The 120901-nt window shown below is 44.6% G+C and overlaps 3 protein-coding genes across 5 annotated transcripts; 2 read left to right on the plus strand and 1 right to left on the minus strand.

The window, feature by feature from the left end:
- Positions 1 to 3175: 3175 nt before the first annotated feature.
- Positions 3176 to 91707, plus strand: FRMPD1 (FERM and PDZ domain containing 1). The gene is made up of 16 exons (XM_045882710.3): positions 3176 to 3329; positions 39595 to 39699; positions 53667 to 53824; positions 54702 to 54804; positions 57638 to 57683; positions 65395 to 65502; positions 69721 to 69816; positions 75225 to 75350; positions 76228 to 76347; positions 77163 to 77299; positions 78626 to 78752; positions 78900 to 78995; positions 81125 to 81307; positions 82211 to 82358; positions 85585 to 86373; positions 89202 to 91707. Exons 2-16 carry the CDS (start codon positions 39599 to 39601, stop codon positions 91583 to 91585), a joined length of 4722 nt encoding a protein of 1573 aa, XP_045738666.1. The 5' UTR covers positions 3176 to 3329; positions 39595 to 39598; the 3' UTR covers positions 91586 to 91707.
- Positions 91708 to 95852: 4145 nt separating this feature from the next.
- On the plus strand, positions 95853 to 113427 carry TRMT10B (tRNA methyltransferase 10B). Of its 3 annotated transcripts, none has more exons than XM_045882711.3 (9): positions 95853 to 95920; positions 102237 to 102440; positions 102899 to 103007; positions 103615 to 103739; positions 105605 to 105757; positions 106900 to 106978; positions 107604 to 107671; positions 111067 to 111190; positions 111764 to 113427. In XM_045882711.3, the coding sequence occupies exons 2-9, from the start codon at positions 102255 to 102257 to the stop codon at positions 111916 to 111918; spliced, it is 999 nt and encodes a 332-aa protein (XP_045738667.1). In that variant the 5' UTR covers positions 95853 to 95920; positions 102237 to 102254; the 3' UTR covers positions 111919 to 113427. The 3 variants fall into 3 exon arrangements, with proteins under 3 accessions (XP_045738667.1, XP_045738668.1, XP_064435282.1); XM_045882712.3 differs by having other exon boundaries at positions 95878 to 95920; positions 102243 to 102440; XM_064579212.1 differs by lacking the exon at positions 95853 to 95920 and adding an exon at positions 95995 to 96266.
- A 143-nt stretch (positions 113428 to 113570) lies between these two features.
- EXOSC3 (exosome component 3) lies at positions 113571 to 119664 on the minus strand. Its single transcript, XM_045882714.3, has 4 exons — positions 119170 to 119664; positions 118282 to 118431; positions 115130 to 115281; positions 113571 to 114021 (listed from the first exon to the last, which is right to left on the minus strand). Exons 1-4 carry the CDS (start codon positions 119491 to 119493, stop codon positions 113820 to 113822), a joined length of 828 nt encoding a protein of 275 aa, XP_045738670.1. The 5' UTR covers positions 119494 to 119664; the 3' UTR covers positions 113571 to 113819.
- Positions 119665 to 120901: the final 1237 nt, after the last annotated feature.

Here is a 120901-nt window from a genome sequence, read left to right on the forward strand (position 1 = left end):
TATGTATATTTTATTCACCGATTTATTTATTCATTCAACAAATATCTATAGAGTCCTAGGAAGACAGAAAATAAATAAACTGTCTTTCTCAAGGAGGCTTCAAGAAGACAGACATGCAAGTAAATCATTGTATTGCGGTATGCTTGGTGCTTTATTTGAAGAATAGCCCAAGCACAGCATAGCCACAAAGGAGGGGCTAGGGAAGACCTCATTTTTTGAGCAGGATTTAAAGGAGGAAGAACTTGTCTGGCAAGTTGTAGGAAAAGCAGGAAAGGAGGAAGCCTCCCAGGGTGAGGCGTTAGCTTCTGCAAAGCTCTTAGCTGGGGGGGATTTAGAATCCCGGGTGAGGCCCCGCTCAGCTACTGCAGGGCTGTGGAGTCTTAGCTGAATGGCTTCACAGGTGGGAGCCTCGGTTTCCCTCTGTGAAAAAGGAGCCTGGGAGTCCTCACCGCGTACACTGAGTATAGGTATGGCTAAGTGCTGGCTAGCAGGGAAGGACCACTGTTTTATCTCTAGTCCCTCTTTTCAGAAGATCCCTAGGTTTCAGGTATTTTTACTGTGCTCCCTTTGCAGAGGAAGAAACGGAGAACTGAGGGGGTGTGGAACTTGCTCAAGCCAACACAGGTTAACAAGTGGCTGTGTTGGGATTTGAGGAAGGGCTGTTTGGCCTGACACATGGTACTAAGTTAATAAATTGTAGCTATTTTTACTATTGTGAAATATGATGTGCCCTCGGAACATGAGGTATTTGGCACGAGGTAATAGGGTGATGTCTAGTTGGGGCTGTTGCCGTAACAGGTCAGATTACTGAGGGCTTCATGCCATGCTAAGCACTTAGGATTTTATCACAGGGTCGAGAAGAAACAATGGAAGTATCTTGAACAGTGACTTGTCAGATTCATGGTTTGAAAAGATCCCTGGCAGCATGAAGAAAGATGAATTGCAAATAGGCTAGACTAGAGGCATTTACTACGGCTTCACCAAGAAATGGCGAGGCTCCAACTAAGTAAGGCCCAGGCAGCAAGCAAGATGAAGAGGAGAAGACATGGATAAGAGGTGTTATGGAGAGTTGACTGGACTCAGTGACCAGTAGGGTATGAGGGCCTGGAAGAGGGAAGAGTCTAGAATATCCCCCTTGGTTTTGGTTTCAGTGCTACTACCATTTGAGCTATGGAAGCAATGCAGAAGGGGTAATTTAGGGGAAAGTTGTGAGTTTGGTTTTGCCTCTTTCGAGACTGGGGCAACTGAAGAGGATTCAGGAGACGACGAGCTGGCAGTTAGGTCTTTGGGTTTGGAGCATAGAAGGTCTAGGCTGAAACCATGCATCTGATAGAACTGCTCAGTGAGAGAGAGGAGAGACAAAAGAGACCAAGAGGGGACATGAGCAACACTGGCATTTAACCAGCCGGCAGACAAGGAAGGCTGAGGGAGAAGAATAATCAGAATGGGAACCTGGGCAGAGAGTGGCAGGAGCCCAAAGGTGAAACTGCTTACACATTAAGGCTCCTGAAGAGGCAGATAGTTCTGGCAGGGGCAGCTAGGAAATTGAGAGGGACAGGACAAAATTCTGTGGAAGAAATTTGTACTCACTGGCCAAGAAGGGTGAGTTTTTGTTTTCCTTTCTGACAAGTGCCCTCTTCAGTCTTTAATAATCTGCATTAAGGAGAGTAATTTGGTTATTAATCTTTATCTACAACACATAATTTAAAAAATTAAAAACTCTATTTAAAGATAATTGTAGATTTGCATGGAGTTGTAAGAAATAATGTGGACAGGTACAACACTTAATTTTTTAGAAGCTTACTTAATTTCTACTATGGCTTCAGAATTTTCCATTTTTTGTCCACTTCCCTGAATGGTGTTGATCCTGAGGCAGAGTTTGGGACACTGTATCTGGAGTGGAGACAGGAAGCAGGAGACAGGAAGCAGACCCCAACGAGTGAAGGGCTAACTCAGCCCATGGAGCTGGGTGGCAGAGGGGCTGGGGCATTGAGAGGAAATCTTTGGGGCGCGGAGAGAAAAGAGATCTTGCAGGTAGGTAGGAGGCCTTTCAAAGAGAGCTTCTGAGGAGAGAGGTTTTGAACAGAAGCCTGGATTTGGAAGTAAAAGATAGAGGGAGGTAGGGGCTGAGTGCCTTTCTTCACCTGGGCCAGGTAGGCTCCAACTGCTGCAAGGCTGTTTTTGTTTTTGTTCTGTTTTTTGATGAAGGACACCCTTATAAATAAATATTTGTGCTCCATTCTGTCACCAGAACGACCTAACATACCAACCTGATGGTGCCCTTCCCTACTCAAAACTCCTACCTCTCCTGCTTCAGCTCTCAGCTCCCATCCTTCCCTCACTGGGATCCCTCTCATCTTTGGGTCTTTGTTCCTGTGGCCTCTGCCTAGAAAGCTCTCTCCACACTCCACCTTTCACTGGCTAACCTCCTTGGCCTTTCCCGGTTTCCCTATAAAAGGCATGCTCTCCAGGAGGCCTTCTTCCCTCGCTCAGCCAATGCAGGTGCCCCCCGCTGGCACCCTGGGATCACACTATTGTTAGAAGAAGTGCGCTGTATTAACAGCCCATTAGACAGTACATTCGAGAGGGCAGTGATAGCGCTTTATTGGAAGCTGTATCTCCGGTGTCTGACGCGGGGTAGGGATCTAGTAGGTGTGGAGAAGATTCTTCAGCAAGGGAAAGAGTTTTCAGACAGAGGCATGCTTTTCGGTCCGATGGATAGAGAGGTGGTAGGACCGGAGTCCCACACAGCTGGAGTTCTTCGAGAGGCCTTGGAGTATGACAGCCAGGGGAAGGGTGGGGTGAGAAGGAGGTCTTTCCTTGGGACTACTCTGGGTTCTAGCTCTGGCCCCACTGCGGCCGGGCTGGGTGACCTTGGGGAGCCCCTTTCCTCTCCCGGCCTCAGTCTCCCCCGTGGGTACTCGGCGGACACTGCGTGCCCAGGTGGGAAGCCGCGGAAGGCCGGCGGAGGCAGGGCCCGGGTGGGAGCGGGACCGCCCACTGCGGCGGGCCGGGACCTCCGCGGCCCGCGGAGGCGGCGCGCCGGGCTCCTCCCCCGGGCCGAGGGTCGCGGCGCCGGCAGCTGGCGGCCCCGCAGCTGCAGCCTCAGCACCTGCCGCGGCCAGACGGCGCGGGCGCGGCCGGGCCCTGCGCCCCCCCTCCCCCTCCGGCTGCAGCCGCGGCGCGGGAGGCGGAGCCCGAGCCGAGCCCGCGCCGAACCGCTGCCCGAGCCTTGCCCGCGTCCGTGCCCGCCGCCGGGCGGGGCCGCCCCTTGCCGAAAGCGTCAGCTCTCCCGGTCCGCGTCCGAGCGGGCGGCGCCTCCTCTGCAGGTAAGGGCGAGGTCCCGGCGCCGCAAAGTTTTGGGGGGACTGACGGTCCCTACGCCCTGGGCCTGCGCCTCCGGGAGCTGCAGGCTGCCTGTCCCTCGGCTTCCTCCGCGCCGCCCTCCGCCGTGCGCTCCGTTTGCACCAGCGGCCCCGGGTGACCCGTGCCCGCCTCCAGTCCTCGTGTCCCCATCGCTGTGGGAGGCGCCCGCGGGCTCGCTCAGGGCCTGCAACAGTTAAATCTCCCACAGTATCAATGTGTTGCTTAAGTTTTTGAAATCTGCATAGTGGAGTGCAAAGAGCGGCAAACCAGGAGGCGGGAGACCTGGGTTCAGGTGCGGTCACGGCCAGCGCCAACTTTCTGAGTGATCTCGGACCAGCCAGCCCAGCCGCGTCTCGACGGCCACACTTGGACCAGGAGGGGTTCGCCGAGGATGGTCATCTGAAGTGCATGCCTGTGTTGCCATTTTGTGAGTCAGGGGCACCCCTGAGTGTGTCAGCTCCTTGGGGGGCGGAACCCACAGAAGTCAATCTGGGGCCCCTTGGGGGGCGGAACCCACAGAAGTCAATCTGGGGCGGGGGCCAGGGAGGGGGTCACGTCGCTAACCAGCAGCAGTTTTGGCTGAGCTGTAGGAGGGTTGTTGAGCCAGTCTCTGGAAATAAAGGATGCTCCCAGAGCTAGGCGTCGGGCCTTGGCTTCTGGTGACCCCTCTGCCATCCACTGACTGTGTGACCTTGGGCAAGTCCCTCCCCCCCACCCCGCACTGGTTTTGCCGCCCACGAAGTGGGGAGGGCGGAATGTGCACCAAATGATGGTTGCGGTCCTTCCGATGTAAAGTCTGAAGAAGTAGAATCTTCCAGGTCCCTCTATTTAGGGTTAGTTTGGGTAGAGGAACTCTTTCACTAAACATCCACCCAGCACTTGCAGATGGGAGTTTAGAAAATAAAGGAGGCATTTGCAGTGTGCTTTGGGAGTCCCGAAATAGACATGGCAAGGATTGGTGAATGCTGGCCTTCCCTCCTTCAGTGCCTTGGCCATCATAAAATATTCAACAGCATAATGATTTGTTTTCAGAGTGGCTTATAGATCAGGAAGTGTTTCTGTTTGTGAGTCGGTTATTTTTGTTAAAACCTCAAAATAGTTGTTTGGGGAAAAAAATAAGGCACTGTTGTAGGGGTCCTGACATGGAGGCCAACATCTACTTGTTTCTAGTCTAAAGTGATGCTTTCCAATCAAGATGATATAGAAAATCACTCTAAATCAGGCATTCTTTGGTGGGTGTTCAACATGGGCATAGTTGGAGAGGCCTACACTTTGGCAAGTCCATATCTTCCAGGACAGGTGCATTCCGGTGCAGCCACATCAGAACAAGCACAAGGTAGTTAACTGATGTCCTAGAAGGTGGGCTTTGTTCTTTTGCCCAATCTCCTGTGCCCGTTGGACTGCAATTAGCATCTCCCCAGTGTGTGGGTGAAATCCATTACTATTAAAGCGTTCTTATGAAAGTGATTTTATTATTTTATTTCCTTCCTCGACTTCCTGGTTTTAAGTTTCAAGCTTTATGAAATCACAGAACTAGTAAGAGTGTACTTTGTGACTGGGGCAGGAACACGGCAGAGTTGTGGTACATACGTTTGCCTTTCCCCAGCCATACTCTGTAGTTGAAGCTAATTTGTCCCAAGCCTTTGATGGTTCAGATGCATTAGAATGCCACCAGTCTTTTCCCTCTCCTTTCTTCAGTGATTCGACCATCACTTTGTCACCACTCATTCAGGAAGAAACAAATAGGAAAAATACCAGTAGGCCCTCCCCTCAAGGAGCTCAGGGTCTAGTGAGGAAGAAAAAGGAACATACTGCAGGCCATTCTGGGAGTTATTACTGGGGACCCCTGGGGACACTGGGGAGGGTGAATTCTAACTAGGGGTAATGGGGAATACTGCACAATGGAAGGTGGAAGGAAGAAGAGGATTTCAACAGGGGGTAGAAAGTGGAAAGGCCATTTTAGGTCAAGGAACTGGTGTGAGCGAAGGTACAGGGTCAGGAAAGCTCAGGGCCCAGAAGGAGAACAGTGGGTCAGGTGGGAGTGAGGAGAAGGCAGAACACTTCAGAGTAGAGGACAGTGAGGAGAGGCTCAGGAGGCTCCCAACCTGGGCTTGAATCCACACTGGCTTGGGGATACTGGGCCTCTGAACCTCACTTTTTGCATTTGTAAAAGGGGAATAATAATTCCAAATGCACAAGGTTAAATGAGATCATATATAAAGTGCGTAACAGTGTTTGCATAATGATAGATATTTGATAATAATTTCTTTTATTGGAGTGTTCATGGGCAAGCCCCATAAGTGTTGCTAGACACCACTGAAGTATATGAATAGTGCCTTTTCTTTTAGCATAGGTATTGACTTGGAACCTCACCATCAGACTGGAGGTCCTGTGCCAAGGTAATTTGCCTTCGAGGTACCTCCTGATTCAAGGGCAGGGGCCTTTTGTTCTTTGGGGGTGCTCAGATCAGATACTGACATCAACAGCAGACAATGCCCTGTAAATACTGTTAGGTGGTGGGAAGCCACAGGGAGGTTAATCAGAACACGCAATCCCTGCCTCCCACAAGCTTATCACTATGTGCTCAAGGACCCAGGTGGGGGTATTTGACAGTCAGACACAGTTAGAAATACATCATCATTGTCCATATATGCTGGGAACCATCTGCCTTAGTGTGGGTTGCTGGAGATTTGTAGTAGCCAAGGAGGGAAATAGGACAGGAGGGTGAAGAAGGACATTGCAATACTTTATGAACCTACATACACCATGTGGCGGCTGTAATACTGTCCTTCATTTTGTTCAGGCAACACTTATTCATAAAACACCTCCTCTGTGCCAGGGAATGATTCTAGGTGCCGCAAGAATACACTGGAACCAAAGAGAAGATCCCTGCCTTCCTGGAGTTTATATTCTAATTGGAGAAACATCATAAACAAGTAAACCCATAAATAATTACAGGCTAGGGCACCTGGGTGGCTCAGTTGGTTAAGTGACTGCCTTGGGCTCAGGTCATGATCCTGGAGTCCCTGGATCGAGTCCCGCATCGGGCTCCCTGCTCGGCAGGGAGTCTGCTTCTCCCTCTGACCCTCTCCTCTCTCATGTGCTCTCTCTCATTCTCTCTCAAATAAATAAATAAAATCTTAAAAAAAAAATAATTACAGGCTGGCTAAGAGCTGAGAAGGAAATGAGCAGGGTAAAGTGAGAGAAAGTAATGGGGGTGGTCGGGGAAGGCCTGCCTGAGTCAGTGGGAGCTAAAGGAGAGAAGGAGCCAGTCGGGGGGCACCTGGGTGGCTCAGTCATTAAGCGTCTGCCTTCGGCTCAGGTCGTGATCCCAGGGTCCTGGGATCGAGCCCCACATCGGGCTCCCTGCTCCACGGGAAGCCTGCTTCTCCTTCTCCCACTCCCCCTGCTTGTGTTCCCTCTCTCGCTGTGTCTCTCTCTGTCAAATAAATAAAATCTTTAAAAAAAAAAAAAGCCAGTTGGGACGAGAGCTGGGGGTGGGGGTGGGGGCAGGGCGCAGTCCAGCTCAGTAAGAGGCTGTGGGGCTTTGGTGTGAGAACACAGACTCCGGGCCACAGCATCTGGATTTGAATACCGGTCCCACTGACAACTAAGTATATTCCATTGTCAGGTTATTTAATCTCCTGGGCTTCGGTTTCTTCCTCTGTAAACTGGGCATAATAACCCTCCTTGATAGAGTTGTTTGGGAGTTAAATGAATTGATATATGTAATGTACTTGAAATAGTGCCAGGTATGTAGCAAGTTCCAAAGGAAAGTTAAATTAAGAGAGTGGGGTGGCGGTGGAGAGGGGAAGGGCAAATGCAAAGGCCCAGAGGCCTGAAAGGCTTTGTGTGTTCTAGGACCAGACAGTCTGTGTGCATGGATATTACCCCCATAGTTATCGGGAGACTCCAGAGCAGGTTCTCTGCTCCTTCGATACAAAACTCTGTTTTAGGAGTCCTGACAAGAGAACACCCAGCCACAACACTCTTCCCTGCCAGGTCAGGCCCAGGGTGGTGTGGTGAGCTGCCACCCACTTTGGGAACATCCCACTGTAGACCCACTTCTTCAGGATCTCTTTCCCTCTCTCCCTTCATCTCTCCTTTTCTTACCCTCCCTCTCCTGCCCCTTCCTCCTTTCCTCCCTGTCCCTCCCTCCCTGCCTCTTCTCCCTTCCCCCCATCCCTGCAAGCCCTGAAGAGTAGTGCCCTGGAGTGCTCACTGATGTGCAAAGGGGAAGCATGCTTAGTGTCACCAAAGCCAGCCTTGCCCACTCCCTCTGCGATACCTCCCCTAGCCAGCATCCTCCCACTCCCACGCTGGAAATTCCATGGCACTGTGGGGGGGGGGGCGGGGCACCACATAGTCACCTACGACCTTACTCTCTCCCTTGATCCCTCTTTACTGAAATCCATTCACTCACCAAGTCCTGTCATTTTCACTTGCAAAATCTCTCTCAAACATGTCCCCACATTTCCATTCTCTCTCTGAACATCAGCCTTCTGTTTTGTCTAATGTGTGGCCCAGAGACCTGCAGTGGGTCCCTTGTGTATGGATAATGAAGTCCAGAGTCCTCAGGCCGGCGGACATGATGGGCTGTCTCCATCAATTCTCCCCGTCCCCATCTTCCCTCACCGTGTCCTCCACACTTAATCCCTCCATCCTTTGCCTCTCCATCTGGCCCCTCTGCCTGCATGTACCTCAGCCCTGGTGGTCATGCCCAGGCCTGAGGGCCCAGCTCAGAGCCTATTTGCCCTAGCAGCTGTCTTCCGGACCCCGCATCCCAGGGTTCTCATCTTGCCCTGATCTCCCGCTGCATTTAGTACCGCTCATTAGGGAGGCCGCCAACATCGACCGTGGAGGATGTTGTGTGCGGTCACTTGTGCATGCGGCCATGGCCTTGAGAAGTCCCTGGGAGGCCAGACACAGTGTCCCTCTGATGTCTGCCCCACAGCCCTTCTCACAGAGCCTAGCCCTAGTGCGGGTTTGATATGCGTTTGCTGTAATGGATTGACAAAAGCCTGTGTTTTTCCTGAGATCTGAAATGGTTTGAGTCATGCCAGAAACACAATGCTGGTGCTCCAGGGCTTGTGGTCCCCAGCTGAACTCGCTTGAGGCACTCTGATGCCTTGACATGTAGGTCTTTCATTTGATGAAGAGTTGATGTCGCCTCAAACAGGAGTCTGAATTTTGAATTTAGCTTTCCAATATGGCCTATTTTTGAGATATACTATGTAAAAAATGAACCTCCAAGCTAGGTAAACTTATCAATAATTATTTACACTATAAAAGGATTTTTCACCATACCAAAAGATCTGGTATGGAAAGCTTTCAAATACCAAACATGCCTGTGAACTTAACACCATTCCGTATACAAAGTTTTAATTTATGCGCAGCCGTTGTAGCCATACTTCTACTATAGTCTAAGATATGTGCCAAACTTAGTATGCGTTCATAGAAGAATAATGCTCTCTTAAATTTATTTGGGTTACTACAGATTACATTATGCAGCTCTGCAAATATGAGGGTTTTAAAAATAATGAACTATCTGCCTGAAGGACAATGGAAAGCCCTATTTGGTGCTTGGCCAACTGATGTGAGGGCAGTAACCATTAATTTCACTGAAGTGACACAGTATTTTCAGGGACCCACCTGATTTTTGGAGACCTTTTTGCCAGTGGTTAAAATGGTTTGGGCTTCCAGTCATTTCACAAGCTGGCTGATAAATGATGTGTGTGCTTAACAGTGTTCTTTTAGAAAAAGTGGGGGGTGGGGAAGACACTAATTACAAGCTAGAAAGAAAATCTAAAAATATGAAAGTCTACTCCTTTGACCTCTCTTGAGGAGTGATCTGAGAAGCTCAGCCATTTTGGCAAAAGGGTAACATGGCAAATTTTCAAAATCCTGAACAGAAAGAGCTTCAGAGGAATTTACCCGGATGCAACAGTGCTCAGTTCTTTGAGATTTTGACTTAAGAGAAGACAGATGTGCAGGCAGATGAGAAACACTGTGCTTCCTGTTCTCTGAGTATCCAGAATGCCGGGTGTAGGCTAGCACTTGCTACAACCAGCGATAACAATACTCCTCCCCCACCAAAAAACCCTCTCCAAAACTAAGTTTTGAGCGTCAACATAGGTAAGCTTCTGAGTTACTGCTTTGTTGTTTTCTTTGTTCCAAATGTAGAATTCAGAAGAATGCAAAAGGAAAAGCAGTTATTAAAATAAACATGGAGTATCTGTTCTCTCTAGTTTTCCCTGGAGAAGGACATCAAGCCCAAAGCTCCCTTGGTACCATAAGCTTTTGGCTCCTGGTCAGGTTAAAGGGTGATGTCCATATGGACATATATGCTCTCCCTCTTTCTTCTTTCCTGGGTGTCAGAGACATTTGTATACAGGAGCAGGAAGAATTTTTTTTTTTTTTCTGAGCTCATTTCTGGATAGTTGCAGTACTTAGTTTTTTGTTTTTTGTTTCTACAAAGGCTGTGTAATAAGTTCCTTAGTTAGAGCACTCCCTGTCTATATGCCAAAAGCCCAGACTCATGAAAAATATTTTATAGGATATTTTAACTGACAGTCATAGACCTCCAAACAGGGTTGCCAACTCCGGAAATGATCAACTATAGCCTTTTCTGGTGCAGGAATTCCCCTAGCGCACCCAGCCTCTTTCTGCTTGGACCTGCCAATCCCCGGGGCATTTCTATTCTATTGTCAGTTGGCTCTGATTATTAGAAAGTTCTTCATTATGCTGAACTAGTCTCTCCCTCCAGGCTGTGGCTGCTCCATTGGCCTCGATTCTGCCCTTTGAATCCCTACACAAAAATCCATTTTTCTCTTCCCCATGATGGCCATTTAAGCCATTTGGACAATCAAAGACAGGGATTTAGTTAGTTAGAATTAGTTAGAAGTTAGAATGCCCCCGTTTATCCAGTCCCCTGAAAAAGACAGAGCTAAGAACTGGACACAATGGCCATGCAGGTGAGGTCTGACCAGCGTGGGGGGGGGGGAGCAAGACCATGACACCTCAGAGTCTGTTTTTTGCAATGAGCACAACCTGAGACCTGGTTAGGTTCCCCGTGGGCCCCCTAGAGTTTGCTGGGGAACCGCATGCACGCTGGTGGGCTGTAGAGGAGAGTGTCCGGGATCAGGGGCTGATGTGGAGTGGCTCTGGGTGGGGCAGCCCCCTCTCTGGGACCCAGGTCCTTCATCAGTCTGATAACTTCTCAGGCGCTGTATTAGTCTCCTGTGGCTGCAGGCACAAATCACGGCAGCCTTGGCTGAAAACAAGAGACGTGTATTCTCTCATAGTCCTGGAGCCCCGAAGTCTGCAATCAAGGTGTCAGCTGGGCTGCACCCCCTCTGGAGGCTCTAAGGAAGAATTTTTCCTTTGCCTCTTCCAGCTTCTGGTGGCCACTGGCCTTCCTTGACTTGGGGCCAGTCGCGGCCACCTCTGCCTCCCTGGTCACATGGCCTCCTTCTGTCTGTTAAATCTCCCTCTGCCTCACTCTTACAAGGACGCTTGTCATTGCATTTAGGGCCCACCTGGATAAACCAGGCTAAGCTCCTCACCTAAAGACCCTTCACTTAATTACATCTGCAAAGATCCTTTTGCCAATTAAGGTAATGTTTATGGATTCTGGGATTGGGGTGTGGATATAGTTCTTAGGGGGCCACCATTCGGCCTTTGGCTTTCTACTGTCTCTACTTATGTGACTGTCTTCTCTGGCCTGTATTTGAACCCAGCTGCCCAGGGTCCCCTCAGGTCTTCATTCTGCAGGTTTCACGGGTCTTCCTTTCTTTAGCATGGCGGCCACTGCTCCGAGGGGCCCTGTCCTGCAGACGTGGCAGGTCTTTGTGGTCCTTTAGTCCTCACCGGCATGCCCTGGCTGGCCAGTGGTGTTTTTATCAATGGGAAGGAGAAGCTGTGGCTATTAAAATATTCATGACCAGCCGTAGACTTAGGGGAGATCCCGTAGTGAACGTGCTCTGGATAGAGAAGGGACACAGAGAGGAAGAGCTAATGTCCTTACAGTTTCCCTCTAACTCAGTCCAAGATTGGCTCATTGAACTTGAGGCAAATTATTTACATTCTCAGTGCCCAAGTACATCTCTCTTTCTGTGAAAAACCAGGAAATGCTTCACAGCTTTTCGGAGTGTGTCGGAGCGTGATCTTCTTGCCCTTTAGGTAACCTGTTTTAGAAGTTCACGGCCCTTTATCTGGAGTCTTCAGTCACTGCGGGCTGATGGGCTCTCCAAATGCAATGCCAGTAAAAGAGGCTTTTCTCCAAAGAGCATCACTTTGCAGTCAACCTGCCAGAGTGCCAAAAAGGCCTTGGGTGAGCGGGAGTGTTGGGTCTGGAGAAGCTGGTGATGGAGCTGAGGAGAAGCAGCCAGAGGACAGCGGTGAGTGGGTCTAACCCCGAGCAGCTCCAGGCTCTGCTCGTGGCCCTCAGTGCTGCCCTGGGATTACGGACTCACACCTGCCCAGGGCCCCCTCCTTCACTGCTGCTCCCCTCAGTTCGGTATGCTTTGCTAAGAAAGGTCTGTGCAGGGATGGGGGCCGGAGGGGTTGGGGAGGAGGGAGGAGACAGATGACCCAGACAGCCCTACCCCACCTGCAGGGGGCATCGAGTCAGTGGAGGGTGCTGCGTGTTACAGGACCCATGGGAGCCCTGCCGAGGGCTGGCCATGCCTTGGGTGAGATCCAGGAAGGCTTCCAGGAAGGGACTGGCATAGAGCAGGATACTGAAAGTACCCTCAATTATGTTTCCCCGCCTAGGACTCCAGATTGCCCCCTCCTGGGTCGTCCAACCAGATCTGACCTGGAAGAATTTCAAGTTTGAAAAGGATCTTCAGGATCAGCTAGGAAGGCAGCTATTCCAACTTCACTGCCTGGAGTCCTCAGGACAGGGGTAGGGGAACAGTTCAGAGCTCTTGGCTTCTTATTTTGCTTGCTGGGTTTAAAGAACAGTGATGTCCCATTTTGACAAGGCTTGGGGTAGCCGCTTAGAAATATCACCACATCAGAATGCCCTGCTTTGTCTAGGAAGTCTTTTCCAGACTGGAGGAGCACCTCACCTGAGGTGCTGAGGGGTGGTTCCCTGTAACCTGTCCCACTTGACCGTAGCCTCTACCAGGTAGGGGTTGAGCCTGGTTCAATCCAGAGACCTGAAGAGGGCCTGGTCCCGGGCACAGGCTTGGTATATGGTGCCGACTGATGAAATGAGGGACGAGGTTAGGATGACTGCCTGCCTTGCAACTGGCTCTAGCTGCCCTCGGTGCTCTTTCCAGTCACCGTGGCACCGCGGCTATGGCAAGGCCTCTGGGGTTCTCTGTCTCATACCTGCTTCTGCAGTGGGTCTGCCCTGTCAGCCAGGTGCTAGCGAGGGGTGCTGCCTGTTCTCTGCACTTTCAGGGGGCAGGGAGGCTGCAGACCTAACATTCCGGCTCCGGAGGTGCTGTCTTGTGGTCCTGGGACATGGCCAAGGCCACCTGTAAACTTGGTCACTCAGTCTACCTAGCTCCTCCTTGGTACCCTGTAGCCCCAGGACTAGGGTCGGAGACGCTGTGGGGCAGAGGCAAAGGGCCGGGGCTTTTGACTCAGTCAGTGCTGGGCTTGCTAGCTGCATGACCGGAGGCACATTATTTACTTGCTTACTTCGTTGATTATCTGTGAGTGGGTTACACTTACAGAAGACACTGAGGAAGACACAACCACTGTCTTCTACCTATCCATGGTAAGTATTCGATAAAGGTTAATTTCCTTTTTATGTTATCTGACGGGCTATCAAGGAGAAGAGAGACAACTTCTGGGGGTTAGAGGCTGTCTAAAGCTGAATTTCATTTCCCCCCATCCTTTCCAAATTCCATCAAGCCCTTCAGCCTCCTAATTCCTCAAGCATTGCTAACATTTGTAATTTCTTCCTCGCTGCCACCTACTAATTATTATCAACTCTCTGTGTATATTTGAAGAGGTTGCTTCCCGTGTCTGGGCCTCAGTTTTTTTTATCTGTGGATGGGGTTATTTCTAAGGTCCTTGCTAGCCCCAGCACTGCATTTAATTCCACAACATAGGTTGAGCATCCACTATGTGAAGGGTGAATGTTCTAGGCGCCAGGGCACATAGGGATGGAGAAAGTCATGAGTCTTGTAGACATCATAGCCCCGTGTGGGGACAAACACGCAAAGCTGTGTGATAAAAGCTCTGCTGGGGGATGAATCTAGAGCTGGGGGATTCCGAACCAGAACAGGGAGAGACTAGTCACTTGAGGAATGTATGGACCATTTGCCCTCAGGGAAGAATTATCTAGAAATGTTTGCTGCTGGCCTGAAAGCACTAATGATGGAGACCGGTTCCTCCCCGGTGGCATTAGGATTTTCGCTTTGAATTGGAAATATCAGATGGAAAATCCCAGTAGAGATGGCATGGATTAGGGGCCTTATTTCCTCTCTTCTTCTTGCTTTCCTGCAAAGAAAAAGAAATCCAAATCTCCGGAATATATTGACCTTTATGCACAGAAGCTCTTGGGATACGCAGCGTCATTTAACAAGTACTGTTTGTGTGCCTAACTGAGAAATGTCTAAGCAGACGCAGAATTACATGCCTAAAGAGAATTAATCTATTTTTTGTCATGATTGTGTTCAGGAGCTGATTTTCAAAGACAGTTTCAATTTTCCCAGCTGTCTGGATGATAGTTAGAAGCATACAACCTGTGCACTCCCATCCCTTCTCTTGTATTTATTCTGCCCCATTTAATTTGGTTAGATTCTATAAGCTTTTATTGATTGCGTATTATAAGTTAAGCCCAGTGTTGAAAGGCTATGGGTATGACAGATATATCACTATCCAGAAGTTTCTTTCTTAGCTGGACTGATAGGACTTACGCCCAGGAATCAGCAAACAGAGCCATCTATTCATTGGGGATTGCTGAGTGCATTGGTGTGAGTGCCAGGATTTCAGCTCCAGGCAAAGAGGTCTGGAAAGAAGGATGGTGAGGATGGTTCTCAAGAAGGTTTTTGGAGGAGTCTGCATTGGAGATGGGCCAGGGATTGCAAGCTGAGTCAAGGTGCAGAGAAAAGAACAGGTTAGCAGGTGAATTCAGCAAGAGTGAACTTTTCATTCTCAACCTCATTCTCATGTCTTAAGAATGGAAATAACATCCAGATGGCCAACAGACACATGAAAAGATGTGAACATTACTCATCATCAAGGAAATGCAAATCAAAACTACAATGAGATATCACCTCACACCAGTCAGCATGGTTAAAATAAAAAACACAAGAAACAACAAATGTTGATGAGGATGTGGAGAAAGAGGAATACTCTTGCACTGTTGGTGGGAATGCAGACTGGTGCAGCCACTGTTGAAAACAATGTAGAGGGCGCCTGGGTGGCTCAGTGGGTTAAACGTCTGCCTTCGGCTCAGGTCATGATCCCGGGGTCCTGGGGTTGAGTCCCGCATCAGGCTCCTTGCTCTGCGGGGAGCCTGCTTCTCCCTCTCCTCTCCACTTTGCTCTCTCTCACTATCTCTGTCTCTCTCAAATAAATAAAAAAAATCTAAAAAGAAAATAAAAAGGAAAAGAAAACAGTATGGAGGTCCCTCAGAAAGTTAAAAATAGAACTATCCTGTGATCCAGCAATTATTTACCCCCAAAATGCAAAAACACTAATTCAAAGGGACACATGCACCCCTATGTTTATAGTAGCATTATTTACAATAACCAAGATACGGAAGCAGCCCAAATGTCCATCTGTAGATGAATGGATAAAAGAAGTGGTGTATATACACAAGGGAATATTATTCAGCCATAAAAAGAATGAAATCTTGCCATTTGCAATGACATGGTTAGAGCCAGAGAGTATAATGCTAAGCAAAATAGGTCAGTCGGAGAAAGACACCAAGGTGGGGTGGGGGAAACACCCTTTGGAGAAGGAATAGTATATTGGCTTTCTAATGAGTAGAATGCATACAGTAAAAAAAAAAAACCCACAAAACTCTGGGGAAAAAAAAACACTGTAGACACAGCATTTGGGGAAAAACCTGCCTCTGGAGTAATCAAAGAGGACAACATTCAAATAAGGGCAACACCTCCCTTATAAACTTACCAAGGTAGGGGTCAGTGAGGAATTAGGGGAGGTAGCTTTTCCACTGACTGAGGGTGTGAGTCTGCAATAGCCCTTCTGAAGGGCAATTTGGCTAGATCTAAATCTGTAAAAACTTGTGCAGTTTTTCACACAGCAGTGACACTTAGGAATTTATCCTAAGGGAGTAATTAGCCGTGTATTATGCAAAGATGTATCTCAACATTGTAATGCAGACATCACTGAAACAGACCAAGTGTCCAGCAATAGGGGGTTAGCTTTAAATATGGCACTCCTATGAATAGGATACACAAACTAATGTACAATCATAAAGACATAGGTAAATGTTTAAGGGGTATTGTTCTAGGAAAAAAAAATCAGGCTATAAACCGGCATATACAGAAAGTTCCCAATTGTGTTGAAAATGTATATTTTCACACAAAGAGGCTGGAAGGGTAATTAGCAACTTGTAGGTTGTAGCAGATAGTTTTTATTTTCTTCTTTCCAAAGAAGAATAATTTCAAAATTTTCTACCAGGCACATGTATTACTTTTATCATGGTGGGGGGATGAGTGTTATTTAAGAAGAGAGAAGCTACTGGAGAGCATTGTTTGAGCTTCAGTGCTTTGAAAGCAAGATGGGCACATCGTTTATCTTGCAAATGCCAGACAGGCAGTGTTTTCATAAGGAAGAGTGGTCTTGGGTCCATTTGTGTGAGTGTATTTATAGACGTAAAAGCTTTGGGGGAAGGAAATAGATTGATTTTTTTTCCCCTTGAACTTTTGAAATTATTCTTTCCACTCCATTTGTAATTGAGCCCATGGAGGTATTCTTATTTCTTCCTTTCTTGGGCACTGCATTAGACCTAAAACTGTTAACTGGCATACGATGTGGGTTTTGCTAAAATGACTCCCCTTGAAGTCTCCACTGGACTGTCTTAAGTGCTTAAAAAATGGGGCCCCAAGGAAGACCACCTTCTGAAATCTATCTTGCTCTTCTGCCTGGTTCACTTCACCCCTGTGCTCTGACAACCCCGAAGAACCAGTCAGAAACCAGCCCGGCATCGTTGGGATTGAGGCTCCATCAGCCCCAGGTAAGGGGCTCAGGGTGAGGCCCCGGCGCTGGGCGCTGTCTGTCGGAAAGGTTTATGTAGAGGCCGATCTGGCATCACCTTATCCTGTGGACGTAACATTAGTCTGCAGAAAAAGAGATCAGAGCTGGGTAGAATCTCTTTAAATATTAATAATAGTGATGCCTTTTGCCACACATCTCCAAAGAGCTCGGAGCATTTCAGACATTACCTCATCACTAATTTTCACAGTGTTCTTGGGTGAGAAGCGATGGCAAGTATTATGGTCTCCACTTGGGGCAGAAGGTAGCAAACGCTTCAGATAGTGGAGCTAAACTCAGGAGTGGTTCTGACCAGATACCAATGATAAAAAGAGTCGAGGCCTTTTTTGTGGCATATTCTTCTACGATTGTCGTACATTTCACACACATGAACTTGCCTTCCTGCATTTTGCTCCACGGCATTAATGAGGGTCTCTGTGAGCAAGGTGCCGTGCTGAGCACTGTGGCTAGAGGCGAAGTTTATCTCCTTAGTCCTATGCTTTAGGCCTTTGGTGATGGGGCTTCTACTTGCCGGTCCCACCCTAAATCCCTCAACTCTTGGTCTCCTGCATCCGTCCTTGTGGTCTTCAGGGTAGCCTCGTGCCACCTCCCCTTCTGTGTCCTCCCCCCCAGCCCTGCAGGTGTCACTCTCCTATCCTTCATGGCCTGGTCCCCTGCCCCACAAAGCCTGCCCTGATACTCCCCTACTGTAGCCACAGCTGGACGTGAGCTCCCATTACCAAACATTACCAGCCCCTCTGCTGGGGCCCTTACTCATCTCTACTTGGTGTTTTAGTGATTTATGTGCACTGCTCACTGACATTTCATGACCGCAGGGATGGTCCGGTTCATCTTTGTGTGTCTCTCAGTGACTTGCCCCCGTTAGATATGCAAGTATTCATCGGATAAAGGAGTGAAACTAGCATCATTCCAGGCCAGCGTTCACCAGTTTGTTCTGAGCCCTGGGGGCGTGCAGAGGACCGGGGGCACCAATAGAACCCCACTGGGCCTGCCTCTCCTCTGGTGCCGATCACTGAGGGCCCTGGCTGCTGATAGACCTGTTCTGTCCTCTCAGCCCCCACACCCTGTTCCATCCCATCCTTGTGGTTGAAAGTCATTCTCTCACAGCGTTCTGGAGAGACGGGGGAAAAGAGGGACGTGAAGTGGTCTTGAGCAGGTGACCTCTCTGCTTCTGTCTTTGTGGACCTCTGTTGTGCAAGGCCTCTTCCTGCTGGGAGGGCTCTATCCAGAGCCTTCCTTCCTGAGCCAGCTCGAGGACTGGGACCGCCGTATGCCCCACCTACGGCAGGTTGTGTGAGGCCGGGCAGGTCATTTAATCTTCCTGTGGCATCGTCCCCCCATCTGTTGAGGGGGGATAATGTGTTTGAGGGTGACCTACCTCCCCAGGAGGCCGGGAGGCTTATCCACTTAATGCCGAGCCGCTCGCTTTAACCCGAGGCAGCTGGGCACCCCCAGCAGGCCAGCCGGCACGTTCTCTGTTGCCCGCGGCCCGGCAGTAGCCGGGCTGCAGTCAGGGTCTCCTCCCTGGGCTGGTTCCGGGGGCTGAGGTGGGGCGAGGACAGTGGCATCTGGAGGGCTTCTGGGCCTGTGCTGCCGAAGGGGGAGAGGCCGGACCCCTGGGTCGGGGGCATGGCTGAGGCTGCCCAGGATCCGCCCAAGAGCGGGCGCCGGGCCCCTGGGGGACCGTCCCGCTTGGCCCTCATGGTCCCGCGATGCGCTTTACTTGGGCTCGTGGACGAGCTATGGGAAGGTCATTTGATACTCCCCTTCTTGTGGCCACCGTCTTGGGAAGGTGGCCTTTTCCCTTTAAAAAGAGCTGGGAGCTGGGAGGCCCAGGAGCACTGTGGGGAGGAGGGGAGGTGCCCGTGTGGGGAAGAGGGGCCGATTGCTCTCCTTGGACGACTCCCCTCAGCTCGGCACCACTGGTGAGTTGTGTTCTCATTCTGGGACATGTCCTGCTTTCTCTAGATGGTTCGCAGAAAGGGAGCTGGGTTTTTAAAATTGCAGCATTTTTTAAATGAAGTTTGCAATTCCAGTTAGTTAGCGTACAGTGTTGTATTAGTTTCAGGTGTACAATATAGTGATTCAGCACTTCTCTGCAGCGCCCTGTGCTCATCACGAGAAGTGCTCTCCTTAATCCCCGTCACCTGTTCCCCCATCCCCCCACCCTCTGGTAACCATCGTTTTGTTGTCTAATTAAGAGTCTGTTTCTTGGTTTCTTTTTTCCTTTGCTCATTTGTTTTGTTTCTTAACTTATTTAATTTCTTAAATTCTTAAATGTGAGTAGAATTATTTGGTATTTGTCTTTCTCTGACTGATTTATTTCACTTAGCATTATACTCTGTAGCTCCATCCACATCATTGCAAGTGACAAGATTTCATTTTTTTTTTTTTCTGGCCAAGTAATATTCCTAATTGTCTTTTCCTGTATATTTAAAAATCTATTTCCATGGAATATTCTCGAGCACTTATTCTTGTGAAACCTCTTTAAGTGAAGGCTCTTTCAGTCTTCATAATTGCAATTATTTATTATGGGTTCTTCCCCAATTTAACTTAATTTTTTCTCATGTTTTCAGTTTCCCAACTGCAGTATCTTTAAGCATTTTCTACAGAGGTGGGATAATACTTAGTTTTGGAACTAAATTGCCAACAGGCTTTCAAATTTGTGAGATCATAGGATGTAAAACCTGACCCTGGAGATTGTTCAGGCTGAGCATCTCTGTGGCTCTGATGGGGCAGTGATGTCCTTAGAGGGCAGCGAGGGCTCTTTGGTTACCCAGCGAACCAGTGACAGAATCAGGACTCGAACCCAGGTCTCCTGACTCCTTTGTCAGTAACTCTCCAGTCTACCCTATAGGATTTAGTGTCTGAGTTACAAGGGAGAAGGAAAAGTCGCGGTATGATTTTGTTTTTCCATGTGCTTTAATCTGATTAAAAACGAATTTTCTAGCTTTAGAAATGCCTGTGTCGAGGGGCACCTGGGTGGCTCAGTTGGTTAAGCATCTGCCTTTGGTTCAGGTCATGACCTCAGGGTCCTGGGATCCAGCCCCGCCCCTGGTCATGCGGTCTCTCTCAAATAAATAAAATCTTAAAAAAAAAAAAAAAAAAAAAGGAATGCCTGCGTTGTAGACCACAGCTGATCCTCCTACCTTGAACCCCTTGATTCATTTGCCTGTCTACAAGGAGGATCCTTAAAGTGTGGTCCCTATCAGCGTTACCTGGAACTTGTTAGAAATGCAAAATCTGGGGTGCCTGGGTGGCTCAGTCATTAAGCGTCTGCCTTCGGCTCAGGTCATGATCCCAGGGTCCTGGGATCGAGTCCCGCATCGGGCTCCCTGCTCAGCGGAAAGCCTGCTTCTCCCTCTCACACTCCCCTTGCTTGTGTTCCCTCTCTTAGTCTCTCTCTTTGTCAAATAAATAAATAAAATCTTAAAAAAAAAAAAAAAGAAATGCAAAATCTGAGCCCCACCCCAACCTACAGACACACGAATTCTGGGCACAGGGCCCCCCTGTGTTGTACCAAGCTCCGCAGCTCCTCGGTAAAGTCAGAACCACCGCCTGGCAGGACTTCAATCACAGCCTCCCTGTGTTTGATGTTAGTGCAGTGACCTGCTTGGCTCTTGTGGATTTTGAGCTGTCTTCACTGAAGGAGCTTCTCTGTTGCCGCCGACGCCAGTTTTTGGTGATCATCCCCCTCCTTCACTCTGCTTCCTTCCTTCTGCACAACCCATGTGCACACACACACACACATCCCGCAGGAGTGGAAGATATGGGTAGATAATGATAGCAAATAGGGGATTTCAGGAGAAACGGGTTTGTAGACCAAATGTCCCAGCCTCTGGCTAGAGTTCGTACGTTTCCAGACTTGCTCCCTCTCTAAGCGCCGTGATAAATTCGGCTGCTGCTGACCATATTGTGCTGTTTCTGCCATTTGTTGCTTTAGTCATTCAGAATTTTTAGTACCTTGTGTTTGCAGGACGTGTTCAGTGTGAGGGGAAAATGTATTTGGGTTTATAGTTTATCAGGAGGTAGAGAATATGTTCAGAAATAACTGTAAGGCGGGCGCCTGGGTGGCTCAGTCGGTTAAGCGACTGCCTTCGGCTCAGGTCATGATCCTGGAGTCCCGGGATCGAGTCCCGCATCGGGCTCTCTGCTCGGCAGGGAGCCTGCTTCTGCCTCTGACCCTCCCCCCTCTCATGTGCTCTCTCTCTCATTCTCTCTGTCTCAAATAAAAAAAAAATAATAAAAATTAAAAAAAAAGAAATAACTGTAAGGCAAGCCAGCTGGGAATAAATACATGAGAATCATCTCTAGTAAAAGGTTGTGGAAGCCTAGGGTGTTGTGGAGAAGGGCATCATGGAAGATTTCATGGAGGAGGTAACGTTGGAGTGAGTCTCACAAGGAGGCAGAGGTTTGACATGGGGAGTTTGGGGGTGGGTAAAGAACACTCTGGGCAGTGGTGGGAAGAAGATAAAGGCATGGCAGGGGCTCTCAGTGCCTTTTGTTGGGACCAGGGGTTATTTGAAGGTGATTAGAAGGAAATGAGGCTATTCAAGTAGGCCAGTGTCGAAAGGAGAAGGATCTTCAAACACCCACTTACGGGTTTGTTCTTTATCCTGAAGGCAATGGGGAGCCATTGGAAGGGTTTTGAATGAGGGCAAGGCATGAGCAGAGCTGTGCTTTTAGTAAAACTAATCTGCCATCAGAGTATGAGGTAGACTGAAGTGGGTGAAGGAGAAGTGGGGAGGATTTGTTTTTATTTTGTAACTGTTTTGCAGCAGTATGTTGATACATTGAACCATCATCTTAATGTTTAATTAGGAGGTAATTGCTTTTCTTACGGTGGTCATTGGATTTTGAAATAAGCTTTTCCAGGGAAACACAGTTCTAATTTCGTAATGAGGAAACTGCAAGAAAATAGAAATTGCTTAACAGAAGGGCTTCATAGGAAACTTCCAGAACTTCCCCCTTCCTTCTTTATGTTTCTTTTCTAACATTTTCTTTTAAACAAAAGGAATGTGTATTCATTTTACCCAGTAATGACCTGGTAATGTCAGCTCACATAAAATCTGAACAGCAAGCACCTGAAATGTAGCTCCTTCTTGCTTCTTCCTCCTCTGCCTCCAAAGCCATTCTCCCTCTCACTGGACTGACTTTGTTAAGGCACCTGAACCTCGCTCATTTCACAAGGATCTGCCTTCTTGCAGTGGTGGCTCCCCTGGGAACAGTTGTAGCAAACTGGGATGTCCTGAAGTTACAGATGTGCCAGGACTTCTAGTATTTGTCATATAGAGAAGACTCTGTTGCTGTTGATTATTTTCAGAAGGGCTGTATTTCTGGGGCCTGGGCTTTGGCTGGCTAGCACCGTTCGTTTCAGTCATCCCGCCAGTATTTATTAAATACTGAAGAATCATGGTGACTCAGACCCCCGAGGCCCTGCTCGCAAGAATCTTCTGCTCCAGCAGGGGATATACACAAATAGTCGAATATAGTTTTGAGAGAGGGAAACGATGGACAAGTGGCCAAGCCACAGAGGGAAGAGCGTACTGGCAATGACAGTGGCATGAGCAAAAGGGAAGAGAGTCCGTGGGGCTGGAACTCCCTGGGAGGTGGAGCGCAGGTGGATGGAGGACAGCAAAGAGGCTGGAGAGCTGAGTGGGGCTTGAACGGGGGGGGGGGGGGGGGGGGGGGGGCCTTGAAGGTCAATAAGAAGCACACATCTGTGAAAATAGCAGCTACCTGGGCGCCTGGGTGTCTCAGTTGTTAGGTGTCTGCCTTCGGCTCAGGTCATGATCCCAGGGTCCTGGGATCGAGCCCTGCATCGGGCTCCCTGCTCAGCGGGAAGCCTGCCTCTTCCTCTCCCACTCTCCCGGCTTGTGTTCCCTCTCTCGCTGTGTCTCTCTGTCAAATAAATAAGTAAAATCTTTAAAAAAAAAAATCATTAAAAGAAAAAAGAAAATAATAGTTACCATTTACAGAATCCTTCTCAACAAGCACTGTTCTAAGTAGTTTCCATGCGTTAACGCAGTCCTCACAACAAGCTTGTGAGGCAGGTACTGTTGTTGTCCACATTTTTCCACTGGGGAAACTGAGGCAGCAAGGGGTTAAGGAACCTGATAGTCCTAGATCTAGTAAGTGACAGAGTGGTGATATGAACCCAGGAGGACTGGCTCCAGAGTTTGCACTGCGGAGCCTAATCAATTCTCCTAAAAGTTATGGGGTGACATCATAGGGTTTGATGCAGGGTCAGATTTGCAGCCTAGAAAAACTGCTGTGGGGCACCTGGGTGGCTCAGTTGGTTAAGCAGCCGGCTCTTGGTTTTGGCTCAGGTCGGGAGCTGAGGGTCCTGGGATCGAGCCCCATATCTGGCTCCCCGCTCAGTGAGGAGTCTGCCTGAGGATTCTCTCTCTCTCTCTCTCTCTCCCCCCCCACCGCCACTCCCCCCGTTCGTGTGCTCTCTCTCTCTCAAATAAAGAAAGAAATCTTACAAAAAAGAAAAAGAGATTGTGGTGTGGAGATGGCTTGGCAGGAGACAAAGACTGAAGCAGGGAGGGCGGGTGCTGCGTGATCCACGTAAGAGCCTGGACGTGTGTGATGGCAGCGGAGGCGGAAGAGGTGGAAACGCGGGAGATGTGTGGGGGTCCCAGCAGCAGGGGCTGGAGAGTGGTTGGGTTCCGAGGCGGGTACACAGGCTCTCAGACCAACAACGCCCCAGTTCCGGGCGCGGGGAGTGGGGTGTTCATGGTGCTCCTTATGTCGGTGTGGCAGGTGCGCCCCGACGTGGGCTGGTTCGTGGCTGTCCCAGGAGAACCGGCCAGACCTCTGAGCTCTCTGCCAGAGGGAGCGTGGAGTCCGGTGCAGACCTTCCACCCCTTCCAGGTCTGCAGGCGGGAGTGGAGGGGGAAGGGGCAGGGCTGCTGGTGGGCGCGGGCTCCCCCGGGGCCCTTCCCCTGGGGGCCTGTGTTCAGTCCTCGGGGCTTTGATTCTCAGCGACAATCACTCTGATCCTACTGTCAAGGAGCTTACAATCTAGGCGGCAAAAAACAAGACCTGAATCCATAGGAAATGAGGAAACACAAGACAAGAGCATAGATGAGTAGGTCACAAGACGTAACACAGCAGCTCTGTGATTGGGGAACTAGGAAGGACATGGTAGACCAGTAGGCAGAAATCCATCCTGGACGTGGTGGAGCTTGAACTGGGTTTTGGAGGTTAGATAGGATTTGAATAAGTCTCAGAGAGTGGGGAGATCATGAAGAAAGGCACAAGGAGGGGCCGTCTAGGGCTCTTTTAAGGGACGGAGAGGCATCGGAATGGAGAATTACATAGAAGAGGAGGGTGGGGCCTTGGATCCCCTTGTCCACTTTGAAGTTCTTTAACCTCGACAAGCCCAACTTCCTTGTCCTCAAAATGGAATAGTTACGGATTCCAACCATGTGGGGTTGTCATGACTAGCAAATGACATGCTATGGGTTAAAAACATGATAGTTTCCTTCCTTTTCCAAATTGGTCAGGAGAGTAGTAGTGGGAGATTGAGTAGAACATTTGGGAAGCAGTTTGATTTTGGGTATGGGGAGCCTTGGAGTACCTAAGGAAGGAAGTGAGGAGATAATACAGTTTTAGAATTGGCAGATACTTAGAGAAATTCACTGCTAAGATAAAAGAGATAGCCAGAGGTTTGGTGACTTATATAATTCCAGGCTTAATAGAGACAAAGCCAGGAAGAGAAGGTAGGTCTCCTGACTTTTAGTTCAATGTACTTCTCAGCATTCTCTAGGTTTGACCTAGAGAGATGTTAGAAAAGCAAATTCCTGGGCTCAACTCCAGACCTACTGAATCAGAAACTCTGGGCCCCAGCAATTTATGTCTTAACATTTTTTTAAACTTTATTTATTTTAGGGGCACCTGGGTGGCTCAGTCAGTTAAGCATCTGCCTTCGGCTCAGGTCATGATCTCCAGGTCCTGGAATGGAGCCCCACATTGGGCTCCCAGCTCAGGGGGAGTCTGCTTCTCCCTCTCCTCCTTCCCCTGCTCATGCTCTCTCTCTCTCTTGCTTACTCTCTCTCTCAAATAAATAAAAATAAAATCTTTAAAAATTTTTATTATTTTAGAGAGAGAGTCCGCGTGAGCTGGGCAAGGGGAAGAGGGAGAGAGAGGATCTCAAGCAGACTCCCCACTAAGCATGTAGCCTGATGCAGAGCTCCATCCCATGACCCTGAGATCATGACCTGAGCTGAAATCAAGAGTCGGACACCCAACTGACTGAGCCACCCAGGCGCCCTGCGATTTGTGTTTTATCCAGCCCTCCATGTGCTGTAATGGTTTTAGGGAACCAGTGTTCTTGGTTTTCCTAAGAAGGAATGGGGCGGGGGTAGGATATGAGAAAAACAGGTTCCTTATCAGAGTTAGGGTATTAGCACCACAGGAAAGGGTGAAGCTCAGTGCCAGAGGTAAACTTCTTTTTTAAAAACTGAGAAAAAGTTTCACATACCATAAAATTCACTCTTTTAAAGTGTAGAACTCAGTGGTTTTTAGTATTTCACAAGGTTGTACAATGACCACGGTCTAATTCTAGAACATTTTGTCCCACAAGCATTTGAGCCAGGTATATCTAAATATAGATATAGACATCCCCCAAAGATACCCCTTATCCATTATTAGTCCGTTCTTCTTTCCCCCTCCCCACAGCTCCTGGCAACCACTAATCAGTTTTCTACATATGGATTTGCCTATTCCGGAAATTTCATATAAATGAAATCATATAATATGTGGTCTTTTGTGTCTGGCTGCTTTCACTTAGCATGTTTTCAGGGTTCATCCATGTTATATAGCGTGTGTGAGCACTTTACTCCTTTTTATGGCTGAGGTAAACTTCTTATACTTCCAACTTTTGCCTCAGGCAAATTTGGTGATACCACTGAGCTCACACTACCTCAGAAAAGGAGGTTTCTTTTGGTAATATTTGTGTATAACTTTATAGTTCTCAAAGAATTGTCACAAGTAATATAAACCTTAAACCAACTCTGGAACATAGCTCAGCAGGGATCATTGTAATTGGTTTTACAGATGAGAAAATAAACTGAGAGGGAAATTCTGTGCTGGTCCAGTATACTGTCATTCATTGATGGGTGAGTAGGAATTTGGTGGGTGACAGGCAGGGCATGTGGACAACGCAGAAGAAACAGCATCTGCAGGGGCATGAGGATGTGAGAAATCAGGACCTATTTGGAGAACAAGGAGTAATTCACTTCTGCTGGAGGGTCCAGTGTGAGGGAGATGAGCCAGACAGGTGGGCAGGGGCCAGATCACAGAAGGCTTATCTGCATCCTGAGACCAGGAGGAAGGCAGGGGGCTGGAACGGTTGAGTCCAGTTCCAGAAACAAGCAAGAGAATCTGATGTGGAATTCCGGTTCTTGCTACTTCCTTACCATGTGTTCTTAGCCAAATTAACTTCTTCATGCCTCAGTTTCCTTTTTGTAATGAAGGTTGTCATAAGCATTAGATAAGATAAGGCATATAAATTGCTTAGCCCAGTGCCTGGTTCATAGCAAACGTTAGTATTTTAATATGGTTGTGTTGTTAAGATCATTGTAATTACTGAGGTCAGACTTTATCCTAAAGATGAAGAGGGAAAATGAGTCATATGATTAGAATGACATGTTATATCACTTTGGTAGCCATATGGAGGGCAGATTGATGGAGGTAAAACTAGAAGCAGGGACTGGGTAGGAAGTGTTATAAGAAGTCACAATCAAAGTCTAAGTATGGCTGTAACACTAAGAAAGGGAAGGAAGTGAGAGATTAAGATAACTGGAGGCAAAGTCCATAGAATTTAGGGACTGGATCAATGTGGGGCATGAAATGGGGTGAGTCAAGAATGATTCCCACATTTTTGGCTCGGGCAGTTAGAAAATTCAGTGGTAGTCTCCTCAACAAGATGTTCCATTTGGAGGAGGGGATTTGAGGGATGGAGCAAAGAAAGATGATGGATTCTGTTTTAGATATACCTGGCTCAAATGCTTGTGGGACATCTTGGTAGAGATCCTAGAGAGGCAGTTGGTTCTCAAAGCAACTGAGACTGTGGGAGTAAATGACTTTGCTTATGGAGAGTGTTTGGAGCAATGAGTCTCAAATTTTGCTGTACACTGGAATCACTGGGGAGGGGGGATTGTCTTTAAAACAACCAGGGTCTGGCTCACACCCTCAAACATTTTGATTTAATTGGTCTAGGGTATGATCTGGGATTGTTAACAGCTCCCTAGATGATTTTAATATGTGGTGAAGTTTGGGAACCACTGGCTGAGAAATAGTAGGTACCATTTATTTAGATGACATCAGAGCTGAAAACCAAAACCAAGAATTCGATGATGGGGGAAGAGGAGTTCGCAGAGCAGGATGAGTAGATGTACGTAGTGTGAGATGCTGAAGGAAAAGAAGACCGATGTCACAGGGGCTAAGGGGGGAAGATCAAGAAGTTTTAACACTTTGTTTATTAGTTTAAGAGAAAATACTAGTTTGGTCATTTGTTTCTCTCCTTATTCAAAAGACTGGTTATTTGCCAGGCATTTTGGATTCTTGTGTGTGGTTTTTTTTTTCTTGCATCAACAGTTGGTTTATATCCTTGGACCTTGTGTATATTGGATATTAGGTGTTGTAAGAAGGTTTATATTATTTTTTTCTGTTTATTACTGGTGTGTAGAAGTTCTACCATCCCATTTAGTGTTCCATTCATCCATTTGTCATTTATTTAACAAACACTTATTTTTTTTTTTTAAGATTTTTATTTATTTGACAGAGAGAGATACAGCGAGAGAGGGAACACAAGCAGGGGGAGTGGAGAGGGAGAAGCAGGCCTCCTGCCGAGCAGGGAGCCCAATGCGGGGCTCGATCCCAGGACCCTGAGATCACGACCTGAGCCGAAGGCAGACGCTTAACGACTGAGCCACCCAGGCACCCCGTATTTAACAAACACTTATTGAATTTATTGAGTATCTATTTATGTGGGAGCTGGAGATACTAAGATGGCTAAAAGAAAAAACTCTTTTAAAATTTGGGGGGTTAGGGGCACCTGGGTGGCTCAGTCGGTTAAGCATCTGCCTTCAGCTCAGGTCATGATCCCAAGGTCCTGGGATCAAGTCCCATATCAGGCTCCTTGCTCATCGGGGAGCCTACTTCTTCCTCTGCCTGCCGTTCCCCCTGCTTGTGCTCTCTCTCTCTCTCTCTGACAAATTAATAAATAAAATTTAAAAAAAAATTTAGGGGGTATATAATTATCTTTTTTATGTTTCAAGTTTTTATTTAAATTCTAGTTAGTTAACATATAGTGTAATATTGGTTTCAGGAGTTAAATTATTTATAATCTGCCCAAGACCAATTTACAATCTGGATTATCTCACCTCCTAAATCATAGACTCCTAGAAGGCACATAAGGATTTAGTCCCCAACCAATTTTGAGTGTCCTCTGTAGGATCCCTGACCTGCTAAAATCTTTTGTAGTTCTTATACACCTTGGTTATAAAAAGCTCTTTCTCCTTCAAGGCAGCATGGTGCCCTTTTGATAGCTCTGATTATGAAAATTTTTTACAAGATGGGCAACATAGATAGAAGTTAAAGCTGATTCCACAGTTTCGTGGAGATTCATGACACTATTCTGTCTACTTTTGTGTATGTTTTTAAATTTCCTAGGCGCCTGGGTGGCTCAGTCGTTAAGCGTCTGCCTTCGGCTCAGGTCATGATCCCAGGGTCCTGGGATCGAGTCCCACATCGGGCTCCCTGCTCGGCGGGAAGCCTGCTTCTCCCTCTCCTACTCCCCCTGCTTGTGTTACTGCTCTCGCTATCTCTCTCTCTGTCAAATAAATAAATAAAATCTTTAAAAAATAAATAAATAAATAAATAAATTTCCTTAAAAAATAGAAAAGTTCTTTACGTTGAGTTGAAATTTGTCTTCTTCAACTTTGATGCATTGTCACTTTAGGGCCATTCAGAACAAGTCCAGATTCCTTTTACACGTATAGTCCATTCCAGTATTTGTGATTGTTCATAAATTCTTGTAAGTCTTCACAACTGAACAATTGTACCTAGTTTATTTTTCTCCAATATTTTGAAATTGAGTCCCATATGCAATTATGCCATCTGTTGGCACTGATAGTTTAAGTGCTTTTGTTGTACTTACCTCTCATTTCTCTTTCATGTTGCACTGGCTGGCAACTCCAATATTGTAGTGAACATTGTAATTTTATTTTCTCTTTTAAGTGGAATACTTCTATTTTTCTTTCTTTCTTTTTTTTTTTTTTTAAGATTTTATTTGTTTATTTGACAGAGAGAGACACAGCGAGAGAAGGAATACAAGCAGGGGGAGTTAGAATGGGAGAAGCAGGCTTCCCCCTGAGCAGGGAGTGCAATGCGGGGCTCGATCCCAGGACCCAGGGATCACGACCTGAGCCAAAGGCAGATGCTTAACAACTGAGCCACCCAGGCGCCCCACTATTTTTCTTTCTAAAATAATATTGAATTGCCTATTTTTTTAATGAAACAAGATTAACTTCCAGTATCTTGTGATCATTTTACTTTATTATTTTTTATGAGATAAAATATATTAATAGTTTTCCTTAAATTGAGATTTTCTTTCTTAGGATAACCAGCTTCACTATGGTATGTTATCCTTATAATGTGGATTTTATTGAGGGTAATTTCTTAAAATTAGGAAAACAAGCATATTAAGAATTTTCCATGCAGAAATAGAACAATAAAATGAACTTTTACATACCCATCTCCCAGCTTCAAGAATTTTTTTTTTTTAAAGATTTTATTTATTTATTTGACAGAGAGAGACACAGCGAGAGAGGGAACACAAGCAGGGGGAATGGGAGAGGGAGAAGCAGGCTTCCCGCGGAGCAGGGAGCCCGATGTGGGGCTCGATCCCAGGACCCTGGGATCATGACCTGGGCCGAAGGCAGACGCTTAACGACTGAGCCACCCAGGCGCCCCAGCTTCAAGAATTATTAACATTTTCTGGCTATGATCTTATTTAGGAATTTTTTGAGTATTTCTGAGTGAGATTGACCTATGTCCCTTTTTAGTGAAGCTTTGTCAGATTTTAAATGCAGGGCTATAGGGGCACCTGGGTGGGTCAGTGGGTTAAGCGTCTGTCTTCTGCTCAGGTCATGATCTCAGGGTCCTGGGATTGAGCCTGTGTCAGGCTCCCTGCTCAGTGGGGAGTCTGCTTGTCCCTCTGCCTCTCCCCGCACCCCCCTACTTGTGCACGTGCTCTCTCACTCACTCAAATAAATAAATCTTTAAAAAATATAAAAAAATAAACGCAGGGTTATCTTTGCATTATTAGAAAACTTGGTAGCATGCGCTCATTTTCTCTCTTGAAGAATATTATCTATTAATTTTGAGGAGAGTTTGAAATAATTCTTTATAAACGCAGTAACAACATCAAATTCTATGTAGGGCACTTTTTTTCCACAGACATTTCTTTTTTAAATTCACTTTCTAAATTTCTTCTGCAGCTATAGATTTACTCGGAATTTTTATTTCACATTTTTAGTCCTGGTTCTTTGCTTTTGGAGGTGAAGGTGGTGAACTGCCTCAGTTTCCTGGAGTTGATCAGCCTTGTGGAAACCACAGGATAAATGTTGACCGCTTTGCCAGGTACCTCTCAGTGCCAGGCAGCTCCCACCACCAGTCAGAGAAAAGAAAGGAGCTGACCCATGAAGGCGGGGCTGCATTTCACTCATTTCTCATTCTTGGTCATCTTCACTGAGTGTTTTTTTCAGTAAATGAGTGTTTCCTGAATTGGATTAAAAAAAACCCAAAAAACAAATAGTATCTTCAGCACATCCAGGAAAAATCAACATCAACCCCTTAGTCTCTTGGGTTCCCAGAGGCTACAAGAGGATTTCACTGCTGAGCTTCCTATTTTTATATTCCTGTGTGGGTTTTAGAGTCTTCTCCTGTCAAGACCCTACATGGAAAGTATACATCTTCCACTATGCCCAAGGAACAGGTCTAGGAAAAATCCCTTGGCAGGTAAGAATACACTTACATACTAAAAGGTTGATGTGGAAATCTTGGAAGACACCATTCTGTGAGGCTGACCTTGTTACCCAGGAGTCTGCCCCTCAGGAAAATTGAAGGGCTTACCAGGAAGACTGTAGAAAGATACATTCCTAATATATCTTCCAAAGCCGCCCATATTTACTTAGCTTATCTAAATTCCTTGTGCATAACATGTATAGCACTCTCTAATAATTTTTTCTCTAATGTTTGTCTTTGATCATTTCTTATTTTGTCAATAATAATCTGTACCTATGGTTTATTGGCTTTGTCAGTCTTTGTAGTTTTTAACCCACATTAACTTTGTCTCTATTAAGTGAAACTTTATACTAATTTTCCAGTTTATTTCTCCTTTTGCTTTAATTTTGTTCATTCACTCATTCAACAAGCACAAGTTGAGCCTAGGTGACAGATCTGGGAGAAATAGCATAAGACATGGTCTCTATGTTTGAGTTGCTGACAGTGTAATAAAAGGAGAGAAGAAATAGTGAAAGAAAAAAGAAAACACTAAGCTGACAAAAGACCTTCATTAGTAGGTTAGAAGAATCACAGAAGGACTCCTTGGGATGTCTTTCAAGAACAGAATTTCAAATATCACTTGTAAAGCTTTTATATTCCCCGGTGAGAAAAAGAGCAAACTTGGGTCTATACCTAAATAATATGCTGCAAAACCTATGAGCCTAATCTTTTCTTTTCCAAGTGATCATATTCTTTTCCTCTTTTAAAACGGGTTTGAAGGATGATTCTTCAATCTTTGAAGTTTAAGAACTTTAGTTGCTGTGTAAGGAGCCTTCCTCAAGGCATATATTGGAGAGTTGCTTTTCGTGTTCTTTATATTTGAAACATATTTTTCAGCTCAAGAAATTTACTTTTGACTCTTTGATTTCAATTTCATGCATTGCTTTTATCTTTTCTCTGCTAGCCTCTATTTTTTTTATTATGTTATGTTAATCACCATACATTACATCATTAGTTTTTGATGCAGTGTTCCATGATTCATTGTTTGCATATAACACCCAGTGCTCCATTCAATACATGCCCTCTTTAATACCCATCACCAGCTAACCCATGCCCCCGCCCCCCTCCCCTCTAGAACCCTCAGTTTGTTTCTCAGAGTCCATAGTCTCTCATGGCTTTAGCCTCTATTATTTGTAAGTTGAATATCCTCAGTCTGATTCTATGTCTGATAGCTTCACTTGAATTGCAAGTTTTATTTTAAAATTTCAATTTAGTTTAAGTGGTTTTTGGCTCTTCAGTTTCTCTTCTATCCTTCACTGCCCTTGTTATTTTCATTTCTCAATAATGGGTACTACTTGCTTGAAGTCCTTTACTATAACCTCTTATATCCTTTTTGAAGGATTTATATCCTTAACTGTAAATATGCTTTTAAGATAGTTGTCTCCCTGGTGTCTTTTCTCCATTTGCAAAATATTTTAAGAGAGTTTACCTTTTCATATTACTTTGTTCCAGACTGCCAGAAGTGTGTTCAGTTTGGGGATTCATGCCCCTTATAGGACTTTGCCAAATTGGTGTGTGCCCAGAGGAGGGTGATCTACAGTGATCTTGTCATATGAAGAACTGGGGCAGAGGAGACTTGAAGACAACAAGATTGCTATGTTCAAATCCAGAAAGGCTGATGTATAGAATAAGAAGCTGATTTCTTCTAGATGGTGGTGAGGGGTGGGGAGAAGTGGTCGGAGGGCAGCTTTACTGCTGAGGACTGAAGCTGCAGAGGTAGAATTTAGCTTTATGTAAAGAAACTTTCTAGCAGTCAGATGGGTTCAATGGTGAATGACAGAACATTTAGAGGCCTGATGACTTCTTGGCAGTGGGATTGCAGAAAAGATTCAAATGTTTGGAGATTATCTGGGCTCTTATTTTCTTCCATTAGCCCAGCAATCCAGAGGCTAATATTAAAACCATTAGCAGGTCATTTTCTTGACTTTAAACTCCCCTGTTCAGACCTTGCTGAATCAGGGAGCACTTGTAATGGCTTGGTTGATGTAGTCATTTGTTTGGTCTTCAGGGATCCCTGGATGAAGGCATGTGCCTTACCCATAGTCCAGATATATAATGCAAATTAATTCTTATCATTAAAGCTGTATATGTTTATATGGATCAATTAGCTAAATTGTGTTTGGCAGCAGTTTTGTAACAATTCCTTGTGCGTAATTGCAATTTGATGACCTTCAGGTGCCTGGGTGGCTCAGTAGATTAAGCGTTTGCCTTCAGCTCAGGTCATGATCCCAGGGTCCTGGGATCAAGTTCCACATCAGGCTCCTTGATCATCAGGGGGTCTGCTTCTCCCTCTGCCCCTCCCCCTGCTAATGTTTTCTCTTCTCTCTCTCTCTCAAAAATAAAATCTTAAAAAAAAAAAAAAAAAGAAAGAAATGGAAAAGCTTTTTGGATATGTCCTTTTGGATATGTGTGAGATGCCTGACCTCTCCGCTAGTCATTTGGAGACTAAAACAACAGAGAGGTCAGAGATTTTGTATCTTCTGGTGCTGCTGCCACTTCAGGATTTCCAGTTGTCCACACGATGTGGGTCTTTGAATTTCAAGAGCGAGCACAACAAATATCATCTTGCCTGGTTTCTAGATCTAGTTAGAGACGTCAGGTTGTGTGGATGGAAGGAGCCACAGAAGTCAGCTAGTCCCTATATTCCATTGCAGTGTCCCTCCTACATCCGGGCAGTTATTTAGTCTCTACTCAACTACTTTCACTGACCAGGATCTTGCTAACTCTGGAGCAAACTCATTCCATCCTAGGATCACTAGGAACATTAGAAAGGTCTAGCCTTAGCCTGAGCTAGGGTCTCCTGCCCTGTGGCATTCCCCCATTAATCCTGGCTCTGCACTCAGAATCATGTGGGATATGTCTCTTCCACATGGTGACCTTTTGGTAGTTTGTGAACCAGGATTATATAGGCCTTCTCCAAATCCTTGTCAAATAAATATTCTCTGATTTTTTTTTTTCAATGAGTCTTTATATGACTTGGTTTTAAGTCTTCTTACCATCCTAGACCTATATAGGAAGGTGCTGAAAGTGGGATGATCAGAAATAAGACAAACAAAGTTAATATCCATCCATACCCTAAAATTGTCATCTGACTCACTCCTGTTAAGGGCCTGACTGAAGAATTAATATTTGAAAACAATATCCTGTGGGCCTTGCTGGACGTTTATCCTTCTATCCTTCATGATTAGTCTCTCTGTGTTGTCAGAACGCTAGAACCTGCCTTCTTGACCCTCCATGATAAGTCTCACAGAAATATAATGTAATTTTGTGTCCTTGGCAAAGGGACATTAAATAATCCTTATTGTAAAAGCTTTTACAATAACAAGAAGGCAAACATTCCAGTAGAAAAAAAGGAAAAAATAGAAACAGGGAAGTAACAAAAAAAAGAAATATAAGTGACCACAACTCATGAAAATGTTCAAATGTACTTAGTAATCAAATAACTTCAAATAAAAACTATAATGAGTTCTGATATGGAAAGATGTCCATGATATATTCACAAGTTAAAAAATGGGAACTACTGAGTATAAAATGATTCTATTTTTGTGGCCTGTATATTTTAATATATGTAATACAGATGGGTATAAATTTAGGGCAAAGTTGGTGTGAATACTCACCAAATACTTTATATAATTTTTAATGTTGATGGAATTATGTGTACATTTACTTTTTTCTGTATTTTTCAAGAAATACATATTACAACCAATAATTGGGTGCTACTTCCTATCCTATTAGCAAATATTTTTAAAAATGATAATATTCGGTGTTCACAAAGTCTGTTGGGGAGTGAAAACTGCTACCTTCTTGGAAGCAATTTGACAATACTCATCCAAATTCTTAAAAATGACACATGCTTAAATTCATTAATTTCACTTTGAGGAATTTTCCCAAGAAAATATCTGGGAAGTAGCCATTTACCATGAATAAGCATGTTCACTGTAAAGCTTTTATAATACTGAAAAATTGAAAACAGCACAAATGTCCAAGGATAGATTTACTGAATAAATTATGATATGGCCAAAGAAAATAACACTGTATAGCAATTTCAAATGATGATGTAAATGCTTAAATATTAATATGGAATGATATTCATGAACTATTAAGTGGGAAAATTATATCTCATTTGAATAAAAATGTGTAGCATCTATAAGCACAGAAAAATGAAAAATTAACAGTTGATAACTCTGGGAGGTATGATTATAGGTGATTTTATTTTCATTTTATTTTTTCTGTGTGTTTTACTATAAATGTTTTACTAAAAATGTTCAATTTTTAAAATATAGCTAAAATAATTAATTATAGCTAAATAGTTAAAAAAAAAATAGTACTAAGGGCTTCTAATAGATATCAACAGTCCCTGGAGGAGACAAACCATGAGAAACTATGGACTCTGAGAAACATGCTGAGGGTTCTAGAGTGGAGGGGGTGGGGGGATGGGTTAGCTTGGTGATGGGTATTAAAGAGGGCACGTATTGAATGGAGCACTGGGTGTTATATGCAAACAATGAATCATGGAACACTACATCAAAAACTAATGATGTATGGTGACAAACATAAAAAAGAAAGAAAGAAAGAAATCAGCAGTCCCTGCCCCACTCCCCCTTAGCATCTCATTTCTTTTCTTAAAGGCAACCTCTTTCAGCTCTTCTAGCATCAGAGGATACAGCTCGAATATTTTTTCCCCCTAAGACCTCAGTCTTCATGCACCAGTCTATAAAGTTGCTCTCTAGGTCTCATGTACAGGTGTTACCATAGTACATCCCTTCATAGTCATCCTGGATGTTCCCTTTATCTCTTGTCTGTATTTCATCCCCAATTTCCTGTATCTCATTTCTTCTCTCTTTATTTACTTCCTTGTTTTGCTGGAGCATGTCCTCTATGAGCGTCCTGAGAAAGAGTATATGAAAGGTAAATTTTTTGAGATGTGGACATCTGAAAACATCTCTACTATTTGATTGGTAGTTTGGTTGGGTATAGAATTCTAAATTGAAGTAATTTTTTTATTTTTAAAAGATTTTATTTATTTCTTTGACAGAGAAAGAGAGAGAAAGTGCACAAACAGGGGGAGTGGCAGGCAGAAGGAGAGGGAGAAGCAGGCTCCCTGCCGAGCAGAGAGCCCCATGTGGGGCTTGATCCCAGGACCCTGGGGTCATGACCTGAGCTGAAGGCAGATGCTTAACTGACTGAGCCACCCAGGCGCCCCTAAATTGAAGTAATTTTTGAAGGCATGGCTTCAATGTCTTCAAGCTTCCATTGTTACCGAGAAGTCTAATGCCATTTTTATTCTCAACTGTTTGTATGCAATCTATTTTTTCCTCTGGAAGTTTTGAAGATATTCTCTTTTAGTTTCTGAAATTTTACAGTGTTATTTCTTGATGTGGGTCTTTTTTTACTTATTATGCTGGGCAGTTAGTAGATGTTCTTAATCTGGAAACTTAGGTTTTTCAGGGAAATTTTATTGAATTACTTTATAATTTCCTTACCTCCATTTCCTTTGTTCTCTCCATCTGGGATTTCTATTAGATGACTATTGGACTTCCTGGATTGATACTACACATTTCTAAGCTTCTCTGTTTTCCCTGTCTTTGGCTTTTGGTTCCTCATTCTCAACTTTTTCATTGAACGTTTAAATTCTAGCTATTTTATTTTTAATGTTGAAGTGTTTTCATTCTCTGCTCTCTTTTTTAAAGAAAATCCTCTTCTTGTTTCATGGATGTAATATCTTTTTAAGGATCTGTAATTTTTCTTCTGTTTCCTGCATTGTCTCTGTTTCTTTTGAGTTCTTCTGTTTGATATGTTTTTCATAATGTTGGCTTTTCTCAAATATCAAATATCATAATGTTGGCTTTCTCAAATTGGTAAATTGAGACCAGTATTTTAAAAAGTGAAATGAAACTTTGTAAGATGTGTGGGCTTAGATTTCAAAGTATGATGAATAACAGATTTCAAAGCATGATGATCAGGCAGCAAGTTGCCAGAAGTATCAATACCTGAAGATCTTTTCTGTGGTTTTTTCAGTTCTCCAGAAAAGGATTCTCTAGTCTTTTGCTTGGGATAAAGAGTCCTAGCTGCCAGTATTTTGGGAACTGAGCAAAGGAAGAGACTGAAGATCTTGTCATTCAGTAAGAAGAGTTTTACTTAATCCTATTTTCAATCCTGTAGTCTCTATTGTGCCTGGTCTTCCTAAGTCTCGAGCCTCTCTGGTTTGATTTCTCCAGAGAATAAGTCTCTTGTCTCTAGTAGGGTAGAGAAGGGGTGGTTGTCTAGGTGGGTAAGTGGTGTGGGCTGGGGCCTGTGAATAAAATTGCTGCTTATAGAAATCCATTTCCATATTTCCAGCCATATGTTTCATCCGTGCTTTCTCCCATACCTGTTGCCTCTAATTCTTGAGCCATCTTGGTGAAAATCAACTCCTTTTTCATTAGAATCCCTCTCTGAAAGCACATAGGTTTCTGTTTCCTTTGCTTTGCTCAGTTACCTCTCCTCCAAACAGTTTCTATCTTCCCAACATTTTCTACCTCTCTTATCTATTGTCTTCTCTCTTCTTATATTCTATGGGTTTAATCCCCTTTATAGTGCTTTTATGTAATTTATAAGGCTTGGGAAAGAGAAGAGATTAAGACATAGTTTGAATTCACCATGTTTAATCAGAAATCTACTGTCTCTTTTATAATTTAAAAAAAGCGAGCTACCTAGAACTGAAGACAGCATTCAGGTCTGATGTCCCTACTGTAGAAGAAAGCTAGACTGACACATCCCTTGATCTAAATGGAATTTATTTTTGGTTGCAGCCTGTTTTTTGTCCATGAATTTGTATTTGGCTGCCATTTAACTGAGAAGTGTAAATCTCCCAATTTCAAAGTGGTCAGGTTGGGTGTCCTGCTTTCATTTTTTTATGTCCTGGCTAGTGCACTCCTGGATAGATCCCACTATTACTCTGTTGATTGTTGATAGATTCTATTTGCTAACATTTTATTTATTTACTTTGATATTCACAAGAGAGATTGTATTTTTACTTTATTGCACAATTTATCAGAATTGGTATCAATGTTATACTGGCTTCTCAAAAACATTTTGGGAGCTTTCCTTCTTTATACTCTAGAACAGCTAAAACAGCATTTGGGGGAAATCTGGGGAAAAATAAGCTAAGCTGGTTAAAAGTAACATGGTATCCAGGATTGGATCCTGGAACAGAAAAGGAACATTAGTGGAAAAACTGGTGAAATCTGAATACAGTTTAGAGTTTAGTTAATATTATTGGACCAGTGTTAATTTTGATAAAGATACAATGACTAGGTAAGATGTTAACATTAGGGAAAGCTGAATGAAGGATATACGGGAACTCCCTGTATTATCTCTGCAACTGCTTTATACATCTAAAATTATTCCAAAATAAAACGTTTATATTTAAACTAAAAAAATGATCAGAGTGAGGTTCATCTTATAGATTTGTAAGAATTCACCTTTGAATCTGTCCATGCCTGGAACTTTTTTGTTTATCAACTTCCTCTTCTATGGTAATTGTCTTTTTAGATTTTCTGTGTCTTACAGGGTCATTTTATTTATATTTTCCTTGAAAACCATTTGTGTCATCAAGGTTTTAAAATGTATTTGTGTAGTGTTAAGGAACATAATCTCTTATAATTCATTTTTATTTTCTCTGTATCCATAGTTATTTCCCAATGTCATATGTTATGTGGTTATTTCTTGGGTTGTGAAATTAATTTGGTAAATTGAGACCAGTATTTTAAAAAGTGAAATGAACTAGAACAGAGAAATATAAATATATACTGTTTTATGAAACTTTAATCTCAAGCACATGTATTGTTTTCTTGGTAACCTGACAATATCTATCAAAGCACAAATGCATATAACTTTGACCTAGCAATTCAATTTGGGAACTTATCCAGATATGTAATTGCATACATGCAGAAATGATATATGTGCAACATAATTCATTGCAGCATTATTTATAATAACAAAAGATTGGCAGTAATCCAAATGTCTATCAAGAGAGGACTACTTTTTGAATTATAGTACATTCATACGGTATAATACTCAAGGGTTGTCAAAAAGAATGAAGAAGTATTCTATGTATTGATATGGAAAGATACCAAGGATATATATTTTAAGGAGAAGAAAGCACAGTACAGAACAAGGTGTATGATGTACTATCATTTGTGTTAAGAGGAGGACATATAAAATCTTTACTTATATTTGCTTATATAGACATAAACTCTGGAAAGAAAAGGAGAGCAGTGATTATGAATGAGTGTGGGAACTGGCTGGATGAGGGCAGCATAGAAGGGAGACTTTTGACTATCTTTTTAAAATTATTTTGGCAAGAGCACACTTAACATGAGATCTGTCCTCTTAATAAATTTTTAAGTGCAAATACAGTAATATATATCTTTTTTGTACAGTCTAGGGTTTGAATTATACAAATGAATTACCTATTCAAAACTTCAAAATATTGAGCAAAAGAAGCAGCAATCAGAAGAATAGGCACAGTGTGATTAGAATGCTTCCATGTCCATGCAGCTCCCAGTGCAGGCAGAACTGAGCTGTGATGTCCAGGGACCCATGCATGGTTGGGGGCAGCAGGCAGTGTCCTAGGGGAAGGGGTGTCTCTTATGATGGGTCACAGTCACAGTTTGAGAAACCTTCTCTATTTTCTTCCCTAATCCTTATGTTTAACTCTTTAAGATGGCTGATCTCTTTCCCACAAGACTGTGGACTCCTTAGGCAGTGGGCTGCTATAAAGTTGTTCACTCCAGGAACACTGAGAACCTGTTTATGTTAATTTCAAAGAAAGAGAGCCCTAGTTATTTGATCAGCATGTCATTAAATGGGCAAATACAGGAAACATCACCGTGATTTGTCAGGATCCTCTTCCAAATATTTTGGTTAGCTTCTTAAGAAAACTCTCCTTTCTTTTAGGTAAATGGAAGAGGTGGAGAGCAGTTTATTCCAGACACGGAAAGCACACAGAATAGAACAAATGGTGGCAAGATGGCTACGGCGTTCGCGGGACAGCTCGGCCCGGTAAGGCTCCTGGGCTAGCAGAGATTTCTGCCCGTCAAGATTTGGTGTCCCTGTGGGAGGAGGTCTTGCCAGTCTTGGCAGCACCCGGGGATCGCTGTCTCCAGTGTGCTTTGTTCTTACACCATACAGTGGGGGAGGCATCAACAGATCAGTGATTTTGCTGGAGTGCCTTGCTGTCTGTCCCCCTTCCAACTCTCTTCCCTCTGTGTCTCTCCACAGACACCCACAACGTCAGCTCACACCAAACTCATACACACATTTACAAACACCCGCACACAAAAGGACTTATACACACAGGGACACTCATCCATACTCACATGTGCACCTACTCTCTGGAATATACTCTCCTACACTTGTGAACACACTCACACGTGCTCTCAGTCTCTCTCTCTCTGTCTCACACATATCTCTTGTCTTAGTATTTGATGTGAGGGTCAGGCAATCTGCTGTTTATACTCTTTCCCCTGTCTTTGTTTCCAGCAGCTGTTCCTTCCTTGCAGTCCCTATTTCATTCTAAACAAAATAAAATGAAATCAAATACAGATCTGATTTGACTGCTACAGGAGAACTTAAAATACATTCTGTTCGAAGCGTTCATTTTCCATCTCAGATTTCCCATCTGGCCCTGCCACAGAGATGAAATATCATGTGTCAGGTGTTTCTGAGACACACATTCTTCCAAAGGAACTGGAAACAGCTGTTGGGCTGCTGAGCATATAAACCTTGCTTAGGACCAGGCTGCCCTGTAGCCAAGGGCTGGGATCCTCACACACTGCGTTGAGGTAAGGTTGGAAGAGTTAGCCCTGTGCTACAGTTGAACCATCTGAGGCTCACAGAATGACTTGTTAGAGATCATCCCCACCCCGCGTTCAGAAATCGTTGATGGGTCCCTAGTTCTTAGAGGATCAGCATTTTTGGCTCAGCATTCAAGTCTCTCCATGATTGACCTACAGTCCTTTACAGCTGTTCGTCTTACTGGTCTGCTTCCTTCACATCATACCCTAGCTAAAGGAACTATTCATTGTTCCCCTGCTCCAGGCACACTCTTTTCTCCTTTCACCCCTCAGACAAGGGCTCCTGTGCCAGATCCCTTCCTCCCAACTTCATGCATACAGAACCCACCCACAGCTCAAGGTCTGGCTGAAATGTTCAGTCTTCCAGGAAGTGTGGCCCAGCCCATAGTTAGACCTAACCACTCCCGTGGGACCCCACAGCATTTGATCGGCATCGGCAGAACACTGCTCTTGGTGTGTTCAGTGTATTTGAGCACATCTCCGTTTTTTCCTTCTGGACAGTAAGCTCTGAACGCAGGGAAAGTATTGGCCTCTCATCTCTATAACCAGAGGTGATTGAGTCCCAGGAGATTGATTGCAAGTGGTCAAGTAGTACTTGATAGTGAGTGGGGAAACTGCTAGGTACACTGTGTCCTAAAGTGGGTTCTGCAAAACCTAGTCCTGGGTAATGCTGCTCCACCAAAGGTTTGGAAGTGACGCAGCCCATACCGCACTCCCACCCACCTCTGCTTGCATTTTGCACACAGTGCATTTTAGCCCAATAAAGGCTCCGTGAATACCTGCAGAAAAGAGACCTGAGTAACTTTAACTTGATGGTGCCTAAATATTTGCTGTTGGTACTTTCTAATATCCTGCTTTTCTCATAATGTAAGTAAAAGGTGACATTGACCTATAGGAAGTTTTCTTTTTTTTTTTTTTTAAGGTTTTAATTATTTGAGAGAGAGTATGAGCAGAGGGAGGGAGAGGTGGGGAGGGGCAGAGGGAGAAGCAGGCTCCCTGCTCAGCAGGGAGCCCGGATGTGGGGTCAGATCCCAGGACTCTGGGATCATGTATGACCTGAGCCAAAGGCAAATGCTTAACTGACTGATCCACCCAGGTACCCCAGGAATGTTATTTTATCCAACATCTTTTTTGAGATATATTTTACATATCATGACATTTACCCACTAAAAGTATATGGTTCAGTGATTTTTAGTGTATATTTAGTATATGTACAAGATTGTGCAAAAATCACCACAATCCAATTTTAGAACATTTTCAATACCATAAAAAGAAACCTCATGCCGGTTAGCAGTCACTCCCCATTTGCCCCTCCCCCAGCCTCAGACAACCACTCATGTACTTTCTGTCCCCTTAGATTTGCCTATTCTGGATATTTCACATAAACAGTATTCTATAATACATGGTCTTTTGTGCCTGGCTTCTTTCACTTAGCCTTATGTGAACAAGGTTCATCCATGTTATAGCATGTATCGGTGTTTCATTTTTATTACCAAATAATATTCATTATGGAATATTTTCTTTGTCCTTTCATCAGTTAATGTATACTTGGGTTGTTTCCACTTTGGGGCTACTATGAATAATGCTGCTATGAACATGTGTGTATAAGTTTTTGTTTGAACATATGTTCTCATTTCTCTTGGGTTTATACTTGGGAGTGGTAGAGATGGGTCACATGGTAACTTGGTATTTAACCTCTCGAGGAGCTGCCAGACTGTTTTCCAAAGTGACTGTACCATTTTACATTTGCACCATCAGTGCGCGAGGGTGCCATGTCTCCACGTCCTTGCCCATTCTTGTTATTATCTCTCTTTTCTGTTGTGGACCTCCTAGTGCAGGTGAGGTGGAATCTCACTGTGGTTTTGATTTGCATTTTCCTGATGGCTAATGATGTTGAGCATCTTTCCATGTGTCTCGACAGTCTTGTTTTCCAAGTGCTTGAGAAAGAGAAGCAAAAGAGGGAAAGTTTCCTGGCAATATGCATGGAAGACATCATTCCTGTGTTTCTAGGATACATTTGGCCTTGCTTAAATTGCTTCTCCTCTCTCATCTCACAACCTTGATACAGGCTGGGTTCTTGGGGTCCTCAGATTACTTGAAAATGATCAAGAACCGAAAAGCTAAGTTTGGGGGAAATAATGGCAATTTCCCCAGAGTGGAGTAAATGATACCACCGACGACCAGCTGCTTAAGAAACCTGGGAGTCATCCTGACTCTTTTACTCACAATCTGCACCGACCCCATCAGCAGCTCCTATCCATTCACCTTCAGATGTTATCTCAGATCTGTCCCCCTCTCTGTCCCTGGCGGCACTGCCATGGTCACTTAACTCTTTCTGTGATCCAGCCTATTCTCACCCTGAAGCCATAGTGGACTTTTCAAAATACACACCACTCCTGTCCCATATACTCACCCCTCCACACCCCAGACTGGTCAGGGGCTCACCTGTCATTGTGCCATGGCCTGCAAGCCCCTTTACGATCTGGCCCCAGCCTAACTCTCCAACCTCATCTTGTTCCTCCTGCTTCCTTGGCAGAGCCGGTCCCCCTCTTTTTTCCTTTCAGAGTAATTAGCCCTCATAACACTTATAATAATACATCCATTGATTTCTTATCCATTGTCTACCTCCCCTTGCCCCACAGTTATTATACCACTTTCTCCTCTCAACTTACCTGCCACATGTGAGACCAAGGACCATGACTGTCTTGTTTTACAAAGTATCTTCAGCCCTGGAAGACTGCATAGTATGTAATAGATGTTCAATAGATTTTTATTGATTAAGGGTTTTCATAATGAGGAATTAAATTATTTATTAAAATATATTTAGGAGTACCTGGGTAGCTCAGTCACTTAAGCGTCTGCCTTCAGCTCACGTCATGATCCCAGGGTCCTGGGGTCAGGCTCTCTGCTCAGCAGGGAGCCTGCTTCTCCCTCTCCGTCTGTCCTTTTCCCCTCACTCATGCTCTCTCTCACGCGCTTTCTCTCTCTCTCAAATTAAAAAAAAAATCTTTAAAAAACTGTATTTAAATTTTACATTCTTCCTTCTTCCAAGGAAAATTTTTGATGACTAACAGTTTTAAAACATGTAGAAATTTTTAAATAAAGATGGAAATGCTATACATTGTAAACCAGTTAGATGTGGGATTTAACATTTGAGTACTAACATTGGATCTGAGTTTTTTGACAGCCAGGGCAAGAAATGAAGGAAGTACATTAACATGTTTTCTCTAGTCCAGAAAAGGAAACCTAGAAGTTCATCTGCAGTCATATATTTTACATGCACCTTATTACAATCCTGTTATTTTTTCCAGACTTATAAAAGTCTGGAAAAAGACCCCTCTTTTATCATCCAATCATTTCAGCCTAGTTGTACTTACTTTACTTGTGATTGCCATTTTTTCCATAAAATTTAAACTTTATTTCTGACTCTAATTGAATTGTCTAGGAGCAAATTAGTCAAAATAGCTATTTCCATTTCCAAACATTGCTAAACAAATTGATAACCTTTATGGACCTGAGGTTAAGTTAGAGCTCTATAATGCATCTTAAAACAGGTGATTTTCTCTGGAGGAGTGTCAGCTTTCAAAATTGCTTTGAATTCTAAAATTTTCAGTTAAGTTTCAGTGGGTGGTTATTATTACAATCAGTCAAATTCAGACAGTGGTGCTCAGTTAGAATGAGTGTGCGTGTGGGGTAGGTGCAAGCCTAGTGAAACCTATAATTGTAGGTGTGGAAAATTATTCAGATGTTTGAAGATGACTATTCTCCCGCTACCTATGTTCATATTCTAACGTAAAAATAACATGTATAGTGTCAGTGCTCTTTTAGAAATAGTTAACCCCAAAGAGGTGCCTGGGCAGCTTAGTCAGTTAAGCATCTGTCTTCTGCTCAGGTCATGATCCCAGAGTCCTGGGATCAAGTCCCCAATTGAGCCCCGTGTGGAGCCCCGCATCAGGCTCCTTGCTCAGCGGGGAGCCTGTTTCTCCTTCTCTCTTTGCCTGCCGCTCCCCCTGCTTGTTCTCTCTTTCTCACTATCTCTCTCTGTCAAATAAATAAATAAAATCTTTAAAAAAAGAGAAAGAAATAACTAACCCCACAAATGGTCACTGTGACATGTTTTGAATTTCTGTATAAATAATGCAATAAAATCTACTTAATAAGAGCTGAAACATAGTGACATTATACCGTAACCTAATTTTTAACCATTTTGCTTTGAACTAAATTGTCATCTTTTTACTAGCTTTGTATAACTATAGAAATGATGACATGAGAAAGACTTAGGTTTGATAGAGTGGGGGATATATTTGAGAAGGGACATCTTAAAGATTTATAAATTACATGAAGTGTTCTATTCTTTAAGTTAGGTCGTGTTTACACAAGTGTATGTTTTATAATTACTATTTTAAGTGCACACATATGTTTTATATCATATATTGAAATTTACTGATACATATTTAATATTATCCTTAAATTAGAAATGAAGACAGACTTAGTGAGTGGGAAAGGAACACAGAAAGTACCTGGGAGGCTGTAATGTTCTATTTCTTGACATATACACATGTGCACATATATATGGTATAATATTTGTCACAATAAAAATCATCTTGGGGGCACCTGGGTGGCTCAGTTTTTAAGCGTCTGCCTTCTGCTCAGGTCATGATCCCGGGGTCCTGGGATCGAGCCCCGCATCGTGTTCCCTGCTCGGCAGGAAGCCTGCTTCTCCCTCTCCCACTCCCCCTGCTTGTGTTCCCTCTCTCACTGTGTCTCTCTCTGTCAAATAAATAAATAAAATCTTCAAAAAAAAATCATCTTATATCCAAAAGAATAGTATAATTTTCCACTTAATTATACCATTTTTTCCTCCTACCAAAGTTTTGGTTTTTGTGTAGTTAAATGGTATTCTCTTGATGATTTATTTGATTGCTTCTAAGCTTAGAAAATCCTTATCCCATAGTTAAATTTCCTATTTAATTTAATAGCTTAAAAATATCTTATGTTTAGTTCTTTAATTTGGAGTTTATTTTAGGCTATGAGATAAAGATCTAACTTGATTTTTCCCAAAACAGTAAGTAGTTACTTGCATCACCATTGACTGTGAGTGATCTTTCTTTTCTTCGATGATTTATGACCCCTCTTTTACCATCTATGAAATTCCTCTTTCTGTGAGTTGGAAATTGGATCTCTTTCGAGGCTAACTATTCTGTAGCATTGATCTGCTTATTTTCACACCCTTGTGTTAAATTTTCAAATTTTTTTTACCCTTGCCTGCAATTCCTGCATATGAACTTTAGCATAATGTTACTGTATTATTAAAACAACCCAGCATAAGACTTACTGAATTCTCTTATGCTCAATCTAGAAGTATTCATTTTATAGAACCAGTTTTAAAAAAACATGAGGAGCTTAATGCAGCTTGGTGCTTGGTGCTTGGTTTTATCCTCAGAGCTTAAAAAGATTTCTTTCAACTTACCTTGAATCTTTTTTTTTTTTTAAAGATTTTATTCATTTATTTGAGAGAGAATGAGATAGAGAGAGCATGAGAGGGGGGAGGGTCAGAGGGAGAAGCAGACTCCCCGCTGAGCAGGGAGCCCGATGCGGGACTCGATCCCGGGACTCCAGGATCATGACCTGAGCCGAAGGCAGTCGCTTAACCAACTGAGCCACCCAGGCGCCCCAACTTACCTTGAATCTTAATACTCATGAACACCCATGCATGTGTTGTAGACACGTGCACGCACCCACACACATCCCCACAGGCACACGTGTATACTCCTGCCTGTGTGCATGTGCAGTGGTATCCTGGCATCCTCGTGTCAGGAGCCCTCCCTGTTGCTTTTACATGTTTTCCAAATGTACTTGTTCACTGCAACCATAAAAAGACTATTTACTAATTATAGGCATGGCCTTCTTTGGCTTTTCTAATATTCCTAATGATGTAGAAAGACCACTTCAGGGGCACCTGGGTGGCTCAGTCAGTTGAGGGCCTGCCTTTGGCTCAGGTCATGATCCCAGAGTCCTGGGATCGAGTCCTGCACTGGGCTCCTGGCTCAGCAGGGAGTCTGATTCTCCCTCTGCTGCTCCCCCTGCTTGTGCGCGCTCTCTCTCTCTCTCTGGCAATTGAATAAATAAAATCTTAAAAAAAAAGAAAAGAAAAAGAAAGACCACTTCAGCTATCAACTTTTGCTTCTTGACCTATGGGCAGAAGTGGGAAGATCTGAGAACAGCTCTGCACTTTCAGAGTTGCCCTCATCTTCTGAATCTTCTTTTTAAAGTAATAATAGAATAATTACTTCTCTCAACTGTAGGCCTTGGTCCCTATAGCACTGTACTCCCAGTCTCTTTGTTGCACGGTCCCTAGAAACTGTCATAAGCATAGTCCTATGATTATGACCACATGCTACTTTTCTTTCTGGTAGGGACTGCTCCCTCTATTTCTGCTTTCTTTGAATAAACCTTTGATTAAAAATCCAGTTTATACCAGACTTTAGCTTTTAAAATCATTCAAGCTGAAAGTCTAATACACTGTTTAAACATAGATTGAAAATAGTTTCTCCACATCCTGCTGGAACTCAGAGGTGAATTCTTTGTTACAAGATAGAAGTAAAATATATTTTCTGATCTATCAGAGAACAGATAAAAAGCCAGAGAATATTGGAAGCATAATCTATTCCCGTGTGGTATTTTTTCTTTTTCAGTGTTGATCAATTTGGTGTGAACGAATGACCCATAAAATATAGAATTTGTCTATATGAGACTACTTTTTTTTTTTTTTAAGATTTTGTTTATTTGCGAGAGAGAGAATGAGAGCCAGAGAGTGTGAGAGGGAGGAAGGTCGGAGGGAGAAGCAGACTCCCTGCCGAGCAGGGAGCCTGATGTGGGACTCGATCCCGGGACTCCAGGATCATGACCTGAGCCGAAGGCAGTTGCTCAACCAACTGAGCCACCCAGGTGCCCCTATATGAGACTACTTTCTTAAAAAAAAAAAAAAAAAAAGATTTTTATTTATTTGAGAGCGAGACAGATAGCAAGAGAGGAGAGGAGAGGGAGAGGCAGGCTCGGGACCCTGGGATCACAACCCGAGCCGAAGGCAGATACTTAACCAACTGAGCCACCCAGGCGCCCCTGTGTGAGACTATTTTTATGATAAATGTAATGTGTTTGTGTTTTCTAGTCCTACTGTAGGCTAGATCCAGTTATCTGACAGATTCCACTAGTGCAGCCACAGGTCTTATGCTGTTCCAATGTAAAATCCCAGGCGTGATCTCAGATTTGTGGTTTGAAGCCATTACAAAATGAACCAGACATAGGTTTTTGGATTCTCAGTGCTCGGTCTGATATTTGTAAGATGCTTCAGAGGAGGAGGGCGCCTGGGTGGCTCAGTTGGTTAAGCGACTGCCTTCGGCTCGGGTCATGATCCTGGAGTCCCGGGATCGAGTCCCGCATCGGGCTCCCTGCTCGGCGGGGGGTCTGCTTCTCCCTCTGACCCTCCTCCTCTCATGCTCTCTCTCTCAAATAAATAAATAAAATCTTAAAAAAAAAAAAAAAAAGATGCTTCAGAGGAGGAAGTTTTGCTTCAGAGAGCATTTCCTTCAGCTCCCCATCCAATATGAAACATTCTTTGTGAGGAGAGGCCATGGTTTGGCCATGTTCTCAAGCAATCCCTTTCCAGACAAAAGCTGAAACGTGGCCTTTGGGAAAAATGTCAAATGCAGACTTCGGGCCAAAGCCACTTGCACTGTGCAGGGAGAAGGCAACACAGTGGGGCCTTTTTTGTCTACCATTGTTGAGGAGTGCAACCTTCCAAAGGGAAAAGTCAGATAAATAAGGACTACCCATTTGAAAAGAATCCAGATGGATTCTATTTTAACCCTGTGGTCTGGGTTTTTGTTGTTGTTGTTTTGTTGTTGTTGTTGTTTTAATTCTCCATATGTTAATAAGCCTTACTCTATGCCTAGCATTGAGTTTAGCACATGGGACAAAAAAGACATGGTTTTTGCCTCACAAATTATAGTCTGGAGAGGACAAGAGACTTCACGTTGGTCATTGCAAATATTATGTATATTTCTGAAAGAGGTATGCATGTTCTGTAGGTGTGTTCAACAGAAGGAGACTAAAGTAGGGGTTGAGCCTGTTGGGTAAATTTCTGGAGAGTGTGTGCTATCCGGGGTTATGGGGGCTGAGGGAGGAGTCTAGGTAAAGGGAAGAGCTTGTGCAAAGACCAGTGTATTTGAGGAACTCAAAGGAGACTACCTTGGCTGGAACAAGAATATCAGGAGAATGAATGGCTTGGTTGTCGAGGCTAGAGTGGTGGGCAAGAGCTGTGTTAAGTCGTATCAAGGATTTTGAATGAGGCCATTCAGTCAAGGGAGACATCCGAGCAGGGTTGCATTTATAAAATCAGTCTGGGTACTGGATAGAGAAGCATTCAGGAGAGACAAATGTGAAAAGTAAAGAGGCCAGTTTGGAGACTGTTGGAGAAATCTGTCTGCAGGACAGGTAATGGCAGCCTGAAATGGAATGGTGGCTGAGGAGACAGAAATGGACATTTTTGAAAAAAGATTTTATTTATTTATTTGACAGAAAGATAGCCAGAGCAGGAACACAAGCAGGGGGAGTGGGAGAGAGAGAAGCAGGCTTCCCAATGAGCAGGGAGCCCGATGCGGGGCTCGATCCCAGGACCTTGGGATCATGACCTGAGCAGAAGGCAGACGCTTAACGACTGAGCCATCCAGGCGCCCCCAGAGATGGACATCTTTAGAGATCTTTTGGTGTTGTGACTGATCAGATAGTAGGGATGAGAGCAGGATAAAGTCAAGAATGACTCCCAAGAGTCCTCGTGATACCATTTACTGAGCTCTGGAACATGGAGAAGATGAGTCCTATTTAGTCATAGGGCTGAGCTGTATTGCCAATTTAGCAAACAAAGGAAAATGACAAATATTGAACTCTTACTTACATTCAAGTTGTCTGCTATTTATTAATGGTTATGTATACATTTTCATCTTTGCCAATCATTTGAAGTACTGTTTCATATCATGCTTTCTGTATACAGTATTTTGCTCATGTATTCATCTAATAAGCATAAATGCTTCCTCTGGGCAAAAGATCTTCACTCAGCACTCAGAGTATTTAGGTCTAGAATAATCCAAGCTCTCCCTTAGGAAGGGGATCTGAACTATAGTTTAGAGGAAGCCCTGAAAGGGTATGTTCTAAGCTGTGTTTCCATGTATGTCTAAAGTTCTGAGGCTTGTGATACTTCATTGATGAAGAGTCTTGGAGTAATTCTTTACTATGCTTGGTTTATCCTCTGTTGAGTTATTCTGAGTTTTTCCAGTATTCTAAATGAAGCTGTGATAAATATTTTTGAATATTTAAGAGGTAGGGTGTTTTGAGTTCATACTCTGGGACTTTACTAGGCCTGGGAACACAGAATAAATAGATATGACCCTTGTCTTTTAGGATCTCATGGTCTAATATAAATAATAATTTATTTTTTTATTTGAAGTTATTACTTTAAGGAATGGCAGTCAGAATGGTAACAGAAGGTCAAAGAAAATGATCAAATTTTAAATTCATGTTACAATTTCCCTAATTATTTTCTAGAGAGGTTGAATAGCCAATTTATATGGTCAGCCTTAAATCCCAAGGCCCACACATGTTGGGCTTTATTATTTTTATTTATATTTGGTGCTTTACTTGACATGTATAGTACTCTGTAGCCCTTTCAGTCGTGCTTCTTTAATTAATAAGGTTGTATATTTTCCGTGTTATTTATCAACTTTATTTCTTCATGTGCAAGTTGTCAGTTCACTTGCTTTGAGCATGTGAAATCTAGATATTTTACTGCATGTATTTATGTCCATTCTTCATATATTTGTATTGTAACCAGTTTCCTCCCAGAATTTTATTTTTTTAAACTAATTTACCTTGGGGCACTTGGGTGTCTCAGTTGGTTAAGCTTTGGACTTCTGCTCAGGTCATGATCTCGGGGTCCTGGGATTGAGCTCAGTGTCTGGCTCCGCACTAAGGAGGGAGTCTACTGGTCTCTCTCTCTTTCCCTCTGCCCCTCCCCCCACTCCTGCTCTCTTTTTCTTCCTCTCTCTCTCAAATAAATAAATAAAATATCTTTTAAAAAATAAACTGATTTACCTTATTTTCAACAGCTTTATTGAGATACAATTTACTTACCGTACACAATTCACCCACTTAAAGCATACAATTCAATGGTTTTTAGTGCACTCACAGAGATGTACAACCATTACCACAATCTATTTTGGAAGATTTTTTTCACCCTAAAAAGAAACTCCATATATATTGGCAATCGCTCCCCATTTCCTTCCAGAATTCTCCTGCTTTCAGCCCTAGGCAACCACTACTTGTCTGTAGATTTGCCTATTCTGAACATATCCCATAAGTGACGTCACATAGTATGTGTTTTTTCGTGGCTGTCCTCTTTCACTTAGTAGAATGTGTCCCAGGTGCATCCATGTTATAGTCATGTATTCGTATTTCATTCCTTTTTGTTGCCAAATAATATTCTGCAGTGGAATATTTTCTTTGTCATTTCATTAGCTGATGTACATTTGAGTGGTTTTCACTTTGGGGCTATTATGAATATTGTTGCTATGACCATTTGTGTGCGAGTTTGTGTGGATATATGTTTTCATTTCTCTTAGGGATATATGTAAGCATGGCACTGCTGGGTCATATGGTGCTCAACGTTTAGTCTTTTGAGGAACTGCCAGATGATATCAGGGTTCCATTTTCTCTACATCTTTGTCAACACTTGACCTGTCTTTCTGATTATGGGCCATCCTAGTGGATATTAAGTGGTATCTCATTGCGGTTTTGATTTGCATTTCCAAAATGGCTAATAATGTTGTGCATCTTCTCATGTACTTACTGGTTGTTGGTATATCTTCTTTGAAGAGATGTCTACATAAATCATTTGCCCACTTTTTAATTGAGTTATTTTTCTTTTGTGTTATAAGAATTCTTTACATATTTTAGCTGCAAGGTCCTTATCAGATATATGATTTGCAAATGTTTTCTCCCATTCTGTGGGTTTTTTCACATTATTGTGTCCTTTATTTTTTTAAGATTTATTTCTTTGAGAGCACAAGCCAGGGGAGGGGCAGAGGGAAAGGGAGAGAGAGAATCCCAAGCAGATCCCGTGCTGAGCGCAGAGCCAGATGAGGGACTTGATCTCATGACCCTGATATCATGACCTGAGCCGAAATAAAGAGTTGTATGCTCAGCTGACTGAGCCACCCAGGGGCCCCTTAACTGTGCCCTTTGAAGCACAAAAGTTTTTAATTTTGATGAAGTTCAGTTTATCTGTGTTTTCACTGTGGCTTGTGCTTTTGGTATCATATCAGCCTGGCACCTCATACACATTCAACTAATCTGTTTCAATGAGTTAGTGAATGCTTTTTGAGGCTGTGTTTTATGTGTTTATCCTGCAGCTCCACTAACCTTACTTTTTTAGCACCAGCAATCCTCTTTGTTGATCATTTTCTAGTTGTACCATCATCATCTGTTTAAAAACAAGTGGGATTTTCCATTTCCTGTGTTTATTATGCCTCTTACTGTTTTTCCTTCTCTGATAACTATTACACACATTTTCCCTGCTATATTAAATAGGAGAAATGTCTAGAGTATCCTTCCTGTTGCTCTTTTTTAAAAGAACGTAAATGTGATTTTTGGCGCTCAGTATACTATATTATTATTTGGGAAGGCTCTTTCACAGCTTTAAGGTTTTGTTTTGTGTTGTTTTTTAATCAGGAATGGCTACAGGCTTTATTCACTCTACATTTTCAGTTTTCTGTTTCTTCCCTCTCATTAGCTCCGTCTGCTGATGCTTCTCAGTATGACCCTGTGCTTGCGTAGAAGAAATCCTCTCTTTGCTTCTAAGCTGGTGGGGTCAGGTCACCATCTGGTCAGACAGCCTAAATCAGCTCTAAGCTGGGGTGTGAGGAGCTCCTTGTTGGATAACGTGCATGAGATCTTGTACTTGGGCTTGTCACACGCATTTTGGCTCCATGAAGCAGTTTTTAGGTTTCCCAATCCTTGTTGAAATTTGAAATCATTATCAATGACAGGTGATTTTCAGATAAGTGAGGTCCTGTTGTATTAAGCAGAGTTCCGGACAGTATTTGGTAAATGGATGAGAATAAATGATAGGGCCTAACTGCAGAGCCCCAGGGGAGCTGTTACTCCTCTACATGCTGTCATTTATTATTATTATATATATAATATATCATTATTATGACAGTAAAGACCTCATCCCATCCCCATTTGACCTTTCTCAGAAAGAACCGCTGTCTCGCAGCAGGGAAAAGTCATTTGCCACAGACAAATGAGAAATAGCTCATGACTTGCCTTGGGGTTTTGAGAGAAAGAAAATATAAACTTTTAACTTACCTGCTTTTAGATTTACAGGGAAAATATATGTTTTTAAAGATTACTCTAGGGGGAATCTTCAGTCTCCGGGATTTCCTATTGGAATCCTCACAGTTACCAAGTTGAAAGGTAACTGTGTAATTCCTCTCAAGCCCAAAAGAAAAAAAAATCTCCAAAGAAACAATCCATCTATGGAATTAGTCAGCCTCAGACGTCCAAACTAAATAATACCTTGTTCCTATTCACAGTCCCTGTTTTTCCTCTTCTGTACCTCTGCTGAATCACTGCCTCCTGCCTGATGCCTGGCCCGACATCCCCCCATCCCTGCATTCCCCCATCCCCGCATCCACCCCATCCCTGCATCCCTGCATCTCCCCCGCATCCCCGCATCCATCCACTCAGCAGCAGCTACTGAATATCGTCTGTGTGCCGGGATCTAGGATGTGTAGATAGAGCCTCGACATCTCTCAAGGTGCAGCTCAAATGTCCCCTCTTCCAGGCAGCAAATGCTTTCCTGATTCCTTATCCCCTCCCCGACAAAGTTAGAACTGCTCTCCCCTTTCTCTGAGTGCCCAGAGCACTTCATGACTTCTGTTGTAGAGCCTGGTGCTGTGTCCTACCGGTGTCTGTGCCTTAGCTCTGTCAAGAGGAGAGTTGGGGTGTGCTCCGCACTGCATCTTCCTCCTCCAGGATGCCTAGGGCTGTCCCGGTTTGTGACCACTACCTACAATCCCCCTCTGTCTCTTTTTTATAATACTCCTTCTCTTCCAGGGCTAAAGTTGCTACAGCTGATGGGTCCCCCGGGATCCCAATCCAGGCCCTCACCCCTGTGAAACACACAGTAAAAATAGACAAAGATGCCCTCCTCCAGGACTACGGATTTCACATTTCTGAGAGCCTTCCCCTCACAGTCGTGGCCGTCACAGCAGGTAGGAGCTGACTGGGAAACAAGAAAGGAGTTTGGCTTTTCAGGAGGGGGAGAAACAGCCCTGGATCTCTTCTCATCTCTCTGTCCTAGAACATAATTTCAAAAAATGCCACCCTAGGAAGTTAGAAAGGGCACATCTAATTCTGACCTAATTCTGTCTACAGCTTTGTACCTTCCTTTGGTGCAGAGAGGGAGGAAGCCCCAAGTGCACCTGCTGGTTGGAACCCCAGGCTCCTGCTGGCCTGGACCAGGGCTTTGCCCACCCGTGGCTCCCTGGCCAGTCTCAGGGCAGTGACAGTATTTGGATCAGCTGGCCCTCCTCTCTGAAACCCTGCATGCTCCGAGCTGGGGAGAGTTGCTGGCCAGAGAGTAATAGAAATTATTGATTTGTTTTCACTTGAGTCTTTGTAAAATATAGACTCTATCAGGGTGAAGAAGAGCATGCTGGAAATGTCTAGTGTTTGTTTTCATACATCAGCTATGTATTGATGTTAGATCTGGAACTAGTTAAAATCTACTGGAACACACACACACACACACACACACACACACACACACACACCACCCCCAGAGTTCTTTAGAGATGAATGTAGTAGATTCACTGGCCAACTCTGTTGATTCTGGGGGGTTTCTGCTAGTTTTCTTTCCCAGGACAGTCTCCTAATATCCCTTGAAGGTGATGGGATGGTAGGTACATTATCCACATTTTGTAAACAGGAAAATAGATCCATGTGAACCCAAAGCTGGCTGGGGGTGGGGAGGGGAGTGACCTGGTGCCCAGGGGACTGGATCAACCTGCCATTCAGTTGTGTGGCTATGACACACGGGGTCTGGGCCCTCCGGGCGTGAACACCAATTACTTCTTCTCTGTCCAACAGGAGGCTCTGCTCACGGCAAGCTTTTCCCTGGTGATCAGATCCTCCAAATGAACAACGAGCCTGCCGAAAGCCTTTCCTGTGAACGAGCAGTCCATATACTGAGGTACTAAATTGCCTCCATCATCCGCAGAGTCACACAGATGATCACAGGGCAAAGATGGGTGACAGGAATGACATAATTGATCTCCCCATGGTTTTAGTAGGGTCCCATCTCCTTAAGGTGGCAGCAGCTGCCTTGTTTGAGAATTCTGTCTCGGTCACCGTGTGCTTCATCTGCCTAGAGAAGCTATGGGGGGCAAGGACAGGGTGCTGGATCTACAACCCCCTGCTATGCTAGACCCCGTGCTGGGCACAGCAGGCAGTGTGGTTAGGAGTAATACACGGTAAGGATTTCTAGGGTTGTTGTAGCATATGCCAAAGACTGGACTAAACTGATGCTAGATCTGTAAGGTCTTCTTTAACCCTTCTGAGAGCTCTCCTTAAATGCCTGGTTGGTATGTATGTAGTTTCACAGCTTCTGCCCATTGGCTTTGTGACTTGGGTCAATGCCTCACTTTCTGTATAGACCGGGATCTCCCTCTGAGCCAGCCCACAGTGAGCGCTCAGCTGAATGAGCCAACAATTGCTGACCCTGGTTTTAAGACAGAAAAAGGTCAGCGATAGGAGTGAAGAGGGCTGACAGACATCGCGTCGGCACCTATGGGCTTCGTCTTTCCAGTTTGTCACTCAACACTGTTTTGGTGACTTTAAATAAAGAGACACGAGAAATAGAGTTACATGAAAGCCAACTTGCAGATACTTATTATGTCTTTCTTGTGAGTGGTGTTGGGTGGCTTTCATTTCTGAGGGCCTATCATGGACAGCACACACTGAATGATGAGGAACAGTGACAAAGTCAGAATGAGATGAAATGCAAGATGCAGTCTTCACCTTCACGAGGCACACAGTCTCGCTGCGGAGAGACACACATACGTAGGTTACAATTTACAGAGAAACCATCAAAGTGTAGAAAATAGAACCCTTTCAGCCAAGCCCAATATTGCTTCTGGATTGCCAGAGAATAAGTTGAGTGGGTGGGACAGCCTGGATCGGATCTGATGATTTCATTTCTACACAATGAAGCATGGTGATGCAAATCATGAAGTTTGCTTTCCCAGTTACTGGGGTGATTTTCTCAAAGATGATCAATGCCCACAAATTAAGTTTAGATTTTCAGTGATACTAATATATCTGCCAGGCTAGATCAAACTCTGACTAACAAGCAAAATTATTCTCAGTTTAAAGCAGTAGGTCAGAATGTGGGTGTGTGGGTAACATTGAACCCAGCCTGTTTACTGAGCACCTTGTGTGGGCAAGGAGCCCTGTGGGGCAAAGGGACTGCACTCCCCACACGCTGCAGGCTGGAAGTGCAGGAGTGACTCACATGCACCCTGTGAAGTTGAGGGAAGACATTCCATCAGGAAGCCAGAGGAAAGGGGCTGTAAATGCTACAGATTCCTCCAGCTTGTGGGCAAGTTGGGTTTGACAAAACAGAGGAGTCCAGAAGGATTGCAGGTGTACCTTTAATGCTGGGTAGAATTTGGCCCACAAAGGTGGAGGTGAAGGATGAACCAGGCAAAGAAGTGATAAGCAGGAACTCCTGGGTGGGGAGGGGGGAAGATGCTGAGCGGATCAGTTTTCCTGAGGCACCAGAGGCCTAGAGGAAAATTCTGGGAAGTGCGGCCCACATGGTGAAGGGTCTCCAATGCTGACACAGCAAGTTCAGGTGTTAGTCTCTGTGTGGAATGGCGAGCCATTGAGGACTTCTCAGCAGGGATGTGACTTGAATTGTGCTGTGCATTTGCGCTCTCTGTCATACACTGCATGTGGGAATCCCAGGACCACTTTTTTTTTCTTTAGCTTAGTTCCCACTGCCATTGCCACTTATAAAGGGAAAAATCCAAGCAAAACATGGCACAATGAAACCTCTCTAATCCCTCCAGATAACTGTGAGACCTAAATGTCCTTTTAAGAGCAATTGGATCTTGGTTTGTTGTAAATTATCTTGGGAAAGGCCTGTTCTTCTATAAAATGGAAAAGAGACAATCCCTAGACACTTAGAAACCACAAGTTGATTTTACCCATTTGAGGAAGCAACATACCAGCAGCAATTGGCCTAAATGTTCATATTGCAGGAAGTCCAAGGAAATTATTTGCAAACAGCTTCTCTATGTAGCGATGGCAAAGGAAAAGGAAATATGGATTGATTTTTTTTTTTTCAGTTTTGTTCTCTAGTACAAAATGGAAGTTTGGCCAGCATCTGGTTGACTTTTGTCACTTTTGGAATCTAAGAGATAATAACAAGACAGAAATGTCTAGTATCTTGATATATGATTCGGCTCATTACACTGATTTTGTGTGCCCAAACACCATAAGCTGGTTGGCTTTTATCTGATAAATGCAATCCACATTCATTCATTCAATCTAGTGAAATGTTTAGCCTAAGTTGTCTGAAATAGCAACCTAAGTTATCTATCTTATTGCTATGTTTTCTCTTAAAAATTTTTTTGGACATAAGCCTAGCTAGTGGTCATACAAACTGCATGAGTTCTCCATCATAAAGACTAAATTAAATCTAAGTGACTTAACTAAGTGGCTGCAGGTATAGACTAGATGGTAGAGACAGGTGTCTAATAAAGATTCCCTCCGTGGGTGGGGGGGCACTCTGGGACAGATTCAGCTCCTCTGCAGACCCCTGCTTCCCTCAATGTCTTTCTCGATGTTGAGGGACCAAAAAAGCTGAAGCAAAAGAGGCTGCTTTGTAATCCTGCCAGTCTTTTTGACCCTGACACACACACACAAGCACGCACACACACACACACACACGCACGCACGCATATCATCCAAAGTGATGAAATGGTTTTATTTTTATTCTTTTATTCTTTTTTTTTTTTCAGGGAAGCTGAAGACTCTCTTTCAATCACAGTTGTTCGCTGCACGTCGGTAAATCTCTTTCTATGTCCTGTTAGTTTTACCTTTCTCGGCCTCGAGACCCCAAGTCCCCAGTGGGATATCCCGCAGAGAATAAACAGGGAAGGCAAACGGCAGAGGGGACAGCAGCCAGGCAGTGGGTGGGCAGACAGTCAACGTTGCCTGAAGACAGCTGATGAGTCAGTGCTGTGGAGGAGACAGGTATGGATCAGTCCAGGGTTCCAGAACTTGTGGTCCGGCTAAGGAGACAGATCTAGGATTATGCAGAGTGGGACAATGACAGGGGCACCAAACTACAAGTTTTAAGATAAGTTTGTGTGTTATGACTTTGGGCAAGTCATTAATTTCAGTTTTCATTTTTGTAAAACAGTGATGATGACAATAATTGTCTTGTCTCTCTAATGGGTCATTATGAGGTGTTGGATGGGAAAGTGTCTTGTCAGCCCTGAGGTTCATCACAAGGCAAGGGCGTGGGGTAGATGATGCGCTGGGAGGAAATAGCAATCCCAAACACCACAGGCCAAGGAGCCCTTTCTCTGTGATCTAGGGAGAAGTATATAATCAAGTCCTAAGAGAAAGAACTACCAAGGAGGAAGAGTTGACAGAAAATTCTCCTTCTGAGAGACTTTAATGTGTACCTCTTAGCCTTGGCCACATAAAGATAAAAAAATAAATAGGGGCACGGAGAATTTCATTAATGCATTTAATAATCTAATTGACCACATACCACTCTATCAAAAAAACTCAATAAATTCCCCAAATAAGAAACTATATAAGTCTCTTTTCCAGAATATAATGAAATAGAAATTAATAACTACCAAAAACTTAATTAAAACTGTCCAGCCATTTGGAAATAAAAATGCAATCTCCCAAGTAAAGATGGGGTCAGATAGAAAAGCAAAACTGCCATTATAGACTAGTTAGAAGAAAATTTAAAATTAGAAGTGATGGGGCGCCTGGGTGGCTCAGTCAGTTGAGCAGCTGCCTTTGGCTCGGGTCACAATCCCAGGGTCCTGGGATCTAGTCTCACATTGGGCTCCCTGGACAGCAGGAAGGCTGTTTCTCCCTCTCCCTCTGCTGCTCCTCCTGCTTGTGCTCTTGCTCTCTCTCTCTCTCTCTCTCTTAAAAAAATAAAATCTTTAAAGAAAATAAAATTAGAAGTGTGCTTTTTAAAATTTATGTGCATAGCTATACTCAGTAAAATGTATAGTCTTAGGTGATTTCATTATTGAATAAGGAAATAGGTCAAGTGAATATTCAGTGCAAGAAGTTGGAAGAAAAGACTATAAAACAAACATAAAGCAGAATAAAGAAAATGATAAAAATTAAAATCTAAATGATGCTTTGGAAAACAAAAATTGTAAAGTTAATAAATAAATCCCAGAGTCCGTTCTTTAAGGGAAAAAATAAGAAAAAAGGAAATCTTCAAGGAAAAGAAATAGGTGGACCCTATGTGAAGGAAAGTAGAATATTATGAAGGATGTAAATACTTTTTTAATATAAAAAGAGATACAGACCATGTTCTTTAATGGGAAGACTGTTATAAATACATTGGTTATTCTCATATTAATATATATTCTTACTCCAAATTCAAACTCCCGTTGGGACTTATATTTGAATTTTGGCAAAGTTTATTGAAGTGACACATCAAGAAAATCTTTTTTTTTAAGATTTTATTTATTTATTTGTCAGAGAAAGAGCAAGAGAGCACAAGCAGGGGGAGTGACAGGCAGAGGGAGAAGCAGCTCCCTCCACCCCCCAGCTGAGCAAGGAGCTCAGTGCAGGGCTCCACCTGGGACCCTGGGATCATGACCTGAGTCAAAGGCAGACCCTTAACTGACTGAGCCACCCAGGTATCCCTTACCAAGAAAATCTTAAAAAAAAAAAAAAAAAAGTAATGGAGCGCCTGGGTAGCTCAGTCAGTTCAGTGGCCGACTCTTGATTTCAGCTCAGATCATGATCTCAGGGTGGTGGAATCAGCCCTTTGCTGGGCTCTGTGCTCAGTGGGAGTCTGCTTGAGGATTCTCTTTCCCTCTCCCCCTACCCTCTGCTCGTTTCTCTCTCTCAAATAAATAAATAAATCTTTAAAAAATAAAAAAAATTTAAATTTAAAAATTTTAAGAAAGAGTAATGAGGATGGCCTTGATGTAACAGAGTTTAAAACTAATAAAGCTAAAATAATTAAAACAGCATGATATTGATGAAATGGTTGGACATGTCAGTGTAATCAAATAGAAAGTCCTAGAATAGGTACTGATATGAGAATTTAGTATGTGAAAAATATGGCATCCCACTAGAAGAAAAGATGATCATTCACAAAATCATACTAGGACATTTCTTTAAGTATTTGAAAAAGAAGTCTCGTCACACCATTTGATGTAATAATTAAATATAAAAATATTAAAATGTAGGTAATATGGATGAGTGTCTCTCAGTCATAGGTTATAGAAAGAATTCCTAACTATATAGAGAGTGGGAGGAAGCACAATGAACAAACAGCTATTTGATTATGTGAAAAAATTTAATTTCTCTGATCCAAAAACTTCAGAACATTAAAAAGCAAAGAAATTATGGTCTCTTCTCAATTTTGACAAGTACTGTTTTTTGTTTTTATTTCTGGGAAATAGAATAGGGAAAAAAACCACCTAAATAGGATTAAAATGTTTGCCATAAATATGACAGACCAAATGTTTTATGGACAAATAAACGGAGATTCTTCTAAACAGAATTTGTCTATGAAATAATGTGAAACCAATGTATAAAAAAAGTATACTGGAAGCTAATCAGTATAAATGGTTGTGCAGGTGGTAAGAGATTCTTTTTATTTAGCTGATTAGCATCTCAGTGGAGAACATCTTAATCTTAATTGGGTGGGGGTTTTTTCCCCTGCTGTTTTCAAGAAATGAAAGCAAAACACTTGTTAAGTAAATAAGAGGGAAACAGCTTATGGTTGCATCCTTTTAAAAATGAAAAGTGTAGAGAGAGGAAAATTAACATGTTCCAGTATGACTCCTGAGATTCCTCTGAGGTTACTGAGCAGAGGAGGATGCAAATGTTGTGCTCTGGGGTTCCTGCAGGGAAAGCTGATATTGACCCATGTCCTGAGAAATGCCCTGAATGTTGTCCAGCCCACTCAGGCCTCTCATCAGCAGTTACATGATCATAAGAAAAATGATCGAATGTGTCTTTCTTCAGCAAGGATGCTCATCTTTGCCATAGCAGTTTCTTCGAGTTCTCAAATGGCTTGAAATTGAGGAAGAATTATAAAATCCAAAATTGGGGGGGCGGGGGTTGGGGGCTTGGCTGGCTCACTTGGTGGGGCATGAGACTCTTAATCTCAGGGTTGTGAGTTTGAGCCCCATGTTGGGTATAGAGATTACTTAAAAATAAAAAATCTTTAAAAAGTAAAATAAAGGGGCGCCTGGGTAGCTCAGTCGTTAAGCGTCTGCCTTCGGCTCAGGTCATGGTCCCAGGGTCCTGGGATCGAGCCCCGCATCGGGCTCCCTGCTCTGCGGGAAGTCTGCTTCTCCCTCTCCCACTCCCCTTGCTTGTGTTCCTTCTCTCGCTTTGTCTCTCTCTGTCAAATAAATAAATCTTTAAAAAAAAAAAAAGTAAAATCCAAAGTTGAAATAGTAATTACTGCTTCTGTAGGACGTAGAATTTTATGGGGAAAAAAATATGTATATATATACATTATATATATAACATATATATATACGATATATATATGTTATATATATTTAATTGTAGAGAGCTGTATTTATATTCATGGCTTATCGTATATTGTTATATTAATACCAGTATTTAATGTCTTATTAAATCTTCACCAAAAGAAAATCCTACAAGATAGATATATTTGTTATCCCCCTTTTACAGTTAAGGACACTGTGGCCTCACGTGCCCATGGTCTCACATGCAGAAATCAGTGGAGCTGGGTTATTTTCCAGGTAGTCAGAGTTCAGAACCCACAGTCAATAGCGTTATGCTAGTCTACCTCCTTAAACCCTGTTGTCTTTATTTTTTTTATTGTTTTTTAAGGCGGGGGCAGAGGGGGAGAGAGAGAGAGAGAATCTTGAGCAGACTCCTTGCCCAGTGCGGAGCCTGACATGGGGCTCAGTCTCACGACCCTGAGATCACGACTTGAACCGAAATCAAGAGTCTGATGCTTAGCCAACTGAGCCACCCAGGCACCCCAACCCTGCTGTCTTTATGAAATGACATTGGCCAATCTAGGGCGGAGAGTAGTGAAAAAGATATAGAACTTTTCCACTTGTCCCTTTCGATGCCCTTTTAAGCATTAACTCTTAGTTCAGCTAAAACATGCACAGAGAAAGTTTTTATCAGCTCAGGTCTACTCTCTGATGGATTAATTTAGAACCCGGGGAGAATCTAAATATCCTAGAATAATAAGAAGCTCATCTTCTCTAAAGTATCTCTTTTTTTTTTTTTAAGATTTTATTTATTTATTTGAGAGAGAGAATGAGATAGAGCATGAGAGGGGGGAGGGTCAGCGGGAGAAGCAGACTCCCCGCCGAGCAGGGAGCCCGATGCGGGACTCGATCCTGGGACTCCAGGATCATGACCTGAGCCGAAGGCAGTCGCCTAACCAACTGAGCCACCCAGGCGCCCTAAAGTATCTCTTTTTAATGTTAGATGGCTCAAGTGGGTGGTTTGCAACATGCTTTAGATGCCAAGGTATACAGACAGCAGAGCTGCTATTCGGCTATAAAAGTGTAGGACCCACGGTGGGGCTTGTGGATTGGGCATTTCTATGGCAGAGTGTGTATTCTTTCTCAGAGCAGCTGGTTTCATGGTTGGGTGTTTCCAAATATGAGAGAGGCCCTCCTTCCCTGTGATTCCCACCAACTAGTGCTTGTCAGGGCAAGTCTACCTTGTATGAAATAGATTGGCAAAGGTTTGGAGCTGTGGCCTTCTCTTCTCCAGGCTCACTGCTGTTCCATCAACTCTTCATCGTAAGATGCTTCTCTGAGTCTTCACTTCTCTGATAGCTCTCTGGACTGTTTCACGGTGACCTTCCCAAATGGTGGCACCCAGAAAGGAATACAGTTCCACCTGGGGTCCACTGGTGAGAGTGCCCAGGGCACAGAGAGCGCCCTTCTGATGTGCACTGAAAATGCTAGTGAGGCCCAAGATGAGGGTTAAGATTTTAGGAGGCCTGGTCACGCTGTTGGCTTGGGTGAAATTTGTGGTTGACCAAAAACCGAGGCTGGGTTCCAAATGAATCGCTTCCAAGACCCCATCCCATGCTGTGCAACTGATTTTTTTTTGATCCTCAGTGCCACACTTCACAGTAATCCCTGTCAAATCATGTTGCTTTGGCCCAGTGTTCTGGCATGCTGAGATCCGACAGTCAGGGAAGTACAGAACTGAAGGGCATATTTGTATAGTCATCGGCTGTACTCATTCTCCCTTCCTGTCAGGGATCTACCTCTTCCCACGCCTCCCCCACTTCCTCCATTACCCGGCCAGTGGCTTTTCTTTAGTCTGATCCAGCTCTGGGCCTCAGTCTGGCAAGATTGCTGTCCCCAAAGCGAGGGAGAATAGCGGTTGTCCCCCCCTACCCCCCACCACAGATTCTTTTTCTTTCTGCATCTCTCCCTGTTCTGCCCCTGGTTTCTCATTCCTTTGAGTCTTTAGGGTAGTGACGGTTGTACCTGTCCCTTAGACCCCTCGCTTTACTCTGTTCCCTTCAGCTCTTGACAGCCCTGCTCTCTTATACCCTCTTATGCTTGTTGTTAGTGATTTTTTGGCCTCTGGCCCATAGCTGCCCCCGCCCCTGAAGTTTTCCACACACCTCTTTTATATATCCAGTTCCTTTACCTTCCCTCCCAAATTTCTGCTGCCTGAGATCTGATGATACCTTGTAGCTCTGTGTCATTCACAGGTTTGGTAAATACACTTTCTCTGACTTCATCCAAGGCATTGCTAACCGTCATTGTTGGAGACTGAGCCAAAGGGAGCCTGAGTTGCTTAGTTAGAAATCAGGACAATTGTGAGCATAGGTCAACTAGTTTTGAATCCTCCTAATGGCTCTGCATCTGGCCTTCTCCACAGGGGGATTATAGGAGACCTTATCAAACACTTTACAAGAATGAAGGAATACTACTATATCCACAGGACCCTGCCTTACCAATCTGGAATCCCATCTTCAAAAGAAAAATGAACTTGGTTGGCTCTGACTTGTTCTTGGTAACTCCATATTGGTTATTAGTGATCAATGACTAAAAGCTCTCTGACCACCTCTTATCTTGAATTTTGCCAAGAAATAATGACAAGCTTACCCATATGTGTTTTCCTTAATCTTCCATGTTCATTTTCTGGGAAACTTGACACTTAACCATCTTTAGTCTCCTAATATGTCTTCCATTTTCTCTTCTGTGGATGATGCCAACTGTTACGTATGATCGTCCACCAGCCCCTAGATTTACTGGTATAGGTGTCTTGAACTCATTCAGAGCAGGCTGATAGTTTTATCATCAGTTTTGGGTTGTAACTTTCTTTTCCCCCTTACTCTATTTCTTCTGACTGAAAAATCATTCTGCTTGAAGAAGAAAGCAAATTGAGGTTAAGTAATTGCTGGAGTTGAGAGATTACCACACAGGTATACCTCTTCCCTGGGAACATTGTTATTTCCCCTTCTCCTTTTACTAAATTTTTAAGAGGCAAACTAGGTATTTGAGATACTGAACCATAGTAATGAACCTTGTTACACCAAGGCTCTAGTTACCTGTAAGATCAAATTTATCTTGCGTTAAAATTTCAGGGTCACTTCTTCACTTCAGGTGCTTAATGGCATTGGTCTGTTGGTATGTGAGGCTATGAGCATTCTTTCCTGTAGCTTCTCTGATTGTTGTTATATCTGTCTTCCGTCAGCTACATAAAATGTGGTCCAGAGCTCCATCTCGAGACTCTTAACACATGTACCTTTCTAGAGCCTGGCCTAAAGGACTATCCAGACCAAGAAATGTAGCATGCCAGGCTGAGAATAACGTATCAGGATTCCATCCAGGAAGATCATATCTGTTGGTCTAGATCATGCAAGTTGCTGTTCATTGTGTCACAATTTAACCTCCTAGGGTCTAGGCAAGGGGCTTCATCACATACTCATGCCAACCTGTGATGACTCTTTCTACAAACTCTGAGGAAAGAGGGTACGACCCAAAAGATGAGAAGAGCAAAAAGGGGCCAAGGATAAATCAAAGGGGTCAGAGCTTCAGGGAGCCCTGGAGTTATTCGGATCCAACTCTCACATGGTACATAGGAAAACTAAAGGCCAAAGAGGAGTGATAACTTGGCCAAAGTCACACACAATTATTTTGTTTTGTATTACATACATACATACACACACACAAAACTGGTTTTCTTCCATAAGAATTTGTGTTTGAGGTAGTTCTCATAACTGTTGAGTAGCAGAACTTTGGTCTTCTTGTTCATAAGCCAGTTCTTGTCTTTGTTATACACAACCATTTTGCTATCATATTGAATCTTTGACTGTTCTCAGACACATAAGAACATTGTCTGGGTTGGGATCCCTAGATATTATGAAAAGAGATCTTTAGTGGGATGCTGTCCTTCTCTGTTGGTTTTAACTGAGGTCTCAACAGCTGTCAGGGTTTGCGCTTTTGTTTTTAAGAGATGAGAAGATGTGTAATGGCTTTTACAAAAGTCCAGTTCTAAAATGTGTCATGTTACTGTTTTGCAGGGAGTTCCCAAGTCATCCTTCCTGACTGAGGAGAAGAGAGCCAGGCTAAAGACCAACCCCGTGAAGGTGCACTTCGCTGAGGAAGTGCTTGTCAGTGGACATAGCCAGGTGCGTCACTAGTCAGGGGCTTGAAATCACTCTCCATGAAGCCGGCGAGCCGCCTCCTGGCACTTACCTCTTTGAGACTCTGGATTCTTGCAGCATGGAGAGGATGCCGAGGGAGGGCAGTAGGTTTGTTAGAGGGTCCGAGCACCCTCGGTGAAGTGCTGGCTGACTGTGGACAGGGAGAGCCAGGGAGAGAAGCACGGGGTGTGGCTGGCTGTTATCCCATGACTCCATTCTCTTGCCCATGAAATGTCAACAGGTTCTAAATGCTAATTTCTCATTTTGAACCTTTGAACCTAGTGTTCCCTCTGCATCGGTAATAGTGATGATAGTGGTGGAGATTGGCCTTTTCCCCCCAAGAACCCATTATGTGTTGAACTTCTATTATGTGAACCTAAACTTTTTGGGTACGTAATCCTTAGTCATAATGATACACTGCAAGGGAGATATTTTAACACATGAGGAAGCAGAGGTTTAGAGAGTTTAAGAGAATTAACCTCTGAGATCATATAGTAAGAAAATATACAAGCCCAGGTCTGTGTGACTTCAGTTCTTTTGTTTTCCACTGTAACATCCTGTCTAGTTCTTTTTGATATGGAGGTGTCCAGGATTGGGAGCTCAGAGGACAAATTTGTAAAGGGAAAGTATTGGCTGGAGTTTGGTGTTTTTAATGTGGACTGTTGGATTAAAGACTCATTTACTCATAGTTTACACATTTTCTTCCCAATGGTCTGAAACTATTGCCATTCTGAACTCCTCAATCAATATTAGACTTTGAAACGTTCAAGTCAGAGCTTGTCCTTGTCTGTGTAGATACCAGCAGATGGGGCGTCGTGGCCATGTTAACAAAGGGTTCAGGCGATCTTGTTCACATCTGCAGAGTCCTTATTTTCTACCTTGCCTGCTACTTAACAGACCACACCTTCATTAGAACTGAGAGTGGAAGGTGGATTTGTTCATGCAGGGACCAGTGGGAGGCCTAATGTTTGAGACCCTGTCACCCGGCCATGTTTGTGTCTCTGTCTGTCCATGTTTGTGGAAATGGATTGAACCTCTTTAGCAAATTAAATTTAGATTCAGTGTCGTTTCTAAGAGTAATACACAGGGATGAGAGGTAGAGGCTAGAACCAGCTCACAGGACAGGTAGAGAATAAGAGTTCTACAGATGTGAACCCGATCACTTGGATCCTGTGTTAAAATGGCTACCATCCCCACTCACTGATATTGTGAGAAGACCAGGTGAGGACAGGTTTTGACCTGAACTGGCTACAAAAAATGCTTCAGAGTTTTGGCAGGGGGTGGGAGGTTAGAGAAAGAGGGTTCTAAAAAGGTATTTCTGGGGAGACTTGTAGATCAGAGCACCAAGTCTCTGTATCAACCACATAAGGCAGAGACAGCAAAACCAGTGAGAGTTCATCACTGTGACCTACCTATTCATCCTTTCAAATGTTTAAAAAATGGTAAAATTGGGGCACCCGGGTGGCTCAGTCGGTTAAGCGTCCAACTCTTGGGCTCAGCTCAGGTCATGATCTCAGGGTTGTGGGATCGGCCCTGCTTAGGTTTTGTCCACGCTCAGCAGGGAGTCTGCTGGAGATTCTCTCTCTCCCTCTGCCCCCTGCCCACACGTACTCCCTCTCTCTCTCTCAAATAAATAAATAAATCTTTTTAAAAAGTAAGTAAAAGATGATGAAATTGGTTGTTAACCTTTCCCCTGAAAGCACGATAAGGCCCCAGAAGAATTTAAAATAGTAAGCTAGGGGCGCCTGGGTGGCTCAGTCGGTTAAGCGTCTGCCTTTGGCTCAGGTCATGATCCCAGGGTCCTGGGATCGAGCCCCGCATCGGGCTCCCTGCTCAGCGGGAAGCCTGCTTCTCCCTCTCCCACTCCCCCTGCTTGTGTTCCCTCTCTCGCTGTGTCTCTCTCTGTCAAATAAATAAAATCGTTAAAAAAAATAAAAATAAAAATAAAAAGTAAAATAGTAAGCTAACATTTGCAAAATGCTTAACTTTGCTAACAGTTAAAGAAATGTAAAGGGAACTATGAAGAAGTGCCACTTTACACTGAGTAAATGAGCACAAATAAAGAAAAAAATGTAAGGCATGTTGCTGACCAAGTAGCCACAGTCATGCTCTAACCGGTGGCTTTGTAAATTGGTTTCATCTGTTTTTATGTGGGGGGGTGGGGGTGGGGAAGACAAAACATAATGAATGCCATAAAAAAGTGACCCAAGGATCACATTCCTGGGACGCCTGGGTGGCTCAGTAGGTTAAGTGGCTGCCTTCAGCTCAGGTCATGATCCCAGGGACCTGGGATTGAGTCTCGCATCGGGCCCCTTGCTCGGCAGGGAGCCTGCTTCTCCCTCTGCCTGCAGCTCCCCCTGCTTGTACTCTCGCTCACTCTCTCTCACCTATGCTCTCTCTCTCTAGCAAATAAATAAATAAAATCTTAAAAAAAAAAAAAAAGATCACATTCCTATTAATTTAGTCTATAAAATAATTTAAACGCAAAAATCCATGTGTTCAAAGATATCTATGGTACAGATCTTTAAATTAGAAAAAAAAAATGAAAAGAATGCTAAATGTGTAGGGCCAAGAATGGTTAAATCCATTCTGATATTTCAAACCAGTAGAAGATTTTAAGTCCATTAAAATTACAAACATTGGGGCACCTGGGTGACTCAGTTGGTTAAGCCTTCAGCTCAGGTCATGATCCCAGGGTCCTGGGATTGAGCCCCGCATTGGGCTCTCCACTCAGTGGTGAGTCTGTTTCTCCCTCTCCCTCTGTGATCTCGCTCACTTTCATTCTCTCTCAAATAAATAAATAAAATATTAAAAAAAATAAAATTACAAACATTAAACCCCCAGGAAAAAGTGTATGAAATACGTGTTGAGTAAAAAATGAAGATAGAAATCATGCATGCTCTGTTGCCACTCTCTAAAAGCGATTTACAGGTACAGATAATTGGAAGAAGCCTTAGAGAGAAGTAAATGGTGATAGTTATGTGATGCTGTTGTGGATGTATTTTTTGGAAGTCCCAAATAATAAAGTCCCAAGGAAGAAATTTTGCCCTTGGGAAATCCAAAGATGAAGGTCATTCTAAACACCCGAAACCGGAGAAGTGAGACGAGAACAGAGCAAGCAGTTTGCAGTCCCTCATCCCTGATTGTGAAGTGACACTGCGATCCGAACATACCCCTCTTTCCTCCATAAAACTGTGGTTTTTTTCAGTTATAGAGAATGATGAGTGTGAGTCTTACTGAAAAGATATGAGTGCCCTTATAGTTAGAAGACGCAAATTCTCATCTGAGGTGGACTGTCTGTTTTTTTGCAAAAAGATGATAGGCTTCTCTACCCAGGTGGGCTTTATATCCAAACTCTTTGCAAAGATTAAAACTGGGGGCAGTTTTAGCTCAAATCTTGGGGACTCTAGAACTGCTTGCTCACGGATTCTGGAAGACCCCAACCCCCAGGGCTTTCTTGATTTGCAGCTAAGCACTCAGAGGTCACTTTTATGAGAGCCAGCCCTGGGGGATTCTCTAATCCCAAAGGGAAGCATTCTCTTGCCCCATCCCAGGAATTCTGGCTGGCAGGGGTTACAAAACACAGATCAGTCCTGTGCCTGCTTCCCAAAAAACCCTCCAAGAGTGGCAGAACCCCTTAGGTGATTCCACAAGCCTACTGCGATGATTGGGATGCGTGAAGGTGGGAGTAGCCCTCTGCCCTTTGGTGATGCTTCAATACAAGGAATGCAGCAGGAAAATGGGGGGGGGGGGCGGGCTTTGAGGGAGCTTCCCACCCCAATCAGCATCCCCCAGCCCCACCAGGAAAGGCCCTCTGGGGTGAGTGTGCATGCTTGTCATCTGATTTATTACATTGTATCCCATGAGGGTAACAATCAAATGTATTGAAGTGGCAGCTGATGGTTGTGAGACCTCATACGGGCTCATGCAGTGCCATTGGGATGCTTGTGAAGGGCTCACTCTTCTCCACCATCTGAGGTCTGACACCTGTAGTGGATATTCTGGAACATAGCATGCCTATCTCTGTGTGGCATCGACCCGGTCCATTGGAGAAATCTCCCGATGCCAAGAATCAGCCCACGACATGGTGAGGAGGTTAGGGAGGATCCTGTTCTCCACACTGGATGGGGCCAGGGGAGCTGAGGACTTGTCACACCCAGGGAAAGGAAAGGCCAGTTCCAACTCTACTTTTGTGTTTTCCAGGGTAATTCTCTGCTCTGCATGCCCAACGTGCTCAAGCTATACTTGGAGAATGGACAGACCAAAGCTTTCAAGTTTGAGGCAAACACAACTGTGAAGGTATTAAGAGTAAACTTGAGTCTCTTTCCCAGTGAGAATTTGCCAGCTCCCAGGACCCCCAGGCATCTTGCCCTGCAGCTGCCTTGGTGCTCCTACAACCGTGATGGTCTGGGTACCTGCAATAAGCCAAGCACTGTGTTATCTCATTAGCTGTATAACCACCCAGCAAGATGTGTTTTTATCACCATCTTCCAGGGGAGGAAATCAGGGCTCAGAGGGATGAAGTACCCAAGGCCTGTGACAGCTTGTAAGCCTCCATTCACCCTTAACCACTGGGCTCCCTGCCTCTTGTATGGGACTCCACTGGCTACCCAAATGACTAGTGCAGCTAAAAACTCAAGCAACATGTCAGAGCGGGCCCAAGCATCTGCATATTCTGTTCTGGGTTGAAGACAGTTCAACTTATATCGAACAGGTTCCTCCATTTGAGGGAGATGCTCTAGGGGTGGGGGTACAGACTAGGTAAAGAGTGGTTTTGTCTTCCAGAAGCTTGCAGTCTAGTTGAAGGAGGTTGGACATTCGAGGAGCTCCTGAGAGTCCAGGGCAGGATGAAATAAGAGCTGCAAAGAGAGGGACAAGGAAGCGCTCTGCATGCAGGGGAAAGAGCACCATCTGCTCCTTCCTGGCAGTACGTCAGAGGAGGCTCTGCAAAAAAAGCTGGACCTGAGCTGAGCTTTGAAGGGCAACCAAGAATTCCACAAGGGAAGGGGGGGCAGGGCTGTTGGCGGGGGTTGGAGGGTGCACAGCAGTCTGAGGAAGTCACGTGGACTAATGCAGAGAGCCAGGAAGTAGTGGTCCGTGCAGCGGGATGAGCGCACAGGCCATTTGCTGGTGGGAGGAGAGGACATGGCACTGGCTGGCTGCGGGGGGCACTGAAGACGGGACACAGAATTTGGGTTTTATTCACAGGGACTGGGGAGTGGCACGACGGCTTCTGACCAGAAGTAGATGGTGTTAGAGCGAGGCTCCGGTGAAGAAGCAAATAAAGGGGGTTCAGAGGGGCCAATGCAGCTGTAGGTGATGGACAGTAGCGAGACCCACACAGACATGCACTCTCACTCACACTCCCACACACGTACCCCGCATGCACACATACAGGCACACAGCCAGTGTTCCTCTTTGTCGCTTTCTTTTGGCGACTCCTGAGCTGCTCCAAGTGCCCTATCCCATTCTTGCCTCAGCATGACTTAGGAGAAGCTGGAGAAAGCCTCTCTGAGCCCGGGAAGCCCTGCTCAGAGAAGGAAGAGGAGGGAGGAATGGATTTGTTAAGTGTTTACTGCAGGCCTGCTCTCCTGGGCACTTCCTTGTGTACTATCTCATCTAATGCCCCCGGTAACCTTGTGAAGTGACGAGTGTTATCCCCATTTTGTAGATGAGAATCCAGGCCCAAGAGACCTCCAAATTGCCAAGGTCAGCTAGCTGGTAACTGGCTTCCAACTTGGCCTGTTTCTGAACACTGCCCTGGAGCTTGCCTCACTACCATTATGCACCAAAAGTTTTGCAGATGAATTAGACAAGGTTTCTACCTCTGCCATCTTTGATCCAAGTGCATTGGAATGGAAGGCATGATTTATTTAAAGCAAGTCCCACTTTGGTGGCCGAGAAGACTGAGAGGATTTACAGTAAAAGCACACACCGCAGGGAAATTAGACCCCAGATGATAGACAGAGTTGGGGAAACGAGCAAGGTTTTAGCTGGTATAATACTGGTTAATTTTACTTATCTGTAGTAACCAAATTTTTTTTTTTTTAAGATTTTATTTATTTATTTGAGACAGAGAGAATGAGAGAGACAGAGAGCACATGAGAGGGGGGAGGGTCAGAGGGAGAAGCAGGCTCCCTGCCGAGCAGGGAGCCCGATACGGGACTCGATCCAGGGACTCCAGGATCACGACCTGAGCCGAAGGCAGTTGCTTAACCAACTGAGCCACCCAGGCGCCCTGTAGTAACCAAATTTTTAAAAAGTAAATCTTTTAGTTCTTTATGACAGAGAGGGGTGGAGGAGGATAGAAACAAATCCCGTCAGTCAAAAAAGGAAAAATCCCTGTCCATTCAGATTAACTTCTCTTCCCTGCCTCCCTTACCAAGGGAAGCAAAGTTCTTGCAGTAGAAAACCCCCTTTCTCTAAGTCAAGAAAAATATGTCATTCGACCCAGTGAACAATTGTGTGCCCACAAAGTTGTCAGGGACACAGCAATAAATTACCCAGGGTCACACCCAAAGGGAGCCCAGACTCGGGCTGGGGCTGGGAGGAGGCGGGGGACCTGGGGATAACCCACCGTGTGCTGAGAAAGGTGCAGCATGCTCAGGATCATGAACATGGGATATGAAAATGGTGTGCTGAGGCCTCAGGGTACAGAGACCTGCCAGAGAGAGAAAAAGGAAAAGCCCCCAGGGAGGCTGACTTGGAAAGATGGACGGACTGTTGACAGGAATAGGTCCCTGCATGGGGTGTGAAGACAGCACCTGGGGCATGGGGAATGGCACCAACAGAGATCCAAAGATCGGAACATTTGACAGGAGTAGAGGGCTTGTCCACTCTGGAAAACAGGATGGAGGCTCCTAAAAAAGTTGAAAATAGAGCTACCCTACAACCCACCAATTGCACTACTAGGGATTTACCCCAAAGATACAAATGTAGTGATCCGAAGGGGCACCTGGAAGCAATGTCCACAATAGCCAGACTATGAAAAGAGCCCAGATGTCCCTCGACAGATGAATGGATAAAGAAGATGTGGTATACACACACACACACACAGGAATATTAGCCATCAGAAAGGATGAATACTTACCATTTACATCAATGTGGATGGAACTGGAGGTTGTTATGTTAAGTGAAATAAGTCAATCAGCAAAAGACCATTATCATATGATCTCAATGATAATGTGGAATTTAAGAAATAAAACAGGATCATAGGGGAAGAGAGGAAAAAATAAAACAAGACAAAATCAGAAAGGGAGACAAACCATAAGAGACTCTTAATCATAGGAGACAGACTGAGGGTTGCTGGAGAGGAGGGGGTGGGGGGATGGGGTAACTGGGTAATGGACATTAAGGAAGGCAGGGGGTGGGGGGATGGGGTAACTGGGTGTTGGGTACTCTGTTGGTAACTGGGTGATATAAGCTGATCAAGTGGGAGAAGTGGATTGGCACCTGATACTGGAGAGCTTTGAGTATTAAGCTGAGGAGTTTGTATTTGGGCTAGCAGGCCATGGGGGTCCCCTATTCTTGAGCAAGGGAACACAATCAGTACACAGTCAGTCTTGGCCTAGCAACTTTCTGTAGAAAGGGGTCAGCACACTTTTTCTGTAAAGGGTAGATAGTAAATATTTCAGGTTTCCAGGCCGTGGGGTCTCTGTCACAGTTACTCAACTCTGCCATTATAGCAAATGGACATGGCTGTGTTCCCATATGACTTTAATTACAGAAGCAAGCAGTGAGCTGGATCTGACCTATGGGTGTTCCAACCCCTGCTTTAGATGAAAGGTGGAGGTCAGATGGGTAGTAGGGTGGTCATTAGTATACCACCCTACAAAGTGGAGAAATAGGTGAGCTCAAACTGTGGTAGACATGGGAGGATGGAGAGGGGGACAGAGTCAGGAGATGGGCTCTCCATCAAGGCCGTGCAAAGCAGGCATGAGATAATGTTGAGTTACGGAAGCAGATAGAGTCTTCAGGACATAGTTACTGGTGAGTTATGGAGCATAATAGAGCAAGTGGAAAGAGGATTCAGACTGAGGATCATGAGGAACAGGTAGCACCTGAAAGTTTGGCATTTACTAAACCTGAGCTTTTGGCAGGACAACTCTGATGAGTCTGTGATGATTATTTATTCATTGAGTGAAAGTTTACTGAACGCCATTGAATGCCAGGTTCTGGAGATCTAATGGCACACAAGACAGGCAAGGTTCATATTTTTTTTTTTAAGATTTTATTTATTTATTTGACAGAGAGAGACACAGCAAGAGAAGGAACACAAGCAGGGGGATTGGGAGAGGGAGAAGCAGGCTCCCTACTGAGCAGGGAGCCCGATGCGGGGCTCGATCCCAGGACCCTGGGATCATGACCTGAACCGAAGGCAGACACTCAACGACTGAGCCACCCAGGCGCCCCAAGGTTCATATTCTCAGGAGTTTACTGTCTAGTGGGTGAGAGACAGTAAGCAAGTGCACCTGGGTGGCTCAGTCGGTTAAGTATCTGCCTTCAGCTCAGGTCATGATCCTAGGGTCCTGGGCTTGAGCCCTGCTTTGGGCTTCCTATCCAGCAGGGAGTCTGCTTCTCCCTCTGCCTCTGCCCCCACCCCCACTGTGCTCTCTCTCTCTCAAACAAATAAATAAAATCTTTAAAAAAATAAAAAAGAAAGACAGTAAGCAAGAAAACAACTATTAGCAGCTAGCATGTATTGAACACTTGCCATCTGCTAGGTACTGTTCTAAGTGCCTTAACTGGGGAAGTTCACACACAAAACAGCCCCATGAGATAAGTGTTATTATTACCATTTTACAAATGGGAACACTGAGGCATTGAGAGAGTGAGGAATTTAACCAGGGACACACAGCTAGTGGAGGTGGTCTGGGTCTAGAACCCATTCACTTAACTTGACTGTACTGTCTCTTACTAAAGAATATAGCTGTTACTGAAGCACATAGTATTAAATATCGATGAGGGAAACGAACGGGACTTGGAGACACAGAATGGTGGGGGCAATCACATTTAGATAGAGTGACCAGAGAAGGCCTCACCAAAGAGAGGGAAACAGCCTTGTGAAGAGTAACTGGAAAAGTGTGCCAGGCAGGGAGAACAGTATGTGCGAATGCCCTGTGGCAGCGAAGGCCTTGTGATGACAAAAGGCTGCTATAGTGAAGGAGGGGAATGTGGCACGGCAACTCTAATACACAGCAGTAATGATCATTCCACGCTATCAGCCACCCTGAGACATAGGCATTGTTATCCTCCATTTTGCAGGAAGAAACTGAGGTTGAGGAATGTTAGATTGATTTCCCAGTTGCAGAGTGGGTAGGTGGTGGGATTCTGTCTGGTTAGCAGTTGAAGATGCAGACCCCCCAGCAAGAGGATGAATCCAGAGACCCTGAAGAGAGGCATAAGCCTCCAGCGCATGGCTTCAGCCTTCCAACAATGCAAGACAGGATGGCTGTATGGTTGGTGCTGGAGCCCCGAGGAGAGGGGAGCAGTGGGTGGAGGGCCACGAGGGGCGATGAGAAGTCCACATGCAACCTGTGAAGGTTTGGCTGCCTAAGTTGGCAGTGGACCTGTCCGCACAGGCTTTTTTTCTCCCCAGTGGCACTGAGGAGCAGAGAGGAGGCCAAGGAGGTCCTCCCGGCTCTGTGCCTGAGCTTGAGGGTCAGCCTGCCCCTCGGATGACCCTTATGCCTCTCTGTGCCTGGCAGGACATCATCCTCACTGTGAAGGAGAAGCTGTCCATCCACAGCATGGAGTACTTTGCATTGGCCCTGGAGGAGCAGTACAACATCTCCCGGCTGCACCTGCTGCACGAGGAGGAGCTCATCCAGCAGGTACGCCTGTTCCTCGTGAGGAGATCAGGCTGGGCAAGCCTCGCACCTCAGCCAGAACATTCGAGGATAGGGCTCAGCACATCTGCAGTGTTGACGCATTTTCTCGTGCCCTCACTCAGCCTGGAGAGGACAGGGCGAGAATCAGGACTGATTTTCATATAGGTATGTGGGGTCCCATTTTGCAGATGTGGAGACAGTGACTTAGAAGGAGGAGGTGACTTACTGAAGGTAACGAAACCAATAGAGCCCCATCTTTTGCTTCCATCTCTGATGATCTTTGAGAAGTCAGGGAAGAATTTGTTGCTGGGTCTAAGCTCTTTTTATGAGACTTACCCCCTGAGCTGGACCCTGCTGGATGGACAGAGCACAGTCTCTCTGTAGCACTCAGTCTTTCAGCCATTCGGTGATTTGTTGTACCAGCTTTTTAACACTTCCATTCCATTAGCATTAAAAAAGAAAATCAAATGAAATCCCCAAGATAGTTGAAGTAGGAAAAAAAAAAGTGAGGTGCCTAATGTAATAACAATGTATACTAGACTATTATTTGTGGAAAAGAAAATGATACACATAGGTAGAAGCATATATATACATAGACTGTCTCTGAAAAGACAGCTAAGAAACTGTAAGCAGATTTTTTTTTGGAGATGGGAGCAGTTTGATGGAGTCAATGGGAAACTTGACTCTTTTGAGCCTTTTACATTTTATACCCACGGGAAAGTCATCTGCAAAGCAAAGGTCTGCAGCTGTCTTGGGAAGCATTAAAATTGAAATCTCTGGGGACTTTCATTATTATTATTATTTTTTAAGTTGCTTTGTGGAATAGCTGTGAGAACAAAGATGGTTAGCAGATTAACCGTGTCTCCCTTTCCCATTGCAGGTGGTAGAAAGAGAGGAGTCACAGGACTACCGCTGCCTCTTCAGGGTGTGTTTTGTTCCCAAGGACCCCCTGGACCTCTTGAAAGAAGACCCTGTGGCCTTTGAATACCTCTATCTGCAGGTGACTGGACCTGCCCTTCCTAAAATAACTGTGGTTGTTCTCAAAGATGGCACATTGGGTTATTTTGAACACGAGCTTGAGGCAATTAAGCAACTCCCTGGTAGGGATTATCTTTATCTGAAGGAGAAGAGGCCTGATCATCCCTCACAATTTCCCTTTCTGTCACCGAGTTGCTCTGTTAGGAGTTTTGCTATGTATTAATGAAATTTAGGCTTAGTCCTCATTGCGGATGATACATTTTTTACTAGTATTTAAGTTATGGTTTTTATGGCTACAAGGGGTGTTGGTGTTTCAAAGCCTTGTTTTAGAAATGATGAAACTGAGTCTTGGGAAGGTCACATGATCTGCCTGGGTCATGCATTTGGTAGCGGAGCCAAGAATTGGTTCCTTGACCCTGAGCCTGGTGTTCCCCCTACTTTGCCTGCTCGGGTGAGATTTATCATGTCGTTTTTACACTGATGAAAAAGAATCATTTGGGAGGTGTGACCATTTTACAGATGAGGTAACTCACACTAGGTGGATTAACTTGCTCAAATCTTACAGATATGGCGGCAGCAAATAACAACGTTACTTTATCGTTGTATAATGCTGTGTCCTGGTACCCGCTTTCATGTGTTACCTAATTTAAACCTCACAGAGACTGTGGAAGGTAGACTTGGCTATCCTCCTTTAGCAATGGGAAGACATCAATGTTCTGAGTCTTAGTAAGTTAACCAAGGTCACACAGCCAGGTCTCAAAGCCTTTTGCTGCAAAGAACTAGGAACACAATCCATCTCTTCTTGTCTCCCAATTCCTATGATGTAATCTCTTCTAGAGCTGCAGCGATGTGCTCCAGGAGCGCTTTGCTGTAGAAATGAAATGTAGCTCTGCGCTCCGACTCGCAGCCCTGCACATCCAGGAGCGGATCTACGCATGCGCTCAGCCACAGAAGATCTCTTTGAAGTACATAGAGTGAGTGGCAGGGGACTTCTAGGTCCCGTCAACAGCAGCTGTGTTGCATTTATAACTTGGCTGGCCCCTGGCCAGGATGGCCAGATTCCACAGAAAGCTGATACTCACCTACCTACCCGTCTGTCTGTTGCCTTTCCATGCATCTCCCTCTCCACTGTCTCTGACCCAACCCAGCTCCCCCAGATGTCAGAATTGGGCTGCTCCCTCTGGGGCCAAAGCCAATGGCAGATGGAATGACACAGGATCCCTTTGTAAATTCCCAGTTCCTGAGAGAATGTCTTGGGAAATCAGTTGACAATGTCAGTGTAAAGCTCTTCTGAGGGCAGACATGCCTTGGAAATTAATTTTGTGTGAGACACTTGTGTTGCATTATATTCCTCATTAGGATAGTTTCAGGTCCTGGGATTCCAACACCGCCTGATTCTTAGCCTAAATTTTCACTTTGCTCTGGGCAGCATCAACCAGGTTTGTTAACCCACTCACCAAATTTCAACCCTGTCCTGTCTGGATGCCAAAATCAGTCGGGGACTCATATTTAAAAAATAAAACAGATCCTTGGCCCTGTTCCTGAAATACTGGATCAAATCTCTAGGGAGTGGGACCTGAGAATCTATATTTTTAACCAGTTTGTTGGGGAATTTTGAGGCTGTTAGGCTGGTACCATTCTGAAACATGACCTCAGGGATTCACGGGTGCTCTGTGTTGCCCTGCGAAAGTATGTTATACATATGTGATCATTATTTCTCACACATGTTGTAGGAAAAAAAGATTGAGATCTGTTCTGATTAATAGAATATCACACCACACTGGGGCACCTGGGCGGCTCAGTCAGTTAAGCATCTGCCTTCGGCTCAGGTCATGATCTCAGGGTCCTGGGATCGAGCCCCGAGTCGGGCTCCCTGCTCAGCAAGGAGTCTGCTTCTCCCTTCTCCTCTGACCCTCCCCCCATTGTGCTCACTCATTTGCACGCGCGCTCTCTCTCAAATAAATAAATAAAATCTTAAAAAAAAAAAAAGAAGAATATCATACCACACCAAAAGTAATCAGCTCCCATAAAGACAGGTGGGGTTTAATTCCTGAATGGCTGTGGTTTTTATGGAGAGAGTGTATGTGTATTAAATATATATAAATATAAATATATGACATTTATAAATTTTATGTATATTTACACACACATGTATATATATCTATGTATATATCTTCTGTTGAGAAAGAAGCTCATGATTGCAGTATTCTGGGAACATCGGTTCCTGAATCAAAAGTAATTATGCTCTTAATTAGAGCCAAGTATACTGTAAAAATGGTATCTCCAATATCTCATGGCAGGAAGGACTGGGGAATAGAGAACTTTATATCTCCAACTTTACTCCGAAACATGAAAGGCAAAGACATCAAGAAAGCCATTAGCTTCCACATGAAGAGGAACCAGAATTTGCTGGAACCCCGACAAAAGGTAATGTTGTGGCCTCTGCCGACACCAACCCTACCCCCTACCCCCAGCTGTCTGTTGTGAAACCTCAGAGAAAGCATTTTCAGTATTGCGTAGATTTTAGGCAAGCAAATAACTCTAACTTAAGTCTTTTTCTTCCCCCTATTTAAGCAACTTATTTCTGCTGCCCAGCTACGTTTAAATTATCTACAGATCCTTGGGGAACTCAAGACATATGGTGGAAGAATCTTTAATGCTACTCTAATGGTATGTATTCTAGAAATGTGGACCCCTACTCTTATGAGAGACTGTAGAGATCTTCTGAAGAATGGTGTATCTTTTAGCCTAAAATTCATGAGCACCCTGTCATGTACCAGAATTTGTCTGGGATGTGAAATATTACACCATCAGGGAGTGTTTATCATACTTGGTGCCAGCCCTGTGACAGATGCTGGGTAGAGACAGAACTCAGTAAGACATGATTTCTACCCTCAAAAAATGAAACAAAGTACCCAACAGACCAAGTGAGGCCATGGGAAAGGCACTGGACTCTTGCTGTGGAGTTTGAAGACAGAGGGCAGCCTTGCCGGCTTCAGGTTGAGTATGGTGGGGAGAAAGGATTAGGGAAAAGCAGGAAGGTTGGATTTGGCCAGATTTCAGTCTGGAGGAAAGGCATTCTGAGGGAAGGGAAATGTAGGCAGTTTACGCTGGTGCTTTGGGGATATGAAGGTGAAGAGGAAGAATGGGAAATTGTGAAAGAAAGATGAGGATGTTAGATTGACTGCCAGGCTGGGGTCCTGACTGTTCAGAAGGAAAGAATTGAGGGTGGATCTGAAAAAGGGAAAAGAGAAGCCAAAGAGCTGTCTGCTCTGGTACTCCTTCCTCCCCCAGCTTGCTTTCTGGAGCCTAGGCCTCGAGCTCTGTGCTTTTCAGCAGGCGGGCTGTGGCTTACAGGGACTCTCCCCCACGGCACTGTTCAGACAGCCCCAGAACCCTCCAGCACAAAACCAGACAATCTGCCCATTAGAGGGCTTTTAAATATTTCAACAAAGCTCCTCTCAGTGTATATTTGGTGTGCTTCTGAGTCGTTTACAGTGATGGGTCAGTTTAATCAGATTGCTGACCTACCACTGTAGATGGACAAAGAGAATCAATGTTTGGAGAGAAAGGAAGAGCATCAGATAGTCAGGGGAAGGGAAAAACAGTTGAGTCTTTGTACAAGTAGGTGACGTAAAGGTGGAAAAGAGACTAGATCACAGAAAGGAAGGCTTGAAGGTACAAGAAAAACTTGCACTTTTACCAGGGGCTACTCCTGTCCTCTCCCAGCCGTCAAGTTCCTGTCCCCAGCCCCCCTTGACTTTTCCTGTGTAAGGTGACAACTGGTAACGGAGATGCCAGCCACATTGAACTGGCTCAGGGTGCTTGCTAGGCACGAGGGGCTACCAACATAGATAAATACCGACTCTGTTGTCAGGGACCTTAACGTGAACATGACACTCAGATACGGATAATTACAGTGAGAAGTGGCAGCTCAGTGCTACCAGAGCAGGACAGAGGCTGTGGTGTGGGAACAACGCAGAGGAAAGGGGCTACTCTGGCTTGAGGAGACAGATGGAGCAGATGTTTTCCATAGGTAATAGATTTTGATGGAAGCTTTTTTTTAAAAGATTTCTTATTTATTTATTTATTTATTTTTAAGATCTCATTTATTTATTTGACAGAGAGAGAGAGACAGTGAGAGAGGGAATACAAGCAGGGGGCAGTGGGAGAGGGAGAAGCAGGCTTTCCGCCGAGCAAGGAGCCCGATGCGGGGCTTGATCCCAGGACCTTGGGATCATGACCTGAGCCGAAGGCAGACACTTAACGACTGAGCCACCCAAGCGCCCCAGGATTTCTTATTTATTTAATTGAGAGAGAGAGAGCAGGAGCTGGGGAGAGGGAGAAGCAGACTCCCCACCAAGCAGGGAGCCCAATTTGGGACTTGATCCAGGGACCCCGGGATCATGACCTGAGCCTAAGGCAGAGGCTTAACCGACTGAGCCACCCAGGCACCCTTGACGGAAGCTTGTAAAGAGGGGTCAGGATTTCAATAGGGCGCAGCATGAATATGGGCACATAGGTGGGAAAGCACAGGTTATGTTTACGAAACAGGTAACAGTCCCATGGTTTGGCTCTCTCTTGTGAAGCGTCTTGTAAGAGATACACTTATACTTAATTTAGCTGTAGATGGGGCCTTGGTTGGGCCATTGCCTAGTTTGGCAGTCTAGGGAAGAGTTGGTGAGGGAGGATCTGAAATAAAAATCATGGAGTTTTGCGGAGAGGTATCATGTCTTGCATGTGCAATGTATTTTCACTCACTTGTGAATGAAAACTAATTCCTCTTCCACTGGATGCAGTTACAGGATAGAGAGTCGTATATTGCCCTTCTAGTTGGAGCCAAATATGGGATTAGCCAAATTATCAGTAGCAAACTCAACATCATGTCCACGTTGGCAGAGTTTGCAAACATCAGCCGTGTAGAGCTGACAGAAGAGTCCGAGAAAGTGAGCATGGTCAAAGTGTATCTTCAGGATGTCAAGGTAATGCATGGGGAAGAGATTTTGAATCCAACTTCTGGAATTTGGGGCTCAATTATCCTAGGGTAGTTTATGCAAATATGGATATTAACAAAATCTAATATCCAGCATTTGCTGAAGAGGATGAATCATCCATCCTGTATCATCAAAAGGAGAATAATGAACAGGGTGCATTTTCTTGGGAAGGTCCTAAAAGGGTTTGGGTTTTTTGTTTCTTTGTGTGTGTGCGTGTGTGTGTGTGTGTGTGTGTGTGTTTTGTTTGGTTTGGTTTGGTGTAAACTGAGCTTGGAATATATACTTTTCTGATGGGTTTAGAAACTAAGAGGGCACACCAGATGATTTTATCACATGTATGGGACCAGAATGGCTGCTCAAGAGTTTCGAGTGGCAGCAGTAAAAATGGGCAAATGATGCAAAGTACTTCCCTAGCCTCTCTGCCAGGTCCTACATTGCCCTTCCTTTGCTTTAATTCTGACGTGCTCAAGGGTGCATTATTTGTTATTGCATTATTTTTTTTTATCACCCTCTTCTTCCTTCTCCATTTGCTTTCCTTTTCTTTTTCCAGATCAGGTCTCAAAGGGGCCCCACTGCATGAATGAACAGGGTGGGGTGGTTGGGATGGGGAGGCTGGACTGGGGGTGAAGAAGCAGGAGACATGGTAGAGATTCAAGGGGAAGAACTCACTGTGTGTCTGTGAGTGTGTGAATACGTGCATGTGTGGTTGTGTGTATGCGTACATGTATGCTTATTTCGAGTCTTGCAGGTGAGAATAGGAGACACCAGGCGGCCTGCCTGTGGGCCATGGCTGGACTTACTTGGAATCTCTCATTGATCCCACGTGGCCTTGTTGTCAGTCTTCGGACTGTCTCTGAGCCCTTTATGTAAGAGCTCTCTTTATCTTCAAAGGTTCTGACGTTGCTACTGGAATCTAACAGTGCAAAAGACCTGGCCTGCCTGGTTGCTGGGTACTACAGGCTGTTTGTGGACCCAGATACCTCCATTTTCCTCTGGCCGGGAAACAAACAGCAGGTGCACCGGGTATCTGCTGAAGAAGGTGAGGTGCTGAGGCTTGCTCCTATAAGGACCGGCCCTTTCCACAGCCTAAAGGAAGGGAATGAATTGAGTTGAGCTGAGACTTCCACCTAAGTGGATGGGAGCTATTTTCCCATTTATTTCCTGGTAAACAGTTGATCTTTCTAAAATCCTAAATAGGCTTTCTTTGTAGCTGAGAGTCCCCTAAAGACACAAAATGCTGTTGAATGTCTCTGATTCCCTGTGGTATTTCCTAAAATCATCTCTAAGATCCACTGTATTTTGTCTTTATTTTAGCAAAAAAAGATGTTACTCATTTATTCAGAAAGTACAGATGACCTAGGTTTTTATTCTACATCTAGGTGCTCTGTTGCATTTTCTTGAATTATAATAGAAATTCTCAACCTTACGTGTTTAGAAGAAGGGGATACTGGAGATAAAAGGAAATCTAAATCATATATAAGGAATGAAGTAGTGAAGGCCAGATGAGATGAACAGTCCCCCAGGCCAGCTCCCAGTTTCTCTCAGGCTTTTGCTTCAGCACTGTCGATGCAGCATTTTCCCACTGGTTTGCTGATAAACGTTGAAACACTCCCACTACAGCTAATTTCAGGCTACCAACGTGATGTCACTGAACGTGGAGGTGGGAAGAGATGCTCAGTAGCACATTATGTAACCTTTCCTCCATTTGGATCAAATGGGCATAAATAATCTCAAGGGTTTAAATAATAGTAAGATAAAGTAAAATAATTAGGAAGAGATGAGTTTGGGGGACTTGTTGTTTTGGTTTTAACATGGTTTATGAACAAGGGATGATATCTTAGAATCTTACCAGACAATGCAGAGTGGGAGCAGTTGTGAAGGTCTGGTGGTGGGAGGGACTGCTTCTGCTGGGGCAGGGGGCAGTGGGAGGGAAGGCACTCTAGAGGGGGGATGTTTGAAGTAGATCTTGAAAGACTGGTGGAATTAACCAGGCAAAGAAGAGAGGAGAGATCATTTGAAGCAGAGGGGACAACATGGAGGCATGACACAAAGGGCAAGGTCATGATCTGTGAGAAGCTCTCTGTGGTGGCTGGAGCATGTGAAGCCTACAGGGGATGACCAGGCTGCTGAGGAGGGGTCAGGGCCACACTGTGAGGGGGTGACCAGGCTGCTGAGGAGGGGTCGGGGCCACACTGTGAGGGGGTGCCCAGGCTGCTGAGGAGGGGTCGGGGCCACACTGTGAGGGGGTGCCCAGGCTGCTGAGGAGGGGTCGGGGCCACACTGTGAGGGGGTGCCCAGGCTGCTGAGGAGGGGTCGGGGCCACACTGTGAGGGGGTGCCCAGGCTGCTGAGGAGGGGTCGGGGCCACACTGTGAGGGGGTGCCCAGGCTGCTGAGGAGGGGTCGGGGCCACACTGTGAGGAGGTGCCCAGGCTGCTGAGGAGGGGTCAGAGCCACACTGTGAGGGGGTGCCCAGGCTGCTGAGGAGGGGTCAAGGCCACACTGTGAGGGGGTGACCTGGCTGCTATGAAGGGGTCAGGGCCACACTGTGAGGGGGTGACCAGGCTGCTGAGGAGGGGTGGGGGCCACACTGTGAGGGGGTGACCAGGCTGCTGAGGAGGGGTGGGGGCCACACTGTGAGGGGGTGCCCAGGCTGCTGAGGAGGGGTCAAGGCCACACTGTGAGGGGGTGACCGGGCTGCTGAGGAGGGGTCAAGGCCACACTGTGAGGGGGTGACCAGGCTGCTGAGGAGGGGTCAGGGCCACACTGTGAGGGGGTGCCCAGGCTGCTGAGGAAGGGTCAGAGCCACACTGTGAGGGGGTGACCAGGCTGCTGAGGAAGGGTCAGAGCCACACTGTGAGGGGGTGACCAGGCTGCTGAAGAGGGCAGGGCCACACTGTGAGGGGGTGACCAGGCTGCTGAGGAGGGGTCGGGGCCACACTGTGAGGGGGTGCCCAGGCTGCTGAGGAGGGGTCAGGGCCACACTGTGAGGGGATGACCTGGCTGCTATGAAGGGGTCAGGGCCACACTGTGAGGGGGTGACCAGGCTGCTGAGGAGGGGTCAGGACCACACTGTGAGGGGGTGACCAGGCTGCTGAGGAGGGGTCAGGGCCACACTGTGAGGGGGTGACCTGGCTGCTGAGGAGGGGTCAAGGCCACACTGTGAGGGGGTGACCTGGCTGCTGAGGAGGGGTAGGGCCACACTGTGAGGGGGTGACCAGGCTGCTGAGGAGGGGTAGGGCCACACTGTGAGGGGATGACCTGGCTGCTATGAAGGGGTCAGGGCCACACTGTGAGGGGGTGACCAGGCTGCTGAGGAGGGGTAGGGCCACACTGTGAGGGGGTGACCAGGCTGCTGAGGAGGGGTAGGGCCACGCTGTGAGGGGGTGACCAGGCTGCTGAGGAGGGGTTAGGGCCACACTGTGAGGGGGTGACCAGGCTGCTGAAGAGGGCGGGGCCACAGTGTGAGGGGTGACCAAGCTGCTGAGGAGGGATTGGGGCCACACCGTGAGGGGCCTTAACTCCTGTGGGAGAGCTTAGGCTCCTCCCTGTAGGCAGAGGAAGCCATCAGGGGATTTAAGTAGAGTATAATGTGATCAGAGAGAAGTTTTTAGAATTATCACACTGGAGGCTATGGTAGAAGAGAAATTAGAGACCTGGGTCAATGCCCTCAACCTTCCTGCCATGAATTCTCCCTGAGTACCAGCAGCTAGATGAGTTTTGATTGTCCTAAAAGCCCGGTAGCACCAGTGGGTCCCCAAGGCCAGGCTTCAAAATGGTGCCAGCCTACTAGCCTCAGAATCCCACATAAGTTGCCAAGAATACAGATTTTCAGCCCCATTCCCTAGATATTTGACTTAGTACATCAGGGTTAGGGCTGAGGATCTGTTTGATTTTTTAAATATGATTCCCCATTTGGGGACAGGACAGAGCTGGGATTTGAGGAGGGCCTAGCAAACCTGCGTGATGCTGCCCAGAGCAGAGTGAAATCCAGCCACATAACCTCCATGTTTCCACGAACACATAGCTCTCCTCGGAAGTAGTCCTGTCTCCATTACGCCCTTCAGGTAGATGTAGGAAAGTAGCCTGATGTGTGGGGAGAACATGGACTCTGGGATCCCATGTGTCCTGTGTCAGCCAATGCAGCGTGATCTTGGCTGGCCACCCTGGAGAATGGGAGGGCAGGCAGAATGAGGGATGGGAGGACATACATCTCTGCCAGTCCCTGAATGCTGTCACCTAACCCCCGGGGTCCCTTGCATTACAGGCTACGAATCCAGGGCGTGCAGCGACTCAGAGGAGTCCTCTGAACTGGATTGTGTGCTAGAGCCTCTCTCTGACAGACAACTGCTGAAGCTGGGTCCCTGCAGACCGCTCGTCAAAGAGGAGCTGCCTCCTGGGGACAGCCCCACGCCTGAGGCAGCCAGGAGGGGCCCGAGCATCGCCGGGGCCAACAGCATGACAGACAGTGCTGAGTCCGAGGCATCTGACTCGGCCAACACTGAGAGCCGAGGCTGCAGGACCAGTGGCTCCAGTGAGTCCATGGACGCCCTGGAAGAGGATGATTTGGACACTTGCTCTTCCAGCAGGTCTGGCTTCTTCCACTCCAGCTCATCGGGCTTCCCAGAGACTCTCGGTTCCAACAGCCAAGAGGAGAGAAGGAGGATTGAAACCAGTGGCTTCCTCTGTCTCCTGGACCTGGCCCAGAGAGCCAGTCCTCCATGCCAGAAGACAGAGTTTTCTGAGAGTCCCGCTCCTGAGACTTTCAGCTGGGGACCAGAACTGAGTGCAGTCAGGCTGGACCCCAGGCTGTATGAGGGCAGCCAGACCGGCTACTATAGTCTGTGCTCCGGTGTCTCCCTGGCCAGGCACCTGAGCGACAGCTCAGAGAGCACAGCCTCCCGGCAGGGCGGGGACCTGCCGGCCTGCAGTCAGCAGCCCAGCTCCACTCTGGAAGCCCTGGCCCCGCACTTGCCTCCTGCCTTGGAGGATGGTAGCTCGGATGAGGAATACTATGATGCTGCTGACAAGCTCACACCCCCAGATGCCCTCTCAGGTGAGCCCTCCCCAGCAGGTCTGCAGACTCGGCAGGCAGCTCCTGAACACCCAGCAGGGGCAAGGACCGAGCTGGAAGGGAAAACACATGAGTAAAGCAGGGTCCTTGTCCTTGTTTGAGAAGGCCCAGCGGGGCTCAGTGGACCAAGTTATAAGTGTCATAACTTCAAGTCAATGCTACAAGGGAGGTTCAGAGAACTGTAGGCGAGCAAAGATGGGAGGCGCTAATTCAACAGGAAAGGCTTCCCAGAAGAGGTGGCAGATGGACTGGGCCTTGTGTGGTGGACAGAATTTACACAGAGAAGGGTTTGACAGGAGTGCTCAGCAGAGGGAAGTGGCTGTGTCATTACTGACCCTGACGCTACATTAAGTGAGGCTTTGAAGCAAGAAGAACCTGATAGGCCATTGGTGGCCCCTTAAGAGACTTACACATAAGAAAAGGCAGGGGATCTGTTGGTCCTGTTTCTTTCTGGTTCCTTATCCTTTCCTCCACAAAGAGTGTGGGGTGTCTTTCCACATAGAGTGACTTCCTGAGTTGACTTAAGATCCTTGCAGGACACTTACACACACACACACACACAATATGCTGAAGGAAAAAAAAAATTGGAAAATAGCACACAGACATCGATGGTGACCCAGCAGAAGCTGGGGAAGCTGCAGCCCTTTTATTTTTTTTTTCAACCCTTCCCTGTTCCCTGCCCTCCGGTGGTTTCCTGTTGTTGGTGGGAGAGAGGCCAGCTCCTGAGCAGCCCCCATGAGGCACCTCAAGGTCCTCTGTGACATGGCATCTTTCCCTCTCTCTCCGTCCTCCTGAGCCCTCTTTCTGCATACCTACCACAGAGACCTCCTTGCTGTTCTTGAAGAGTGCCATGCTCTTTCCTACCTCTGGCCTTTGTTGTGCTGCTCTTTCCGCCTGAAACACGCCTCACCCTGATCTTTGGCTGTTAATGCCCACCCACCTATCAGGTCCCACCTGGAAATTCACTTCCCCCGAAACATGGACCCGGACTGCCAAGACTAGGGCTATGTTTTCATAGCCTCCTGGGGGCTTCCTGCCTAGTCCTTAGCATTGCCTATAATTGTCTATTTGTGTGATTTTTGTGTTGATGTTTCTCTTCCTCACTAAAAACCCAAGAATTCCTTAGAGTGTAGGAGCTGTGTATTTCACACTCAGCCCTATGTGCCCAGCACATAGTGCCTGGCAATTTTGCTAAATGAATGAATGAACTCTCCACCATCTACCCTGAGTTCATTAATGGACCATACCCCTAGAGAAGGAGAAACTTAGAGCAAGTTTGCACTGTTCTCCAAAGAATCCAGCCAACTGCCATCCATGCCCTCAGCTTTGCCTTGCTGGTCCGGCCATTGTGCAGGGGTCAAGATGGGGGCGCAACAGAGACCGAAACATGGGTGGGCATCAGAATCACCCAAGGGACCAGGTTTAAATACGACAGCTTCTTAGGTGGTGGCCTCCAAGGTTCTGATTGAGGAGGCCTGAGGAGCAGCCTAGGAGATGATAAGGTTTTTAATGAGGTATAGCCAAATTGGAAACAACGGGTCTGAGTCCCTCAGATTCTCAAGTGCTGGGTTATGATCCTGATTCCTTCTGCCTGATTCCCTGGACTTCTTCACAAAGTGCCTCTCCACTCAGAAAGGTCCATCCTGGCATGCACAAAACCCCTCATACCTGCGACTGAGTCGTGACACTTTTTTTTTTTTTTAAGATTTTATTTATTTGAGAGGGAGAGCATGTATGCAGGGGGAGGAACAGAGGGAGAGGGACAAGCTGACTCTGTGCTGAGTGCAGAGCCCGGCATGGGGCTCGATCCCATGACCCCGAGACCACGACCCAAGCCGAAACCAAGAGTCAGACGTCTAACCAACTGAACCATCCAGGTGCCTGGAGTCGTGACACTTTTTGTCAAGAGAAAGCTCCCTCCGTCCTCATGCCTATGGTGGCAATAAGAACAGGGGTGGTAGCAGCTCCTGTCACTGACCTCCTGGTAGACACAGACCTTGTTCTGGGAGCTTGATATGCACCAGTTCACTGAACCTGCGCGGGAGTGCAGGGCTGCCCACTACCACAGGTATGACTGACTTGGGTCGACATAAGCCCAAAGAAAGAGTGTTGGAAAGATGTCAGATAGTTATAGAATTGCTAGCAAATGTGAAGAGCTGGTTTAAACCAGGCCCAGAGACTGTGTGACAGGATTCCTCATCGTATTATCAGGAGACTGTGGCTGCAAAGGATGGGCTCTGCTGCTTATTATTATTATTATTTTTTAAAGATTTATTTATTCTACAGAGAGAGCGCCTGATGTGGGGCTCAAGCTCATGATCCTGAGATCATGACCTGAACCAAAACCAAAAGTCAGACACTTAACCGACCGCGCTCCCAGGCGCCCCTTATTATTATTATTTTAAAGCTATGTGTTCAAGTGTGACAATCTAGGAAATTTGTGGCTGACTTTCTAGGGCATAAATCTGGCTACTTGACTGATTGTGGATAGGGCACAATCATGAAGAGTTCCAACAGACTGTAACCATTGGGGGAGATTTCATTCGTCTCATTTTCATTTTGGTACTGATTTTCATTTCATTTGGTACTGTGACCAAAAGACAATAAAATGGGTTGTGGGCAACCAAGAATCAAAAACTATTATTCCCATTTATTAGATGAGCAAATTGAGGAGGTCAAGAATTAGCATGCCCAAGGTGACCCGGCTCAGTCAGGATTTGAACCCAGGCAACCCTGAGTCCTGAGCCCAAGTTCTCTTAGTCTCTTTGTTTTTCTTCATTTCGTGTACTCTTTCCTTTGTTGATTCTCAGGGCCCAGAGCTGTTCCTGCTGCAGAGCTCAGTGCCACAAGCTTGAAGAATAAGTTTAGCACTTGCACCCCTGAGGATAGCCTGAATCCTGGGCCAGATGGAAGGGAACCAAGCAGAAGGGGAGGGGTGAAGAAGTATGCCAAGACCCTGAGGAAAAGAAGGTCTTTCCTACGGACTGACTACACCTGTCAAGTCTCATTTCCCCTGGTGCCCTCAGCCTCCCTGGAGAGTGTGGACGATGTGTGCTACTACAACAGGGAGCCCTATCTGGCCCTCGGTGCATCCTCCCCAACTGTGTCCTCTCTGCAGGACATGCAGGGTGAGCCTGGCCTCCTAGAGACCAAGGCCCTGGGGCTGCTGGGTCCCTTGAGGAAGACCAAGAGCAAAACCCCAGCCTCCCGGGTCATGGAGATGGAGCCCGAGACCATGGAAACCAAGTCAGTCATCGACTCTCGAGTGTCTTCTATTTCTGCTATTCGCCTCCGGATTGACCTCAACCATAAAGAGAGTTCTGGGGATGCCCCCCCGACTGCCACTGTTGCCAGTTCCCCGGCAAGTACCCCTCACCGTTCCAGTCCAGGCTCACCTGGTCCAGATAATGCTCAGGCAGAGCCTTCCCAAACCTTGTCTCCATTTCAACACTCGGTTGGCAGTGCCCCCAAAGAACTCACCCTCGAGCTTGGGGACAGCACCTCCTCCCTCCCCAGTACTGACCCAAACCCAGATAGAGGCTGCCTGCCCCTCAGCCCAGGGCTGCATAATGCCTCTCAAGCAGCCACTGTAGAGCTGGGAGGAGTCCAGTTGGAAACAGGGCTGGGATCTTTGTCTACAAATCCTCTGCAAGAAACTGCCCCCAAGCGCACACAGCCTCCGTTGTCTCTTCCAATCAGGCCTAGAAGTGGTGAATGTGGAATAAATTCAGCAAAGAAGATGGCTGCCTTTCCTACAGAGGAGGAGCAACAAGGACAGCTCTCTCTGGGACATGACGGAGAAGTTGCAAACAAAAATGGCACCAGTTTATTTCGTGATGAATCTGGGCAAGATTCAGGTGACTCCAGGAGTGGCCTGTGGAATGCTGTGCCACAGACTACAGGTATCAGTGCCCCAGCTGGTGGAATAATAGCCTCGCTCTCCTTGAAGTCTCCTATAACAGGAACTGAGCAGATCCTGCCACATTCCCCCACGGGCCCCAAAGGACAAAGCAGAGAAACCCCAAGCCAAGCCGGCCTGGCCCCAGAGCAAAAACTATTGGAAGAGCTGGATTCAGACCCTGATTTCTTGCTTGGGGACCAGACCATTCCATCAGTCTTCCCTCTGGAGGGGGTCAAGGCTGAGCCACTCAACCATGTGATGGGGGAAGATACAGCCTCTAGGGACCCTCCACAGCAGATCTCTTTTAATCCAGGTCCTTCTTTGCCAAAGCCACTAGCATGTCCCCAAAAGGAGCCCCACTTAGAAGGTTCAAACCATTGCTCACTGTCAGAAAACAAAGGCAAAAGCCCTAGCATCTGCCTTTCTGCTGAGAAGTCTTTCCTGTGCTTTGCCCCAGAAAGTCATCCTAAAGTTTCTGCCAGCCTCAGGATGGCCACGTCTTTGGGGTTCATGGGTACAAATGAGACGGTGGCCCCTAGGATTGGGATGGAGCCGTGCAGCTGCCAGTTCTCCTACGCCACGTGCTTCCGGGGCCTGCAGCCAGACGCAGAGGAAGAAGACAGGAACTTGGAGGCACGCCCCACGGCCCCACTCACCTCACCGCCCTCTGCAGGCAGCCAGCTGGCCCTGCCCTGGAGGCCTGCCCGGGCCCACAGCTGCAGCGCCGAGCCCCTGTCGAGGAGTAGCCACATCTGGCCAGAGTACTGCTCCAGGGCTCTGAGACAGCTGAAAGCTGCCCCAGCCAGCAGCCCAGAGGGCTTCGTCCAACTCACAGAGAGCTTACTGGAATTACAAGATATTCTAGAGGCTTCCTGGGGGGGTGGGAAGAGACACCCCCCGGAGAAGTGCACCTGGCACTTTTCAGAAAGCCGGAGCCGCCTCTGCATGGGTTCCCAGAAGCTCCTGTCAAGCTGTCAACATGTGATCAGAATGGACCAGTCCCCTGAAGAGATGCAGGGCGCCGTGCGGGACACCTTCCAGCACCTGGTCCAGCTGGCCGGCCTGTGCTTCCAGTTCACAGACTGCGGCCGCTGCTCGGGCCGGCACAGGGAGGCGGCTGGGAACCTGAGAGATGTGGTGTACACCTACCACCAGTTCGTGGAGGCTGCTAGGCTGGCCTGTGAGAGAGGCTACCACAACCTGAGTGTGAAACTCTTGGCCCGTCAGTGCACGGCCCTCACGGCTGCCGTGTTCTGTTTGACCCAGAAGTTCCGGGCATCTGCTGCCCTGTGAACGGGCTGCTGGCCCAGGCTCCTGCCCTGCCCTGGACACTGTCCTGAGAAGCCCCTCCATTCCTCCGCCCACCCCTCCAAAATGTTTACTAGAGTATTCAAATAAACTGCTGCTTCATCCTGGCCTGAATCATACAGAGTGGTGATAAGTTTGGGTCAAAAGCACTTACTTGTATTCATTCAACAAACATTCACTAGGGACCTCCTCTGGGTCAGGCCGTGTGTAGGCACTTAGGATATAAAGATGAATAAGACAAGTCCCTGCCCCTGGTCAGGGTGCTCACAGACCCTCAGGGGGGATACAGATAAGTAGATTGCCTTCAGTAAACCGTATGGACTAGGAATTCACCCTGGGGTTGTGGAAGCAAGAGGAACTCACAAACTGTCCCAAGATGACAAGGATGAGGGAGGAAGGTGGGGGGTCACTGAAAAATGGTCTTGACTGCTAATATCACACTGATTTGGCAATAACCTTCACAAATAGGAGTGAATACATGTCAGATTTGATAGATTCTACCTTCATAAGTTTTGGTTTGCGGCACAGGCCTGGTAATTCTTGGCCCCCTCGCTATGACAAGCATAGGTTGCCACTAGGTGGCAGTAAGTCCTTAGTCGCACGGTGACCCACATCCAGGAGTGTATGCCCTGGGCTTCCTCGGAAATTGACTGCACACCAGAATATTGTACCCTTTTTCTGTTGTACATGTCTAAAACTGCAAACATTAAAGCCCTGAATTAGATTTGCCTTTTTAAGAGTAATATTAGAGCAAAAGAAATATATTTAGTACCTTTCTCACTAATCCCAGTTGAGCCAGTTAATCCCTGTTAATCTTAGTGGGACACCGGACAAGCTACTTAACCCCTCCGTGCTTTGGTTTTCTCTCTAAATATTAAGAGTTCCTGCTTTGCAGTGTAGAAATATAGTAAATAATTTAGTAAATACTCAGTAAAAGTCAGGAATAACCCTTGGACTTTATGGGTACCTCTCCTAGTGTGAAACCATTTCCTACATTTTGTTTTCAGACTCCAGGAAAACTGGTTTCAAGATACCCTTGGGATGTCTTTTTCCCCTGGCTTCTCTGTCCAGGCCAAAGCTGGCTTAGACGCTCACCTGGGGCTACTAGAGCTCATTCAAAGGGTCCTTTTGTCCCTCTGGTACTCCTGATCAGTTGTGGGTCTGCACTGGCCCCTTAATTCCTCTCCACCCAGAAAAAGCAGGGGGCAGAATGAGAGTGTTATGTACCTAAGGTCTTGGCAATCGGAGGAAAGCCATATTTTGGGAAAAGACCCCTTCTAAAACCCCTTGTTACCAGTTACTTGTTAACTAACCTTTTAACCAGTCCTTGTGCCAGGAAAAGATTTATTTTCTTAGAGGCTTGTTTCTTTCCACACAATAGTTTGAATAAAATTTAAATAAGGCTCTTGAACATAGATTTGAAGTGCTTTTGTGGCCATGAAAAGTAGGAACAATAGGACACTGAAATAAAAATATGATGTTAAACAGTACATGAACACTTTTACCAGCAGAAAGCTCTGTGAAGAGCTGCATAATCTATATGTTCGAAAGTTGAAGGAAGGAGCTCAGGACTTCAACTCAACCAGGGCTTGAATCCTGGCAGTGTTCTTATAGGCACTTCTCTGGGCCTCAGTTTCCCCAACTGACAAAAGGAATTATTACTAGTCTCATTTAGTGAGGACCTACAGTGTGCCAGATGCCTTAGATACCTTGAATATATTTTCTTATCAATGGGACAACACCCTAAACTAGAGATTGTTATGTAATACACATTCAGCATTATTGTGAGAAATAATCATGAAGGCAGGAAGAAGACTGTGAAGCCTCTGGCACAGTCACTCAGATGTTTACTTCTGTCTTTCTTTGCTTCCTCCCCCACCTCAAATCCATTAACTCTCTTGGATTGCTACTGCATGGAGTTAGTAGGTTGCTCTGCAGTTCCCATGAGGAGTACTAAGTTCCAGAAGTTCCAGGAAATCCCTCATTGTTGAGAAGCTACAATGAGGGATGGGGTCCTGTTTAGCACTTTCTTTGAGATACACAGCCCCCTACATGAAATAGGCAGAATGGGATGCAATGCAAGAGTCAGTTGTTTAATGACTAAGAAACTAGCAGACATTTGCACTTTTCCATCCTTTTTCCACTCACCATCACATTGGCTGATTCATTTCTTTATACAAACATTTGTTACACCCATCCCAAGTGATGCCTGATGCAGGATTATGGATATAAGAATCCTGTCTTCAAGAGCTCCTGGTCTAAGAGATAAGATGACTTGTAGAGATAGAGACCTATAATATAAGGCATTGTCTGCTCAGGGTGACCAAAGAGGACAGATAAGGTGCAATGAGAGCTCAAAGGAGAGAAGTCATTTTGGAGTTGGGCACAGAGTAGTGATCATGGAAGGCTTCCTGTAGGAGGCAGCATTAATTAGAACTATGTCAAGAAGTATTTATTGAGTAGCTACTGAGCATCCTGTCCTGGATTTGGTAGATAGGAAGGTAAGTTTTGGATGTGTTAAGAAAGGAGAAAGATCACTCATTTGGTGGTTCTGTCAACAAATCTTTCCTGTGCAGTGGCACTGGGAATCAAACCATCAACATGATAGATGCTCCCTCAGGAACTTAAAATTAGTAGGAAAGACACAGAAAAAAGATTACTGTTAGAAAGAAATGAAGAGTGCCAAGATGGGGATGGGATGAACTTATCTTACCTGGGTGATCAGTAAAGGCCTCTCTGAAGAGGGAAGGTTTAAGCTGAAGCCTAAAGGATAAGAAGGAGCCAGCCATGGAAAAAGTGAGAGGAATGGGAAGAGTATCTGCAAAGGTCTTTGGTATATTTGAAGCATTTCAAGAAGACAGGTGTGACTGGAACACAGCAATCCAGAGGAAGAGTGATAGGTGAGGTTGGTGGGGCAGCCAGGAACCAGGCCAGGAAGGCCTTGGGAAGGTATATCCAAGTACAATGGGAAGCCACTAGGGTTTGAAATAGAGGAGACATAATCATCTGGCAAAGGGAGGTCCGCTGCGTGGTGGGAGTTGGGGGGGTGGGGGTGCAGGGTAGGAGGGGTGGGAGGAGCAGTTCTGAGGACTTTTCTGTGGGGATGGCCATGAGCTCATTCAAAGGTGAAGAGACACTAGAGCAGTGGCTGGGAGAGAGGAAAGGTATCCAGTTTGGCTGAGTGCAAAGTGCAGGGACTGGTAGGTGTGGTGGGAGCCACTGAAGACCGTTTCACCCACTTTGCAAGCCCTGCTGAGTGGGAAGCCAGGACCAGCTTCTGAGCTGAGAAGAGAGGTTAGCGCTGGGTTTTAGGAAAAGCCTTCTGGGAGATAAAGAATGTTTACTTTTAGCATTTAAAAATTGCTCCAGTAGCAGATAAAGGATGGGACTGAAGGACTAGGGGCAGGGTGGAGGTGCTGCAGGAGCTGTCGAAAGAAGAGTCCAGAGAGGGAAAAAGTGTGGGGTCAGGGAGGGATCCAACAGGGCTGTGGTTTCTTGGGCGGGAGATATTTCCGGCTCATTCATGCTAGGCTCTCTCTGAAAGGGTGAGACCCCTGCGATTACAGGAATAAAGGGAAGAGTGAAGAGTGGCTGATAGTTTTTATCAGGCCGAAGCTTGGAACAGTCTCTTCAGGTCTCTGAGCCTCGCTTTTTCCGTGGATCTGTAAGGTGAGTTGGATAAAGGAGAATGGTCAGAGGCTAGACTCATTCGTTAAGGGTCCAAGCCCGGATATCCCTGTTGTCTGCCTGGAGAGCCAGGTGGTGGTGAGGGCAGCTGCGTGCTCAGGGAAGGCTATGTCGGCTCCTGGGCTCTGCTGCTTGTAGGGGAGGCCCCCAGGCTGTGAGATGAGGGGTGGTTCAAGACGGGTTTCAGCCCAGTTTCACAATGACCAGCCCTTGACAGCCATCAAGCCCCCCCGTTGCCTGCCACAGCCTTGTGAGGTCGGCAAGCGGCTGGGATTGTAATCTCCATTTCAAGCCTCCCACTGGCCCCTGCTCGAGCTGAAATCAAGACTTGGGCGCTCAACTGACAGCCATCCAGATGCCCCCAGAAAACACTTTTTAATGAAGAAATGAAATGCTAAATCTGGGCATAGAAACAGGCTCAGACAGGCGAGGCAATACCTGTGCGGTACGCACCTCGGTGGTGCCAGCGTGGGTGGAAGGCAAAGCCTCCCACTGGCCCCTGCTCGCCGAGATGCCAGGCTGAGAACTACGACTCCCAGAATGCCATTCGGAGAGGGGGGGCAGGAACCGGAAGTTGTTCCGGAGGCGGGGCCTGGTGTGCGCCGCCGAGGCTGTTTGAGTGGAGGGGTTCAGGTACGCCCGGGGCTCGTTGTGGGGCCGGCCTAGAGCTGGAGGGGTCTGGCTTGGGACTGCCGCCTCGTTCGTGGGCTGGGCAGACGCCGGGAAGCGGCTCTCAACCGTCGTGTGGCCTCGTGTCCTCCACCTTCTTGTGCTTTCCCTTGCTGCCTCCCCTCACACTAGCAGCCGGTGGGCCAGGCGTGGCCCACGGGCGGGGTACTCTCAGGCTTGGGGTCTGCGTGTTCTAGTGCTGAAGGTGCCAGAGGACTGGAGCCAGCTTCGGTGGACTAAATTTTAGAAAATGAGAGAAGAGTGCAAACAGACTGGCCCATCACTTAGCGCCCAGGGATATGCTCATCAGGTGGGACTTAGGTTAGAAAACATCGGAGGCCTCTGTCAACTCAGAGGTGGGCGGTGGGGGAGTGGAGAATTTATTAAGTCAGCAAGTATTTATTGAGTGTCTGTTGTGTACCAAGCCCTTTTCTAGGCATATAGGGTAGTGGACAAAGCAGACAGAACACTTGCATTTAAGCAGGTGGAATATAGGAATGGGGAAGTTCAGATAAAAAGTAAGTAAAACATGTACCATGTTGGATAGTGAAAATCAGAATAGAATGAGACAGGTAGTCATATAATTATCTAGGGGAAGAGCACTGGAGGTAGAAATGACAGCAAGGGCAAAGGCCCCGAGGTGGGAATATCCTTGGTATGTTAGGAGCAGCAAGTAGACCAGAAAGTGCAGAGGACACTTGGTGGGGGAGGTAGACCTTAATGATCAGTATAGGCCATTGTAAGGATTTCAGTTATGTGCTATAAGTGAAATGGAGAATACTGCATAGTTCTGAGCAGAAGGGTAACATAATTATCAAACATTTAAGATGCTTTTATTCTGCAAGGCTCAGTACTGGGTACTGGGGGTGTGCACCTGAATTCTTTATCCTCTTTTCCCTGGAAGGGCTTATAATGTAGTGGGGAAACAGGCAGACCAGCTATCATGCAAGGCTGAGTCAGATAATTGGACCCCTGTAACGGCAGAATGGACATCAGTCTCAAATCCTCAGCATGTCCTATTATATTGGGTGCTTAGTAACTGTTTGTTATATGATTAGTAATTAATTGAATAACCCAGCACTCAGTACTGGGCCTGTAACAGAGGTTCAGAAACACATTTTTTTTTCTTTGTTTAAGATTTATTTATGTTTCTGAGCGAGAGTACACACACACAAACAGAGGGGAGGGGCAGAGGGAGCAAATCCCAAGCAGACTCCGTGCTGAGCCTGACAACAGGGCTCAATCCCAGGACCCTATGATTATGACCCGAGCTGAAATCAAGACTTGGGCGCTCAACTGACAGCCATCCAGATGCCCCCAGAAAACACTTTTTAATGAAGAAATGAAATGCTAAATCTGGGCATAGATAACGTCTCACACAGATTAAAAAGATTTGTTCTTCTGTGATGCCTAATTTCACGGTAGCTTTCTGAGGATCAATAGGTGGCAAGCTTCTATTCAGTATTTACTGAGCTTCCATTTTGTGCCAACCCTTGTGCTGGCCACTAAAGATGCAAAGATGAAAAAGATGTGGTCCCTGCCCAGTCTGCTATATCTCAGACTCTTTTGGTAGTGGTTGGAATTGCCTTCATATGATTTTCAATATTGCTGTATCCCGGGTTCCTGAAAAACATCCTCAGGGACTATAGGAACTTGGAGAGATGTGAGATACAAAGAGGGGAGTAGGAAGAAGGGAATGGGGGCGCTAGTGGTAAAATTCAGTTTAGTTCAACAAACATTTATTCAAACACTGCTGTTTGCAAGGTCCTATATTGTGAGCTGTTACAGTATTTATGCAAATGTAAGTACACAGTCCCTCCCGCAAAGGAATTCAGTTTGGTAGGAGAGAAAACACGAACATAGACCTTCCAGTTTTCTAAACAATAGTGGAAAACTCTGCAGCCCCTCCAGCTACTCCAACCCTAGCTCTCTTTTCTCCTTCCCAGCCAGACTTCTCCAATGGGACATCTACATTCATTGCCTCCCAGTCATTCCCCAAAAGGGTCTGACAGAGAGGAGGAGCTCAATGAATATTTATTGACTGAATGAATGGACAAACAGAATACAAAATGCTGTGGAGTAGAGAGAAGGGAAAGCACATGGCTGTTAACAAACTGGCATCCATTTAACAAATTGATCTGTTTTCTTACCCTAATAAAATGAGGTTGTTAGGTATTGGGCCAGTTTATCGTAAAGTTTTCATTTGTTCTTTTTTTGAATGCCTAAATGTAGAAAAATGTAGAAAAAAGGCACAGTAAGATTTGTTCAGTCATCTAAAGGAATGGTCATAACAGGTCTGGCTGTCTTAAAAAAGGTATTTATAATCAACATCGCTTTTCATATGTGAACAGTGCAGCACTTCTGAAACATCTAAGAATAACTTGGTATTTTCCTCATTTCTCTAGAAATAATATACACTACTAAATTTTGTGTATGCCATAAATTCATAAGGACATAGTCAATGGTATAAATATATTAAAATTTGTACTGAGTATTAAGGGATTATTGAGCAAAAGTAAGCTTTAGCTTATGTAAGAAAATGAACACAAATTTCTTTTTTTGTTGTTGTTGTTGAACACAAATTTCTAATCTATAACTTTGAAAATCTAGAATGTAATTTACTTGGCCATCTTCAGGAATATATCTAGTGGTCATATGTTGTTCACATGATATGTGATAAATATCCAAAACTGCTCAGAAGCTTACCTTTTTAGAAAAACTAAAAAAACAACACTGGAGGGGTTTGAAGAACCTGTATTTCATGAGTGGTTGTTCCATGTCAGGTAAATGACATATGTCTCGTTCTTGCAACAGTCCTGGGATGTAGTATTATCCCATCTCATAGAATCTGTGACAAAGAGTTAACAGTTTAGGCTATTATCCCCACTACTCACAGGTAGGAAGCTGAGAAGCATGGCTAAATCCTAAGACTGCTGTTTCCACTACAACAGCCTATTATGTCTAAATGAAAAACAAAACTAAAATTTGGCCTGATTTTGAGCATTTGATGGAGTACAAGAAAACAGTATGAGCTCAACACTAAAAATGTTTGCTATGAACATCGGTCAAAACATTAGAGAACAGGGGGGCCTGGGTGGCTGTTGGTTTAGCATCCGACCCTTGGTTTCAGCTCAGGTCATGATCTCAGGGTCCTGAGGTCGAGTTCCTTGCTCAGTGGAGAATCTCTCCCTCTCCCTCTGCCCTCCCCCTGCACACATGTGTGTGCACATGCACTGTCTCTCTCTCTCTCTCAAATAAAAACCAAAAAACCACATTAGAGAACAAAATATAATCTTCGGACACTACTCAGCTCTGTAGTGGGTAATATTTATAGTTAATATAAATGCCGTTTATTGATTTACAAATTTTAGAAACAACCAAGGGGATAGACAAAGCCCAAAAGGATTAATTTTGATGACACAACGTAGAATCTGTCTTGAACATTGAAATTAAAGCTTCAGCTTACCAAAATTGGAACACTGAAGGAAGAAGAGAGATAGAGGGAAAGATAAGGGTGTTTTATGTTCGGAGCCTAACCCTGAAATTGTTGAACAAGAAGTAGAAGTTTAAAGATATTCTTAAACATAGTAAAGATATCTTCTGATAATTGTCAGGACAGAGGTATGGGTATTGGACTTACCTTCCTACGATAAAAAAAAGCTGTAAAATTAGACAGATTATATGAAGAAACTGTTTTCAGGCATTGGACAATAGGCAGGACAAGACTGTTATCCTTGAGAGAAATGAATTTAAGGTGGATTATAGGCCTAAAGGTAAAAGCCAAAATTATAAAGCTTCTAGAAAGGAACATAGAATATCTGTGCTTTTAGGGTAGGCAAAGATTTCTTAGAGGTCACAGAAAGCATTAACTATAAAGAAAAGAATGATAAGTTAGACGATTAAAATTTAAAATTTCTGCTCAACAAAAAAGCAATGTTAAGAAAATGAATAGGCAGGCCACAGACTGGGAGAAAATATTCTCAATACACATGTCTGAAAAAGGACTTGTATCTAGAAATATGTTAAACTTCCACAGCTCATTAATAAAAAGATAATTTAAAAATGAGCAAAAGACTTGGTCAGAAATCTTACAAAGATATATTATGAATGACCAATAAATTGCCGGAAAAAGTGCTCAATATCACTAACAATAAAAAAATGCAGGGGTGCCTGGGTGGCTCAGTCGGTTAAGCAACTGCCTTCGGCTCAGGTCATGATCCTGGAGTCCCTGGATCGAGTCCCGCATCGGGCTCCTTGCTCGGCAGGGAGTCTGCTTCTCCCTCTGACCCTCCCCCTCTCATGCTCTCTGTCTCCCATTCTCTCTCTCAGATAAATAAATAAAACCTTAAAAAAAATGCAAATTAAAACACAACTAGGTTCCACTGCACAAGAATGGCTTAGATTAAGAACTCTAACAACAGCAAATGTTGGTGATGATGCAGAGCATCTGAAGTCTCCTTCATTGCTGACAGCACTGTGAAATGGTGCAGTTACCTTGGGAAACTGAAGACAGTCTTTTATGAGTTAAATAGGCAACTATCCTATGCCCCATCAACTTTACTGTTAGGTACTTAGCCAACAGATACGAGAATATACATCCACAAAAACACTTGTAAGAGAATGTTCATAGCAGCTTTATTCATAATAGTCCCAGACTGGAAAAAATCTCCAGTGTCCATCAACAGGAGAATAAACAAATTGTGATACAAACAATGGAATTCTCAGTAATTAAAAGGAATAAACTTACTAATACATGAAGCAACATGGATGAATCTCGAAACATGTTGAGGGGGAAAATGTCAACATCACTGGTTGAATCCATATATATAATGTTTTATAATAGGCACAGTTAATCTATGGTTATAGAAAAAGACAACGGTTGCTTTTGGCTGGTTGTGGGAATGGGATGGAGATTGACTTGGAAAGTGCAGAAGGCAAGGAACTTTCTAGAGTGATGGAAATGTTCCATATCTTGATGAGGGTATGAGTAAGACAGGCCCTGTGCTTTTGTCAAAAATTCATTGAACTGGTATATTTAACCTTCACACACATTACTGAGCTATACCCTTAAAATCTTTGCATTTTACTATATGTAAATTATACCTCAAAAACATTTTAAAGGTCAGTGTAACTAACAGAAAAATAAAAAATAAGAGGTGATTTGAATTTTAGTGTTTCATAGGGAGTTGATAAAATTCCAAGGTGATGATTCAAGAAGTAATGGAAAGCATATGATTTCAGGTTCAGGAGTCAATTACCAAATGAACTAAAAACACCTGGTTAACAGGTTGCCACTAGAGGTGGGAGGGGTTGGAGTGAGGATCATTACTTGTCATTATAAATAGGTCTTTATTTTTTTTCATCTGCATGGATCGTCGTATTACATAGATTTGCTTTTGCAAAGACAGACTTCTCCAAAGACGGTGGCAGCTCACTGGACTCAGAGGAGCAGCCAGAAGCAGTGGACGTATCGTTCTGTGTCTGTGACACTTAGCTATAGACTAGAACATTTTTTACTCACAACCTTCCCAGGGATTTGCAACAACACTTCGAAACTATGGCATTGGTTAAGTGTGCCTTAGCAGTCGTTCTCCACATTTTCCTACCTCAGCGCTTCTGATGGATATTAATAGTCATTAATAGTCGCGGCGGTGGTGACTGTGCCTTTCAGCTGCAGTGAGACTTAACTGAGTTGGGAGAGGGAATACGTAGTCTGGAAAAACAAATTGTGAAAAATCTCCAGCAACCTAGAAGAATTCTTGGTTGATTTTGGGTAGCTCTTTACCATAGTTTTTGACTAGCTCTTATTCTCCTAGGATACTTCTAGTATTGGACTGTGCGTATAGTAGGTGCTCAGTAAATGTTTGCTAGAGGACTAGTTTTGAATATAAACTGAAACATAATGGAAGAGGTGGCTTTTGTCATTTCTGCGCCACCCTCAACTACTGCATGCATTTTGAAGAGCACAATAAATGACCTGATTACTTGGGTCACTGCAGCAGTGACTAACTCGTGATTGCTTGGAGTTGTCAGGAGTTGTGTTTGTCTTCTAAGAAGTGGATTTAGCCTCCTTAGTACTGAAAGGTTTCTGTGCTGACCCATTTCTCTGGAAGACACAGATGCTTTTCTCCTTTCAATAAATCTGTGTTAATATTTCCACACTTTTACTCCTTCGGCAACACAGTAACACTATTTGACATTTGCACATAGGGAAATAGCTCTGTAAGGGAAATAATGTAACGTCTCACATCATTGTGCCTTTCTCTAACCTGGATGAAAGGGACAGAAGACTAAGCACATGGACTGGAAATTGGAAGAGAGTGCTCGGAAAACAGACTCACGTGTGCTACAGGAGCAAGAGGTCATCCTAGAGGACACAGGAGAAGATAGCATCTCTGAAAGCTTCCGGCTTCTACAGATCGATGTGGAATGCGAGCATCGGGAGGGAGAGACGCTGCCCACAGGGAGTGCAATGTGGTGCTCAGTAAGTGCAGAGAGTTGCCCGGCCGTGGGCTCTGGGATGATGCTTTGTCCCAGAGACCCCTTGTATAAGGGTAGGTCCTAGTAACAAAAAGACTAGGAATGAGTTTGGTGTGTTCCAAAATTGGATGAATTTCCTGCTAACTGGTTACAGGTTTCGGTTCCACTTGAGTCATAAGAAGAGTAAATCAAGTTCAAGAGGAATTTTTGATACACCTCAGAAGGGTCAGGAAATCTAAACTCTGCTGTAGGCCCTGTCCCTGATACATTTATTTTGGGCACCTCACATCTCTTTCTTGGGGCTCTGCTTTCTCTGAACATAATCCAGTCTTTTTTTTGACACTAATATTCTTTTTCTCTCCTAATTTTAAATCTGATTTAAAAAAATAAGTAACTTTCGAATATTCGTTTTCCATTTTGGTGCTTATGAAGTTCTCAATTTTGTTTTCTGGATAACATAAGAAAAATGTCCAAAGAAAACAGAGACACTGGGAAAAGATAGTTGCAGCAAAGAAGAGCAAAAGAAAGCAAGAAAAAGAAAGAAGAAAGGCCAATCGTGTAGAAAATTCAGGTAACAATACATCAGATTGCTGGCATAATCATATTTATGTCTTAGCAGACTGGTATCTGCATGTTCCTAGGAGAGTAGGAATGTTGTTTTTAAGTAAAAACAAACATCTTGGGGGTAGAACCTATTGTTCTATTTTGTTGGAAATCAAAGTATCAGTGAAAGCAAAATTTAAGGCTTCACATATCTAGGGCACATGTGTGTTTATAAGCTCAGAAGTAGAAGGAATGATGAAATTAGCAGCTAACATTTATTCAGTGTTATGTGCTAGGTTCATTGCTAAGAATTTTACATGCATTACCCTAAAGGGTAGGTGCTTTTATTATCCCCATTTTGTAAGTAAAGAGACTGAGGCTCAGAAATTGAATAACATGCCCAAGATCATATAGTAATAAATGAATGGGCTGAACTCTTGATTTAGACCTAGCAATGTGCTCCAGAGCCCACACTCCACACCACTCTGCTGTCCCCAAATGAATGAATACCTTGTATGAGTTTCAAGCTTTTCTTTATATGCAAAAAGTACTCACTTGGCTGGGGGGATTTGTTTCTTACTGAATGTATTCCTCTGTTTTCCCACTTTTATTTCTTTCTGATATTTCTACTCTAGGCATCTGCCCCCAGCACAGCAAACGTTTTCTGAGATCCTTAACCAAGGAGAGACTTTTGGAAGCCAAACACTCAGGACCAAGACTCTGTATTGATCTGAGTATGACCCACCACATGTCTAAGAAGGTAGGGCATCCATTAAGCTCCGAATTCCTGCTCATATGAGGGAGGTCCAGAAGGGAGCAGCTTTTTTTTTTTTTTTTTTTTTTTAAGATTTTATTTATTTATTTGACAGAGACACAGCGAGAGAGGGAACACAAGCAGGGGGAGTGGGAGAGGGAGAAGCAGGCTTCCCACGGAGCAGGGAGCCCGATGTGGGGCTCAATCCCAGGACCCTGGGATCATGACCTGAGCCGAAGGCAGATGCTTAATAAGACTGAGCCACCCAGGCGCCCCCAGAAGGGAGCAGCTTTGACAAAGAGTATGACCAGTTCCAGCCTCTGTAATTCCATAGTAAACCAGCAAAAGTTTAGTTTTTTTACATGTGGCTACTCAATTCCAAGATGGCTATTGTTAAGAATCAGGAAGAGAATAGATATCCTCTGGTTTAGTTTGCAAAGTTTTATCTTATCTTCTGTTTTGAGCCCCACACCGTTGCCTCTGCGTTTATGGTGTCTGCAGTCTAGATGGGGCCTTTCATGTTCAGTTCTCCAGAGATGAAATCTGGCTTTCTACCAGGAAGAGGACTACTTGCCTGGTTGCATGTTGGGAGAGAGTTCCTGGTGGGACGGCTTCCTGCAACATATGTGTTTTAATCGTTTTCCATTCACCCTATTGTGAAGGAGGGATTCCACCCTAGGGTTCTAGGGATAGCTGAAGAGTACACACCTGACATTGGACAGATAAGAGTGATAGCAGTTTATTAGTCACCAGTGCTCAGCGCAGGGGGAGGATGACACTGCATGCTAGGCAGGGCCATATGGGGTTACACTCGGGAACAGAATGAACAACCAGGGGCTGTGGGAGGCAGGCTTTGTAGTGTCACGAGGGTGGAGTACCCCTTGGCTCCTGCAGGAAGATGTGATTGATTTGCTGGGAATAACTCTGTGGGCTAGCAGGGAATCGAAACCCACTACTCAGGGATAAGCAGGAACTATGCTTGGTTCCTTTGAAAGAAAGAATTGTTTAGCTAGGGGACCTTACCCAAGGGAGCAGAATTGGGAGAACTTGCCCTTGGGTTTTTCAGGGCCCACCTGGTTTCACCAGATGTCTAGGCAACACACGGTAGTAGGCCTTCATTTTAGGCCTTACACCACAAAATGGATTTTTCTGTTTGCCAACATCTCTGTTATATGTGCTACCGTTTGCATGTTTTTCAGAGAGATTAGGAGGACTGAAGATCTGGGGTTCTTACATGGAACCTCTTAAGTATAGCCCTCTGAAAAGGTCAACCAAGAATTTTCTACTGTTTATATTGAGATATCAGATTAAATCAAACCCAAAGTGTTTTTTCTCTCCTGAACCAAATCAGGCCAGATTGTGAAACTACCTTTCTTTAGGGGTTTGTCTCTGAATTAGGATGGAAAGTTAAAACTTCTGACCCTAGTCCATCTCTAGAGTTAGGGAGAAGGTGCTAAGTTTATTTGATGAGTATAAAAAAAAATGTCTGTATAGTAATCTAACTTTTTAAAAGTGAATAGTAAATATCATATGGTAAGATTTTAGATATGAGCTAAAAGAACAATTCCATATACCTTATTAGATACATAACAGCAGATCCAGAAGGAGGGAGAGTGCTCAGTCTTTCCATTAACTCACTATTTCCAGGCTAGTATCATTACCTTAACTTTGATCTATGAGGTGTGTGCCATGGGGTGTAACACACGTGCACACACATAACACATACTAGCTCCTGCAATAAAAGGGGCCATTCTAGTTCATGAGATTTCCCGGAGTAGCATTCAGTGAACTTACTGAGTAACCGTTTGTTGATAATGAATTTAGAAAGAGTGGGCATGTTTCCAATCTAAGCTGTCCTAATTTCTTTGAAGGAATTAAGTAGACTGGCTGCACAGATCCGAAGGTTGTATGGTTCAAATAAAAAAGCCAACAGGCCATTTTGGATCTACCTCACTGGATTCACAACAGACAGTCCCCTGTACGAAGAGTGTTTGAGGATGAATGATGGATTTTCTAGTTACCTGGTAAGCCCTATTGTGCATATTATTTGAAGTGTCCTTTGAAAAGTAGGTTGTGTGGTAATAGTAATTTTTTTTAACTACTTCATAGTTTTGATATAAAAATATGTGAATTATTTTCACTATTGCAATCTAAAAAACTTTAGAACCTCTCAGTTCTTATATTTCCAAACTTTCATCCTTCTACCGCATTGGCAAACTAATATTACCAGTCTCTAGGACTGTATTTTGTACCTTGTGTATTGTATGCTAGACTGTATACTCCAGTAATGGTTTGGGGAAATGCCATGACTCCTTTCGTGTTCACAGTAGTGCAGGATTAGGGAACCTGAGTTGTGGGGGAAGAGAAAATCCTTATGGAAGTAATGTGGATTCAAGATGAGTTTTAGGGAATACTCAGTTATTTTTTATCTCTTTCCCTAAGGGCTCATGAATGTAGTGATTATAATAGAGGCAGCAGTCCAGATCACTTCCTAAAAAGTGCCACTAAGAATGCCTTGTATGTTTGTGTGATGTAGCTGGACCTGGGTGGTGTGAACTTTCCTAGGGAGGTCCACAGAGGCAGTGAGCATGAGAGGTACCCTGTGTGGTCCTGCACAATTAGTTGTGGTTGCTGTTACCATCTTAACAGTCTGTCCTATAATACAACCATTTCCAGCTTTTCTTCTCTATGGGTGTTTTATGATTCTTGTACGTGAGCCCGACAGACCCACTCTTGGGGCTACAGAGTTCCCTTGCTTTCCTATCTTCATGCCTTTCTTTGGTTATTCTCCCCATTTTCAGTGCTTCTTCCTTTTGTATGTGTCAGTCAATCTCACCTCTTTTCAGAAGCTGAGTTCCAGCATTCCCTTCAGTAGAAGGCTGTCCCTGGTATTGTCACTCCCTCATCTGTCGTCCTGGGGCAGCCTTCCTGTACATCTGTTAGGGTCTCTTGTTACTCTCTGTCTCATTTTGTAGGGTTGAACGTCTGTCCTTTCTACTTGCCCTCCCCAGCTGAGCACTTTCTGAGAACAGATGGTCAGACATGTATCCCCTTGATGCACATAGGGCCATGCCTAGTAGAGAATAGATGCCTGGTGACTAGTGGCTGCGGTGTGGGCTGAGTCATAACCTAGTTCACACTACATTGGATTATTTATATTTTTCAGCTAGACATAACAGAGGAAGACTGCTTTAGTTTATTTCCTCTGGAAACCCTTGTGTACCTGACTCCTGACTCAGAACACGGTATGTATTTTACTGCATGGATTCATGTAGCACTTTGTTCTTAGCCCTGTGTTTGATTATTCCCTGTGTCAGAACTTGTTAAAGCCACCCAAGGTGTATCAAAAAAAAAAAAAAAAGGAATGAACATTAATAGCACACCTCTTATGGGTGGATACATCACTATGCTTTCGCTGCTGTGTGTGCACAGCGGTGCAGATAGAGGGTCTACAGCCTCGGCTGGGCCTTGTGAGCTACCTGGCAATCTTCCCCAGTTTCCCCAGTCAGCTCCCTTCCTTGGCCTCTTGGATCAATGTTAGATAGCTATATTTTCCAGAAAATTAATTATTTCACATAATTTTCAAATTTGGTATCAAGTTGATCTTAGTATTCTTTTCTAATTCACATTCCTCTGTTATTTTAATTTTGTCTCCTTTCTGAATCCTAATGTTGATTTGAATCGACTCCTTTTTCTTGATTAGACATGCCAGAGCTTTGTCTCTTCAGAGAATGAGCAAATCTGTTACCTTTTGGTTTTCCATTTCATTAAATTTCTACTTTTATCATTAATAATTCTTTCCTTTTACTTTCTTTGGATTTAGAAATTATAAAGCTGAATTAATCTCAATGGCCTTCATTTTTTCATTAGCTCTTGAAGATATTGATCTAAACAAAGTTTACATCCTTGGTGGACTTGTGGATGAAAGCATTCAGAAGGTAAATGTACATTTTAGACCTAACAACTATATTTTGAAAAGCGGGGCTTACTTTCAGAGGCAGCTGCCCTATCATAATCTTACGCAAAAGGCCTAAAAATTCAAGAGAATAGGAAGAAGGAGCCTATCCTGCCTAGGTTGGCCCTTCCACTTGTAAAGCTCCCTGTCCTCATCAGCGTTAGCGATCCCCTGATCTGACAGTCCCATCGGACTCTGGAATGGGGAATGTTTGGTAATTACATAAACAGCCGTGTTGAACACCTTTCTTTTCTCCTCTCTTCAGTTCTGCAAGGGTAACTCTGATCTTAACCAACGAAGCATTGACTCACAATTCTTACCAGCTATTTGTTCTTTGTGGAAGAGGAGTTTGCTCCTTCTTAGGCCATCTTTCCTGCTGACATAAGACTTATCCCATAATCTCAATGTCAATAGGACTGTCCAGATTTCTTGTGTTGAATTGAAATTTTATTGGAATAATTGGAGTTTTGAAATATGTTTCTATTATATACTTTATTGAGATAATTGTTTAGTTTATATTACTAATTAACATATTGCCTACACAATAAATAATGATATAATAGTTAAAGTGTATAAAAAGAACTACAGTGAGGAATAAGTCTCCCTCCTATCCTTGTCCTGCAGTGTCTCCCACCTGAGGCAACCACTGTTTTATTTTTTTTTAATATATATATATTTTAAGATTTTACTTATTTATTTGAGAGAGAGAGAGGTAGAGCATGAGTAGGGGTGGGGGAGAGTGAGAAGCAGGCTCCCTGCTCAGCAGGGCATCCGATGTGGGACTCAGTCCCAGAACCCTGAGATCATGACCTGAGCCGAATAACTGACAGCCACCCAAGTGCCCCAACCACTGTTTTCTTGTGTATCCTTCTTGATATAGTCTGTGATCACACAAGTATTTGTTTGTGGGTATATTATGTATATATATTTTCATATATGTATGTGTATTTTATATATTTTTTCATATCTGTATGAGATATATACACATATTTAATACAGATGATACTTAACTGAATTGCACGTATTCTAAAAAGGTCAGTGTTCCATGACTCAATAGTGATAATCTAAAAAATAGGTGGGGGGTGGAGGTGTAATTCTAAGAATGCCAGCTATTAAATGAGAAATACATAACAGAATTTGAAAAATCATTATTTTGTCACTCCCAGGGTAATCATGGTTTCAGGGAATTGGTTGAACGGAAGGTTGTGGGGGAACTGGCTCTTTACGTGGTCTCAAAGTATCATCCCACAGATTACAAAGGCAAAAATACACCATTACGGTGAAGTGATCTGGAGGTCATCATCTTACCAAATGTTCAAACTTAGAATCACCAGTAGTGACATTATGTGCGTCCCGATGTGATGGAATCTCACTTGGGAAGTATTCTTACTGGAAGATGTTTAAACTACATTTAATCATGAGGAAACTGAATGTGGGACATTCTGCAAGACAATTGGACCACACTTCCAAAAAAGCTGGCGTAGTGAAAGAAATAGTTAGGGGGGCTGTTACAGTTTAAAAGATATTAAAAAGACATAACAATAGCCAAATGCAGTCTCCCACAGCAGAGTGACAGCCCCTTTTTTGAGGCAAAGTCTAAAGGGTCAGTGAGCAGTGTATGATCAACAGATATACAGTTTTAACACATTGTTTTATCTCTCCAGCAGTATTTAAATTGAAAAATAATTGGCATAATGATTTGCCAGAAGTATAGAACTTTTTGGTTGTTACTGGAGAGTTTGCCTGCCTCACAGAAAATATGCTGAGCACATTTCAAGGGGAATCGTTTTATCTTTAAATGTTCAGAGAACAGAAACTAGACTGTGAGCTCCTCCAGGGCAACATCCAAGTCTCTTGCTAACTTGGAATTCTTGTACTCCAGGTCAAAATGATTGTAAAAGAATAGACTTAAAAAAAAAAAAAACGTAGACCAAAAAATAATAGACCTTGTATGCAAAGGAGTGTTATCCTTCAAAGAAGTCTTTTGAGCAGCTGTACCTTTATCTTCTCTGAATTGCATCACTTAACACATTTTGGAAGTTCTCTCTTGGAATTGTGTCTCATGTGAGTTTGAGAAGCAGGTAATCCAGTATTAGAACAGAGGTGCTAGGCCTGCTTCATGCTGCTCCAGTTGGTTACACCGCACTCAGGGTGGCCAGTCAGTTATAGCGCTGTAGGAAAGGACATCAGCAAGCTCGAACAAATTCAGAAACCTTTGGCCTGAATGACGAAGAGACTCAAGACTAAGTTGTAGTCAAGAGAGAGGCGACAGAACTGAGACTACCGGCAGGGTGCACGGGGCATGATCACTGCTGTCGAGTACCTACCTGAACGGCCTTCTTGAGGAAGAGCCATTTTACTTGCTTGGTGTGGCCCCGGGGGGATGGAACTAGGACAAAGGAGTGGAACGCTCAGGGAAAACAGAAAATTTGGCTATCAAGAATTTCCTTTTAACTCGTACTGTCAACATTGGAATAGGTTTCCCCAGGATGCATGGAACTCCTTGTCACAAGGATTGTCCACTTAAGGACAGAGCCCACTTGGGAAGGAGGCCATAGAGGATAGACAAGATTGGATGGATGTTTGGAATGGGATAGTTAACTATTGAGGCCCCTTCCAAACCCAAGGATGTTAATTATCCCAATAATCTAAACCTTTCTCTTTAATCCTGAAATTCTAAGTAGGTAGGTGATCTTTCCAGAGCTTCTTACAAGGTAGCAAATATAATTTAACCTTCAGTTCATGACTCAGGGACATCTTTAAAGGGATATTAGTTACTGTACTCCGATCCTCAATGGCCTCAGGGGTTTGTTGAGTTCTTATGACTCCTTTCTGCAGTCTTCAGAGCCCTTCCTTTTAGTTGGGCTCTGTGCTCTCACACCTTAATGTTGTCTTGTTGCTTGTGGTGTATCTGACTTGAATCCTCTCTCTCTTATCTTTAATTTGCTGCTGCTGAATGGCTAGAAGCTGAAAACTCCAGATATCCAGAATTGTGTCTTACTGAGTTAGGGTCAGGAGTGTTCTCCTCTGATTGATTAGACTGCTTGAACTTTTGGATGCAGATTGTGGCTGCAGATGTCTTGACTTACTTCGTTCTTGGTTGTAAGTGGTTGTAAATGGAAACTAGTGGCTAGATGACTCCCAGGTGAGATGTTTGCTGCACAAGCCATTTCTTACGTGGAACAAGTACTCTTCATTATCTGAAGTTTCTTCCGTTCTACCGTAGGCCACTGATTTTTAATACACTTATCATTTAATTACAATTACAGATGGAAATTGGAGTGGTGGTAAATGGGGTTTCTCACAATTTGTTATGCATATTACAATGAGAGTATCTTTGTCAGTTTTAAAAGAAAAATATTTAACTGTGATTCACAGAAGGTGACATTTCAAAAAGCCCAAGAACATTCTGTCAACACAGCCCGCTTGCCGATCCAGGAATACATGGTCAGATGCCAGAATGAGAAGAACTATCATTCAGAGATACTGGCCATCAATCAAGGTACTGCTGACAGGGCCCACACTTACCATGTGTTAGTTCTGGTGCTACTTCTTTGCATTGTGTTTAAGTATAAACGGCCCTTTGAAGCAGCCCCCCACCCCCCCACCGAGACTGATGTGCTCAGATTTTACTGCGTGCACTTTGTGACAGGTACTCTGGCCTCTGAGAGGCATTTTTCATTTTCTTCTTAGATCCCAACTATGTTAAAGATCGTTGAAATTTTTCCCTTGGCCTAAAATGCCCTGTGTTCAACACATCATTGAACAGTGAATTCCTATCTGTCCTTCACAGTTCAGTCCGGGGGCATCTCGGCTGTTCCCTCCCCCTCTCAGCCATGTTAGGGGCTCTCCTTGGTGACTCCATTGTACTGTTTTCCTCTTGGTGTTGTGGCACTGTCCCTTCACAGGTTCGTATCTCTCTGTGTAGGCTGAGGTCCTTGTGGGCAAGCGGGTCCGTGTGTGGTGCAGAGTAGCCTTGTTGAATGAACTATTCCAGAACACCCTTTTCCTCATCAGTCCTTTACTAGTTCTTTTTCCTCATTGTGGTCACTGTGTTTTTTTACCCTTCAAACAGTATTTGATATCCTGTCCACATACTTTGAGACTCAAAACTGGCCTGAAGCAATGAAGAAAGGAGTTTCTTCCAGAAAAGGCTACATTCTTCAGAACTCAGTGGATAATGGACAGCCTAAGGAGCTGCAGAAGGCAAAGTTGCTGGAGGTGTCTTGACTGCAGAGCAGAACAGAGGCTGGCGATAGCACACACTTGCCTGTACTTGACATCTTGGATCTTCACTAGGATGTAAGTTACTAGTAACAGGGACCACATGTTATGCTCTTTTCTATCTCCCATAGTGCCTAGCTCACAGGAAGAGCCCAGATATATGTTGACTAAAAAGTTTACATAACAAGGAATTAGCCCTCAGCTACATGGCTTTGGATGTATTAATTCATCTTTTATATACCTATTTGTGAAATACCTACTCTTTAGAGATAGCTTAACGATTAAATAATTATTGTTATATCAAGAGTTTAATTTTCACTCAACTGGCATCACAAAGTTGTAGCACTCTCTCCAGCCTCCTCTGATCGTGCTGATTTTCCCCAACTCAGTAATACACTTTACATGTTTTGCAGGATCAGCCTGTCCTAACCTAGCCCTACTCTAAGCCCCCGTAGCACTTGTTCCCACTGTGGCTCCAACTTGTGGCTCCCACCCCGTCTCTCCTGCTCTGAGTATGGGAGTGGAGGGTTTCTCTCTTCCTTATGGTAGCCTCCTAACAGGACACTTTGTGGGAGGATCTTTGTATCCTTCTGAGCCTTGTACGAGGATCTTTGTATCCTTCTGAGCCTTGTACAAACTCATTCTTCATATATATTTGTAACTAACAGGTCAAATTGAAAAGCAAAAACACAGTATTAACTCTAACTTAAAAATAACCAGAAAATACATTGCCTCTGACACAAGCATGTTGGATAACCTCTCATTACACAAATCTGAGTGATCCCTTTTCTCATATTTTAGTTACATACAGTTGCTTCAGTTACTCTAAAAACTTCAGTTTACTAACCAGTTTGGGTTAGTAAACTTGAAAGCTAAGCTGTTAGCAAATTCAGAGAATGTATTCTAGATCTCAAAAGAACCAAAATGTTTTCTGCTCTGTCCCCTCCCCTTCAGAATTTAATCCTTCAGGAGCTATGATCACCTTACAAATTATGTCAGTATCTTTTTATTAAAAACAGCCCAGTCTTCAGGAAATATCTTTAGGAATATATACTGCTCCTTGGTCTTTATCACCATATTGAATGAGTTCTATAATCTCTGTCATCCAAGAAGGGATCTCCTATGGCTAGGCTTCAGGGGTAACTCATACTCCCAGGGAGGTCTCTGCCTCCCAGAACACTGACCTGGATCATTTGCCAGGCTTTATTTTCACTTCTAAAGGCTTTTCTTAAAACCCCAAACAGCATGGGAGAATTTCCTCTCCAACTCTATCACCTCTACCATTTTTTCAAAAACCTAGATATGAGTTTTGGACTTGGCTTCAAGAATTTCATCAGTGTTATTTATAGAACAAAAAACTGGACAGACAACTATTGCATTTTTTAACAGCAATCATAGAAGAAATATATTAAATGTTGTTTGAAGTGGACAGAGTACATTACAAAGTAGTATATAAAGTAGAATCCTCTAATTCCAATTTGAAAAATACTCACATACACTATGTCTATAGTGTATTTGCTTCTTTATGTATTCTACATTTTCTTTGGTGAACATGTTTTACTATTAACAGAAAATAATTATTTTAATGTTTACTTCCAGTTTATTATAAAAGCTGCACTTTAGCAAAACTAAAGGAGTTAACACCAAATAAACCATAATACTTTTAGTAAACTTTATTGTAAAGAAAAAAATACATCATTATTTTATAATGATTTTTCTCACCCACAAGAACATGGGTGGCAACTAGTAACATTTTTATAAAAATATTTTATTTAGGACTTTAATTAAGACAATATGTATATTCACATTTTGTCTTCTGAATGTTTAATGGGGAGAGGTTCCCCTGAAAAATTTTTCCCCAGGAAACCCATGGTCTCTTGGGTCAACTGACCCATAAAAAATTCCATCTAACTCTCTGCCAATCTGGAGAAGATCTGTTTTCTTTGATTTGCTGTCATGTGTTCACAAGCTTCTAAAATGTTTGCTAAAATTAAGGTCTGCTGAATGGTTTTTGCCTTAACCCATATTCTTCCATTCATTCCAAATACTATCTCTAGTGGGTAGAGTTTTCCCAATTCCTGTAGGATTTCACAGTCTGGAGCCAGGAGCCTGGTGAGGAGATGGAAAGAAAACTAAATTTAATGAAGTGGTAGGGTATGACCTGACTCTCCTTTAAAAGAAGATTCCTAGTTTCTGGACAGTTCTCCACAGTTATTCAAAAACCCACCAACATCATCCAAGAACAAGGCACATGACATTTGCTGCCCCCTTTCATCCAAGCACAGTTAGCTGTATACCACAGGTCACAACAGTGGGTTATATCCTCTACAAAGAAATCAAACTCCCTGTGTCACCAACTTTACAAAAATGTATAAAGTTCTTCCCCTATACTGTCAGCACCTTTTTTCTAGGCTTTAGAATCCTAGCTTTTTTATTATCTACGGTGCTAAAAGAACAGTTTAAGCTTATTTTCCTGTTAAGTTATTCCCTGGTATTAAATTCAGTACTTGGAGAGAAGCATTGACTTTCAAACCACAGGGTGCTGCTTGGTTAATAACATGCTTCTCTGTCTTGAAGGAATTGTCCAAATCTGCAGAATAAGTAACAAAGAGAGGCATGCAACACTGAGCTCTAAGGCTCTGGGGCTCTAGGAGTAAAGTTCTCTAATAGGGCACAGCTTTGGGTAGGTAAAGGTCTAAACACCTAACAGAACCTACCTCTGGGAATTATTAAATCTACCAGGACAGAATAGCAGGAGCCTTATGTGAATGTATACATAAGCTTTTAGAGCACACCGGCCTACTTGCATTTTACCCCCATTACTAGAAAAATCTGGTCATTTTGTACAATTGTAAATTGCATCTGTATTCAAATGACTTAGGAGGAGGAAATGCCAGTTTTCATATTTGGATTGAGTATATCAGCTGTAAGGAACAGCGGACTTTCTGGGAGAGAAGCCCAGACTCCATACATACCAACACAAAACTCCACCACCAGATACATATGAATTTAATGTATTCACATGAAGAAGTGTGTGTGAAGAGAGAATGGGACTAAATGCATGAGTTTATAACCGTGCTAAAAATGGATACTGATTTTTAACTTTGAGGACATTCAAATATTGTTACAAAGAATCCAAACCCTAAAGATGAGTCAGCTTTCCAAGAAAGTATAATTATAAAAGAAGACAGGCGAGCCAGAAGGCATCAGGACTTACTTTCTAATTAAGCCCAAAGTCACTTTAAAAAGAAGACCATCCTGTCCAATCACACCCATTCCACTGGCTCGTCCACAGCTGTCAATACAGACCATCTCTGGTTCCATATCTTTATTAGCAACCACAAATTGGCCATAGATGAGATCTCCAACCTAAAATGATAATTTAAAAACAGTTCATTTCCTCTCAGCAAATCATCCTCCCCCCTTTTTCTTAAGATTTTATTTATTTGGGGTGCCTGGGTGGCGCAGTCGTTAAGCGACTGCCTTCAGCTCAGGCGCTGATCTCAGGGTCCTGGGATCGAGCCCCGCATCGGGCTCCCTGCTCGGTGGGGAGCCTATTTCTCCTCCCACTCCCCCTGCTTGTGTTCCCTCTCTCACTGTGTCTCTGTCAAATAAATAAATAAAATCTTTATTAAAAAAAGATTTTATTTATTTGAGAGAGACAGAGTGCATGAGCAGAGGGGAGAGGCAGAGGGAGAGGGAGAAGCAGACTCCCAACTGAGCAGGGAGCCCACCTGAGCTGAAGGCAGCCACTTAACTGACTGAGCCACCCAGGTGCCCCCCAGCAAATCATTCTATAGGTGCTGCTATGGTTCTTTCTCACAGGCAGCAATGCCAGCCATCTATACTTCTGTGGCTAATGGACCAAATATCCAGAATACGCATAGTCACTCTGGAGTTGAGTCTTTAAAAAGGCAACGTTAAAGGGATGCCTGGGTGGTTCAGTAGGTTAAGCATCTGCCTTTGGCTCAGGTCATGATCACAGGGTCCTGGGACTGAGTCCCACACTGGGCTCCTTGCTCAGCAGGGCGCCTGCTTCTCCCTCTACCTGTCGCTCTTCCTGCTTGTGCTTGCTCGTGCTCCCTCTCTCTCTGACAAATAAAATCTTTAAAAAAAAAAAAAAAGAGGGGGCAACATTAAGATGTGTACCCTCCTCAGACTGGGAGCTATCTCAAGACAACATCCTCTAGGGTTACACCATCCGATATAGTAACCACTACCCACATGTAGTTATTTAAACTTACATTTAAATTAATTAAAGTTAGATATTTAAAAATCAGTTCCTCAATTACATTAGCCACATTTCAAGTGCTCAACAGCTACATGTGGCTAGTGGCTACCATACTAGTCAGTGTGGATGTAAAACACTAGCATCATCACAGCAAGTTTTAGTAGACAGCACTATCCTAGGGAATTACAGAAGACTGGAAACCCTTGGCATGCAAATTATCCAAAGCAAAATGAACAATGGTAATTCACTGATACTTCATGCAAGACTTACTTAAAAACCTCATATGGGGTGCCAGTTGCTCAATCAGTTAAACATTCAACTCTTGATTTTGGTTCAAGTTATAATCTCAGGGTTGTGCGATCAAGCCCCACATTGGACTCTGCCCTCAGTGTGGGGTTTGCTTGAGATTTTCTCTCCCCCCACTCTCTCTCTCTCAAATAAATAAATCTTTAAAAAAAAAACCAAAAACCTCAGAGTTGAACTTCAAAATGATGAAACAAAGGGAACAGAGGAGAGAACTTGTTCTGTTGTGTATCTGCTATTCCTCCATGACTAGCAACTAAAGAGAAACAAAAGACTTCTTTACATTTCAGAAGCATGTGGTCTTGGAGGGCAGTGGGGATGTACATATAAATAACAAAGTTCATTTAAGACCTTGTAGGTGCTAAAGTTGTAACAAAGGTGCCTGTAGATAAGGGATGGTTTTACAGAGGTGGTGGTGTTTAGCCTCGGTCTCAAAAAATAAGCGTGTGTTCCACAGGCTAAGGAGATAGAGCAATCCAGCTAGAGGGGACAGGGACTTATGAATTCAGTGGTGCTATTAAATAGTTCGGGGTGAGGGGAGTTCAAGCATGGCTACATAGAAGATATAGATGAGGGAAAACTTTTGGAGATAATGCCAATGAAATCTGTAGGCTTTAAAGAAACCTTTTTTGTTTTGTTTTGGTTTTTTTTGAGAAAGGGAAGTGTGTGAGGCTGTCAGCTCTCAAAAAGCCCAGATGGAAGAACAAAAGTGTACAGGCAGGGATGTTAATGAGGAGGTCACTGATCAGGTCTGGTCAAAAAGTAGCTAAGGTCTGGGGGTGCCTGGGTGGCTCAGTCGGTTAAGCAGCTGCCTTCGGCTCAGGTCATGATTTCAGGGTCCTAGGATGGAGCCCTGCAGTGGGCTTCCTGCTCAGCAGGAAGTCTGCTTCTCCCTCTCCCTCTGCTGCTCCCCCTGCTCGTGCTCTCTCTCTCTCTCTCAAATAAATAAAATCTTAAAAAAAAAAAAAAAGTAGCTAAGGTCTGAACTTGCAAAATGGAGCTATACATGGATGAAGAAGCAGAACATCAAAGATAAAAACAAATAGGATCAGTAAAGATTAAGCAACTAAACACAAATGAAATGTTAGTGAGAAGGGGCAAAGAAACCACCAAATTTCTAGGTGGACAAAGTGTGGCTATGCTACCTGAAAAGCCCAAATCGAAAACTTGAGGTAACAAGAATGCTCCTCTGTCAGCTCCAAGAAGAGATTGTTGGGAAAAGTGACATGACTGAAGTTGTGAGATGCCAGTCCCAGGACTTAACAATCAGGCTGCATGGCTGGCTGATAAGGCAATTTGTATTACGTACCCCTCCTACCTCCCCAAGCCTATGGCTTACTTCCTTGTCCAGTGGATATAGACATAACAGATAACAACAGATATAACCTTTCAACTCAGTAGAGATGAAACCACCCCAATACGGCAAATGTAAAGTAAGTATTTGACTCTGGTCCCAGAGCTGGAGCACTGGAAGGAACTCGTGGAGCCTGAAGCGATTACACAGATGCTCAGAGATCACCCTGCAGAACTGGGAAAATAGGCCACGCTTAGGAGACAATTCAGGTAGGCTTCTGGAGATTTCAGTGTTTCTGGATATTTTTATACTTATTTTTTTTTAAAGATTTTATTTATTTATTTGACAGAGAGAGAGGGAACACAGGCAGGGGCAGTGGGAGAGGGAGAAGCAGGCTTCCCGCCGAGCAGGGAGCCCCATGCAGGGCTCGATCCCAGGACCCCAGGATCATGACCTGAGCCAAAGGCAGACGCTTAATGACTGAACCACCCAGGTGCCCCATACTTTTCTTATTTTTGAAACCAAAGGCTCCCATCATTACCTGCACATTTGGTCTGTTTCTTTTAGTTGCACCTTCAAATGCCAAGTAAGACAAAGATGCTGGCTCACTCCCTCCAACATCAACTTTGAATATATCTCCAGATTTAGCTGTCACTATGCCGATCACATGGTCTCCTTTCACTGGGACATACTACAAAAGAAAACAGAATGAAGGAGCAGCCATAAATGAAAATCATTTCCAAGGTATCTTGGAAGATATCTTCAAGTCTTTATTGGTCACTTTACTGTCATTAGAGTTATTTAGAAAATATTTTAAAATTCAAGTTTACAAATTAATACAAATCAACAACAAATTGATCATGTTACTCTCAGTAAAAGAAAAACAATCACATCATAAACTCTCTTTACAGCTTCTAATACTCTGTTCATTTCAGCCAGTATCCCATATGTCTTGTATCCTTATCAGGAAGTCCCTAGAGCTTCTACTGGCATATTAAGTCCAGTGGTATAGGGGATCTTATAACCAAGGAAGGCTATTTCACCGTTAGACAGTTTTTCCCATATTAAAGTCCTTACTTATTCTAAGAGAAATTTAACTCCCTGGAACATCCACTCATTGAGTCTGGATTTCTGCCCTTTGGGACTCCAAAAGACAGGGCTGGTGCTCCCTGGCCATTGAGATTTTGAAGGAATGACCATGTCTTAAAATCCTTAAATTCTTAGACGCCAAGATTTCCAGTCACCTTTCTCTCCTGGTCGCCCTTCTCAGGCCACGTTTCATTTGTTCACAATGTTCTAAAGGGGATGCAGAGGTGGGCACATGACTACGGTGGCTCTAGAGTAGCGTTAACAGAGAAGAGGTCCAGGGCTCCACCCCTGCTTCTTCCCAGAGCGAGGGAAGTACCACCTCTCCGGAGTCCCAGCTCACCCGTTTTTGCTGTGAATCCACCCAGTACACGCCACCGCCGCTGCCGCCGCCGGGCTCCTTGTGACGTAGGCGGCCGCACTTGGTGACCAGCAGGCGGTCGCCATAGCGCCGCAAGCCCGGGCCGCACACAACGCGCCCCCGGGAGCGCGTCCCCGCATTCAGGCGCAGCGGTCGCTCCCCAGCACCTCCTGGGCCTTCAGCGTCCTCCTGCTCGGGCAGCAGCAGTTCCTCACCCGGGAGCACCACCTGATCTAGCACAGTGCGCGCCGCCCGTGCCCTGTCTCCCGCAAGGGATTCGGCCACAACACCCACCGCCTCAGCCATATCGGGAGCCACCAAACGCAATTTTCAGCTTCCGCTTCCGGCTCCGCGTCCAATCGCCAGCCTGCCCAAGGCTTTCCGTTTCCGGTAGTAGCGATCTATTGGAATTGAACCTATGTCTATGAAACCTGTTCCCTGTGCGCTGGGGTCCTGCCAAGGTGGCTGTAATTATAACTCTCGCCCGTCACCCATCCTGCGGTCTTTCTGCAGAACAGTACGAGGAACACGGCTTAAATCGATGGCAGATCCCTTACTTCCGCTGTTTCGGGTTGCACCACAGGATACTAAGACGCTCCCATGTATGGTTCCGTGGGAACCTTGGGGACTGAGCGAGGGACTTTGGGATTGATCCTTTCCTTCCGACTCCGCCCTCAGTAGGAAAAGTATTTTCCTTTTTCAAAATAAAACCTTTTTTGGTGGTTGCTAGAGAAGATATCTATTCACATTGTGGAAAACAAAGAGAAGAATACAAAGAAAATAAACCAAAGGTATTAGTCTTGCCCCCCATTTGTCTCTTGCAAGGCTGTGAGCTAGTTCTCACTTTGTAACCCAGGGTCTAGGACCTAAATAGGTAGTACCTGATGAATGAGTGCATATTAACACTTTGGTGTGTATTTCTCCCCAGACTTTTCCCCTGAAAATATACACATACACGTGAGCATTTCCATATAATTGAGCTACCCCTACATGGCCTGGGGGAAATCAGTAACTGCAACTAAATCCTTGCAGCTACATTCCCTGAAGCACACTATTTGCCCAGGTGAGAAGCAGCTGAATTTCAAATCCATAGCACATCAGGATTGCTCTTACTTGAAATCACTGTTTCCTCTGTACACTAGCATCTCCAGTTAGCTCTTGGTCAGATTCCCCAGCAGGGTTGAGTGCTTTGGGGGACTGGGAGGGCTTGGCTTTGCCTATCTCTTTGAGGCATTGGCTTCCAACATGAATTTTTAGATTTGGGGGATGTTTAAGACAGATCATCTTTAACTTACCTTCCAAATTTGGCAAAATGCTGGCGAGCCAACTGAGTAAGAGAGTATTAAGAGGAAAACTGAAATATAGCTTTTGTTGTTTTGCAGTCAGATTGTTGTAGGAGCATATCTTGATCGGTTACCCTGGCAGGAGGAATGGTGCAGATATTTTTTCCCTCCTCCTCACTCCAACCCAGCTCTAGAGGACCTGCAACCAGTAGGTATTCGATGACCAAGACTGTCTGAATCGTGGCTGGCCGAAGGCCATGCCCAAAGGCGGGTCAATGGCGTCTGGTCTGGGCCAAGCAGAGAGAGCGATCGGGAAATGATCCCAGGATTGTCCCTCGCGCATCCCATGCTGATAGAGAAGTCTTTGGAAAAAAGTTAGCCCAAAGCTGGCTAAGGAGGCCTTTAAAGCCCACCACCTTTTGGAGGCGGCA

Source organism: Mirounga angustirostris, unplaced genomic scaffold (genome assembly GCF_029215605.1).
Source record: "Mirounga angustirostris isolate CCGP_5_RB_7025 unplaced genomic scaffold, mMirAng1.0.hap1 SCAF_15, whole genome shotgun sequence".
Classification (NCBI taxonomy): domain Eukaryota; kingdom Metazoa; phylum Chordata; class Mammalia; order Carnivora; family Phocidae; genus Mirounga; species Mirounga angustirostris.

Excerpts from the sequence above, each read along its gene's own strand:
- FRMPD1 (XM_045882710.3), top strand. The coding sequence starts at position 39,599 with ATGGAAGAGGTGGAGAGCAGTTTATTCCAGACACGGAAAGCACACAGA. Across the intron at positions 54,805-57,637 it reads CGAGCAGTCCATATACTGAG|GGAAGCTGAAGACTCTCTTT; the intron begins GTACTAAATTGC and ends TTTTTTTTTCAG. Across the intron at positions 57,684-65,394 it reads CAGTTGTTCGCTGCACGTCG|GGAGTTCCCAAGTCATCCTT; the intron begins GTAAATCTCTTT and ends ACTGTTTTGCAG.
- TRMT10B (XM_064579212.1), top strand. The coding sequence starts at position 96,207 with ATGAGAGAAGAGTGCAAACAGACTGGCCCATCACTTAGCGCCCAGGGA. Across the intron at positions 96,267-102,236 it reads CCCAGGGATATGCTCATCAG|GGACAGAAGACTAAGCACAT; the intron begins GTGGGACTTAGG and ends CCTGGATGAAAG. Across the intron at positions 107,672-111,066 it reads TGGATGAAAGCATTCAGAAG|AAGGTGACATTTCAAAAAGC; the intron begins GTAAATGTACAT and ends TGTGATTCACAG.
- EXOSC3 (XM_045882714.3), bottom strand. The coding sequence starts at position 119,493 with ATGGCTGAGGCGGTGGGTGTTGTGGCCGAATCCCTTGCGGGAGACAGG. Across the intron at positions 118,432-119,169 it reads TGGATTCACAGCAAAAACGG|TATGTCCCAGTGAAAGGAGA; the intron begins GTGAGCTGGGAC and ends TTTCTTTTGTAG. Across the intron at positions 114,022-115,129 it reads ACTTTGGGCTTAATTAGAAA|GCTCCTGGCTCCAGACTGTG; the intron begins GTAAGTCCTGAT and ends TCTCCTCACCAG.